The sequence below is a fragment of the Crinia signifera genome, chromosome 6 (genome assembly GCF_055691185.1).
Source record: "Crinia signifera chromosome 6, ASM5569118v1, whole genome shotgun sequence".
Classification (NCBI taxonomy): Eukaryota; Metazoa; Chordata; class Amphibia; order Anura; family Myobatrachidae; genus Crinia; species Crinia signifera.
Window position 1 is genome coordinate 14,063,587 of NC_139222.1, and position 119,445 is coordinate 14,183,031.

At 46.8% G+C, this 119,445-nt stretch overlaps 2 protein-coding genes across 5 annotated transcripts; one reads left to right on the forward strand and one right to left on the reverse strand.

Moving 5' to 3' along the window:
* Positions 1–9,462: 9,462 nt before the first annotated feature.
* LOC146010079 (uncharacterized) lies at positions 9,463–46,080 on the reverse strand. Its single transcript, XM_083150973.1, has 3 exons — positions 45,986–46,080; positions 42,046–42,202; positions 9,463–11,743 (listed from the first exon to the last, which is right to left on the reverse strand). Exons 2-3 carry the CDS (start codon positions 42,182–42,184, stop codon positions 10,152–10,154), a joined length of 1,731 nt encoding a protein of 576 aa, XP_083007099.1. The 5' UTR covers positions 42,185–42,202; positions 45,986–46,080; the 3' UTR covers positions 9,463–10,151.
* Positions 46,081–46,259: 179 nt separating this feature from the next.
* On the forward strand, positions 46,260–111,264 carry LOC146010003 (uncharacterized). 4 transcript variants are annotated; one of them, XM_083150748.1, is made up of 7 exons: positions 46,260–46,518; positions 47,328–47,447; positions 49,330–49,521; positions 56,670–56,751; positions 99,665–99,762; positions 99,896–101,195; positions 108,536–111,264. In XM_083150748.1, exons 2-7 carry the CDS (start codon positions 47,370–47,372, stop codon positions 110,185–110,187), a joined length of 3,402 nt encoding a protein of 1,133 aa, XP_083006874.1. In that variant the 5' UTR covers positions 46,260–46,518; positions 47,328–47,369; the 3' UTR covers positions 110,188–111,264. The 4 variants fall into 4 exon arrangements, with proteins under 4 accessions (XP_083006874.1, XP_083006873.1, XP_083006875.1 ...); XM_083150747.1 differs by having other exon boundaries at positions 108,533–111,263; XM_083150749.1 differs by lacking the exons at positions 46,260–46,518; positions 47,328–47,447; positions 49,330–49,521; positions 56,670–56,751 and adding exons at positions 95,673–96,066; positions 97,514–97,592 and having other exon boundaries at positions 108,533–111,264.
* The last annotated feature ends 8,181 nt before the right edge of the window (positions 111,265–119,445 follow it).

A 119,445-nucleotide genomic window follows, 5' to 3' on the forward strand; every position in this document is an offset into this window, starting at 1 on the left:
GCCAGAATAATGAGGGAAACTGGGCGTAAACATGGGCGTACACGGGGGTGAGCACACAAAATGTACGGTGCCATAACCGCCTCGATCGGCGAACGCACCGTGAATTTTGACACAAAAACAGGTGGACGCCAAAGATAGCTCCAGACCATCCCTAGAGATACCGCATGAGAGCGGACGCCTGGGTCTGCTAATTAACGCTGATTACTACACAAACACATACACCTGAATGTAATAAGCAATGCTGCAGGCTATTAAGTGAAAACCATGATTTCACTACCTGCAAGCCACACACAGCACTCAAACACATTGGAAGCTTATCTTTCTACACTTCTCTACATGTAAAGGTTGGTTTTATTTTAGGTAAGATTCGTTCTAAAACCTGCTTATATATGGCAAGGTAGTTAGTTTATAACCATCTACACCCATTCAGTAAGTGTTTTTATATACTTTAAAAAGCAGGACACTCAATTTACACTCTAACACAAACATACCAGTTTTTTTTATAGGAAAAAGACACATAAACCACGTCTAAGAGCAACAAGGATGTTTGAGCAATGTCCTAAGGCCATGGCCACTATTTTGCACACAATCTTTTTATTTGTGCCCAACGACATACATTATGCACTTTCATATCTGCTATAAATTTTATGTAGCACACTCTGTATGTAAGATGCCACCAATCACATTATTGCAATCACATCTCTCTAACAAAGGATCCTAACATCTGCCTATCACACTCTAAACTCATATTTTATTTATTTTAATCAATATTTGAACATGTTTGCACACAAACCATTTTGTCATGCTTGGTCGACTGACACATCTTTAACATACTGTACCTGTACAAAGACCTATGGGGAGTCCTCACTGGTTGTTTTTGGAGGACACATATGCATTCCCCCACAAATGTCACTTTGGCCCCTTGTTTGCCTACCTCACCCACTCCATGAGGAAATCATTGTTCTGGTCATGGAGTTAACTAGTAATGTAGGAGTTACCTCACCTGCACAGAAACTGCTTTCTCACCTATTAAGTTGCTCTGCACAGGTGCTGACACAAACAAATTAGCAGGTAAATGGTGGAGATGAACATGTGCATGGCCATGGAGAGGGTTATACATGCCAAACTTGAACAACACATCACTACATTCACCAAAAGACCAAGTTGAGTAAGTACACATAAATGTAGTATTTGGTTTACACAAGAAATTACACATACAACACGAGTTTTTTATTTTGTAAAAAAAAATTATTTGCTGTTAAGCATCACAGCTTTTTTTTTTTAATGGCATAAATAATAACAAAAAAAATATAATAACAAAAATAACAACCAGCCAGAACAAGAAGTGGCATATCTACAAACATGTGTTACCCAGCAACTGCAATGGTGAAATGAAAGCCATACGACCTGCAGCACCCAAGAAGAATGCTAAGCAGGATACACAGCAGCAAAAATATACCCTGCATTTCAAGAGTTCAAATTAAACAGATTAGTACCCTTTGCACGAGAATGGATTGATTTAGCACTCAGGAAGTGGAACCCCACTGCAAATGTCATTCTGGCGGCTGAGCTGTTGGGCAATGTTTTGCATGCCAGCAGCCAGAATGTTATTCTGGCGGGTGAACGCCTCAAACTGTTGGCTGTTGGCAGCCTTCCAGTCACCAAAAAATTCCCCAAACTGCTGTTGACGGGCTGCAGCCTCCACCCCTTGCTGCACGACTGTCTCCAGCAGCTCTGTCCACATGGGCTCCCCTGCCGGCTGTGGCTGGGGGCGCCGTGTTGGCGGAGGCTGCTCGACTTGTGGGCCTGAAGGGGAAGATGCTGGTGGTACACCTGGACTAGCCGGATCTTCTAGGGTAAAAAGACAAATCAACGTCACCATCACATACACAAACAATGTCTCTTACCACAATCAATGCATGACTCTAATTTACCTGTAAACACAGCAGCAAACACCTCCACTGGGAGCTCGCTATCCATATTGGATACCCCCCTGACCTCGGCCACATCCACCACATCCAATGCCTCCAGCTCCAGGGGGGTATAATCCAAACTCGATGGCATAGGCCCCCTCCCGGTGGACATGCTGTGGTTGTACCGGTCAGTCATCTTCCTCTTCAGTCCAGTTTTGAAGTCTGTCCACCTACAAATAATAAATACAAAGTATAATCAGGACATATGTGCACCACTCTGCTACTGAACATCATTACTACGTTACATTTACTAGTGTGGCTGATATGTTTTATTTTCTGCATACATTTGCCTCACACACATTTATGTCACCATTATGAGGCATTACAGTGTCTCCTATATCACTCATTAGGCCGCTAAATGCACATACATATCTCACTATGCTGAAATGAGAGCAGCCATGGCCAAAATATGCTCCTCCAGCTGTTGTGAAACTACACATCCCACCATAGCTTGCCAGTGTTGCTATTAGGGAGTCATGTAACTATGGGAAGGCATGCTGGGATGTGTAGTTTCTCAACAGCTAAATGTGCACAGTTTGGATATCCTTATTTAACTGGCATCATATGGAACATGTTTCCACAAATTTATAACAACAACACACTTGTTGTTGTCCCATCACATACTTCACATGAGCAGAAGTGTGCCCATAACCTCACATCACACCAATGGTGCATGTTTCATATATAAATGTGGGTTATTAGACATGGTTGTGTTCACATGTGTCATTGAAGTGTAGCACTATCTACTAACACACCTTTCTATTATCCTCAAAACATACATGTAACATATGTACACACATATTTGAATTTGATATTTGAAACACACTTGCCTTTTCTTAACCGCCGCCAAATCCCTTGGCAGTCTTGACACCTTATTCACTTCCTCTGTTATTTTCTCCCAAATCTTTATCCTTGCACTGGGAACCGGCCTCCTGGGAACTAATTCAATCCATTCTCGTGCCCTGGGCACTAAAACTCTCAATTCTTCCTCTTGAAATGCAGGGTTTCTCTTTTTGCTGGTGGTATCCTGCTCAGTACTCTGCCTAGATGTTGCAGATCGTTTTCTGGTGGCCCCAGTCACCTCACCATGCAGCTGCTGGGTCACACATGTTGGTAGAGATGCAACCTCTTGTTCTGGCTGGTTTCTGTACCCTTGTTGAGGCGGTACAGTAGGAACAGGGCCTGTTTGTGAGGGGCCCCCTTGAACTTCCCCCATACTCCTCTCTTGGGCCGTCCTTCTCCGCTCCTGTTCCCTCCTGTTCAATGTTTCCATCATGGATTCAAGTCTTGCCCTCTAGGGCGTCCTCAGCTGCGGAATCATCAGAGCCTGACATGTTTGCAGCAAAAGTGGTCTGCATATTTATATGCTAAAATCCCGCCTTTCACAAGGGGCGTATTTTTTCCCCCCGCAATGTTGTAGCTAATTACCGCCGATAAATCCCGCTTAAATTACGCGGTAAGAACGCACCTGAGCATTCACCTTTACATGAACATACACAGGTTGTTGACCATTCTGTGCTACATGGCTAAATGTGTTCACATGTAATTCCACTGATGATTGCGTTTTCAGGTGGTCTCTGTTGGAGTACATGTATGCTTTCTTATCCAAAATGAAAAACATACCAACGTTACAATGCTTTCCTTACATTTCTTATGTGTAATAAATATTCACAGAGCAACATGTTGTATGTGCGTTATTATCAGTGTATTTATTAGTACATAGTTGCGTGTATACATTTTCGCATACTGTATATACAGTACGTGTCTCCCTACATTGAATGCATACTGTATGTTCGTGTGTGCATATCGGAACGGTCAGCGAATCTTTTCATTCGCATACATATTGTTAATCTAAGATGGATTAATAAAGTTAACAATAAAAAAACCTTTGTTTTCGAGCAACCAACAAAACTTATATATGTACCTGCAATTAATAACTGCACCATTGCCAATATGTCTACGACAAGGGCAGTGCCTTTCTCAAATGAGGAGCTGCTGGCGTTGGTCCAGGTCATGGACCAGTGCCTAGGGCCCCTATGTATCTAACGCGGAGAAGCGCCAGGTGTATAACGCTACCCGGCACTTAATCTACGCCCGGACCCACGTTCGGAGGAGCCTGGGGCAGGTGGAGTGGCGCTGGTCAGACCTGCTCCGCCAGCAGCCAGTCCTGCTATCAAGAATTCGGCGGCATATTAGCCGATATAAGAATATTTTTATTCACAAATATGTATGCGTTTGTTAGCAATGTTTTAAGGAATGCTTTTAAATATGTGCATGAGTATGTGGGTGTCTATATGGGTGTATATGGGTAGTGTCTATATGGTTGTATATGGGTATTGTCTATATGGTTGTATATGGGTATTGTCTATATGGGTGTATATGGGTAGTGTCTATACGGGTGTGTATGGGTATATATGGGTAGTGTCTATATGGGTAGTGTCTATATGGTTGTATATGGGTATATATGGGTAGCGTCTATATGGGTGTATATAGCTAAGGTCTGATTTTGTGTGTAGCATATCCATTCATTAGCATGAGATTTTTATTAGTTATATGAAAAATGTACATTTGTAATGTTTATGAGCATGACTAATGTGAGTTATTCTTTTCCCCATTTTCATGATCCGTAAGCTTCAAATTCAATACCATCGCAATGAACATTTCAGCACGCGCCAGGGCACGCATGACGGCCAGGGAAGAGGCCCAGCGGCAGGAGGCCCAGCTCCTGGAGGAAGAGGAGAGCACCTTGGGGCCCACCCCATCTCCACCTCACCTTCCACCAGCCACTCCCCTACCCCCACCCACTCTTCCAACCCCCCTACTACTCGCCACCACCCACCCCCAACCGTTACCAATCCCCACTCCACCCCACCACCTTAACCCCAACTCCCATCCCCCTTGCTCCTGCCCCCCCCCACCCCATTCACAAGCACAGGAGCCCCATCCAGCAGTGACCAGGATAGGACTGATAGCCATAAGTAAACAATGTGCCTAATGTTTACATACACATTTCTACACATAAACAATCACAACACCCACATATGTGTATCCAACATCAACATTAGTTGCAACATATCACTGCAGGGCGACCATGAGGTGTGGCCTGTCCTCCTCCAGGAACAAGGGCCCCCTTGGTGTATTTTTTGAGTGTAGCCACGCCTCACCCCTTGAGTAATTGACATAACAGTACATCCAATGACATATCCTACAGTAGTGGTGTTGACGTTATATGGGCCCAGCTGTTGTGTAACTACACTTCCCAGCATGATGTGCAACATTAATTTATAGATTGGTTTGTTAATAGCGTGTGAGGCCATGCTTTTCAAACATAGCTGTAGACCTATAGGGTGACATTCTATGGGATGAGATAAATTCGCGTTTTTTTTATCGCACCACTTCGCCCTTTTTCAAATCGCAAGATTGGGCCGTTTTTCGCATATTTAATGAGATGCGAAAAACGGGCCAAATAGTGCGAATAGGTGCGAGGTGGTGCGATGTCTTTAGTCCTGCAAATGTGCGATTTTCATGTCTGAAAATCGCACGTTTGCAGGAAAGCGCAAACTACAAAAAGAAAAACGACCGCGGGGGTCCCCCGCCCGTGTATAACCAGCCCCGGGCTCACTGAGCCGGTGCTGGTGACATAAAATCAGGGTCCCCGACAAATAGGGGGTCCCCTTGATTTAATGAAACCAGCACCAGGCTCAAGGTCCGCTGGTTCCCAAAATACGGGGGACAAAAGGACTAGGGGTCCCCCCGTATTTTAAGAACCAGCACCGGACCCAACCAGCCAGCAGGGTAATGCTACAGCCGGGGGACACTTATTATATAAGGTCCCGCGGCCAAAGCATTATCCCCGTGGCTGTTCAGCATGGGCAGGGGTCCTGGGGAAGTGGGGACCCCCCCCAATGAAGGGGTCCCCCCCTCCAGGACTTACCAGCCCATGCTGAAAGTCCGGGGCTGTCCCCGATGCCCCTGGGCGGTGGGCATCGGGCTGATGGATTGTGTAAAAAAAAGAAGATAAACTATTGTTTTCTACTGGCGAACTATGAGTCCCAGCAAGCCTACCCCGCATGCTGGGACTTGGAGAACCACAAGTCCCAGCATGCGGGGCATTAAAGGGCCCGCTGGTACTTGTAGTTCCATAGTACAAGAAATAGTTAAATAAAACACACTGACACCCTGAAAAATAAAAGTTTAATACATACACAGCCCACACACACTGATACTTACCTACCTTGAGCCCGTAGGTCGGTCCCTGGATCCTGGCTCCAGGGCAGAAGAGTCCGGTTCCGGGGCCTTGTTCCTGGTTCCGGGGCTGGTCCTGGGGTTCCGGGGCTCCAGGGCAGAAGAGTCCGGTTCCGGGGCCTTGGTCCTGGTTCCTGGGCTGGTCCTGGGGTTCCGGGGCTCCAGGGCAGAAGAGTCCGGTTCCGGGGCCTTGGTCCTGGTTCCGGGGCTGGTCCGGGGTCCAGGATCCGATGAAGTCCACAGGGGTACCCGCTTTTGGACTGAAGAGGCGAAGAGATTTTCATCTTCCGCACCTTTCCTCTGGATGATTCTATTGGCCGCCTAGCGGCCAATCAGGAGCCGACTTTCTCGGCTCCTGATTGGTCGCTAGCCGGCCAATGGAATCATTCTGAGAAGAGGCGCGGAAGATGTACATCTCTGCGCCTCTTCAGTCCGAGAGCGGGTACCACAGCAGCCGGGAGCAGCGCGTCTGCCGGAGAGGATGCCGATGTCGTCGCCGGGGACCAGGTGAGTAGGATTTCCTTCCTCAGGTACCCCTGTGGACTTCATCGGATCCTGGACCCCGGACCAGCCCCGGAACCCCAGGACAAGCCCCGGAACCAGGACCAAGGCCCCGGACTCTTCTGCCCTGGAGCCCCAGGACCAGCCCCGGAACCAGGACCAAGGCCCCGGACTCTTCTGCCCTGGAGCCCGGACCCAGGGACCGACCTACGGGCTCAAGGTAGGTAAGTCTCAGTGTGTGTGGGCTGTGTATGTATTAAACTTTTATTTTTCAGGGTGTCAGTGTGTTTTATTTAACTATTTCTTGTACTATGGAACTACAAGTACCAGCGGGCCCTTTAATGCCCCGCATGCTGGGACTTGTGGTTCTCCAAGTCCCAGCATGCGGGGTAGGCTTGCTGGGACTCATAGTTCTTCAGCATAAGACAATAGTTTATCTTCTTTTTTTTATACAATCCATCAGCCCGATGCCCACCGCCCAGGACTTTCAGCATGGGCTGGTAAGTCCTGGAGGGGGGGGGACCCCTTCATTGGGGGGGTCCCCACTTCCCCGGGACCCCTGCTGACCAGCCACGGGGATAATGCTTTGGCCGCGGGACCTTATATAATAAGTGTCCCCCGGCTGTGGCATTACCCTGCTGGCTGGTTGGGTCCGGTGCTGGTTCTTAAAATACGGGGGACCCCTAGTCATTTTGTCCCCCGTATTTTGGGAACCAGCGCTGGACCTTGAGCCTGGTGCTGGTTTCATTAAATCAAGGGGACCCCTATTTGTTGGGGACCCTGATTTTATGTCACCAGCACTGGCTCAATGAGCCCGGGGCTGGTTATGCTCTGGCGGGGGACCCCGCGCTCGTTTTTTTTTAATTTTAACTGTTTTTTTTTTTTCACCAGTAACCTGCACAGAACATTGCGATCTGTGCAGGGTTCTGGGTAATTCGCCCATCAGAACCTGGTCTGATTTTTGGGCGAATTATAGTCACACTTTATACAAATCGCATACCATTAAATATGCGATTTGTATACTTTTCCATGTGAAAACATCTGGATGCGATGTGCTGCGAAAAGCAGCCATCGCATTTCCAGTGTGTCCAACTAGTTGGCAAAAATCGCATTTTTTGCACATTTTCGGAGCTCATTAAATATGCGAAAATGTAAAAATATGCGATTTCGGCCGTTTTTGCAAGAAAATTCGCAAAAGTCTAAAAATCTCATCCCATAGAATGTCACCAATAATTTGTACAGCAATGTCCTACATTTTAAAAAATAAGGAGTGGTTAAGCCGCAACAATGTCATAACCCTGAAATAGCACAGCCTAATTGTGAGGTTTGAGGTGATTCCCCCAGCACAAACCTCCCAATTGTGATGCAGCATACATTCATCCAAGAAGGAGGAATTTATTTCATGTTATGTAATATGTACAGTATGTGTGTGTAAACAGAATAGTATTTAGTACCGTGTTTACAGCAGACCCATCTTCAATGTAGTTGAAAAATGTATGTGGCCTTCACACTTAACTTAACATTTTTGTATATTATATATTAATTATGTTTTTTTTTCCCTTCACTACAGACACTGAACAGCACCAGGATGATGTGGCCCAGATTCTGCGGGAACTGTTGGTAGCTCTTGAGGGCTAGGGTTGGCTACCACTGATTTAGTACATACACACAAACACCAACATAACTTTATTTAAAAGTAAAAGCAATGTGGGGACACATAGATAGTAATTAAAATGCCACTTTAGAACATAATAAATATACATGTAATGAGGGTTAAAATGTTGTTTTATTAGGGTCTTTATTAAGGTAGACAATTGAGTTAATATAAAACAATTATTGAATAACAATTAGAATAATTAATTTTCTTAATTATAGTTGAAAGGCAAGATTTGCAGTGCCATATATGTGAAGGGTATGCCAGCGTACACGGACGTACGCTCACTCTCACGATCGGTGACACACGCTGAGTTTTCCAGTGAAAAAAAGCGAGACCCGTCCGTGCACTGTGGCGTACGCTCAGATATACGCAAGATGTTGGTGTGAAAACGGACGAGATGGTGGCGTACGCTCTGTTGTACGCCAGTTATCGTGGCTAAGAGAAGATCCGTCCGTGTATGGTGGCATACGCTCAAGTGTACGCCACTCCCCTTTGTCGGTGTTTGTGACCGTTCGTGTGCGGCTGTTCTGTGGTCGGACTTACGCTCACCGTCCGCGTACGGGAAACGTACGGTGAAAAAAATTACACCATAATGCCTATCTCACACCCAATACATATTATACCACAGGCCATAATGCCCATTACATGTTTTGCCAAAAGCCATAATACCTATTACACACATATATTACACCACATGATGTAGTGCCCATTACACATTATGCCACACACTGTAATGACCATTACATATAATACCACATGCCGTAATGCCTATTAAATATTATGCCACATAAGTGCCACTTAACTACTTGGTTGTTGCTATGGGTTTCTTCCTTGATTCCAGGGGTTTCATGCTCTTTGCCAGGAGTAAATGCTCATTGCCAACAGGGATTATCCCTCCTCCTCTTCCCTCCCTCTCCCTTCCCACCATTCCCATATGCGGTAATATCAACAGCAGGGCAGAGGGGTTAACTCACCCGGCTGTATCAGATTAGGTCCGCGGCGCAGCTATTTCAAAACGTGAGGTGGCTCACGAGCCAATCGGAGCTTGTGGTCTGACAGCCAATCAGGCTGAACCATGAGCTCCGATTGGCTCACGATCCGCCTCGAGATTTAAAATAGCAGCACCGCAGACCTGCTCTGATACAGCCGGCTGGGTTGTCCACACTCTGCCCAGCTGTTGCATTAATGCAAACCACCACTCTGCCTGGCGCAATGTGCTTCCTGGCAAATCTGGTCGCCGGGAAGCAGAATCTGGTCCCCGTGGCAACCTAGCCCCCGGGTTTTGTTGAGCCCTGCCCTAAGGTTACAGGAGAGGAAGTTTCTCACCCAGCGAAGGAAGGGATTCTTTACAGTGAGGGCAGCAAGATATGAAATACGCTGCCACAGAAGGATGGTGATTTTTCTTTTACTGTTATTGTTTTAGTGCTTTTGGTAAGGTTACTACACCCGTCTCCTTTGTGCTGTTTATGATATTTTATTGCGCTGTTACACAGATTACTGTTCTGAGAGAAGTTTGTGACGGCAGACTCAATAGATATGTTTGAGAAAGGGCTAGAGTCAGGGATGGGTCACAAGCGGCCCTCCAGATGTTAATGAACTACACATCCCAGCATGCCTTGCATCAGTTTCACCTTGGCCAAACAGCAAAAATAAGGCAAGGCATTCTGGGATGTATAGTTCATCAACATCTGGAGTGCCACTTGTTGCCCACCCATAAGCTAGACACATTTTTAACAGAAAAAAAATAAATATGATGTGATTTACATGTTAAACAATCAAGAACATGCAAATGGTTTCTCACCTGTGTGACTTTTCTGATGTCTACCAAGTTGTGATTTACTTGTAAACCTTTTTTCACACTCTGAACATGGAAATGGCCTCTCACCTGTGTGACTACTTTGATGTTTAACAAGTTCTGAATTGCGTGCAAAACATTTCTCACACTCAGAACATGGAAATGGCCTCTCACCTGTGTGACTTCTTTGATGTCTAACAAGATTTGAATTGCAATTAAAACATTTCCCGCACTCAGAGCATGGAAATGGCCTCTCACCTGTGTGACTTCTTTGATGTTGAACAAGTTGTGATTTGCATGTAAAACATTTCTCACACTCAGAACATGGAAATGGCCTCTCACCTGTGTGACTTCTTTGATGTTGAACAAGTTTTGATTTGCATGTAAAACATTTCTCACACTCAGAACATGGAAATGGCCTCTCACCTGTGTGACTTCTTTGATGTTGAACAAGTTTTGATTTGCATGTAAAACATTTCCCGCATTCAGAGCATGGAAATGGCCTCTCACCTGTGTGAATTCTCTGATGTTTAACAAGTTGTGATTTGCATGTAAAACATTTCTCACACTCAGAACATGGAAATGGCCTTTCACCTGTGTGACTTCTTTCATGTATAACAAGTTGTGATTTGCGTGTAAAACATTTCTCACACTCAGAGCATGGAAATGGCCTCTCACCTGTGTGAGTTTTCTGATGTGTAACAAGATCTGATTTGAATGTAAAACATTTCCTGCACTCAGAGCATGGAAATGGCCTCTCACCTGTGTGAGTTTTCTGATGTGTAACAAGACCTGTTTTGAATGTAAAACATTTCCTGCACTCAGAGCATGGAAATGGCCTCTGACCTGTGTGAATTCTTTGATGTTTAACAAGATCTGATTTGCATTTAAAACATTTCTCACACTCAGAGCATGGGAATGGTTTCACATCTGTGTGAGTTTTCTGATGTGTAACAAGATCTGATTTGCATTTAAAACATTTCCCGCATTTAGAGCATGAAAATGGCCTTTCATCTATATGACTTCTTTGATGTTTAAGAAGAACTGATATCCGTGCAAAACATTTTCCACACTCAGAACATGGAAATGGCCTCTCACCTGTGTGACTTCTATAATGTGCAACAAGATGTGATTTATGTTTAAAACATGTCCCGCACTCAGAGCATGGAAATGGCCTCTCACCTGTGTGATTTCTATAATGTGCAACAAGATGTGATTTATGTTTAAAACATTTCCCGCACTCAGAGCATGGAAATTTCCCCTCACCTGTGGGACTTCTCTGATGTGTAACAACATGTGGTTTAGATATTACACATTTCCCACGCCCAGAACAGGGACATTGTGTATCACTTGTGTGATTTGCACAATGTGTAACAATAGCTGAGGTATTAGAAGAACAGACATCACGATTAGAGGGATCAGATGATATATCAGCACTGGGAGGTACTGGATGTATATTTGGGGTACTGGGGATGTCTCCTGGAGAGTCTTGTGTGATGTCATCTTCTAGCTTAGTATCAGCAGACAAGATGCGATCTTCCTCCATGACATCCCTGCTTGTGTCTCCCCCTGCTGGAGATAATATAACTATTATTATTATGCCCAGGTCATTATATATTGTAGAGACATAACTCCACCCTACAGAGACTATACAGTAATTCTCATCAGTCCCTGCCCCAGTGGTGGTAACACTCTGTATTCCCTGCCAGACAGCACTGCTCACCGCTACATCACTGTGTCACTATGATGTCATCATTATGTCAGCCAGTGACATTGCTGAACCCCAATATCCATCCAGACTGCCATCATACGTAAAAACAGGAAACTTGTGGGCTGAATTACTGGATGGATATATACATAGATATACGTGGGGGTTTGACCCTGAATGCGCTTCCAATACTAGATAGCGGCCAACCTCTTCGGAGACGAAACGCGTCGGGTCGTTTCCTTGCGGTTCACAAGAATATGAATTTGTAAATGTCATACATTTGTATTTTTAATAAATGTGATTGAATTATTACTCTACCTATCTGCTTGAAACTTGAGCACACAATAAGGTGGTGGGAATTCCTACAGCGCCCTCTACATCTTTTTCTCATATACATAGATATATCGAATAAGTAGTAGGAATTGCAGCCTCTATATGATCCTCTGGTAGAACAGACCCACCAGACACGGCTACTAAATTAGGCCAATAAAACATTGTATAGAAAAAAACTACTAATCCTGAATATGTGCACTGAACTGCATCATCTGATTTATCTAAGTATCTTCAACATTTACTGCTTGAAAGTATGCCTTTAATTCACAATAAGAGACTATTGTTTAGGATTCAATTTTATAAAAAAAACAGGTACCGCAATGGGCACAAGATTCACTCCAAGTTATGCTAATGAATTTATGGGCGAATGGATATTAGAACAAAACAGACAAACAACCTATTTGGATATAATCAGGTGTCCCACACAGATATTTTTATCATTCGGAACGGAGGGAAAGACCACTTAAAACAAATTTTGGTATTTCTTAATTCTAATCAACAAAAACATTCTTGTCACTTTTGAGGCAACTTATGACATGAAAATTTAAAAGATATCACTATTTAATAAGAGGAAGAAAAGATGATGCAGCTGGAATTACTTAAAACCAACAAATTTTAGTTTCTTCAACATTTTCAGCTTGAAAGTATGCCTTTAATTCACAATACTCCCAGCGCAGTTCAGCGGCCATCTTGCTGGACTCGTGCCGAGAGACGGCCAGGGGCGGCGAGCACCTGGAGGGGCCCCACTTCTGCTAGATGGACCTTCACAGCACCCTGACCACTCAAGCTACATGGCCTAGAAAGCATCTGGCAGTGAGCACTATACTCCCTTGCACTGTGTGGTGTCCTGTATTGGACAGCATTGCCTTTCCTGGAGCTCCTGTGATCTCCCGCGACCCCCCAAACATTCTACTTCACTGCTCACTCCGGGGGAGACACTCTGGTGGGGAAGCAGGGTAAAAAAGGGGAACTATTTTATGTCACCCGATACCCTGGCTGCTGGCCAGTCCAGTTTACCACCCTCTTGATTTAAAGAAGGTCACCTGCGCTTTTGATGACGCACTTTTGCCGGCGGGTCCGCACGCCGGGAATGACTATGGAGAATGTAGGGAGCTCTATTACCCGGCGTGGCGGGCGAGAGATACATGGCGCCCATGAAAACATGGCCTTTATGTGTAAGTAGGATTACTTTTAATAGCGTGGACTTATGCTGAGATCCTTTATATAGTAAGGTCGAGTCTGCATATTATTAGAGTTGTGGGGAGGTGGGACTAAGGGCTCATCAGGGGTATATAGGTAGCTCACAGTTACTTGGTGGTTATGCACTTTAGGAGGAGATAGTGGGGGCCTTGAAGAAGGTCCAGTGGTGGACCGAAACATTGGCCTGTGGCCCACTGTCATGCACATTGCACTTTAAAATATTTCTGACAAAAATGGAATAAAAAAGATTTAATATCCTATTCAGAAGTCCGGTGAGTGTCCTCTTGATTTCCCTACAAGTTGTATTGATCTACTGGAATTTTCTGGAACACCTGAGCTGACACCCCAACAGTTGTGGTACCATTGGAGGAGAGTGTGATCCATCTCAGAGAGTCCCTAAGGGCAGTCAAACGGGTAAAGGCCGTGGTCGTGACACCCCTCCAACGGCTTCCCCGTCCTCGCCTGGGGACCAAGCTACTGCCTCTATTTCGACAATATCCACAGGTGCATTAACCCTCACAAGATCTTACAAACCTCCTGGCTTCATTACTTGACCAGAAACTAGCACCCTTAAAAGATTCTATTGATTCTGCACAATCTCAACTAACACATCACAGCCAACGTCTGTCTGAGGCGGAGCTGCGAATCTCCGACTTAGAAGACGAACTTTCTGTGACCAAAGCTAAATTATCTGAGCAGGAAAAAACGATCTCTGCGGTACATGACAAATTAGAAGATTTGGAGAACAGAAATAGAAGAATATACGTATTATTGGTCTCCCAGAAAGTGTTAAAAACGCAGATCTCATGCCCCTGGTCTCAGAATGGTTGCCACGAGAATTAGGATGTGTTCCTGAAGGCGGATCATTCATTGTGGAGAGAGTACAGAGTGGGCCCAGAGGTTTCTAGAGATAGACCTTGCCCAGTCATCCTACGAATCCTAAAGTTTGCCTCCTAGACGCCTACCGCAAACGTGCAGATCTACACTACCAGAACACAAAACTTTTGCTCTTTCAAGACTTCTCATACTTGGTCTCCATGAAGAGGAGGGAGTTTGCCCCGGAATGCAAACAACTGTTTGAAATGGGCCGCAGGTTCTCTTTGATATACCCAGCAAAATTGCGTGTCTTCCATAATGGCAAACCCCACTTCTTGGACTCACCTCAAGCGGCAAAGAATTTTATCGATTCGCTCTCAACACAATCACCATCACGAGGAACTGATGATATAGGAGAAGTATCTTATCATTCTCCTTTCATATTGGTGGTATTTATAGTATTCTAGGTTGCTACATGTATGGCGATAAGCCAGACTTTGGAGGTTATTCTGGTTGGTGCGTAAATTTCCAAATTATTTCGATGCGGACCGCACGCCACGCTGTGCGGACATCGTACGAAGAAACGCCCACCGGTCCTCCGCATTCGGACGGACTCACACTTTCAGAAGAGGGCGTGTTTACGGACGACATCCAAACCATGCGTGTGCGGTGGACACACACATATTCTGCATGGTCTTACAGCGTCTGCACGGTCTTACCGCGTAAGAACGGATGGGAACATGGCCGTACACACCGATGCGGTGTATTTCCGCAAAACATACCACTATCTTTTGATCCCCAAATGTGTGCTGTTATTGGTAAATGTAAAAGTGACATGTATATTTATATTAGTGAAAGCAAGTTCTGTCCATTGCTTGCAGTGTAAATGTGTGTAACAAATGCAGCCGTACTTTGAGCATAGATTTGTGTGTTTAGTAATGGTCCATTTAAGCTGCAAGGTTTCCAATTGAAGCAATGCAAAGACTGTAATTAATGAGTAATGAGTAGAGGAGTGGATTGTATTGTGTTCAGGTGACATTGGTTCAGGTGCGGGAGTACTAATTGGGCGATCCGAATGCCTATCGCATGACCGAGTGGTGTCCGCAAAGAAATACTTACTTATGGACACCGCATATTTCTTGCCTTTTGGTTCGTTTGCAGTCGGTGTTCAGTCCGAATGTACACGTACCAGAATTAGTGCACTCCCTCGTGTACGCCCATGTTAACGCCCAGTTTAGCCCACTTTGAAACTACGCCCCTGTGTACTTCCGAATGACGCCCATAATACGCCCATATCTCCTGAGTGAATGCGGTGCACTTTTCTGTACGGTATTAGTAAGAACAAGTACTGAGACCTTGCGTGGCACATGCACATAGCGTTGCCCACGCATGCGCAGACGGCTAAAAAACGCCATCCGAAAGAATTCGGAAAATTACGCATCGACCAGAATAAGGCCCTTTGTTTTCTTTTGTTCTTCTCTGTTTTATTGTTGCAGTTGCAAGATCAAAGATGCTATGCTAAACACACTCAGCTGCATTGTATAGCGCAGGTGCTTTCCTATGTGTATGTTGTTGATGTTCCTCAGTATTACCCCGCCTGGTCTCCTCTGGAGTTCCTATGTTTATGGCACTCAAGAGGATTGCCTTATTGGGTTAAAAAAACAGTTCAAATTTTCCTTTGTAGAACCATATGGTTTTACTATGCAGAATGTTGTCTTTCTATATGTAGGCATGGAACAGCCCTCTAGGTCTGACGGTTATTTCCGTAGCCCGCTCGCTGGGATGGGTTGGAAAGGATTCTATTTTACTGCTTCCTTTGTTTTCTGGCCTAGAGTAGATATAGGTTAACATGGTCAATGATACGGCCACATCCAATAGAATACAATCTTCTATTAAACTGATTTCATGGAATGTTGAAGGGCTCAATTCACCTGTAAAACTACGCAAAATTTTAACAAATTTAAAACGTCTTAAACCGGATGTTGTGTTTCTGCAGGAGACTCCTTGGGATATCAGGGATGCTAATGTGCTCAGAGACTCCTGGGTTGGTGAGTTCAGAGCTGCCTCTTTTACATCAAAGCGGAGGGGCATTCTGATATTATTTCGTAAAAACCTGCCATCCTATATCAAAGACGTGTGGATAGATCCTGAGGGTCATTTTCTTTTTCTGAAGATCTCCTTTCTGGGGTCTCTGTATACATTAGCTAACATATACACCCCAACTGGTCCATCTAAATTGTTTTTTACTAATATATACGCTAAACTGCTGTCCTGGGCGGAAATGGAGTTGTTGTTAGGGGGGGGGGGGGGGGGGGGGTTAATTCTGTAATCTCCAGAGGTCTGGCTAGATCAAGTGGTTCGGGAGAGGGCAGTGGAGAAAATACCAACTCATCATTGGCCCTATCGATAGAATCCCTGAGATTGTGTGATCCGTGGAGGTGCCAACACCCTACCTCACGCGAATATACATTTTGTTCCCATCCTCACAAATGGACTTTTGGCTGCTTTCAGAGTCCTTGTAGGACAGAGTAGAATCATCTGGCATTAATATGATTGCCCTATCTGATCATGCCCCAATTTGGATAGTTTTAGCTTTTAAAGATCAATATCCACTCCGTATAATTGGAGATTTCCTTCTTATCTAGCCACTTCCTCTGATTTCCATGCACACTTAAAAACAGCCTTTCTTAACTATGAAGACAACGCGGGCCATCTTGCTGACATATCTTTTTTGGGCTGCAGCTAAACCAGTCATGAGGGGACAAATAATGGAATATGTGGCCAGGAAGCGCAAACGGTCGAAAATGGTGATTTCTGAACATAGTAAAAAATTTGCGTCTGCATACAATATCATGCTTTTGATGAATACGGCTGAAACTAGACTACTGTATTCTGAAGCCAAGCGATCATAGGATCCATTGTGTACAGAACAAGGGCCCTTATTCTGATCAGTGCGGCCGGATCCGATTATGCGTCCAGGACCGTGCGTGCGAAACCCCGCTTTCCATACGGATCGCCAACTCCGTCCGTACGCGGTAAGAAGCTGGCCGAACGGACCGCACGTGTATTTTTCACGGAATACGCTTCCTCCATCTAAGGGAACCTCCCCCATCATTCGATGGTCGCAGACCATCGAATGCAGGACCGAGTGCTCCACCAGCTCCCGCAACCTCAAACCACACGGACATTTTTCAGTGCAAAAGCAGGGATCTGGGCGGGCAGCTGACATCCGGCGATGTCATATGTCCGCCCCCTACATGTGCGTCACGGCCGCATTACCATATGTACGCCGAGCGTTTGCATGGGAACGCCCATGAAACGCGGGGCGTATGCATATGGTAATGAGCCCAAATAGCCCTTCACGCCCCTCTCCACCCCCTGTTCGGAGTGTTCACATATCATGCGGGATTTGGCCGTATGCCCCGCTCGCACATGCGCAGAGACGCCTCTGCCCATGCGCAGACACAAAACATCGGCGGGCCGAACGCACGCAGATATATCCGCACCGACCAGAATAAGGCCCAAGCTTATTTTACCTATGATATACAATGTAGCAAATTCTACGGTCATTGTAACAAATCAGGTAAACTTCTTGCAAGCTTAGTGCGCTCCCAGAATGCTTCGTGGAAAACGAAATTGCATTTCTACGCCATTAACGTATTACGGCCGCCCTCTACGCAATTCCAGGACACAGTTGCGTCTTAATTAGCGTAAACGTAATGATCAAGGACGAACATGATACATTAATGGTTAAATTCCCAATGATATGCCCTCTTGTTTCTCTCTTATGTGTGTGCAACCCCCTTGAAGCCCCTGCCACGTGGCAAAGGGCCGAAGAAGACAGAGCGCAGAATCATCTGAAACGCAATTGCGTCTGATGAAAAACACGTGGTTTGGTAGGGTCATGCTCAAACAGTATACTAATAAGGTTATTTTGACCGAGTATATAGTGTCAGAGTGATCAGGCAGAGCACGTGCTTGACGCCATTACGCATACGCATTAGGTAATATTTGTCACCACGGGAAGTGCGTGCACGCGTGCGTCTGCAACGCCGTGCTCGCTCTGCGTCCGTGTGTGCATGCATGTCTCAGACGCAAATTCCGGTTGCGTGAACGCGCCCGTATCAGCACGTGCGTCTGGTTCTGAGGCCTTTGCGTCAACGCATTAGTGATGCATTTCCTGTAACAAGTATACATTGTGTATGTAAATCGGAACAATACTGCCACACTTTTGTCCAGTACATATTTTATTATTATTTTAAAACAATTCAAGCATTGCTAGTATTTTTAAACCTGAAGTGTAAAGTCTAATTGAAGGCATACAGTTTTAGGTACTGAGCTACCATCCAATTTTCTGTACAGAAAAATAAGTCTGCTTGTTTGAATCAGTGGGTGCATTGTGTGAGTGCCAGTCAAAGATTCACGGCAGGAGGCATTGGTTATAAAGAGGTTGTGGAAAAAGGCCAGATCTGGTAATTGTGGTTGGCCACTTAAATTAAGAAGGCAGTAGTGTTTGTTTCCGTTTAAGGCATACAGTGTAGTATGCTGGGCAGCGAAGGTTAATAGTGAATCAAGAACATAAGATAGAGGTTAGGTCCAAACGGGATCGCAGTCGGAGCGCCGGTTGGAGATAAACAAACATCGCTGCTATAAGCATCGATTAAGTAGAGCTTTGCATAACCTGAGCACTCGTGTCGCAGATCACTGAGAAGATTGCTTCTTGGGTATTACGCTGCGCACGAACTCTGCACTACTGTTGCGTACCCATTATCAACTCAGCTATTAGATAGTTAAAAAATTTGCCGCAGTGAGGCATTAACTGGCTGAGAGGCTCTGGTGGGACTTCAGGGAGTGGCAGAGAGAGTGGATTGCTCGCTAAAAGGAGTAATAGTTTGTGGGGGAACTCAGAAACTCAACGGTCGCTTGACAGGAGGTGTAGCTTTCTCTTGAACAGTAGGGGCTGTCTGTCGATTAGGTCCAACCGGCATCGCAGTCAGAGCACCGGTTGGAATTGATCATAGAACATAAGGTATCCAGGAATAAGTGACAGCAAATGGGAGACAAAAGTTCTCAGAGGAAGGAGGCTGTTGTCATGCCCAAAGAATCTCCTGGATACATTATGAAAAAGAAGTATGGCACATATGCTGTGGCATACATGAATGAATGGATCAAGCTGACCAAAGAGTGTGAGGTAAAGTTCCCTGGTACTGGTAGTGTCACGGTTAAAGGTTCTGATGGGGTCGTGTGGTGTTCAGGGACTGGAGACTAGGCAGCAGCAGTAGGGTTAATAAATGACTTTTTGCACTGACACTGAGCTACCTAGGCAGATCCCCTTTAAGCAAAGAGGGCGGCTGCCATTGGCTGTCACAGTGAAACAGGTGAGAATACCTGACCTGGCCCAATCCCCTGTTTGCCCTCAAGCAAGATGGCGGCGCTGGCCTCCCGGCATCTATAGCCTTAGAGCGGGACCATGCTGCAGATTCCCATGCTGCCCTCCAACACTGCCGGACCTCTGCCTGCCGCCTCACCTGACATGGAGGCCGACACGGGCGGGTGTGTACAGTACCCGCTGTGTACCACCCCGGCGGCGCGTGACAGGTAGTTTTAACCGTGAAATTCTAGATGCATTAAGAAATCAGATTTGTAAAATTCCATCCAAAAAGAAAAGATCAAAACACCATAATTGTTTCAACCTGTGGCTAGTGGAAGGACAGACACAAGGAATTGTAAATTGTTTAAGAAATGCAGGTACGGTTAGCATAACAAATACAGCTGCACCTCACCCACTTTATGTTACAGAAGGAGCAATTACCGTCAAGAAACCACAACCATACGCAATTATTAATAACTATGCAAATTTGTTCCCGATAATAACCTTTTACAGGCCATTAATCCAAGGATGGGGTGTTACTGACGTCAGCCGCCTCCTACCCAACAAATATGTGCCTCCAGTTAAGAAGTAATTATGATAACTACCAGGTAGAGGAGACGACTGACGCCAGTTATCTACAAGAAGGAGCCGGTAAGTATGACACACCTGACCCCACAGAGACAACCATTCCAAAGGACCGAAAAGTTACAAGTACATGTCCACTCTGCACCCTCCCTGCCCCTTATGTAAAGCCAGACACGGATAGGGTGATTCCAGTAAGGCAGGTGGTTATGCATTGCCCTCTGACAAGGACAGACTTAATGTCTTTGATCAGAGAGTTCCTTGACCCAAGACAAAACCTAATGGCCTGTCAAAAGTTTATCAGAAATTTAGGAAATTCACATAAACTTACAAATAAGGATTGGAGCATCATATTGAGAGCCTGTCTTCCCCCATACATTGATGCACAGAGGTTTGTAGAAGATTGCCAGGTGGGGAAAGACAGGATTTTGACTGTTGATGACAATCAGGAGAATATAGAATATACACTTAATTAATCTTCAGTTGAGCAAGTATTTTCCTGGTACCACAAAATCTTTAGCATTCGGCAAAAGAGCACTGAATTTCCTGATGAATATTTTGACAGGGCATTGACAGACATTTCGAGATTTACAGGTATCCCTGACATAAAGACGAGTGAACCACATAGGGAATTGGTTGTTTCTGTGGTTACAGAAGGACTAAAAGAGCCACTTAAGACTAAATTGCAGTCCTCTTCCCCTAACGGGAGATATATGACAATAGGTGCCCTTAAAGAGTCTGCCATTGACCATGACGAAAAATACAAAAACGTAAAGAAAAGCAGACCCATAGACTAATGGCCCTTGCCATCCGTGCTTACAGTAGTGGACCAATCAGACCCCAGCACACTGGACCACAAATGGAGACGGCCCCAGTATGCTTTATGTGCAGACAGCCAGGACATTACAGAAAGGAATGTAAGATGGAAAGTCTCATACCACACAGTCACAAAACAGTCGCAGACCCAGCAACAAACTCATGTCTTATTAGACAGGCGGTGATATTACCAAGAATGAATCCCATGTTTCTCTGGTTCGGCATTGTCAATGCAGGAATTAATTAACTGCAAATAACTTGCTGAGTGTGCGACCAAATTACTGACTCAGTAACCTGGTGATGCCAGCTGACCAATATCATGCTGCAGTGCACAATTCAACCCAGTTGCTCGAGCACTTCCTACTTGTGTACACAGTGTAGTTGCCATAGCACTACCGGTAAACAAGACTGAGGATGTGGTGTTGGGGTGTGATTTAACTAGTTATGCTCCTCATATAGTCTGGACACTCCTAAAATTCTGCCTAAACATCAGCCAAGTTCACAATGGGAACTTGCATTGATGTGCCAGTAAAATGTGTAATATTGTAAACCCAGCAACACTCTTACCAGGTGTGCCCTCCAAGGCACAAAGGGTGGGAGTTGGTGCTGAGGTTGCTGGAATGGTAGAATTTAGTGAGAGCCTAGACCATGGGTCTTCAACCTGTGGCCCTCCGGATGTTGTGAAACCACATGTCCCAGCATGCATTGCCACATTTTTTCCTATAAGAGCATGCCAAAACTGTTAGGGCATGCTGGGACATGTAGTTCCACAACATCTGGAGGGCCACAGGTTGAAGACCTGTGGCCTAGACGAACATGAGTGTATGACGTGTTTGAATTTGGCCTTTGCAGCATATCCCCAAAGGATAGTAACAACCCATTGCAAAAGGTGGAGAGGATTCATTTTTTTTTCCTCCCACTGATGGCAGCTGCCACAGAGACACCAAAATGGGAGAGTTGTGCACTGGCTATACCGTGATAGATGGAGAAGGTATAGTAGAGGCTGGGCCCCTTGGACCATCTCACTCAGCAACAGTAGCCTGATTAGTGGTGCTGACCAAGGTGTGTGAGCTGGCTGAGGGAAAAGCAGTCAATATTTATACAGACTCTAGGTACGTTTGTTGGGGTAATACAATAAATTTGGGGCCCTGTGGTGCCTCAGAGATTTGGTGACAGTAGCTGGCACTCCAGTGGCGCAAGCGTTGTATGTTCAAGGACTCCTGACAGCCGCACAGCTGCCGGACAGAGTGGCTGTTATCAAGTGTAAAGCCCACACCTTTGATAAGGATCCAGTGTCACTTGGTAATAGCCGTGCTGGCGTGGCAGCTGGGTGAGCCACGTGCTCTGCGAATAATGTTTTTGTTCCCCTGTAAATGTCAGTGTGTTCACATAGAGGTGCAAGATTTGTGTCCCCTGCAGGAGAAAGCAGTCTGGAAGCCGAAGGGATGTGGACAGAAATGGAAAGATGGACAAGGAAAACCAGTGGACTCCCAGAGCATGCCACACTGTCATGGCAGAGATAGCCTATGGCCTGACTTGCCTTGGCAGGGAAGGTATGTGGAAACTGGTCAAAATTTACTGGCGTGCCCCAGAGTTCACTCCACAGGCAGGTAAGACGGCAATGTCATGCCTTACTTGTCTGAGGAGAGACACTGGAAAGGCTGTTTCCATAGAGCCATCTCCACATCTCTCCTCCAGAGGATTCTTTGCAGGTAATACAAACTGACTTTGTACAGTCCACTCTAGAACTGTTTAGGAATTTTTTTATATATATTACTAGTATGTTTATCATCAAGAACAAATTGAGCAAAGTTATGGTTGAAACAAGGGTTTGTTATGGCCTGAGGCATTGCCGATAGAACTGTATAGTATCAGAACCACTCTCAGAACTCCACTTAACCTGTCTCCCTTCAATTTATTGCTCGGAAGACATCCACATAATGGCTAAAGTGAGTACTTATGTAATATTTGGGCTCCCATTTTTCTTATGAGACCACGTCCACTCGCCACACTATATAAAATCAACTCCATGCGTAGTTTGATAGTAGGGGTATGAAAAAATGGGGTGCATTTAACATGGGAGCCCAGATAATACATAAGTACCCTAAAGTGTAATAATGAAGTGACTATTTAATATCTTATGAAGGAGAATCGACAATTGAGAATGCAGCACAGGAAGTTGACAGTGTTGACACCGAAGGAGAATCGACAATTGAGAATGCAGCACAGGAAGTTGACAGTGTTGACACCGAAGGAGAATCGACAATTGAGAATGCAGCACAGGAAGTTGACAGTGTTGACACCTGAATTGCCTGTGAAGGACTGTGATTGTCTGGAGCCAGGGGACTTTTGTTATGATCTGAAATTTGTTTTGCCCAAGTTGTTTGATAGATCGGTGAGAAGGACAAAACCAAGTACTATTGATCAGCACCACGTCAGTAAAGGTTGCAAAGAAGGAAGCTTGGATCCATTCGTCCCGTTGTAAAAAGGTCAGTATCCCGGAAGTGGTTGATGCTAGAAGCGACGAAAAAGAGGTATCGCTAGAAGCTTTGTTCCGGGAAGACTGAGAGACAACTAAAACCGAGATATCTAAGCAGGAAAAGACAAAGAAAAAAAGACTACCCTGACTATCCCCTGGCCAGACGAAGAAAGGAGCAGCAGGCAGAAGATGAATATCTTACTTTGTTCCTGTTTTCCCATCTCTTTTCTCCCCAAGGGGTTGCGTGGCTACCAAAGTGTGGATAAGGAAAGGTGGAGTTCTGACAGTAGGTTGGCGGATCATAATTAAGCCATTGTAGGATCCCTAAGTAATCCTGATACTTTTCTCAACCCAGGAGTTGGTAAGGAGTCTGAAGAATATTTAGGACGAAGGTAATGTGATGGGTTGTCGGCTGATGAATATGGTATTTGCAGGAAGTGTAACCCTGATATGGAGGAAACTTGTATCCACACACATGTCAACATAACTGGACAGCTGATGTAAAGCAACATCCTTTGGGCGGGTATCACTCGCTCGTAGGAAGAGTTTTAAATCAGACAGGATGTTGGGTAGGTTCGCAAGTACCCCAGAAACAGAGTAGTATGGGTCTAATCCCATACCCTTTAACTCTGGCTGAGATACATAATCTAAGCGAAGGAAGACCCTTGCATAAGAAATACGTATATGCACCAGGTCTCCTGCACTTAGATTACAACCATATCAGGTAGACAAGTCCTTTATATGTTGGAACTTTATTAGTTCAAAAGGTACAAGGGACATGGGAAGCGATGGGGTATAAATCAGACGATAACCTACTCGCAGCATCCAGATGGAGAGTCGATAGATTACAAAACATTGTTAGAAACCCGCACAAGCGAAAGGCAGTAAAATAAATCTTATCGGTGAGTGCATACAGCCAAACTCTTGTGAAAGTCAGGTTGGGAAGGAGGGAATGGGAATATTCATGTATTCTTGTATGACAAGGTTATGAAATTCTCTGTACCTCATTTCCTTCCAGATAACATTTATTTTTATTTGTGACAGGCAGGCATTTAAATGTGCTCTGTGAATGAAATCGGATGGTGTTATTTAGGTGGAGCGATGACCCAATGGTAAAAATCCACACATGTATACTCTCTCCTTATACTCAGATCTTTTCTATAGAATTGTTTGAAGTGTGTATGAGTGTCAGAAAAGAACCTTCCAGCCTCAGATCTAGTCCATGAGACCTTCGGGTGTCAAATTCCCCTCGCATTAGATATCACCCATACCGCCAGGAGAATAATTAACTTTAAATACCTACAAGTATTGACAGACTTAATGGATAACATAATGGAGACATATGATGACACATTCCGATACACCGGAAAAGAGCTACAAGCCTATAAAAGAATTGGTTCTGCACAGGAGGTTATGAACAGATTAGAAAAGGGACCTCCTGGTAGAGCCCAAAGTATTGGTCTAAGACTAGTCCCAGGAGATCATAGACAACATAGAGATACTGTTGCTCTGTATCAGTGGTGTCATCATATTATCCAGCTTGTTATTTAAATGTATGCGGTGGGTAACCCGGGGCAGACACAAACACATTGAAATAATGAGTATAAGGACAAGTGGTCCCACGGAAGACACAGGCCACGAATAGAGACCATTATTCAATAAGGGATACCATACTTAGAAATACATGTCTGCTTTGTTCTCTTACTCTTATTATTATATATACTCACTCCTTTTAAATTCTTCTATTTCTTGTCGGTTTTATCTCAGTAGTGTAATAGTGTCCCTATAACTCCTCCTTCTTTCTCCTTAGATACACCCTATCTGGAAAGTGTAAATAAATGTAAACACCCCTGTTTTTATTTTGGTCCAAAAATTGGACTTAAGTCCCCTTGTCACCCTGAGTAAATTGTTAGGTAAATGTGCTCCCCATTTATCCATAATCTCGGATTGGTCATAGCACACAATGGTTTATTCCCCTTTTATGTTTAATTATGTAACTCAATATATTAGACTTATGAATTATTTGTATGTGTCTCCGGGAATTGTGAAATGTGACCGTTTTATTTGACTGTCAAAGGGTGGACTGTGGAAAACGAAATTGCATCTCTACGCCATTAACGTATTACGGCCGCCCTCTACGCAATTCCAGGATGCAGTTGCGTCTTAGTTAGCGTAAACATAATGATCAAGGATGAACGTGATACATTAATGGTTAAATTCCCAATGATATGCCCCCTCTTGTTTCTCTCTTATGTGTTTGCAACCCCCTTGAGTAAATCCAGACTTGGTTTCTATTTGTTTTGCTACAATTGCCATCAACAGTTGCAGAGGTCAGTATAGTGAAACAATCACTATACATGGCCTCACAGATGCCTAGTCTATGTTATCAAATGACCCCATGTGAGTAGAGAGACAAAGGATAATTCCCAGCTCAATCCAGTTCTCAGATTCCCCCTCTCATCACCTGAACAAAGAAGCCAGCATGGTCTGATGAGATTCCCGTGGACTGGAAGTCGTACCCGTGTTTTGGAGGACCAATGACCACCTGCCCAGTCCCTTTACTGCATCCAATAATATTCTAGCTTGTCCCCACTCCCCCTTGCTATAAAGTCTGGTCCCGGAATCTGGGAGCTCAGATGTGATCTATCTAGAACGCATGTAACAAGATATTGTGGAAACCCTATCCAGTCGCGGTGTCTGCTCCTCTTGACGGTAATTGTTATCCCTTATATGTGCTAGTTATATGTAACACTGTTTCGTCTTATGTATAAGCTGTATTGTATATTTTCATAGTTTACATATTCTTCTAAACTTATATACACGGGGTCAGATCCGTGATCTCAATATAATCAGTGTTTGCTTCTATTATTTCGTCACAAGTGTATCAGCGTCTCAGACGCAATGTCAGCTTTAAGCATAATCAAGCGTCTATGCATTGGTAAAGTTTATGTATCGATAACTAACCTGAGGTTATAGCGAGACATACATTGCAAAAAAGCTACTTAAGAGTCTCATTATCCACTGGTTTATTAAATTAACAATATTAACAGCTTCTTCATGCATACTTAAGATAAACAATGCGTCAGGTCCCCCTGCCACCGACTCTTTGACTATATCCAAACTATTCTGCGATTACTATCGAACACTATATACAGCCCCACCTGATAACCCTGGGGATGGTAGGGAATTTCTTTCAAAGGCTGACTTACCATGTCTCACTGAGGAAGAAAGAGAATCATTGACAGCACCTGTCACTGATATGGAACTTTCCTACCTGGTGGTAAATGACCTGGCCCTGATGGCTTTGGGGCTGAATATTACCGATTACTCCAGAAACAATTATTACCCCATCTTGTCCCCCTGTTTAATTCTCTACTCTCTGGGAAAAAAAACTCCAGCTGATTTTACAGAGGCTAGAATAGTGGTTTTCCCGAAACCAAAAACAGACCCTACTCTAGTCCAGACTTATAGGCCTATTTCCCTATTAAATCAGGACTTAAAATTATTCACCAAACTATTGGCCCAACGCTTGCAGTGTATATTACCTAGGATACTACATCCTGCTGAGAATGGCTTTGTAAGGGGTAGAACGTCTGTGCATAATGTACGTATGCTAATAGCGGCCTTACATAAGCTTCAACAACAAGGTAATAAGGAAGCCATGATAGTTAGTTGTGATGCAGACAAAGCATTAGACCGCGTTTCCTGGTCGCATTTTCTACGAGTACTGCATGCCCAGCAATTTGGCCCAGGATTCATCAAAATATTTGAAATGCTGTATTCGTGTCCTTGGCACGTATAACGGTTAATGGTCTTAATTCATCGCTCTTTATATTATCTAGAGGAACTCGCCAGGGCTTCCCTCTCTCTCCCCTTTTGTTCAATTTAGCACTAGACCCGCTGATTTGCACGTTCATTAAAAACACGGTATGGAGGGGTGTAGAGCATGGCAATCAAGAAATAAAAGTATCTGCTTTTGCGGATGATTTACTTCTATATTTTAGTAACCCTAAACAAGCCCTCTCTGGTTTACAGAGTACTCTGTACACTTTCCATATGGTCTCTGGTTTGTTCGTTAATTTCGATAAAACAGAAGCTCTGATGGTGCACGCCACTGCTAGATTGGGATGGGGGTCTACGTTCCCTTTTCGCTGGGCACGAGATTATCTGGTATATTTAGGACTACGGTTCGCAAGTGCCATACAGAATTCATATTCCTTCAATTTTACACATTTAATTTCCGTTGTGACGCAGGACTTCGAAAAATGGAGACCTCTTCCGCTTTCCTAGATCGGTCGATGCCATTTGGTATCATTTCCTAGACCATTATATCCGGTTCAGATGCTTCCATTTTTTTGTGGCCAAACGTGTCATTGCACATATTAATCGTGCATTATCAAAATTTATCTGGGCTGGGAAACGCCCTAGAATCTCATTACTGAAATTGCAACAACCATTGTCATTCGGGGGAGTTAATCTGCCAAACATACAGGATTACGCTCTAGCCTCAAATCTTAGATATGCTGTATATGGTGGGTAATGCTAAAAATGATGTTCATTTGGCTATGGAACAAGCTTTTGTACCAAACAACTCCTTACTTTCCTTACTACACACCCCTACACTTTCCATCCCTACAGAGGTGAGAAATAATCCCTTATTACACAGTCCCTGTATAGCCTGGCGTATCTCGCGGAAGAGACGGAACATATCATATACCAAATCTATTTTCTTGCCGTTACTTAACAACCGTAACTTTCAAGATGGTGCCCCAGATGCAGTTTTCAGGTTCCGGCACTTTCATGGACTTAGACTGATACATCAATTCTCGGGAGATGACCTCTTCACTGTCCTCTACACGTCGAGCCTTAGAGACCTGTATACTGATATTTAAATTCCTTTATTTGCATATTTCCAGGTCCGTAGTTATGGAACTAAACTTTTGTCCGAGATGCGGACATAAGATATATCAAATACTTTGGATAAGTTGATAGAATCTAGACTAGGCCGTTCCCACCTAAAATCTAGACTAGCCCTTTCCCACCTCTTTACTGTATGATCAGGTCAGGAAAACAGTTGATCTTGATACAATAACAACGGAGCTGACCATGTACTTCTAACTTATCTATACAGACAATAATTAAAGCTTCAACATCATTGAACAAACAGTTATATCTCATCGTCCTTTGTAGAAATGCAATATAAAATTCTAGATAGAGCATACTACACCGCCAAACTTAAATATCTCATAGGTGTAGCAGATGATTCTAATTGTTTCAAATGTCATCAACCTGATGCTGACTTCCTTCATTGTATGTGGCAATGTGCAGTGGTACATACATTTTGGATAGAAGTTCAGTCTTATATAAACGATATTTTACATATTACAATTTAATATTTCCTTGCCTTGGGCCTTGTGGAACTACTACACTGTTGACTTGCTTCCAAAACCTACTATGGGGATTAGGTTGCTATTAGCTAAAATAGCTGCAGTGGCCAAAAAAACTATTTTATCTAGGTGGATTCAGACAGACCCAACTCCACTCTCATTGATGTTACCCAGATTGACTTATGGGTTTCAAATGGAATGGATTGAATGTTCATTAGATTTAGAGTCAAGAGCCCAAAAGTTTTTCGATATTTGGTTACCATATATTCGCACTTTATCTAATAATGAAAAAGACCACATACGTGGCATAGTTCGCCTATCTACGTGGTACAACATGGCTACACTAGAACAAAATGCCACACCCTTCTGAGAGAGCCTGACACTGAACATAGCTGATCTTACTTTCGGAAACCATGTAAACTCCTCTTTAACTGTCAACACTTTTATAGCTCATGATTTTGCCATTTGGATATGCATCCTTAATTTTGCTATAATATATTCGTTATTACAAACGGTTTGATATTCATTGTTTTGTACTCAGGTGGATTACTATGTCTATATAATGCTGTGCTGTTCATGCCTAAATTTATCATTGTCTATTTGCTGTGTAATCATTCTGCTTTATTTGAAATAAAAACATTTTTAAAAACCATACAAAAAAAAAAAAAACAGGTACCACAATGGGCACGACATTCGCCCCAAGTTCTACTAATCAATTTATGGGCAAATGGATATTAGAACAAAAAGGACAAACAACCTATTTGGATATAACCAGGTGTCCCACATAGATAATATTTTTATAAACGGAGGGAAAGACCAATTAGAACAATATTTTGTATTTCTTAATTCTAATAAAAAAAAAACATTCTTGTCACTTTTGAAATAAATTATGACATGACAACTTAAAAGATATCACTATTTAAATAGAGGAAGGCAGGATGATTCAGCTGGAATTACTTGAAACCAACAGATTCAGGAACATACATTCCAGTCACCAGCTGCCATCATTACAGCCACATTAATGCGATCCCGAAGGGCCAAATGAAATGGCTTACATGTTTACCCATGAGAGTGGTACAACATCATTGCCTTTATATGCTACTTTCTACTTGTTAATGTGTGAGTCTGGGTATGCTACCCTCTGTGTCATCTTCTGGGTGGAGCACATGACGTAACAACCATAACAATAACCTTTCTGGGTGTCATGTCACATCAGGTGTGTAATTGTGAGTTTGGGTACACTACCCCAGGGGTTCTCAGACTCGGTCCTCAGGACCCCTAATAGTTCACGTTTTCCAGGTCACCCGTCAGGTGCATTCATTACTCATTGACAGATTTTAGAAGATCCACAAACAAAGCTAATTGTTTCCCTTGTGATTCTGTAAGGAGACCTGCAAAACATGCACTGTGCGGGGTCCTGAGGACAGTTTGAGAACCTGTGCACCACCCCCATCATCTGTGTGATAATGCAGGATTTACACTGAATTTCTATATCATATTAATAGACAATTGAGAGACAGTGCTACATATTGTATCTTAAAATACATTCATGGGGCGTAGCTTTGACGGTGATGGAGCTGTGAATGCTGCGCTCCTCCACTGAATACTTAATCTATCCTAATTGACCCCCTTCCTGGGTGGCGAAAACCCGCATATTGACCTGCGATACTGTGGTGCACCCTATGCCATGTCTGCTGTATGTCTCCATGCAGAAGAAGCTTGTCGCCGCCCCTTGGTTGGAGGTGGAGTGCGGCGCTGAGATAGGGCTTTGCCACATGTCCTGCCACCCTCCGCCCAGATCTCCGTACGCTGGAGGTAGCCGGGACGAGACCTCCTGCAGTGACAGGTACCGGGACCCTCCTTCTTCACTCCCCGCTGCTGAGGTGCAGCGCTATGCTGCTCCAGACGCCGGAAGTTCCCACCATTTTACCCATGTACTGCCAGCGTGACCAGGGCCGGCTATTACTATAGACTTATACTCGGCTTCTGCTTCCTGACCACAGGTATAACTGCTAATATACCCTGTCTCTGCTGCCTCACCTCCATTATCCCCCTTTAGCCCCAGGGGGTGACACGGCTCTCCCACATGTCTGCTGGGATGGCTCTACCCTTCATCCTGCACTGTTCCACCACTGTGGATGTCCGCCACTTGTCTCTGGTTGTTAGTGTCATAATATTATTAATGTTACTCTTGATTATGTGCATCGCTGGGAAATAAGCCACCAACTCCACATTATCTCTCCCTACATTATCTACTTAGGGCCTAGACCCCATTTATACCCGCTCTGTGCACGGCCCGCATGACCCCGATTCACTTCACTATACAGCAATTGCCTATCTGACCGGTCCCATATCCAGGCCTGCTTCTATTGGTACGGAGACCATATTCCCTGCTGGTAATCGCCTGTCTCTTACTAGTCATTATCATTTATTTACTTATACTGCGCGCTAGCTGACAACCAGGATGAAGCACCATCAACATAACGCTGCTTATGCCAAGCTGGAGACATTATACAAGAACCCCCCTTCCCAGTCCAAACAAGGGAGTGATACTCAGGAACCTGCTCCCCCCTCACCCTCTGCAAGCCTAGGTTCCCCAGACCCCTCTGCCAATGCTATTCAAAAGGTTCTGGATGCACTGATGGCGAGTGAGACCAGGCTTGCTTATAAAAATTCCATAGGTGCAGTTAGACCTCTCTATCTTCCATCAGGATCTTCAGCGGATCCGTGGATGGGTATGGGAAGTCGAAACTCGGCTATCTTCAGTGGAAGACACACTCACCCCACTGGAACATCGCACGGCTACTATTGCATCTCAAGGGAATGAAGTTCAGAGGAAACTTACAGACATGGAATTTGTAAGCTTTCCTAAGAAAGAAGATGGTGTCTCTCATGAACAGTTCCTGGAGAAATGGCTTGAGGAATCTTTTGTCCTAGATAACTTCTCACACTTTGCAGTGGAATGAGCGCACTGTGTACCTATGCAACCGCTCCCCCCAGGCTCCCCGCCGCGCACTACCTGGACAGAGACGCAGTACTTCACCTGGCTTGTACCAACGGTCCCTTGAAATGGAAAGGAACTAATATCTCTGTTTTTCCAGACTTCACCATTGGTGTACAGAAAGAAAGAGCCCAATTTCTCCCTATCAAGAGAAGACTTTGGGACCTTCACATCCCATATGCTATGCTCTTTCCTTCAAAATTGAGAGTGTTTGCCAATGGAGTAACAAGGATCTTTCAAACCCCAAAAGAAGCTGCTTCGTGGTTAGACCGTCATAGTTCAGTATGGCCTTCAATGGACAATGACTGACCCGTATCGACCTGATATTTGACCTGGCGGATAAGTAGAACTATCGCTGAATCATGAATACTCTTGCTTGTTGCCAATTATTCCTTATTTAAACTTGTTTCTTTGACGTTGTTTTATCAATCTGTTTACCTTTTTTTTTGCTTTATACTGTATCGGCTGTTATTTGTTGTGCTGTGATGCGTATGGTGTTGGAGGCAGCTAATGGTGGGAATGCACTATGTGCATCACAAGCCTCTTCTAATTGTGAGTGTGCCCCCCCCCCCTCCCCTCCGCCATTCAGCTCCATATTACTTTGTTACCATCTGTGCCAAAATTTCAGTTTTGTCGCTCTTATCTATTGCACCCCATAGTATCAGCACCTTACATTTGCTATTATGTTGCTGCGGGTTGACCGCTCCTGATTGGAGTCCGAATATCTCGGGACGGTCTGGGAGGAGGCCCTGTTGCTGAGTTGTTAATATATTCTTGGCCCTTCGAGTTATTAGGTAGCGGCTGAGAATGGGCACATCAGGTGCGGATTCTGTCCCGGGTTTTTTCATGGTTTGTTTGTTTTGGAATTAATTGTACCTCAGGATTGATTGGGGGTACACGGGGAAGGACGGAGGGATGTTTTTGTTTCGGATTTATTTTCCTCTCTTTTTGCAAAAATTCAGTTTCTGGAATGTCTGGTTTTCGGAATAATTTGGATAACGGATATTTGGATAAGGGATACGCAACCTGTACTGTATATTATTAACTCCTGTTAGATTGCACAATGTGTAAGGGCCCCCATACACTGAGCTGATTTGGTCCGATTGCGACCAATTGGGCCATTAAATGTGACCAAATCGGCTGTCCCAGACATGCCATCGGGTACAATGCGTGGTCCCGTGTGCATAGGAAACGAGTAGGTGGTCAGACCTGTTGGCCGTACAACCACCCGTCCTGGGACCTCCCTCCTGGCAGCGAGATGGGAAGGGAGCAGGGACACATGAGTGCGTACCTGGAAGGTCCCGGGCGGCTCGCAGGGTACTATCGGGTGTCCGTACACTGCTGCGATACATGACAGCAATGTATGGGCACCTTTCCTTACTATACTATGAGTATACTACTTTGTATCAAAAATAGTTTCAAATATCCTCAATGACCCAATTAGACAGGATTACTGTATCTGATTACGTATCACTTTCTTGGGTCTTCAGTGAACCTTGGGAGTATTTTAATGTGATATTCTATTGGGGCACAGGGACGAGTAGTCTCATAGGGAATGTGTGCAAAATACACACAATGGTTTTACCGTTTAATAACTACATAATATGATTAAGTGTATTTATTTCACACATACATATCGGATAATTTTGACAACACTGAAGGAACAAACTAGGTAGAACAGACAGACAGAGGTTGGAGGTCCCTGCTGCAAGCTTACAATCTATAGAATTGTGTGTCCCCCTCCTCTGATGTTTGTGGACTTCCCCGTGAAGGACATCTTAATGGGTACGGCAAGCAGTTATTTGGAATCTAACTTATATTCCAATATTCCATTGATACTGCATATTAACCATTCACCCAAACCTAAGGCTGCTTGGGAAGCGGATTTGGGATCTATGATGGATGACATTTGGGAGTTGGCACTTGCCAGTCCACGCATTAGTACCAGGACTATTAGAGGTTTCAACAGATCTAATTCGTTATAGTCCACAGAATCTATTACAGACCAGACAAGTTGTTTCACATGGGAAGTATCTCAGTCCCACAGTGCCCTGAGTGTGGTGCTTGGGAGGGCTCTTTTTGTCACCTAACTTGGTCGTACCCCCGTATAGCAACTTTCTGGTCGGTGTTATAGATACTACATCCAGCACCGGCATTCCTAGTGATGTTCTAACCCCCATAGTTAGTCTATTTAACACCACCGATGAAGAAATCTTAGATCCGCCAACTAGACGCTATGTAGTTGATCTCTGCACCCTGGCCAAGGTGTGTTTTGCCAGAACTTGGCTGTCTAAAACCTTCCCATCTACACTCTCTGGATAATGAAATGGTTTCTCAAGAGAAATTGACATACTGGGCCAGGAATGCAGAGCCGAAATACTTGCCAATATGGTCCAAATGGTAGTATTCCCCCTACACACTGCCTACCGTCCAGTTTTCCATTTGATTAACATTAGATTTGTAGCTCACGACCGGTCATTGCCTTCCACTAATGCATATTTATCACACGCCCACCCGCCATCTCCGCTCCACAAATGCACGCCACCTCTCCTGCCAACTGGTTACTTCCTCCCACTCCAAGATTTTGCCCGTTGTGTTCCTTACCTCTGGAATTCTCTACCCCTCCCTATCAGATTTGCCACCTCCCTACAAAACTTTAAACGGGCTTTCAAAACCCACTTCTTCATTATATCTAACCAATTCTAAACCTGCACACTTCTATCCCTGCTGTGTCCGCTCAGTCTGTCTGCCCCTTTCCTTTACATTGGAAGCTCTCACGAGCAGGGCCCTCTTTCCTCATCTACTTTTCATAGAATATATTTCTGCCACTGTTAAATAGCATACGTGTCCGCTACTGCAACTTTCTTTTATTTACCATGTACTTGTCCTAATTTGCCATTTTCTATGTATTGTCCGGCGCTGCGGAACCCTTGTGGCACCATATAAATAAACGATAATACTAAAAATAACAAATTTTTTTTACTATATATCTTTTGCTTTTATACACAAAAATGTTTCATTTTTGCTTTGTTGAATGTACAGGCTAACAACAAAACTGGAGCCGCTACTTAATGTGTGATGTATTTATATTTATATATACACTTTTTCTATTTCTATTTTTTTTTCCCCTTTCATTGTTATTGTATGTATGTTATTGTCTATTATGAAAACCCAATAAACATTATTGCATCTAAAAAGTTGACATTTTCTATAGACACAACTAAACGTGGTCAAGAAGTACAAGAAAAAGACTACAAACATCTACAATCATTTCTTTACATATTGTATACATTTCCTTGTACACTTATTTCATTCACAATTGCCTACATTTGTGTTACTCTGTCTTATTTACAAGTCAATCATTATAGCGATGACTCGTTTACTGATGTATAAAAACGAGATCTAGGTCTTACCTGTTAATTATCTTTCTTCGAGGACGTCAAGGGCCAAATGCCTAACGCTGGGTAGTGGAGTTGGAGAGAGAGCATTCCAACAGCCGAAAGGTTAAACTTCTTTCTGCCTTCCAGGCAGACCATGCCCCTCCCCTACCCCGCCTCCGGGCCAGGCAACTCAGTTTTTAACAAGCCAAGACAGGAGATCAGAGAGAAGGAAGAAAAACACCATGCAAAAACACATTCTGAACATATGTGAGTGCACTCAATGGAAGAATGATCAACGAGAACATAACTAAAGCAGGAGCAACAGGGAGTGATCGCTGTGGCCCATTGACTTCCTCGGAGAAAGAGATTTAACAGGTAAGACAAATTTTGTTTTATTCTTTGGGACACGTCAGGGGCCACAGAGCTAAGTGTGGGGATGCACCTGTGCCACAGCCAGTACACTCTGACCAATAGCCTAGTCCTGGGAGGCAAACGTATCAAATGTGAAAAAGCGCAAAAAGGTGTTGGCGGACGACCAAGTCGCCGCTTTGCAAAGTTGCTCAGCTGTTGCACTGCCCCTAACAGCCCAAGACGCACCCACAGACCTCATGGAATGAGCCCGGACCCCCACAGAAACCAGTAGGGAGGTGCCCAAATATGTCTGCTTGATGACAGATCTAAGCCAGCGCGCAACTGTCTGCTTAGTAGCCGGCCAACCTCACTTTTAAAACCCGTAGAGCACAAAGAGAGAGTCTGATTTCCGAAGAGCCTTAGTGCGGCGCACATAGATGCTCAAAGCACGGACAACATCCAGGGAAGACTGTCCAGGAGAGGCATCCGGCCCCCGAAAGGCCGGGACTACAATCTCCTGGTTGACATGAAATTTAGACACCACCTTGGGGAGGTGAGAAGGGACGGTTTGAAGAACCGCCCTGTCAGGATGGAAGATCAGGAAAGGTGACTGACAGGACCGGGCCAACAGGTCAGCAGAGACCATCCGGGCCAAAGCAATTGCCAACAGAAAAATGGTTTTCCAGGTGAGCCAACAAAAAGGTCCACCAACCTTCATGGTTCAAAAGGTGGGGCCTGAAGAGCCGTGAGTACCAGGGAAAGATCCCACGGAGCAACTGGGAGAAACAAAGGGAGCTTGTATAAAAAGGACATCCTGCAAGAACGCCAACTTCCAGCGGAACAGGGAGGACAAAGCCGAAACGTACTTTTAAAGATAAGCGCAATCCAGCCTCTAGACCTTTTTGTAAGATTGAAAGAATCCTGGCCAAGCGGTAAGTCCTGTGATTGAAATGGAGAGTGCAACACCAGGAAAAGTAAGTCCGCCAGATGGGATGGTAAGCACCGGCAGAAGGCTTGCAGGCCTGGAGTATAGTGGAGATGACCCTTGAGTTACAGCCTTTGGCTCTTTTCAGGGAGGTCTCAACAGCCACCCTGTCAAAGCCAGATGCTGCAAGTTTGGATAGCCGAGTGAGCAGGTCTGGACGTAGAGGCAGACGGATCAGAGGGGCCACTAAAAGGGCCTGCAGATCCGAAAACCAGATGTGGCTGAGCCAATGTGGAGCCACTAGGATCAATGTGCCCCACCAGCCTTCAACTTGCGGATTACTCTGAGGAGGAGCGAGATCGGGGGAAAGGCATACATTAGAGCAAATGGCCACGGGGCTGACAGGGCATCTATCATGCAGGTCCCTGGGTCGTGAGACCTGGGCTTGTCTAGGGTGACCTTGTGGTTGTGGCGTGATGCCATCAAGTCCATCTCGGGTCTGCTCCAACGTCGTACCAGCATCTGGAACACTTACGGATGGAGGGCCAATTGCCAGCATCCAGAATCTGATGGCTCAGGAAGACAACTTCCCAATTGAGGACCCCCAGGATAAAGATCACAGAGAGAGCAAGAATATTCTCCTCACCCATTAAAATATGCGGGATGTCGCCACCATGGCCAACTGACTGCGAGTGCCCCCTTGGTGGTCGATATAAGCCACCATCATCGCATTGTCCGACTGGACTTGCACAGGGCAACATCGGAACCAGGGTTCCGCCAGGCCAAGGGCCCCTAAGACTGCCGCCTATTCGAGGACATTGATTGGTTGATAGCTGAGCTTCTTGTGCATTCCCTACACCCTGGAAGGATAATGGCAAGTCGCCGCTCCCCAATCGCGGAGGCTGGCATCCATAGTGAGCAGAGTCCACTGGTGAACACAAAATGGTCTCCTGGCTGTAAGGTTCTTGTCTAGAATCCACCAGGAAAAAGAGAGACATACAGTTGGTGACAAAACAATCAGGTGGGTCCGAATATTGGTGTAGGATCCTGACCACTTGGTAAGGATCTCTCGTTGTAGAGGATGCAAGTGGAATTTTGCATATTCCGCCATGTCAAAGGCCAATACCATCACGCCCAGGACCCTCATGCAGGCATGAATAGACACCCGCCGGAGGAAGAGGAGACGTCGGACACGGGACTGCAGTATCCTGCGACATTCCTCTGATGTACAGTGAACAAAATTAAGGAGAGAAAAACATAAAAACAGTGCGCAAGGCAGCCCGAGGTGGGAGCATCCAAGTTGGTACCCCTACATCACTCAAATGACAAAGAGAAAAACAGATGATTGAATGTTCCCTACCCTAGCGCCAAAGAATAACAGGAGTGAAACGACCCTAGATACCAGTTGACGATCCTCTTCTCCGACCACACAGCACAGTAAAGGTGGTAAAAAATATAGTAACATTATAAGTACCAAACGTTCCTAATGATAGGGAGCATATCCTCTTCTCTGTATAACCGATATTCAAACACAAGGTAAAACATTCCTCAGTTTGAGATGAACCAGATATTGCTCAGGAGGATCCAAGAAAGTGAAGAAATAATATATGGTGTAATAGCATTTTATTTAAACACACGTATATAAAACATATATAAAAACACAGAACTGACAATTACCGATGTGAATGGAGAACCAAGATGATATCAGTTTTCAAAAGCACATGATGTAGGTAGCGACAAACCCGAGTTACGCCTTCTACATCAAGGAAACTGGGCAAAAGGTCCAAAGTCCATACAGGTTCCCACCATGGAATGAAGAAAGGCACCAAACGTGTTTTCGACCACCTTCATCTTTCTCAAAACTACTAGCCATAGTTTTATCCAGTTCGGACCCAAACAAGAGGGAACCCTCAAAGGGAGTGCTTCTAGGGTTTTTGTAGAGTTAGGGTCCACTTCCCAGGAGCATAGCCACAGGGACCGACATGCTGCCACAGCTGAAGCAGACACGCGGGAGGTTAGGGCAGCTGCATCAAGTGCAGCCTCTTCTAAATAGAGTGTGGCCTGATGCATCATGTTAATAGTACGCAACAGGTCATCTGTATGCCCCCCTCTGCAGCGGTAGCCGCTAGGGTAGTTGGCCAGGGTTGGCCTAGCCACCGCACTGGAAGTGGTATAAATGAGTTTTAGAAAGTTCTCCAACTTCCGATCTGCTGGGTTTTTGAGGGACACAGTTGGGATGGGTAGCGTAGAGGATCGCACAAGCTTAGCGCCATGTGCGTCTACCCTGGGTGCAGTCTCCCAGCGGACCCTATTCTCCTGAGGGAGGCGGTAAAGGAAGGAGAATATAGGTAATGTAAACTTTCTATTGGGCATTTACCAGGCCTCAGCAAGGGTATCTTCCAAGTCCTAAACTTGCGAAATACGGCGAGGGTCCGCTTAGGACATTTAAAGGTAGGGCCGGAGGATCTGGGCATTCGGCTGGGTACTGTCAATTCAGGGTCTGTTTTACAGTTTTGATCAAGGTCACCACATCGATACGTGATTAAGCATCCCCCTTGGAAGGGATGACCTTGTTGTCCTTCTTGTCATTTACCAGTTCTCCATCATCATCATCCTGCCCCTCCGTATCAGTGTCACGATGAAGGAGCGGTAGGAATGAAGGGGCAGCACTGACCGTAGACTTGCAGCTATCAGTTCTACCCTGTATGGATTTTTGGAGACCCTGAATGGAGGCAGATAAAGCACTCACCCAAGGGGGCTCCACCACAGGGGAGCAAATGCCAGAACTGAGGATGGCATTACAGGCTGCAGATGAGAGCTTATCTACTAGCTGCGCCATCACCTGAGTAAGGGATTTGGCCCAATCAGGCGCCTTAGAGGAGGCTGTAGCTGTGGGCGGCACCTGCGCATAGTAGCAGCTTGCACATAAGCTGTCCTGTACATAGTCCTGGGGGGATAAGCCAGCATTACAGGAGGTACAAGACACCAATGTTGGAGCCCCAGTCAGGGCCGGATTAAGCCTTAAGGGGAACGGGGGCACTTTAGGCAGGGGGTCCCCCCTCCCACTTGTCAATACTGGCCACAAACTGCATGAGAGACTATTACACTGACAAAACACAGAGTTAAGGCAGTATAAACTTGGTCAAGGGGGGGGGGGGGGGGGATTAAGATATACATATACCACATTAAAAGCCTGTGCTTACCCCTCTGTACTTTACTCTTAAGAGCCCTGACAGGCTCAGCGCTGCCTCTGATTAAAAACCCTCCCAGGACAAGGCCGCCGCTGCTGTTGTCCTCCATGGGCCTGAGAAGCATATGATGAGCTCCACCCAGCACAGCTCAGCACAAGCCTCTCAGCCTCTGACCGCTTGTGCAAAGTCTCATGGGACTTCGTCAGCTCCAGTAATGCACTGCACAATTGTGCAGTCAGTGTGCCTTGGCTCCAGATGCTCAGCACCATTAATCACTGTCACATTGGCAGATAGGTGAAGCTGCAGCACTGCCCCGCTCCCATGCACAAAACCTTTAGCTATTGTTTTGAAAAATACATGCCAACCACAGGGAGCCCCTAGATAAGAGGGGGGCCCAGGTGTACTGACCCCCTTAATCTGGCCCTGGCCCCAGTATCACTGGGTCTGTTACCCCTGGAAGACATTTGTAGTCCTATTGCACGGTGAATAGGCAGCTTAAAGAGACACAGCTTACACAATATATTTCCGACAGGCAGTGATAGTGTTACAGCAGTACACAATACACAGCACGCAAACAATACAAAGAAAACCGGCACTCAGCTCCTATGAACCCCTCACAGGACCGTGTTACCTTAATCCGTGATCCCCACTGCCCGGCTGCGGTCTCTCGCGGGCCAGCTGCGGTCACACACACCGATGCGTGTGTGCTGCAGCTGCTGGGCTCGGGTGATGGAGCAGTACTGCGGGTGACTAATAGACCACCTGCGCTGCTACTCAGTCACTGAACAAAATCAGGGTAAAAATAATAAAAAGGTCGCATCTCCTGGCATCTTGATTTCGCAATGAGATGAGATCTAGTACAAAAAGTATGTGCTGCACATACACACATGCTGCACATACTTTTTGTACTAGATCTCATCTCATCACAAAACTGAGATGCCAGGAGATGCTGCGATATTGTATACCATAATTGTAACGTGTATGGACACATTAAGGTGCATGTTGGCTCCTGCCAGCACCAAAAAAAAATGAGTTGCCTGGTGGCGGGGTAGAAGAGGGGAGGAGCCTGGTCTGCCTGGAAGGCAGGAAGAAGTTTAACCTTTCGGGTGCTGGAAAGCTCTCTCTCCCACTCCACTACCCAGCGTTAGGCCTGTGGCTCCTGACGTGTCCCGAAGAATAAACACCAGAGAGTGTGGGGAGGAGACTGGTCAGATGTCTGGGCTGGTAACACACAGTGACATGATGTGAGGGGGGGAGCAGGAGTATAATAGGGGCTGATGGCTCCTGATGTATGAGATACACCAGAGAGTGTGGGGAGGAGACTGGTCAGATCTCTGGGCTGGTAACACACAGTGACATGATGTGAGAGGGAGAGCAGGAGGTATAATAGGGGCTGATGGCTCCTGATGTATGAGATACACCAGAGAGTGCAGGAGGAGACTGGTCAGATCTATGGGCTGGTAACACACAGTGACATGATGTGAGGGGGAGAGCAGGAGTATAATAGGGGCTGATGGCTCCTGATGTATGAGATACACCAGAGAGTGCAGGAGGAGACTGGTCAGATCTATGGGCTGGTAACACACAGTGACATGATGTGAGGGGGAGAGCAGGAGTATAATAGGGGCTGATGGCTCCTGATGTATGAGATACACCAGAGAGTGTGGGGAGGAGACTGGTCAGATCTCTTGGCTGGTAACACACACGTGACATGATGTGAGGGGGAGAGCAGGAGTATAATAGGGGCTGATGGCTCCTGATGTATGAGATACACCAGAGAGTGTGGGGAGGAGACTGGTCAGATCTCTGGGCTGGTAACACACAGTGACATGATGTGAGGGGGAGAGCAGGGGTATAATAGGGGCTGATGGCTCCTGATGTATGAGATACACCAGAGAGTGTGGGGAGGAGACTGGTCAGATCTCTGGGCTGGTAACACACAGTGACATGATGTGAGGGGGAGAGCAGGGGTATAATAGGGGCTGATGGCTCCTGATGTATGAGATACACCAGAGATTGCGGGGGGGAGATTGGTCAGATCTCTGGGCTGGTAACCCACAGTGACATGATGTGAGGGGGAGAGCAGGAGTATAATAGGGGCTGATGATACTAATGTATGAGATACACCAGAGAGTGTGGGGAGGAGACTGGTCAGATCTCTGGGCTGGTAACACACAGTGACATGATGTGAGGGGGAGAGCAGGAGTATAATAGGGGCTGATGGCTCCTGATTTCCCCGCTGGCAGATACATTCCCCTCATTAGTCTGTACTGGCAGGGGAGGGTGTAGGATAAGAGGCTGCTGTAGTGAATGTAAAAAGTATTTATTACTCACATGCACTGATATCTGCAGGGAGTTCCTCCTCCTTACACTGATCAGCCCTCACATATGTCTCTTCTTCTCCTTCTGTATCTTCTACCTTAATATCAGTCACATCCATCTCCTCTTCTCCCTCTGTATCTTCTGCCTTCATAACAGTCAGATCTTTGCCCTAAGTAAAGCAATAAACAATAACAATATCTGTAGGAGACACACAGTGACTGAGGACATGGTATACATGTGATTATCCTGGGAATACAGAGGACGGGGACATCTCTCTGGGGTATCTCTGTTACTGGCCCCATCTGTAGGAGACACACAGTGACTGAGGACATGGTATATATGTGATTATCCTGGGAATACAGAGGACGGGGACATCTCTCTGGGGTATCTCTGTTACTGGGCCCATCTGTAGGAGACACACAGTGACTGAGGACATGGTATACATGTGATTATCCTGGGAATACAGAGGACGGGGACATCTCTCTGGGGTATCTCTGTTACTGGCCCCATCTGTAGGAGACACACAGTGACTGAGGACATGGTATATATGTGATTATCCTGGAAATACAGAGGACAGGGACATCTCTCTGGGGTATCTCTGTTACTGGCCCATCTGTAGGAGACACACAGTGACTGAGGACATCTCTTATATATTTGGCTACATCTGTCACTCAAAGTGTGTCTGGAGCTATAACGCTGGGTGGAGCCTCTGACTCACATGACAGAGAACCAGCCCAGTGAGCCCACAGACACCCTCTGCCTCTCCATGTTACACAGCAAAGACACAGCTACTCACCAGAAACACCAGGTGAGTGCCCCACACCTCCATACCTCCCAACATGACCCTCTCCAGGAGGGACAGAATGCTCTGTTTGTGGACTTTCATCTTAATTTATGATTGTCATCACCTGTCATTTTAAACAGGGTAATTGATAAGAAAGGTGTTTAAGCACAGGTGATGGTAATACATAAATTAAGAAGAAAGTCCAGAAACAGAGTAATGTGTCCCTCCTGGAGAGGGTCATGTTGGGTATGCACCTCCCTCCCCCCCCCCCCCCCCCCATTCACGGCATCCCCACGATTAAATGGCACATGCAAAACACTGACATGGCTATGGTCGACAATGAAAAAGGTTGACAAGATTTATTTTTTACTTTTTCAATGTTTTCATATTCATTCTCATGTGTCGACATGGACACCAATGAAGTGCCCCACTTATGTCAACATTTACATGTGTTGACCTATCTGTGTTGATTTTTTCTTGTGGCGATTCGCGGCACCCCCCGCGACCCCCCTCCAGCGATTTGCAGCACACCCCCTGCAATTCGCGGCACCCCTGGTGACTCCCGCGATTCGCGGTACCCCGCGACCCCCCCTCCCACGATTCGCGCCAACCCCCCGTGCCCCCCCTCCCGCGGTTCACGGTGCCCCTACGACCCCCCTACCACGATTCCCCACCCCTGACCCCCCCCTCCTGTCATTGCGGCAACCCCCCACCCTCCCGCGATTCACTGCAACCCCCCGCGCCCCCCCATCCCACGATTCGCGGCACCCACACCCCCCCTCCCGCAATTCACGGCATCCACCCACGACCCCTCCTCCCGTGATTCGCGGACACCCCTCACCTCCTCCCTCCCCCACCCCCGCGCGTGATTCATGGCAACTCCAGGATTAAATGGCACATGCAAAACACTGGCACGGCTATGGTCGACAATGAAAAAGGTTGACATGAGTTTTTGAAGATTTATTTTTCTTTTTTTGAATGTTTTCATATTCATTCTCATGTGTCGACATGGACACCGATGAAGTGCCACACTTATGTCAACATTTACATGTGTTGAACTTTGTGTTGATTTTTTCTTGTAGCAATTTTCTTCCAGTGACAACTATGAACTATGTGCACGTCAACCTACACATCATCAACCAATTCTTTGTATAATATATAACACCTGTTCTGTTTTACTGTAGGTGTTTTAAGTCCGACCTTTTACTGCTACTATTACTGTTTATGTAAATGCATTCTGAATGACAGCAACATCCTACCATCCTTTTACAAGAATATATAACCAACTAGGTGATTCATAGTGCCCCGTGCCCCACCCTCCCGCAATTCACGGACCCCCCGCGCACCCCCCCTCCCGCGATTCGCAACCCCCCCTCGCGCGATTCACGCCCCCCCTCCCTCTCCCGCGATTCGCCAACACCTGCGCCCCCTCCCTTGATTCACGGCACCCCCCGCAATTCACGGCACCCCCAAGTCCCTCTTTAGTCCCCCGTATACTCACACACCCCTATCACTACCCAGCTTCCTGCTCTCCTGAACCGTAACTTCCACCACTGGGGAGTCGCTGACGCTGTTTGGCCCACATGCCCCTATCATGCCTCATAGCCCAGCCTCCTGCTCTCATGCACCCGAACTCCCACCCAGTAGGAGGAGACACTGACTAAGGGCCACCATCCTGTACTGCCACGCTGGACCCTCACCCACTGGCAGAATCTGCACAGTATCTCCCACCCTCCTCTTTAGTCCCCCTTATGCCCACACACCCCTATCACTACCCAGCCTCCTGTTTTCCTGTGTCGTGACCTCCACCAGTGGGGAGCCGCTGACTCAGAAACGCCCTACTATACTATTGCACACACACACCTAAAGAACATGCACACACAGCCCCACAAATGTCACTGTACCATCCACACTATCAATGTACATCTTACTCTGTAACCGCTTTTTAATTAAACAAAACAATACACACCCCCTTCCACATCATATGCTCTCTATTTAACACATTTCACCTATAACTCAAGTTGCAATACAGGCATCTTACATACAATTCTAACCATCTTTCTCATATACAAATGTTCACAAATTAAGGGGGCGCAGCCCCTTACGACGGTGTGAAGAGCGCCCTAGTTGTATATATGTGATTATCTTGGGAATACAGAGGACGGGGACATCTCTCTGGGGTATCTCTGTTACTGTAGTAGGACACCACAGGCTGCTCCCCCTGTATAGTAGGACACCACAGGCTGCTCCCCTGTATAGTAGGACACCACAGGCTGCTCCCCCTGTATAGTAGGACACCACAGGCTGCTCCCTCTGTATAGTAGGACACCACAGGCTGCTCCCCCTGTATATTAGGACACCACAGGCTGCTCCCCCTGTATATTAGGACACCACAGGCTGCATACCTCCCAACTTTGGTAGCCCAGCGGGACGCTGCTGCTGCGTGCCTAAGGCGCGTTGAAAATTTCGGGAGTGTGGCCTAATTTGGGGGCGTGGCATATACTCACGAGGCCACGCCCCCATTTTGCCGCTATTGGGGCATGACCCAGAGGCTCTGTGAGCCTCTAGCCAAGCCCACAGCCCCCTGGCTGCGGGAATAGACGCTGTGCGCATGCGCACAGCGTTTATTCCCCACTGCTTAGCAGCTGACAGGGGGGCCTCCCAACAGCCCACCCACACCGCGGGACACTGCCGCCCGGGGTGGGACAGGCCCTGACAATCAGGACTGTTGGGAGGTATGCGCTGCTCCCCCTGTATATTAGGACACCACAGGCTGCTCCCCTGTATATTAGGACACCACAGGCTGCTCCCCCTGTATAGTAGGACACCACAGGCTGCTCCCCCTGTATAGTAGGACACGACAGGGGACTCCCCCTGTATAGTCGAACACCACAGGCTCCATTATAGTAGGATACACCATAGGCTTCTCCCCCTATATAGTAGTACACACCACAGGCTGCTCCCCCTGTATAGTAGGACACCATACACTGCTCCCCCTGTATAGTAGTACACACCACAGGCTGCTCTCCTGTATAGTAGAACACCACAGGCTCCAATATAGTAGGATACACCATAGGCTTCTCCCCCTATATAGTAGTACACACCACAGGCTGCTCCCCCTGTATAGTAGGACACCACATACTGCTCCCCCTGTATAGTAGTACGAACCACAGGCTGCTCCCCTGTATAGTAGGGCTTTACATGCCGGCCGCTCTCCCTGTATAGTAGCACACCACAGGCCGCTTTCCCGACACTAAATGCTGCTCCTCCCCCCTGTATAATAGGCGCCATTACCTGCTGTTGCCGGAAGGAGACTCGGAAGTTGCAAAACTAGGGCGAGACCGTGAGGGTGCATGCAGCTGAAATAATAGAAAATAAGCCACACGGTCACCTACGTAAGTTACACAGATAAAATAAAAAAAAAAAGTTGTGAGGGCTTCCGTCTACTTCCGCCCTCACCTGACGTCACATTCTGGACAAATATTAGAAGCGGATCTAGAAACAACCATTGTCGATTCCACCCAACATCAGCCCTGTGCGTTCCAATCCACACCACTTCCGCCTTTTGCGTTCCACACGAATTCAACAGTTTGCGACCTAATTTCAGCCCTGTGCGTTCCAAGGATCTGTCTACATCCGGGTCACGGTGGAGTCAGTGCTCGGTGGAAGCGGGGAGGAGGTGACGCTGTGCCTGACAGCAGGTAATGAGGTTTGTTGCTATTACTATGCAGGAGGAGCAGCCTTTGGGGTACTATGATTGTTATTATTATCCCCTGGTAACATGCAGCTGGTGGAGGGGACTATGGTGTCCTGCTGTTTGGATACAGTGGATCTGACTGCTGACATGAACTGCAGGGGGGTGGTGACAAGGTGCAGGTCTTCCTTTCTAACATACAGTAGTACTTATAGTGTGTAATTGGGGTGCTTAGTGTTCATTCTAGCACCCGCCATATTTGAAAACTCATGCAGTTCCTCCTCCCTGGGGTGTCGCTGTCTGCTGTGGTGTTTCTAGCACAGGTCTGGTTTACATATCAGTGCTGATATACAGACCACACTGTGTTAGAAGCACTACAGTAGACAGCGACATCCTAGTCAGGGAAGAGGAACTGCATGGGTTTTCAAATATGGCAGGTGCTAGAATGAACACTAGGTGCTAGCAGGGCTAGCATTGTCCCCGCAGTGAGGATAGGACAACACTAGCCCTGAGCTGGCGATGCGGCAGGGCGATTTACCGGCAGCTGGTTACTGGGGGGATTGCAGGCGCTACTCGGTGGGGCTGTCCCTAGCGCACATTAGGAGTGCTTATAATACATCTTGATAACCGTAATCCCCCCCCCCAGAAATGCACTTAACGCTAGTTCATACATCTGCCCCAGTGGTACTGGCAAAGGGTAGGATGCCAGGCTGGTATGGTAACCCAAGCAGCAATAATCAAAGTACCAAAAACATCTCAATAGGAATGTGTTACATGTGCACTCTGGGATGTTTATTATGTCATTTTTATTTCTAGGCAGATGAGCTGAGTTCAACCAGAGTCTACAATAATTCCAGGATGGAGAACTACAGGAGTCACGTGACAGAGAGGATAATAAGTCTCACACTGGAGATCATTCACCTGCTGACCGGGGAGGTGAGGTGGTCTGGGAGCGTCACAGTGACATCACTCTTATCTCTATTACTGACACAGGGACCTGACCGGGGAGGTGAGGGGGTCTGGGAGCGTCACAGTGACATCACTCTTATCTCTATTACTGACACAGGGACCTGACCGGGGAGGTGAGGGGGTCTGGGAGCGTCACAGTGACATCACTCTTATCTCTATTACTGACACAGGGACCTGACCGGGGAGGTGAGGGGGTCTGGGAGCATCACAGTGACATCACTCTTATCTCTATTACTGACACAGGGACCTGACTGGGGAGGTGAGGGGGTCTGGGAGCATCATAGTGACATCACTCTTATCTCTATTACTGACACAGGGACCTGACTGGGGAGGTGAGGGAGTCTGGGAGCATCACAGTGACATCACTCTTATCTCTATTACTGACACAGGGACCTGGCTGGGGAGGTGAGGGGGTCTGGGAGCGTCAGTGTCATCACTCTTATTTCTATTACTGACACAGGGATCTGACTGGGGAGGTGAGGGGGTCTGGGAGCGTCACAGTGACATCACTCTTATCTCTATTACTGACACAGGGACCTGACTGGGGAGGTGAGGGGGTCTGGGAGCGTCACAGTGACATCACTCTTATCTCTATTACTGACACAGGGACCTGACTGGGGAGGTGAGGGGGTCTGGGAGCGTCACAGTGACATCACTCTTATCTCTATTACTAACACAGGGACCTGACCGGGGAGGTGAGGGGGTCTGGGAGCGTCACAGTGACATCACTCTTATCTCTATTACTGACACAGGGACCTGACCGGGGAGGTGAGGGGGTCTGGGAGCGTCACAGTGACATCACTATTATCTCTATTACTGACACAGGGACCTGACCGGGGAGGTGAGGGGGTCTGGGAGCGTCACAGTGACATCACTCTTATCTCTATTACTAATACAGGAACCTGACCGGGGAGGTGAGGGGGTCTGGGAGCGTCACAGTGACATCACTCTTATCTCTATTACTGACACAGGGACCTGACCGGGGAGGTGAGGGGGTCTGGGAGTGTTACAGTGACATCACTCTTATCTCTATTACTGACACGGGGATCTGGGAGCGTCACAGTGACATCACTCTTATCTCTATTACTGACACAGGGACCTGACCGGGGAGGTGAGGGGGTCTGGGAGCGTCAGTGTCATCACTCTTATTTCTATTACTGACACAGGGACCTGACTGGGGAGGTGAGGGGGTCTGGGAGCGTCACAGTGACATCACTCTTATCTCTATTACTGACACAGGGACCTGACTGGGGAGGTGAGGGGGTCTGGGAGCGTCACAGTGACATCACTCTTATCTCTATTACTGACACAGGGACCTGACTGGGGAGGTGAGAGGGTCTGGGAGCGTCACAGTGACATCACTCTTATCTCTATTACTGACACAGGGACCTGACCGGGGAGGTGAGGGGGTCTGGGAGCATCACCGTGACATCACTCTTATCTCTATTACTGACACAGGGACCTGACTGGGGAGGTGAGGGGGTCTGTGAGCGTCACAGTGACATCACTCTTATCTCTATTACTGACACAGGGACCTTACCGGGGGGGTCTGGGAGCAACAACGTTGCTACAGCAAAAGTCTCCTTTTCATTTGGGCACACCCTATATTTCTGTTTTGATGGAACTTGTCAGCTTATATATGGATATATGACATTGCTCCCAGTACTTTATTTCCTAACTCTAAAATAAATGTTAATAACTATGTGACAGTTCCTGTATACTATGCACTTGAAGCAGTTACAGATAGGATACAGATTATATATGTAATAAAGACCCTCCTTGTATATTATACTTGTAAAACTCCTAAATGTAGTTACAATTAGATACTTATTGAGCTCTCATTACACAGGATTACACAGTAGTGAAGAAGACATCCAGTGATCATGTGACACCCACCAGCCGTTCCCATGTGCCAGAAGGATGGATCAGGACCCAGAGCACAATCACGGAGCCTCCACCTCACTCACTGGTCCATGGGAGAGACAATGACCAGAAGATCCTGGAGCTCACCAACAGGATCATACAGCTGCTGACAGGAGAGGTGACTGCTGTGATTGGGACGTTATACAGTAACACCGGGGGGATGTGACCGGAGAGGTGACTGCTGGGAATGGGACGTTATACAGTGACACCGGGGATGTGACCGGAGAGGTGACTGCTGGGAATGGGACGTTATACAGTAACACCGGGTGATGTGACCGGAGAGGTGACTGCTGGGAATGGGACGTTATACAGTAACACCGGGGGATGTGACCGGAGAGGAGACTGCTGGGAATGGGACATTATACAGTAACACCGGGGATGTGACCGGAGAGGTGACTGCTGGGAATGGGACATTATACAGTAACACCGGGGGTTGTGACAGGAGAGGTGACTGCTGGGAATGGGACGTTATACAGTAACACCGGGGGTTGTGACAGGAGAGGTGACTGCTGGGAATGGGACGTTATACAGTAACACCGGGGGATGTGACCGGAGAGGTGACTGCTGGGAGTGGGACGTTATACAGTAACACCGGGGGATGTGACCGGAGAGGTGACTGCTGGGAATGGGACGTTATACAGTAACACAGAGGGATGTGACCGGAGAGGTGACTGCTGGGAATGGGGCATTATACAGTAACACCGGGTGATGTGACCGGAGAGGTGACTGCTGGGAGTGGGACGTTATACAGTAACACCGGGGGATGTGACCGGAGAGGTGACTGCTGGGAATGGGACGTTATACAGTAACACAGAGGGATGTGACCGGAGAGGTGACTGCTGGGAATGGGGCATTACCGACGTACCGACAGCCGTGACCCAGGATTGAATACCCCCATAGCCTTTATCTGTAACATAGTAATTAAGGCTGAAAAAATCAGTTAGTCCATCTAATTCAACCTATCTGACGTGTAACTACTGACTTGAGTGAGTCGTATCTATAGGATTCCCTTAGTGTCCAAAAATGCATCCACTTCTGATGTAAATTCATTAGCAGTAGTTGCTGTAACCACCCCATCGGCAATGAGTTCCACAATGTTACTGCTCTAATGGAGAAGAATCCTCTTCTTACTTCAGTGCGGAATTTCTTTTCCTGGAGCCTCAGTACATGCCCGTGTGTCCTAAGCGGATGGAGTCAAAATCCTGGCGGTCGAAATACCGACACCGGAATCCCGACTGCCGCAATGCTGGCACTTTCTCCCTCTATGGTGTGATTCGAGACCTTTTACTAGCTTAGTCGCCCCTCTCTGTACCTGTTCCAATTCATATATGCCCTTTTTAAGGAGCGGTGCACAGAACTGAACAAAGTATTCCAAGTGTGGACTCACCAATGCCTTGTAAAGAGGCACTATCACATTGGCATTGCGTGAATGCCTTCTCCTTTTAATCCATGCCAGTGTCCGGTTTTGCTGCTGCACTTGAGCAGTGTGCACTATTACCCCCAAAACCTCCCTCCCCTCCGGCATCCTCAGCTACCTCCCTCCTTCTGCCTGTTCCCATCTTGCCCACAGTCTTCATCTCATCAGCCGCTGTCTCCTCTGCCTCCAAACATGCTCTTGTCTCCCCTCTTCTTAAAAACCTCCCCTTGATCCCACCACCCTCTACACCTACTGACCCACCTCTCTCCTCCCTTTTGCCCCCAAACTCCTTGAGTGTCCCCCAAGGTTGTGTTCTTGGTCCTCTCCTTTCCTCTCCCTATACGCCCTCCTTATGTGAGCTCATTAGCTCTTCTTACCTCTACTCCCCTGACCTCTCCACACGCTTCTCTCCGGCTGTCTCTTGTCTGTCTCTTCTTACCTCTATGCTGATGACACTCGGATCTACCTCTACTCCCCTGACCTCTCCACACGCTTCTCTCCAGCTGTCTCTTGTCTGTCTCTTCTTACCTCTATGCTGATGACACTCGGATCTACCTCTACTCCCCTGACCTCTCCACACGCTTCTCTCCAGCTGTCTCTTGTCTGTCTCTTCTTACCTCTATGCTGATGACACTCGGATCTACCTCTACTCCCCTGACCTCTCCACACGCTTCTCTCCAGCTGTCTCTTGTCTGTCGCTTCTTACCTCTATGCTGATGACACTCGGATCTACCTCTACTCCCCCGACCTCTCCACACGCTTCTCTCCAGCTGTCTCCTGTCTGTCTCTTCTTACCTCTATGGTGATGACACTCGGATCTACCTCTACTCCCCCGACCTCTCCACACGCTTCTCTCCAGCTGTCTCTTGTCTGTCTCTTCTTACCTCTATGCTGATGACACTCGGATCTACCTCTACTCCCCTGACCTCTCCACACGCTTCTCTCCAGCTGTCTCTTGTCTGTCTCTTCTTACCTCTATGCTGATGACACTCGGATCTACCTCTACTCCCCTGACCTCTCCACACGCTTCTCTCCAGCTGTCTCTTGTCTGTCGCTTCTTACCTCTATGCTGATGACACTCGGATCTACCTCTACTCCCCTGACCTCTCCACGCGCTTCTCTCCAGCTGTCTCTAGGCTGTCGCTTCTTACCTCTATGCTGATGACACTCGGATCTACCTCTACTCCCCCGACCTCTCCACACGCTTCTCTCCAGCTGTCTCCTGTCTGTCTCTTCTTACCTCTATGCTGATGACACTCGGATCTACCTCTACTCCCCCGACCTCTCCACACGCTTCTCTCCAGCTGTCTCTTGTCTGTCGCTTCTTACCTCTATGCTGATGACACTCGGATCTACCGCTACTCCCCCGACCTCTCCACACGCTTCTCTCCGGCTGTCTCCTGTCTGTCTCTTCTTACCTCTATGCTGATGACACTCGGATCTACCGCTACTCCCCCGACCTCTCCACACGCTTCTCTCCGGCTGTCTCCTGTCTGTCTCTTCTTACCTCTATGCTGATGACACTCGGATCTACCTCTACTCCCCTGACCTCTCCACACGCTTCTCTCCAGCTGTGTCTCCTGTCTGTCGCTTCTTACCTCTATGCTGATGACACTCGGATCTACCTCTACTCCCCTGACCTCTCCACACGCTTCTCTCCGGCTGTCTCCTGTCTGCCGCTTCTTACCTCTATGCTGATGACACTCGGATCTACCTCTGCTCCCCTGACCTCTCCATACGCTTCTCTCCAGCTGTCTCTTGTCTGTCACTTCTTGGATGTCCCAGCACTTTCTTACGTGTAACATGTCTGACACTGAGCTGATCAGGTCAGGGCAGTAAATTAACGGAACTCTTTTCCATGTGAGGTGATGTCGGCAGATACAATAACTACATACATGTAAATTAAGGATAGACAATCATTTATTGCATAAAACCATCCAGGGATATCATTGTTATTAAAGGTTGAACGTGATGGGCGTAAGTCTTTTTTTCAATGTAAACTTCTATGATGATCTTCTCACACAACCTGATCATCTCCAGACTGGACTACTGTAATCTCCTCCTATCTGTGGCCTCCCTGACATCCTCCTTCCTCCACTCCAGTCTATCCTCAGTGCTGCTGCCCGGCTCATCTTCCTCACCAAATGTACTACATCCACCTCCTCTCTCCTACACGCCCTACACTGGTTCCTCTTCCCTTTCAGAATCCAATTCAATCATCTCACACTTGCCTACAAAGCTCTCACCCATTCCTCGCACATTTATATCTCTCTTACACCCCCCCACCCATCCTCTTCACTCCCGCCTACTGATTACTACCTCCCACTCCTGCCTCCAAGATCTTTCACGTGATTCTCCCTACCTCGGGAACTCTCTACCTCTCCTCTCCCTATTATAATCTCCAACTCTGTACAAAGCTGCAAATGGACTCTCAAGACTCGCAACTTCACCAATCCCAGCCATCTCTCACCCTAAACCTCTGTTCCACTCTCACTGCACAGCCTACCCCATCTAGATCACCCCTTTACCTTTACAATGTAATCTCACAGGCAGTTCCCTCGTGCTCATGTTCCTTCATGTGCTTTTCCTCACTTACAGATCCCTTGTGGCGCCATATAGACAATGTATATTAATTATTATTATTCCAGTATTATCCTGACTCTTCTGGATATATATATATCTCGGGACTCACGAGAGGGGAAAGAATCTGTCAAAAAGGACAAGCGGGGCGCTCCATAGTGCATACATGACAATTTAATAACAACATATAAAAACATGGTCCAGGAAAAGCAACACTGTACTCGTACCGAACCATGCAGCGCTGTGGGCTGGGTACCACAAGATATTCAAATTTTGAATGCCAGGCAAAGCTCCTACCACCAAACGCCGGGGCACCGCTGGAAACCACGAACCACCACTGGGGATCACCATCAACAGGTGTCAGTGTATCGGGAACAGCTACGGAGGAGGGAGCCGGGCAGCAGTTGGAGCAGACGTCACAGGCCCCGCCCTAGCGCGTTTCGTAGTACAACTTCGTCAGAGGGCGTGGCCTGTGACTGACGGCTCGCTGGTTAAGTAGCAGTGACCAACCAATCAGTGCGTTTATGGTTTTTAACCTGTATCAGCTGTGTGAGAGCTTTGCTAAGTAAATCGCCTGGACACAGCCCAGTATAGCAATAAAATGTGAACGAATGAAGGGAAAAAATATCCACAAACCTTCACCACATGAAAAGTATATATAAATATTGAACATGGGGATTAAAATGATTTGTATATATTATCTTTAGTAACCAAAAGGAAATATCAGATGGTTATACTAGAAAACAAGGTGCACGCTGTAGAGTGGATGGTCACCGTAGGCACATACAATAAATTTGCAAAGGGATCAATTATAATTGCAATTACAATCCATTTTTAACATTTTCATAAAACATATCAATTGATAACCGCTAATTACAGTGGAAAAATTGATACATAATGTGCAGAGTGCAGAGACAAAAGAAAAAATATATGTATACATATTATCAAAACCTGGGAGGATTAATATATTGTGGATTTGACATATAATCAAACTACACTAAGATAAACAGAGAAACAGTTTCAATACAGGAGAAAAAGTAATTATTATTAAACAGGAGGAAGAATTGAGTCTGTTATTATTACAGACCATTCTAAGCCGCTTCATAGGACATATTACTTGATAGTCACTAAATGTAATGACAGAATTCATACACACTATGCAATCTCCATAGACAACCAATCGGTGTCAAAACCTAAGATAATTAGGATATCATGGATTTATACATGGAGCCACACTAAGGTGGACAAAAAGATAGTTTCAGGGGACACGAGAGACTAATAAGGTTAATATACAGGTCTGGCCAAGAAAATACATTATTAATTTGTATAACACAAATGGAATCAACGATTAATAAAAGGGGTAATTTCATAGCCCTCATTTAAACCCATAGGGGTAAGGGTATTGAGGGTTATGATCCAAAACGTTTCACGTCTTAGGAGGGCCCGGTCTCTGTCGCCGCCCCTTTTATGCGGTAGTACGATTTCAATGCCTTTAAACTTAAGACCAGAGGGGTCACTATTGTGGGCATTCTTGAAGTGACGTGGGACACTATGATTAACCAATCCATGCTTGATATTGTGTGTGTGTGCTCCAGTATGCGGGTCTTTAAAGATCTTTTAGTCTTTCCTATATACTGGAGCCCACACGGACAAATCAATAAATAGACCACATAGGTCGAGTTGCAATTTACAAATTTTTTTACTTTATGGGAGTCACCATCAGGAGATTTAAACAGTGGTCCTTTCTCGACCAGAGGGCAAACCTTACATCGGCTACAAGGAAAGCCGCCTTTCAGACTCAAGAAAGTTGTACTTGATGGACCATCGTCACCCTGATTAACCACCTCCAACTGGCTCTTAGAGATCATGGCCTTGATGGTTTTTGCCCGGGTTTAGACAACTTTAGGCATATCGTGAAGATGTGGACCAAGGATTGGATCTCTTTTCAAAATGTGCCAGTTCTTTTTTTAGGGTTTTAGAGATATCCCGTTCGGCACTGTTATATTTAGTAATAAACAAGCAATCCTTTTTATTATCCATAGTCTGATCTTTTACTTTGTATTGGAGGATCTCCTCTCGCACTGATGGTCCATCAAGTACAACTTTCTTGAGTCTGAAAGGCGGCTTTCCTTGTAGCCGATGTAAGGTTTGCCCTCTGGTCGAGAAAGGACCACTGTTTAAATCTCCTGATGGTGACTCCCATAAAGTTAAACAATTAGTAAATTGCAACTCGACCTATGTGGTCTATTTATTGATTTGTCCGTGTGGGCTCCAGTATGTAGGAAAGACGAAAAGATCTTTAAAGACCCGCATACTGGAGCACACACGCAATATCAAGCATGGATTGGTTAATCATAGTGTCCCGCGTCACTTCAAGAATGCCCACAATAGTGACCCCTCTGGTCTTAAGTTTAAAGGCATTGAAATCGTACTACCGCATAAAAGGGGCGGCGACAGAGACCGGGCCCTCCTAAGACGTGAAACGTTTTGGATCATAACCCTCAATACCCTTACCCCTATGGGTTTAAATGAGGGCTATGAAATTACCCCTTTTATTAATCGTTGATTCCATCTGTGTTATACAAATGAATAATGTATTTTCTTGGCCAGTCCTGTATATTAACCTTATTAGTCTCTCGTGTCCCCTGAAACTATCTTTTTGTCCACCTTAGTGTATAAATCCATGATATCCTAATTATCTTAGGTTTTGACACCGATTGGTTGTCTATGGAGATTGCATAGTGTGTATGAATTCTGTCATTACATTTAGTGACTATCAAGTAATATGTCCTATGAAGCGGCTTAGAATGGTCTGTAATAATAACAGACTCAATTCTTCCTCCTGATTAATAATAATTACTTTTTCTCCTGTATTGAAACTGTTTCCCTGTTTATCTTAGTATAGTTTGATTATATGTCAAATCCACAATATATTAATCCTCCCAGGTGTTGATAATGTGTATACATATATTTTTTCTTTTGTCTCTGCACTCTGCACATTATGTATCAATTTTTCCACTGTAATTAGCGGTTATCAATTGATATGTTTTATGAAAATGTTCAAAATGGATTGTAATTGCAATTATAATTGATCCCTTTGCAAATTTATTGTATGTGCCTACGGTGACCATCCACTCTACAGCGTGCACCTTGTTTTCTAGTATAACCATCTGATATTTCCAGCCGCAGGTTGGCCACCGCTGTTCTATCATTGTGTGTGTCAGGTCCCTGTAAGGTGTCAGGATGTCACTATCTATCTCACCATGCAGGAGTGGGAGTATATAGAGGAGGAACACAGGGGTCTGTACAAGGACGTGATGATGGAGAATCACCGGCCCCTCACATCATTGGGTAAGAGACAACATTTATTATATAGGGGAAAGCAGGTATTTGGGCCCCCTATATAATCACATATATACAATGTCCTCAGTCACTATGTTTCTCGGTACTCTTTACCTAGAACGGCGCCCATCGCGGTGATCGCGACATCGCGGGCAGTACATAAACGGCCGCGACGCGATGCCCGCGATCACCGCGATTTTCCCATAGGGAACAATGTTAAAAAGCCTGATTGACCGCGATTTTGCATTCAATGCCTCAATGCCCGCGATTTTCACATAGGAATCAATGTTAAATGGGCTACAGAGCCCAAATAGGCAGAATTAACCCTTAAATGTCCCCCCAATTTTTGTACGCCACCCCACGATCCACGGCAACCCGAAGCGTGGCGAGCGCAGCGAGCCCGCGAGGGGCGGCGGTACGCGTCCTCCGACCTTTTCATGCCCTACTATCCACGTCGGCGTGGAGTTGAGAATAGAATAGTGTGGCGAGCGTAGCGAGCCACCGAGCCCGAAGCGTGGCGAGCGCACGCGGATACCTTCACAGGTAAACGCGTCCCCTCGCGGGCTTCACAGGTGTCCGCTTTTCGCCACGGATACCTGTGAAGCCCGCGAGGGGACGCGTATAACTGTGAAGGTATCCGCGTCCCCTCGCGGGGCTCGCTGCGCTCGCCATGCTTCGGGCTCGGTGGCTCGCTGCGCTCGCCACACTATTCTATTCTCAACTCCACGCCGACGTGGATAGTAGGGCATGAAAAGGTCGGAGGACGCGTACCGCCGCCCCTCGCGGGCTCGCTGCGCTCGCCACGCTTCGGGTTGGCGTGGATCGTGGGGTGGCGTACAAAAATTGGGGTGACATTTAAGGGTTAATTGTGCCTATTTGGGCTCTGTAGCCCATTTAACATTGATTCCTATGTGAAAATCGCGGGCATTGAGGCATTTTAAAGTAAAATCGCGGTCAATCAGGCTTTTTAACATTGTTCCCTATGGGAAAATCGCGGTGATGGCGGGTACACGATTTTTATGTACCCGCGATTTGCCCGCGATGACCGCGATTTTTTACCCCCGACGCCCGCGATTCTAATCGCGGGCGCCGTTCTAGGTAAAGAGTACCTGTTTCTCCTACATATGGGCCCAGTAACAGAGATACCCCAGAGAGATGTCCCCGTCCTCTGTATTCCCAGGATAATCACATATATACCATGTCCTCAGTCACTGCGTGTCTCCTACAGATGGGCCCAGTAACAGAGATACCCCAGAGAGATGTCCCCGTCCTCTGTATTCCCAGGATAATCACATATATATACCATGTCCTCAGTCACTGCGTGTCTCCTACAGATGGGGCCAGTAACAGAGATACCCCAGAGAGATGTCCCCGTCCTCTGTATTCCCAGGATAATCACATATATACCATGTCCTCAGTCACTGCATGTCTCCTACAGATGGGCCCAGTAACAGAGATACCCCAGAGAGATGTCCCCGTCCTCTGTATTCCCAGGATAATCACATATATACCATGTCCTCAGTCACTGCATGTCTCCTACAGATGGGCCCAGTAACAGAGATACCCCAGAGAGATGTCCCCGTCCTCTGTATTCCCAGGATAATCACATATATACCATGTCCTCAGTCACTGCGTGTCTCCTACAGATGGGGCCAGTAACAGAGATACCCCAGAGAGATGTCCCCGTCCTCTGTATTCCCAGGATAATCACATCTATACCATGTCCTCAGTCACTGTGTGTCTCCTACAGATGGGGCCAGTAACAGAGATACCCCAGAGAGATGTCCCCGTCCTCTGTATTCCCAGGATAATCACATATATACCATGTCCTCAGTCACTGCGTGTCTCCTACAGATGGGCCCAGTATCAGAGATACCCCAGAGAGATGACCCCGTCCTCTGTATTCCCAGGATAATCACATATATACCATGTCCTCAGTCACTGCGTGTCTCCTACAGATGGGCCCAGTAACAGAGGTACCCCAGAGAGATGTCCCCGTCCTCTGTATTCCCAGGATAATCACATATATACCATGTCCTCAGTCACTGCGTGTCTCCTACAGATGGGCCCAGTAACAGAGATACCCCAGAGAGATGTCCCCGTCCTCTGTATTCCCAGGATAATCACATATATACCATGTCCTCAGTCACTGCGTATCTCCTACAGATGGGCCCAGTAACAGGAATACCCCAGAGAGATGTCCCCGTCCTCTGTATTCCCAGGATGATCACATATATACCATGTCCTCAGTCACTGCGTGTCTCCTACAGATGGGCCCAGTATCAGAGATACCCCAGAGAGATGTCCCCGTCCTCTGTATTCCCAGGATAATCACATATATACCATGTCCTCAGTCACTGCGTGTCTCCTACAGATGGGCCCAGTAACAGGAATACCCCAGAGAGATGTCCCCGTCCTCTGTATTCCCAGGATAATCACATATATACCATGTCCTCAGTCACTGCGTGTCTCCTACAGATGGGACTAGTAACAGAGATACCCCAGAGAGATGTCCCTGTCCTCTGTATTCCCAGGATAATCACATATATACAACTAGGTGATTCATCGCCCCCTACGGGCGCTCTTCACACCGTCGTAAGGGGCTGCGCCCCCTTAATTTGTGAACGTTTGTATATGAGAAATATGGTTAGAATTGTATGAAAGATGCCCTGTATTGCAACTTAGGTGTCCGCGAATCGCGGGAGGGGGGGTCGCGGGGGGTGCCGCGAATTGCAGGAGGGGGGTTGTGGGGGGGTGGATGCTGCGAATCGCGGGAGGGGAGGGATTGCAGAGAATCGCGGGAGGGGGGTCGCGGGGTGGGTTGCCGCAAATCGCGGGAGGGGGGTTACGGGGGCGGGGGTTGCGGCGAATCATGGTAGGGGGGGTCGCAGGGGGTGTGCCGTGAATCACGGGAGGGGGGGTCACGGGGTGGGGTGCCGAGAATCGCAGGGGGTGTGTGTGTGCCGTGAATCGCGGGAGTGGGGGTTGCGGGGGGGTGTGACGCGAATCGCCACAAGAAAAAATCAACACAGAAAGGTCAACACATGTAAATGTTGACATAAGTGTGGCACTTCATTGGTGTCCATGTCGACACATGAGAATGAATATGAAAACATTCAAAAAATGAAAAAAAAAAACTTCAAAAACTCATGTCAACCTTTTTCATTGTCGACCATAGCCATGTCAGTGTTTTCCATGTGCAATTTAATTCTGGATCTGCCGCGAATCGCGGGGGGGTGCCGCGAATTGCGGGAGCGGGGGTCGCGGGGGTGGGTGCCGCGAATCGCGGGAGGGGGGTTGCGGCGAATCATGGGAGGGGGGGTCGCGGGGGTGTGCGGTGAATCACGGGAGGGGGGGTCACGGGGTGGGGTGCCGAGAATCGCGGGGGAGGTGTGTGTGTGTGTGCCGTGAATCGCGGGAGTGGGGGTTGTGGGGGTGGGGGGGGGGGTGTGACGCAAATCTCCACAAGAAAAAATCAACACAGAAAGGTCAACACATGTAAATGTTGACATAAGTGTGGCACTTCATTGGTGTCCATGTCGACACATGAGAATGAATATGAAAATATTCAAAAAATGAAAAAAAAAAACTTCAAAAACTCATGTCAACCTTTTTCATTGTCGACCATAGCCATGTCAGTGTTTTCCATGTGCAATTTAATTCTGGAGCTGCCGCGAATCACGGGGGGTGCCGCGAATTGCGGGAGGGGGGGGTCGCGGGGTTGGGTGCCGCGAATCGCGGGAGGGCGGGGTTCACAGGGGTTCCGGTGGGGGGTTGCCGCGAATTGCGGGAGGTGGGGTGCCGCGAATTGCAGGGGGGGGGTTGCGGGGGGGTGTGACGCGAATCGCCACAAGAAAAAATCAACACAGAAAGGTCAACACATGTAAATGTTGACATAAGTGTGCCACTTCATTGGTGTCCATGTTGACACATGACAATGAATATGAAAACATTTAAAAAATGAAATAAATCTTCAAAAACTCATGTCAACCTTTTTCATTGTCGACCATAGCCGTGCCAGTGTTTTGCATGTGCCATTTAATTCTGGGGCTGCCGCGAATCGCGGGGGGAGCCGCGATTTGCGGGAGGGGGGGGGGTTGCGGGGGGTGGGTGCCGCGAATCGCGGGAGAGCGGGGTTCATGGGGGTTCCGGCGGGGGGTTGCCGCGAATTGCGGGAGGGGGGGGGTCGCGGGGGGGTGCCGGGGTGCCGCGAATCGCCGGAGGGGGGGTTGCGAGGGGTGTGACGCGAATCGCCACAAGAAAAAATCAACACAGAAAGGTCAACACATGTAAATGTTGACATAAGTGTGCCACTTCATTGGTCTCCATGTCGACACATGACAATGAATATGAAAAAATTAAAAATAAATCTTCAAAAACTCATGTCAACCTTTTTCATTGTCGACCATAGCCATGTCAGTGTTTTGCATGTGCCATTTAATCCTGGGGCTGCTGCGAATTGCGGGGGGGGGGGGGGGGGCGCGAATCGCGGGAGGGGGGTCGCAGGGGGGGTGCCGCCAATCGTGCAAGGGGGGGTCGCGGGGGGGGGTCTTTTTGCCGCGAATCGCGGGAGGGAGGTCGCGCGGGGGGGGGTGTTTTTTCCGCGAATCGGGGGGGGGGGTGTCACGGGGGAGGGTTTGCCGCGATTCGCGGGGGGGGGGGGTCGCGGGGTGGTGGTTATGCCGCGAATTGCGGGAGGGGTCTTTTTGCAGCGAATCGCGGGAGGGGGGGTCGCGGGGGTGTTTTTGCTGCGAATCGCGGTAGGGGGGGTCGCGGGGGAGCGGGTGTTTTTGCCGCGAATCGCGGGAGGGGGGGGGCGCGCAGGGGGAGGTTTTGCCGCAAATCGCGGGAGGGGGGCGCTCACCTGGTGGCTGTGGAGTAGCAGTGCTGGGCAACATGGGAAGGCAGTGGGTGTCTGGCACTGTCTGTGGGCTCACTGGGCTGGTTCTCTGTCACATACCTCCCAACATGACCCTCTCCAGGAGGGACACAATGCTCTGTTTCTAGACTTCCCCTTAATGTATGATTGCCATCACCTGTTTTAAACAGGTTAATTTATCAGAAAGGTGTTCAGCACAGATGAAGGCAATCACACATTAAGAGGAAAGTCCAGGAACAGAGCGTTATAGACACAGACACCCACTTTGAGTGACAGATGTAGCCAAATATATAGGAGATGTCCTCAGTCACTGCGTGTCTCCTACAGATGGGCCCAGTAACAGGAATACCCCAGAGAGATGTCCCTGTCCTCTGTATTCCCAGGATAATCACATATATACCATGTCCTCATTCACTGCGTGTCTCCTACAGATGGGCCCAGTAACAGAGATACCCCAGAGAGATGTCCCCGTCCTCTGTATTCCCAGGATAATCACATATATACAATGTCCTCAGTCACTGCGTGTCTCCGACAGATGGGCCCAGTAACAGAGATACCCCAGAGAGATGTCCCCATCCTCTGTATTCCCAGGATAATCACATATATACAATGTCCTCTGTCACTGTGTGTCTCCTACAGATGGGCCCAGTAACAGAGATACCCCAGAGAGATGTCCCCGTCCTCTGTATTCCCAGGGTAATCACATATATACCATGTCCTCATTCACTGCGTGTCTCCTACAGATGGGCCCAGTAACAGAGGTACCCCAGAGAGATGTCCCCGTCCTCTGTATTCCCAGGATAATCACATATATACAATGTCCTCAGTCACTGTGTGTCTCCTACAGATGGGCCCAGTAACAGGAATACCCCAGAGAGATGTCCCCGTCCTCTGTATTCCCAGGATAATCACATATATACCATGTCCTCAGTCACTGTGTGTCTCCTACAGATGGGCCCAGTAACAGAGATACCCCAGAGAGATGTCCCCGTCCTCTGTATTCCCAGGATAATCACATATATACAATGTCCTCAGTCACTGCGTGTCTCCGACAGATGGGCCCAGTAACAGAGATACCCCAGAGAGATGTCCCCATCCTCTGTATTCCCAGGATAATCACATATATACAATGTCCTCTGTCACTGTGTGTCTCCTACAGATGGGCCCAGTAACAGAGATACCCCAGAGAGATGTCCCCGTCCTCTGTATTCCCAGGGTAATCACATATATACCATGTCCTCATTCACTGCGTGTCTCCTACAGATGGGCCCAGTAACAGAGGTACCCCAGAGAGATGTCCCCGTCCTCTGTATTCCCAGGATAATCACATATATACAATGTCCTCAGTCACTGTGTGTCTCCTACAGATAGGCCCAGTAACAGGAATACCCCAGAGAGATGTCCCGTCCTCTGTATTCCCAGGATAATCACATATATACCATGTCCCCAGTCACTGCGTGTCTCCTACAGATGGGCCCAGTAACAGAGATACCCCAGAGAGATGTCCCCGTCCTCTGTATTCCCAGGATAATCACATATATACCATGTCCTCAGTCACTGCGTGTCTCCTACAGATGGGCCCAGTAACAGAGATACCCCAGAGAGATGTCCCCGTCCTCTGTATTCCCAGGATAATCACATATATACCATGTCCTCAGTCACTGTGTGTCTCCTACAGATGGGCCCAGTAACTGAGATCCCCCAGAGAGATGTCCCCATCCTCTGTATTCCCAGGATAATCACATATATACCATGTCCTCAGTCACTGCGTGTCTCCTACAGATGAGCCCAGTAACAAAGATAACCCAGAGAGATGTCCCTGTCCTCTGTATTCCCAGGATAATCACATATATACCATGTCCTCAGTCACTGCGTGTCTCCTACAGATGGGCCCAGTAACAGAGATACCCCAGAGAGATGTCCCCGTCCTCTGTATTCCCAGGATAATCACATATATACCATGTCCTCAGTCACTGCGTGTCTCCTACAGATGAGCCCAGTAACAAAGATAACCCAGAGAGATGTCCCTGTCCTCTGTATTCCCAGGATAATCACATATATACCATGTCCTCAGTCACTGTGTGTCTCCTACAGATGGGGACAGTAACAGAGATACCACAGAGAGATGTCCCCGTCCTCTGTATTCCCAGGATAATCACATATATACCATGTCCTCAGTCACTGCGTGTCTCCTACAGATGAGCCCAGTAACAAAGATACCCCAGAGAGATGTCCCCGTCCTCTGTATTCCCAGGATAATCATATATATACAATGTCCTCAGTCACTGCGTGTCTCCTACAGATGGGCCCAGTAACAGGAATACCCCAGAGAGATGTCCCCGTCCTCTGTATTCCCAGGATAATCACATATATACCATGTCCTCAGTCACTGCGTGTCTACTACAGATGGGCCCAGTAACAGGGATACCCCAGAGAGATGTCCCTGTCCTCTGTATTCCCAGGATAATCACATATATACCATGTTCTCAGTCACTGTGTGTCTCCTACAGATGGGCCCAGTAACACAGATACCCCAGAGAGATGTCCCCGTCCTCCGTATTCCCAGGATAATCACATATATACCATGTCCTCAGTCACTGCGTGTCTCCAACAGATGGGCCCAGTAACAGAGATACCCCAGAGAGATGTCCCCGTCCTCTGTATTCCCAGGATAATCACATATATACCATGTCCTCATTCACTGCGTGTCTCCTACAGATGGGCCCAGTAACAGAGGTACCCCAGAGAGATGTCCCCGTCCTCTGTATTCCCAGGATAATCACATATATACAATGTCCTCAGTCACTGTGTGTCTCCTACAGATGGGCCCAGTAACAGGAATACCCCAGAGAGATGTCCCCGTCCTCTGTATTCCCAGGATAATCACATATATACCATGTCCTCATTCACTGCGTGTCTCCTACAGATGGGCCCAGTAACAGAGATACCACAGAGTGATGTCCCCGTCCTCTGTATTCCCAGGATAATCACATATATACAATGTCCTCAGTCACTGCGTGTCTCCGACAGATGGGCCCAGTAACAGAGATACCCCAGAGAGATGTCCCCATCCTCTGTATTCCCAGGATAATCACATATATACCATGTCCTCAGTCACTGCGTGTCTCCTACAGATGGGACTAGTAACAGAGATACCCCAGAGAGATGTCCCCGTCCTCTGTATTCCCAGGATAATCACATATATACCATGTCCTCAGTCACTGTGTGTCTCCGACAGATGGGCCCAGTAACAGAGATACCCCAGAGAGATGTCCCCATCCTCTGTATTCCCAGGATAATCACATATATACCATGTCCTCAGTCACTGCGTGTCTCCTACAGATGGGCCCAGTAACAGAGATACCCCAGAGAGATGTCCCCGTTCTCTGTATTCCCAGGATAATCACGTATATACCATGTCCTCAGTCACTGCGTGTCTCCTACAGATGGGCCCAGTAACAGGAATACCCCAGAGAGATGTCCCCGTCCTCTGTATTCCCAGGATAATCACATATATACCATGTCCTCAGTCACTGTGTCTCCTACAGATGGGCCCAGTAACAGGTATACCCCAGAGAGATGTCCTCTGTATTCCCAGGATAATCACATATATACAATGTCCTCAGTCACTGTGTGTCTCCTACAGATGGGCCCAGTAACAGGAATACCCCAGAGAGATGTCCCCGTCCTCTGTATTCCCAGGATAATCACATATATACCATGTCCTCATTCACTGCGTGTCTCCTACAGATGGGCCCAGTAACAGAGATACCCCAGAGAGATGTCCCCGTCCTCTGTATTCCCAGGATAATCACATATATACCTTGTCCTCAGTCACTGTGTGTCTCCTACAGATGGGCCAGTAACAGAGATACCCCAGAGAGATGTACCCGTCCTCTGTATTCCCAGGATAATCACATATATACCTTGTCCTCAGTCACTGCGTGTCTCCTACAGATGGGCCAGTAACAGGAATACCCCAGAGAGATGTCCCCGTCCTCTGTATTCCCAGGATAATCACATATATACCATGTTCTCAGTCACTGCGTGTCTCCTACAGATGGGCCCAGTAACAGAGATACCCCAGAGAGATGTCCCCGTCCTCTGTATTCCCAGGATAATCACATATATACCTTGTCCTCAGTCACTGTGTGTCTCCTACAGATGGGGCCAGTAACAGAGATACCCCAGAGAGATGTACCCGTCCTCTGTATTCCCAGGATAATCACATATATACCTTGTCCTCAGTCACTGCGTGTCTCCTACAGATGGGGCCAGTAACAGGAATACCCCAGAGAGATGTCCCCGTCCTCTGTATTCCCAGGATAATCACATATATACCATGTCCTCAGTCACTGCGTGTCTCCTACAGATGGGCCCAGTAACAGAGATACCCCAGAGAGATGTCCCCGTCCTCTGTATTCCCAGGATAATCACATATATACCATGTCCTCAGTCACTGCGTGTCTCCTACAGATGGGCCCAGTAACAGGGATACCCCGGAGAGATGTCCCCGTCCTCTGTATTCCCAGGATAATCACATATATACCATGTCCTCAGTCACTGCGTGTATCCTACAGATGGGCCCAGTAACAGAGATACCCCAGAGAGATGTCCCCCGTCCTCTGTATTCCCAGGATAATCACATATATACCATGTTCTCAGTCACTGCGTGTCTCCTACAGATGGGCCCAGTAACAGAGATACCCCAGAGAGATGTCCCCGTCCTCTGTATTCCCAGGATAATCACATATATACCATGTTCTCAGTCACTGCGTGTCTCCTACAGATGGGCCCAGTAACAGAGATACCCCAGAGAGATGCCCCCGTCCTCTGTATTCCCAGGATAATCCCATATATACCATGTCCTCAGTCACTGCGTGTCTCCTACAGATGGGCCCAGTAACAGAGATACCCCAGAGAGCTGTCCCCGTCCTCTGTATTCCCAGTATAATCACATATATATACCATGTCCTCATTCACTGCGTGTCTCCTACAGATGGGCCCAGTAACAGAGATACCCCAGAGAGCTGTCCCCGTCCTCTGTATTCCCAGGACTGTACAGAGGAGACTCCCAGGACCATACAGGAGGATCAGGTAGGTGGGATTTTGGGTCTCCCCTATATACCAAAGTGACTCTCACTATATGATCTGTAGAGAAGCAGATTACATCCAAATATGCAATTGAATAATCTTTTACTGAATTCCGAAATGTATTTTATTGCTGCTTTGTATAGGATGAAGACCACATGATTAACATTAGGGCAGAAGATACAGAGGCAGAGACAGATGTGACTGATATGAAGGTAGAAGATACAGAGGTAGAAGAAGAGACGGATGTGACTGATATTAAGGTAGAAGATACAGAGAGAGAAGAAGAGACAGATGTGACTGATATGAAGGTAGAAGATACAGAGGGAGAAGAAGAGACAGATGTGACTGATATTAAGGTAGAAGATACAGAGAGAGAAGAAGAGACAGATGTGACTGATATTAAGGTAGAAGATACAGAGGGAGAAGAAGAGACGGATGTGACTGATATTAAGGTAGAAGATACAGAGGGAGAAGAGTCGTATGTGAGGGGTGATCAGCAGTGTAAGGAGAAGGAAATCCCTACAGATACCAGAATAGGTGAGTAATAAACAGTCATTCCATAAGGGGTGTGGTATGGGACTCCGACAGTCGGGATCCCGACAGTCATTATCCCGAGGTCGGGATCCCGACTGGCCAGAGTCAGACAGCATGGCGAGTGCAAAAAAGCCCCTTGCGGGCTCGCTGCGCTCGCCATGCTGCGGGCACGGTGGCTCGCTACGCGAGCCACCTATTCTATTCTCCCTCTATGGGGGTCGTGGACCCCCACGAGGGAAAATAGCGGGTGGCCGTCGCGCACCCGGCTGTCGGCGTTTTGACAGTCGGGATCTCGACATCGGGTAAATGATTGTCGGGATCCCGACTGTCGGGAACCCGTCCGGCACCCTCCATAAAAAATCCCATATTTTTTTCTCGCTCAGTAAATATTCCAGTCACTAATCCTAGACCCTCCTTTGTCAGTATAGACTTATAAGGGGAATGTATTTGCCCAGTGGGGGAGTCAGGTGCCATAAAGACCCTATTATACTCCTGCTCTTCCCCTCACATCATGTCACTGTGTGTTACCAGCCCAGAGATCTGACCAGTCTCCTCCCCGCACTCTCTGGTGTATCTCATACATCAGGAGCCATCAGCCCCTATTATACTCCTGCTCTCCCCCTCACATCATGTCACTGTGTGATACCAGCCCAGAGATCTGACCAGTCTCCTCCCGAACTCTCTGGTGTATCTCATACATCCGGAGCCATCAGCCCCTATTATACTCCTGCTCTCCCCTCACATCATGTCACTGTGTGTTACCAGCCCAGAGATCTGACCAGTCTCCTCCCCACACTCTCTGGTGTATCTCATACATCAGGTGCCATCAGCCCCTATTATACTTCTGCTCCCCCTCACATCATGTCACTGTGTGTTACCAGCCCAGGGATCTGACCAGTCTCCTCCCCACACTCTCTGGTGTATCTCATACATCAGGAGCCATCAGCCCCTATTATACTCCTGCTCTCCCCTCACATTATGTCACTGTGTGTTACCAGCCCAGAGATCTGACCAGTCTCCTCCCCACACTCTCTGGTGTATCTCATACATCAGGAGCCATCAGCCCCTATTATACTCCTGCTCTCCTCTCACATCATGTCACTGTGTGTTACCAGCCCAGAGATCTGACCAGTCTCCTCCCCGCACTCTCTGGTGTATCTCATACATCAGGAGCCATCAGCCCCTATTATACTCCTGCTCTCCCCCTCACATCATGTCACTGTGTGTTACCAGCCCAGAGATCTGACCAGTCTCCTCCCCACACTCTCTAGTGTATCTCATACATCAGGAGCCATCAGCCCCTATTATACTCCTGCTCTCCCCTCACATCATGTCACTGTGTGTTACCAGCCCAGAGATCTGACCAGTCTCCTCTTCACACTCTCTCGTGTATCTCATACATCAGGAGACATCAGCCCCTATTATACTCCTGCTCTCCCCTCACATTATGTCACTGTGTGTTACCAGCCCAGAGATCTGACCGTTCTCCTCCCCACACTCTCTGGTGTATCTCATACATCAGGAGACATCAGCCCCTATTATACTCCTGCTCTCCCCTCACATTATGTCACTGTGTGTTACCAGCCCAGAGATCTGACCGTTCTCCTCCCCACACTCTCTGGTGTATATATGCATCAGCAGCCATCAGCCCCTATTATACTCCTGCTCTCCCCCTCACATCATGTCACTGTGTTACCAGCCCAGAGATCTGACCAGTCTCCTCCCCACACTCTCTGGTGTATCTCATACATCAGGAGCCATCAGCCCCTATTATACTCCTGCTCTCCCCCTCACATCATGTCACTGTGTGTTACCAGCCCAGAGATCTGACCAGTCTCCTCCCCACACTCTCTGGTGTATCTCATACATCAGGAGCCATCAGCCCCTATTATACTCCTGCTCTCCCCTCACATCATGTCACTGTGTGTTACCAGCCCAGAGATCTGACCAGTCTCCTCCCCACACTCTCTGGTGTATCTCATACATCAGGAGCCATCAGCCCCTATTATACTCCTGCTCTCCCCCTCACATCATGTCACTGTGTGTTACCAGCCCAGAGATCTGACCAGTCTCCTCTTCACACTCTCTGGTGTATCTCATACATCAGGAGCCATCACCCCCTATTATACTCCTGCTCTCCCCCTCACATCATGTCACAGCCAATACAGTATAAAGGACAAAAAAAAGGTAAACAAATCGATAAAACATTGTCTAGGAAGAGATCTTAACCCCTTACCGACGCAGCCTGTTTTTGCCTTCCTGACAGAGGCCTTTTTTTCAAATCTGACTTGTGTCACTTAAGTGGGGATAACTTTTTTTTGCTTTTACTTATCCCAGTGATTTTGAGATTGTTTTCTCGTGACACATTGTACTTTAAGTTAGTGGTAAATTTTGGTCGATACAGTCTTTTTTTTTTTGTGAAAAATACCAAAATGTCGTAAAAAAATTGAACATTTTGCAATTTGCAAAATGTTAAATTTTCTGCTTGTGAGACAAATAATCATACCACTCAAAATAGTTCATAACTAACAAAGATCATATGTCTACTTTATGTTTTAATCATTATTTCAAACTCCTTTTATTTTTTTTGGACACTAGGGGGCAGCAGAGTCAAAATTATACACCTAACACAGTAAACGCTGCTTTTGGCTGTTCACATTTGAACAGCCAATCGCAGCGATCGCTGAGGGGGGGGGGCATCGGTGCCCCCCCTGGGCAATGAGGGAAGATGTCTGCTGTCATGGACAGCAGACATCGTCCCTCTGTCACCGCGTCTATAGACGCGGTGACAGTTTAAAGTCATGACGTACATTTACGTCATGTGTCGGGAAGTACATCCCGACCATGACGTAAATGTACGTCAAATGTCGGGAAGGGGTTAAGTAGGAAGAACTGGCAACAAGCGAGTGTATTGAGGATTTGGAGATAGTTATACTTATCCGCCAGGAGCAAATATCAGGTTGATACAGGTCAGACATTGTCCAGTGAAGGCCATGCCGGCCTATGACGGTCTAACCACGCAGCAGCTTCTTCTGGGGTTTGAAAGATCCTTGTCACTCCATCGGCAAACACCCTGAATTTTTAAGAAAAGAGCATAGCATATGGGATCTGAAGGTTCCGAAGGCGTCTCTTATTAGGGAGAAATTGGCCTCTATCTTTCTACTTTGGGAGACGTCAGGGGCCACAGGCTTTGACATTGGGTAGTGAGAGTGGGAGAGAGCGCCAGCACCCTAGAGGTTAAACTTGAGCTGCCTGGCTCCTCCCCTCCTCTACCCCACCTCCAGGCCAGGAAGCTCAGTTTTTCGGGTGCTGGCAGGAGCCAGATGCATCTACTAGAGGGGCTGCCGTTTAGCAGCCTCACTTCCTTTTTGTATTGTATTTTTTACTTTTCTTTTACACTGACCCTGTCAGTGACAGAGCAGCAGCACTGAGGTCATGGGTTCAATTCCCACCATGGCTCTAACTGTGCAGAGTTTGTATATTCTCCCTGTGTTTGCGTGGGTTTACTTCGGGGGCTCCGGTTTCCTCCCACATTCTAAAATATAAAACAGAAGTATGCTGTGTTAGCCGTACATATGGGGTAAATGTCTACGCCACCGCAAGGTATGCATAGTACCAGCTTACTGTGTATGGCTTGAACACTATCTCTGCTGGTCAGGAGAATACTGTGTAGTGGTACCGTATAGGCTACCTGCCTATTTTATGGCATTGTATGCCTTGTATACTTGTAGTATATTGTCATACCTGTGCCTTTAGCTGCAATGTCCTCCAGGGGTACCAGTCCCAGTGACTCTGGGGCTCCGGCGCTGATGTCTTGTACATCCTGTAATGCTGGCCTATTCCCCCATGACTAGTACAGGACAGCTTATGCGCAAGCTGCTACAATGCGTGGGCAATTCCCACAGGTACAGCCTCCTCTCAGGAGCCTGCTTGGGCCACATTCTTTACTCAGTTGTCGGTGCAGCTAGTAGACAAGTTCTCATCTGCACCGCCCCTGCAGCCTTGGATCGGCATCATCCCTTGGGTGAGTGCTTATCTGCCTCCGGACAAGGTCCCCAGAAACACCGTCCCCATCCTTGGCGGGTGTAGCTCCCCGCACAGTGGGAGCGCTCTGTACCCGCAGATACCCCCGTCGTCCAGACTCCTCCGTCGTCAGACACAGAGATGAGGACACCTAGGATTAGGATTGTCTAGAGGGGGCCGTCAACTATGGTATTGACGATGGGGGGGCCTGTGATAAGGTGAATCCCCCACCTCGTCTTGAGGTGCCGACCTTGGTCTCAGCTTTCAAATAGGTCCTTACCTTAAACGACCCCGGTGAGCCGCCTACTAAACTTTTGGGTGTCTGCCTAGGTGTATTCTGGGGTTATTCCATAAATCAGTGAACTCGACTAAGGTCATCAGTTGGGAGATACCTAACTGAAAGTTTAGCTTGCCATTGGCAGTTTCCCTTCCTTTTACCCCCTTCCACAGGAGGACATAGTCCCCTGGGAGACTGTCCCTAAAGTGGACGCACTCCAGCTCCAGGCATCTACTTGGGTGGTTAAGGCCTTAGTTGCGTAAGCAACTTCTCTCGCGGTGGACGCTGCATAAGGGGTGTCTGAGGAAAACCGGCTGCCTTGTATTGAGCATCGCATGACACTTTACCTGGGGGAGTGGCGGCTCTGGAAATTCCGCCACTCACCTCCAGAATGTCATCTTCGACCATAGCTGCACACACATACCGGTGTCTGTGCTCTTGGAAGTCCCAAACTCAAAAACCCTTTGAGGGTTCCTTCGTATTCGGGCCAGAGCCAGGTATAGGGGCCGGGTTAGATACTGTTCGGCAGAGGATATCCCTTCTGGGGGATTGCCATCTGGCTCTACAGTCCAGGATCAGACATCTCTTCTCCCCCTGGCGGGTGTCTGTGCATTCCTGCATGGGGGCCCTGGGGTTGGTGGTATCGGCCTTCGCATTGGCAGAATAGGCTCAGTTCCATTCCCGCCCTCTACAGGGGAAGATTCTCTCCAGGTGGTTGGGACACTACCACAATATCCGTCCCAGAAGTTCACCTGGTCTCCAGCAGTGCCCCCTTTCCTGGTGGCTTTGGGACGGAACCTTACTACTGGATCCACCAGTAGACACTCCTAGCCACGCATGCTAGCCTCCATTTTTAGGGGGTGGTCACTTGTCAGAGGTCGTTCCAGGGTATCTGGACCACACTGGCGGCCCAGCTCTCCATCATAGTCCTCAAACTGAGGACAGTCTTCCGGGCAGTCCGCCTGGTGGAACCCTGACTTAGGGGTCACCCAGGTGCATGTCCAGACAGACATTGCGACAAGGGTGGCTTATGTTAACCACCAGGGTGGCACTCGCTGTCAGCCTGCTATGGCGGAAGCATCCTGTATCTTTCAGAGATGATCCCTGCTCTTTCAGCGATCTTTATCCCGGGAGTCCTGAATTGGGTGGTGGTCTTCCTCGGCCATCAGACCCTGGATGCCGATGACTTGACCCTCCATTGGGAGGTGTTTCAGATGCTGGTACAACGGTGGGGCCCAACCGAGGTGGCCTTGATGGCCTCTCGCCATACCCACAAACAACCTCTGTGGAGGTCCAGGTCTTGCGACTCCGAGGGGGGGCTTACCTGGTAGACGTCCTGTCCGCTCCGTGGCCGTCCACACTGATGGCGCCTTTCTGCCACTTTTCCTCTTGCGAATGACTCGCAAGCTGAGGGCGGCACGTTGATTCTGGTTGCTTCACCTTGGCCAAGACCGATCTGGTTTTCGGATGTGCAGTCCCTGTCAGTAGCCCCTCTTATTCGCTTACCCCTGTGCACAGGCTTGCTCTCTCAGGGTCCGCCTCTCTCTCTCGGCTTTGAGGCACCTGGCTTTGAAGGGGTGGCTGTTGAGACCTCCCGGTTAAGACCCAGTGGGTTTCACTCAAGAGTGACCTCTACCATGCCCAAGTCGAGGAAACCTTCCTAGACGGGGGTGTACCATCGCATATGGAGGGCTTACTTTTCCTGGTGCGAACTCTATGCTTCAGATTCCGTAACTTACTGCCTGGCTAGGGTTCTGTCCTTCTTGCAGAAGGGTCTGGTGGCTAAGTTGCGTTTATCATCTTTAAAGGTTCAGATTTCGGCCTTGAACATCTTGTTGATGTCTGCACATTCCTGCAGGGTGTCTTGCATATCCAGCCTCCCTTTGTTACCCCGGTTGTCCCGTGGGATCTCTCTAATCTTGTCAGCTTCAGGGCCCACCTTTGTGCCCTTGCGGTCGGTGGACCTGTGTTGCCTCGCCTGGAAGATCGTTTTCTTGTTGGCGATAGCTTTGGCCAGGGGAGTCTCGGAGTCTCTGACCTGTCAGCTCTGTCCTGTAAGTCCTTTTCTTTTGGTCTTTTGTTCTAACCGGGCGGTTCTTTGTACCGTCCCTTCTCACCTACCTTAGGTGGTGTCCAGCTTTCATGTCAACCAGGATATTATTGTTCTGGCATTTAGACAGTCTGTTGTTACTACAGCTTGGTCCTCCTTGGACGTTGTCTGGCCGTGGCGCATCTTTGTGTGCCGTTCTAGGCCGTTGCACTAGTCAGACTCTCACTCTTTCTTTGTACTATATGGTTTTCAGATGAGAGGGTGACCTGCCTCTACGCAAACTACTGCCCACTGGATTCGCTCTGGCAGGCATATTTGGGCGCCTCCCTCGCGGTTCTGGCGGAGGATTCGGGCACATTCTGTTAGGTCGGTTGAGCAAATTTGCAGGGAAGCGACTTGGTCGTCCGCCAATACTGTCTTGCGTTTTTGTGCTTTTGACATTTTTGTCTCCCAGGACTCTGCCTTCAGCCATAGTGTGTTGGCTACGGCACAGGCGCGTCCCCACCCATAGGAGGCTGCTTTAGGACATCCCATTGTCAAAGCCTGTGGCCCCTGACGTCTCCTGAAGTAGAAAACGAGATTTATGTCTTACCTGTTAAATCTCTTTCTTCGAGGACGTCAGGGGCCACAGGGATCCCTCCCTGCCGCGCCTGCTTTACTTCCGTTACGGTTAAGTTACGATTATGTTATAGTGTTCCTCGGTTGAAGGTACTAACATGCGTTAAGAATGTGTTTCTGTGTGGTGCTGCTCTTCCTTCTCTCTTGTCTCCTGCCTTGGCTTGATAAAATGGAAAGAAGGGGGTGTGAAACCGCGCTTTCACCTACTGACATGCAAAAGGTCAAGATAAAAAATACATTTATTAAAAATACACTTTAAAATAAATCCTATAGACATAGAATGGCTGGTACTGAAATTGATAATTGATAAAAATGGAGCCAAGATAGTCACCCAATTTTCCTAAGGATTACAGTCTCAGTGTCCGTTCCTATAAGCGCTTCCTGGTATTGTCCCAAATGATTTTTGCCGATGGTGGTTGAACAGTTAGGAGTGATGTTATCCTCCAGTCCAGGGAGCACCAGATGGTGTAGGGCTTGACCTGGTTAGTTGTTGATGCAATGTCCTGGTTAGGTACGGCTGCTGGAATTTGCTCTGAAGGCTGGGTCTGGGTTCCAATAGTGAGTGTCTAGGCTCCACCACACCGACGCGTTTCACTCTTAGATAGTTTTCAAGGTGATGAAAAAGCTCTAATAGCGAAACGCGTCTGTCTGGTGGAGCCTAGACACCCACTATTGGAACCCAGATCCAGCCTTCCCATTGTGACCGGACCAGCTTCCAGAGCAAATCCCAGCAGCCGTACCTAACCAGGACATTGCATCAACAACTAACCAGGTCGAGCCCTACACCATATGGTGCTCCCTGGGCTGGAGGATAACATCACTCCTAACTGTTCAACCACCATCGGCAAAAAATTATTCGGGACAATACCAGGAAGCGCTTATAGGAACGGACACTGAGACTGTAATCCTTGGGAAAATTCAGTGACTATCTTGGCTCCATTTTTATCAATTATCTGGTGCTCTCTCCCACTCCCACTACCTATTGTCAAAGCCTGTGGCCCCTGACGTCCTCGAAGAAAGAGATTTACCAGGTAAGACATAAATCTCGTTTTCTGTACACCAATGGGGAAGTCCGGAAAAACAGAGATATTAGATCCTTTCCATTTCAAGGGACCATTGGTACAAGCCAGGTGAAGTACTGCATCTGTGTCTTGGTAGTGAAGGAACTTAGCTAAGAACATGCGCGGCGGAGAGCGTGGGAAGAGTGGTCGCATAGGTACACGGTGCGCTCATTCCACTGCAAAGTGTGAGAAGTCATCTAGGCCAAAAGATTCATCAAAGCCATTTCTCCAGGAACTGTTCAGGGGAGACACCATCTTCTGACATTGTTACGACGTAGACAGCCTTCCATGTCTATAAGTTTCCTCTAAACTTCAGTCACTTGAGATTCCATAGTAGCCGTGCGATGTTCCAGTGGGGTGAGTGTGTATTCCATTGTAGATACCCGAGTTTCGACTTCCCATACCCATCCACAGACCTACTGCAGATCCTGATGGAAGATGGAGAGGTCCAACTGTACCTGTGGAAATTTTATAAGCAAGCCTGGTCTCACTCGCCATCAGTGCATCCAGGACCTTTTGCATAGCATTGGCAGAAGGTGAGGGGGGAGCAGGTTCCTTAGTATCACTCCCCTATTTGGACTGGGAAGGGGGGTTCTTAGTAGGGATGGCCATCGGTGCAGATGCCATCGATGGTTGCCATCGATGGCGATTCTGCACCCAGCCGTCAATAGTGGCAAACTATTTGATGGATAACCATCGATAGTTTTAGCTATCCATTATGTGACGGAATGGCCCGTGGGCCACTCAGAACTCATAGGCGGGACTTCTGGGTGTCGGGGCGGAGCTACGCTCCGTGATCCAGGCACATTGAGGGAAAACAAGACAAGGAAACATTGTTTCTCCTTTGCCATCGATGTAGGGAAACGATCTGCTACTCCCACATTGATGGCAAAAGGATTCGGCATCGGCCACAAACCATCTATGATTTTAAATCGTCGATGGTCATCCCTAGCTCTTAGAAAAAGTCTCCAGCTTTGGCATACACAGCATTATGTTGATGGTGCTTCACCCTGGTTGTCAGCTAGAAAATAAATGATAATGACTAGTAAGAGACAGGCTATTGCCAGCAGGGAATATGGTCTCCGTACCAATAGAAGCAGGCCTGGATATGGGACCGGTCAGATAGGCAATTGCTGTATAGTGAAGTGAATCAGGGTCATGCGGGCCGTGCACAGAGCGGGTATAAATGGGGTCTAGGCCCTAAGTAGATAATGTAGGGAGAGATCATGTGGAGTTGGGTGGCTTATTTCCCAGCGATGCACATAATCAAGAGTAACAATAATAATATTATGGCACTAACAACCAGAGACAAGCTGACATCCACATTGGTGGAACAGTGAAGGATGAAGGGTAGAGCCATCCCAGCAGACGTGTGGGAGAGCTGTGTCACCCCAGGGGCTAAAGGGGGATAATGGAGGTGAGGCATCAGAGACTGGGTATATGAGCAGTTATACCTGTGGTCAGGAAGCAGAAGCCGAGTATAAGTCTATAGTAATAGCCGGCCCTGGTCATGCTGGCAGTACCTGGGGAAAATGGTGGGAACTTCCGGGGTCTGGAGCAGCATAGCGCTGCACCTCAGCAGCGGGGAGTGAAGAAGGAGGGTCCCGGTACCTGTCACTGCAGGACGTCTCGTCCCGGCTACCTCCTGCGTGCAGGGATCTGGGCGAAGGGTGGCAGGGCATGTGGCACAGCCCAATCTCAGCGCCGCACTCCACCTCCAACCAAGGGGCGGCGACAAGCTCCTTCTGCATGGAGACACACAGCAGACACGGCAGAGGGTGCACCACCGTATCACAGGTCAATATATGCGGTTTCGCCACCCAGGATAGATGAAGGATTTAGGGGAGGAGCTCAGCACAGCATATGCTACTCCATCGCCATCAAAGCCACGCCCCCCATGAACGTATTTTAAGATACAATATGTAGTACTGTCTCTCAAATGTCTATTAATATGAAGTATAGGAATTCAGTGTAGATCCTGAGTTATCACACAGATGATGGGGGTGGTGCACAGGTTCTCAAACTCTGCCCTAAGGACCCCGCACAAGGGAAACCATTATCTCCATTTTTGGATCTTTGAAAATCTGTCAAAAAGTAATGAATACACCTGCCGGGTGAGCTGGAAAACGTGAACTATGTGGGGCCCTGTGGACCGAGTTTGAGAACCCCTGGGATAGTGTGCCCATACTCGCAATTACACACCTGATGTGACGCCCAGAAAGGTTATTGTTATGGTAGTTACGTCATGTGCTCCACCCAGAAGACGGCAGACTCACACATTAACAAGTAGAAAGTAGCATATAAAGGCAATGATGTCATACCACACTCATGGGTAAACATGTGAGCCTTTTTGATTTGGCCCTTCGGGATCGCATTAATCTGGCTGTAATGATGGCAGCTGGTGCCTGGAATGTATGTTCCTGAATCTGTTGGATTTAAGTAATTCCAGCTGCATCATCTTTTCTTCCTCTTATTAAATAGTGATATCTTTTAAGTTGTCGTGTCATAATTTGCCTCAAAAGTGACAAGAATGTTTTTGTTGATTAGAATTAAGAAATACATAAAATTGTTTTAATTGGTCTTTCCCTCTGTTCCGAATGATAACAATATTATCTATGTGGGACACCTGGTTATATCCAAATAGGTTGTTTGTCTGTTTTGTTCTAATATCCATTTGCCCATGAATTGATTAGCATAACTTGGAGCGAATGTTGTGCCCATTGCAGTACCTGGTTTTTTTTTTTTTATAGAATTCAGTCCTAAACAAAAGTATCTTATTGTGAATTAAAGGCACACTTAGATAAATCAGATGATGCAGTTCAGTGCACTTACTGAGGATTAGTACTTTCTTCTATAGAATGTTTTATTGGCCTAATTTAGTAGCCGTGTCTGGTGGGTCTGTTCTATCAGAGGATCATATAGAGGCTGCTATTCCTACTACCTATGTGATATATCTATGTATATATCCATCCAGTAATTCACCCCACAAGTTTCCTGTATTTTATGTATGAGGGCAGTCTGGATGGATATTGTGGTTCAGCAATGTCATTGGCTGACATATTGATGACATCATAGTGACACAGTGATGTAGGAGTGAGCAATGATGTCTCACAGGGAATACAGAGTGTTAGCACCACTGGGGCAGGGAGTGATGGGAATTGCTATATAGTCTCTATAGAGTGGAGTTATGTGTGTACACTGTATAAAGACCTGGGCATAATAATAATAGTTATATTATCTCCAGCAGGGGGAGACACAAGCAGGGATGTCCTGGAGGAAGATCGCATCTTGTCTGCTGATACTAAACTAGAGGATGACATCACACAAGACTCTCCAGGAGACATCCCCAGTACCCCAAATATACATCCAGTACCTCCCAGTGCTTATATATCATCTGATCCCTCTAATCGTGATGTCTGTTCTTCTAATACCTCAGCTATTGTCACACATCGTGCAGATCATACACGTGATACACAATGTCCCTGTTCTGAGGGTGGGGAATGTGTAATATCTAAACCACATGTTGTTACACATCAGAGAAGTCCCACAGGTGAGAGGCCATTTCCATGCTCTGAGTGTGGGAAATGTTTTAAATGCAAATCAGATCTTGTTACACATCATAGAAGTCACACAGGTGAGAGGCCTTTTCCATGTTCAGAGTGCGGGAAATGTTTTTCAATTAGGGCAAACCTTGTTACACATTCTAGAAGTCACACAGGTGAGAGGCCTTTTCCATGTTCAGAGTGTGGGAAATCTTTTTTAAGTAGGGCATATCTTGTTACACATTACAGAAGTCACACAGGTGAGAGGCCATTTTCATGCTCTCAATGTGGGAAATGTTTTGCACGGACATCAGTTCTTCGTAAACATCAAAGAAGTCATATAGATGAAAGGCCATTTCCGTGCTCTAAATGCGAGAAAAGTTTTAAATGCAAATCAGATCTTGTTTCACATCAAAGAACTCACACAGGTGAGAGGCCATTTCCGTGCTCTGAGTGTGGGAAATCTTTTAAATGCAAATCAGATCTTGTTTCACATCAGAGACGTCACACAGGTGATAAACCGTTTCCATGTTCTGATTGTGGGAAATGTTTTACATACAAATCACAGCTTGTTAAACACCAGGGAATTCACACTGGTGAGAAACCATTTCCATGCTCTGACTGTGAGAAATGTTTTACATACAAATCACAACTTCTTAGACATCAAAGACTTCACACGGGTGAGAAACGATTTACATGCTCTGAGTGTGAGAAATGTTTTAAATACAAATCACAACTTGTAACACATCAAAGACTTCACACAGGTGAGAAACCGTTTCCATGCTCTGAGTGTGGGAAATGTTTCTCGAACAAATCAAAACTTGTAACACATCAAAGACTTCACACAGGTGAAAAACCATTTCCATGCTCTGAGTGTGGGAAATGTTTTAAATGCAAAGCAGAACTTGTTTCACATCAGAGAAGTCACACAAGTGAGAAACCGTTTCCATGCACTTACTGTGAGAAATATTTTACATACAAATCACAGCTTGTTAAACATCAGAGATGTCACACAGGTGAGAGGCTATTTTTATGCTCTGAGTGTGGGACATGTTTTAGAGACAAATCAAATCTTGTAAAACATGAGAAGAGAGGTCACACGTGAAAAGCCATATACATGCTGAGTGTAGGAAATGATTTCCATGCAAATCACATCTTGTTACACATCAGAGATTTTACACCCGTAAGAGGCCGTATGTACCTGTATGCTCTGAGTGTGAGAAATGTTTTACATACTTATCAGACCTTGTTAACCATCAAAATTCACACAGGAATAAAACATTACTATGAGCTGTTACACAACAGGGTTGTAACAAAAATCCAGGAACATTTTAAGTAATAATATTTATATTTTCCAGTAGATCTCTGCCCCACTCACCACATTACTAACAGACCATAGTGTTACAGAAGTGTCTACATGTTATCCATGTCAGTCACACACATAACAGAGAACATGCAGGACCATTTATACAGACATTCTGGAACTGTATGGGTAGAATCCAGCTCTGGAAAGGTGGATTATGGGAAGTATTTCTTCCTGGTGGGGACAAACAATAAAACATTCACTTTCTTTTCTCTGTCTTGACATTGAAGTGATTTTGTGGAGAATATATGTTTATTTTTTAGGAGAAATAAGCAAACTTATGGTGTTTTCTTTATAATAAATGTCATTATATTGTGTGGACATTGCAGAAGTAATACACAGCCCAGTGATTGTCAGCTCTTGTCACTACCGATCTGTCCGTGTCCAGCAAATGTCAGTGTCCTCATATTTCCACCAGACCATGTAAGCTTCCAGCCCAGCATCCTCTATGTCTGCAAGTTCTCACTGATACAGCAGTAATATGCGGTCATACAGCTCCTATGTATCTCCATGCTTATGTTCCCTTTCTGCACTGTACTAAATCATGGGGGAGGGCTATACAGCCGAACGCAGTGCAGAAGGCCCTAGGCCTAGAGAGTATAAGCCCCTCCCTTTTGTCCACACATAGGCAGGGATGTGTCTGGTGCAGCAGCCATTTTGTGTCCTAGCTAGAGCAGGTTGCATGATGGGTAGAGATCCGTGTTTTGTCCCTGCAGCTGTAACTGCGGAGATCTCAGATGATATATGTTGTGCTAACAATGAGACTTATTGTTGATGACAATATAGGACAGGGATGCGGAACCTTTGGCCCTCCAGCTGTTGTTGAACTACACATCCCAGCATGCCCTGCTACAGTTTTAACATGGCCAAACAGCAAAACTGTAGCAGGGCATGCTGGGATATGTAGTTTATCAACAGCTGGAGGCTCAAAGGTTCCCCATTCCTAATATAGGACATGTAGGGGATGCCAATGTGTTTTGGGCAGCTTCTAAGCCTGTAATAAGAGGGCAGATAATAGAATATGTGGCCAAGTTAAGCAAGATATGGGCTGTAAGTAGGGTTGCCACCTTTCCCGGATTTCTGGGAATGTCCCGGATCTGGTGGCAATCCTCAAGGAGGCTTTTTCAGATTCCGGGATTCTCCCGGAATTTGGGTGTTTGAAAAAGCCTCCATTCACTATTTCTCTCCCGTGCCTTTGTGCTGCCGCAGCGCATACAGGGTTAAGCGCCCATGTTTACAGATGGCTGTGCGCTCCACTTATGTGGCTTCAACTTCCGCCTCCTCTGGCATTGCATTCCACCCCATGAGGCGTGTCCTACGCCGGCCGCCGTTACCTCCCGCTTCGCTCCCGGTGCAGTATGAGCCTCAGCCTTCCCGCTCACCGTACACACGTCACTGCTGTTTATGTGACACCTCTGGTTCCTGCGCGCCCGTCTCACCCGCTACACCCGAACATGAAGCCATGGAAGAAACAGGGTGAGTGCTATTGACACCCAATAGCCCGAGCTGTTGCCGGCAGGCTCACAGAATCCAGGTGTCAGTACTGCAGCAGCAGCTGTGTGACCAGCACTACATTGCTGTCACTTCTATAGTAGTAGTACGTTTATTTATAAGGCGCCACAAGGTGTCCTCAGCGCCGTACATAGCAAACAAATGACAAGGTAACGTACAGGGTGTGTTTATAAAATACAGCATAAATAGGGGTATAGCTGGTAGAACTAAAATCAGCATCAGTTCTGAAGTAGGTGTCGAAATTGTCGAGGAGACAAGATGAAGTAGAGGAAGGGAAGAACAGGACAGGAGCACAGGTGAGGTAAAGAGGTAGGGTGAGGAAGGAGGGCCCTACTCATAAGAGTTAACAGACTAAAAGAAGGTGGGTGGACGAACGAAAAACAATAGGATAAGTAGGAACGGATGAGAACAGATGGAGGGGTAGGGTAGGCAGGATAGGAGGAGCGGAAGAGGTTAGGAGGAGGAGGTATAGGCTTATCGGAAGAAGTGGGTTTTGAGGGAACGCTTGAAGGAGGTATCAATACCGATATATATATGTTCAAAGAACAATAAGTGAAAAGCGTAGGTTACGTACTTTGTCCGTAACCTGTGTACCCTTTATTCCTAGCTACATGCGAACAAAACGTAGCGCAGCGTAGCGTACCTTTACCGTGTATTTGTACACGCTTGAATCAATGCAGTAATAGGAGATCCCTTCGCAGTACTTAGTCTCTAATCTGCGAATACACTTTAAGGACAATGTCCGTAATACACCTTATCGCTAGATGCGAATAATAGACAAGACCACGGAATAACAAGTGAGGAGATAGATTCTCCGTAAATAGTGTATTTAGTCCCTAATGGACAAAAGGGGATTACAGAAATAAGAAAACACAGGGTAACACGTGATACAATTGTCTAACAATGAATATACAAATCAAACTCTACTAGGGAAAGAAAACAGGCACAGGATACAATCAGCCAACAATACAATAAAAGTAAGTACAGGGAATGCAACCGTTTACCGTCTCAAATATGCGCAGCGCAGTCCGGTCGGAGCTCGCTATATTCAGATTGAACTATAGCCCGGTCAATGGTAAGGGATAGAAGCAGTGCCCGAGGCCGCCCAGGGTCAGCTTTCTTATAGGGTCAGAAGGGGGAGGTCAAAGGCCATTCCTATTGGTCAGGGTTCGAATTTCCAGTCCTCAGTGATTGGGGCAAAGTATTACACCTGGTTTGGATAGGTGCAGGGGGGAGTGAACTTTGGAGTCCTTTGTGTGTTGGCATCGTCGTCAGGGGTCGTAAATAGCAGCCAGAACCGGTTATAACTAGATTCTTTTGTCACACACATTTTAACAGAAATAGTCCTTGGAATATGGATTTTGTCCGTAATTATCGGACCGTATGAATTGCGAATTATTCGCAATGACCGGACTACTGAGCATGGGAAACGGAACATAACGGTACCAAACATTATACAGACAGAAGTATGTAATGCTGATTAAACTATGTGTAGTGCTCTAAACCTTTAATTAACTATATTTTATTTGGTGTAAGTATGGTATTATGAATTTATGTGTAATAGTATGGCTGCGCTTCTGGTCCACTTTGTCACACAGACTCGGGTATGTATACTTTATTTGCGCAACTCTGCGAACCAAAATGGCGGCCATACTATCCTAAAATGGCGTGTGTGCAACTCGACTTTAACAGAGGTAAGGGAATCAGATAGCCTGATGGGTGGAGGGAGGTTGTTCCAGTGCAGGGGGGGCAGCATGAGAGAAGTCTTGGACATGGAAGTGGGAGGAGGTGATTAGGTGAGAGGTCAGTTGGCGGCGGAGCGAAGAGGACGGGAGGGAGTATGGGTAGAGATCAGTGAAGAGAGGTAAGGAGTGGTGGAGGAGGAGAGAGCCTTGTAGGTGGTGGTGAGGAGTTTAAAGAGAACTCGGAAAGGAATGGGGAGCCAGTGAAGAGATAGACAGAGGGGGGAGGCGGAGGTAGAGCGTCAGGAGAGGAAGATGAGCCTAGCAGCAGCGTTAAGAATGGATTGGAGAGGGGCGAGAGGTAGCCCAGAGAGAAGGATGTTGCAGTAGTCAAGGCGGGAGATGACAAGAGAGTGAATGAGAATTTTGGTCGCGTCAGAGGAGAGGAATGGTCTGATGCGTGAGATGTTGCGTAGGTGAAAGCGGCAAGACTGTGGGGGGTGAGAGGGAGGAGTCAATGATGACACAGAGGCAGCGTGTTTGGTCGGTGGAGGTGATCTCGGTTTCACCAATGCTGATGGAGATAGTGGGAGAAGAGGGGATGTTCGGGGGATGGAAGATTAGAAGTTCAGTTTTAGCCATGTTTAGTTTCAGGAAGCGTTGGGTCATCCAGGCTGAGATGGCCGTGAGGCATTCGGAGACCTTGGACAGGAGTGATGGGGATAGGTCGGAGAGGAGAGATAGATTAGGGTATCATCAGCATATAGGTGGTAATGGAAGCCGTAGGAGCTGATGAGGGTGCCCAGAGAGGTGGTTTAGAGGGAGAAGAGGGCCAAGGACTGACCCTTGGGGAACACCGACTGGCTGCGGGGTAGTAGGAGAGGAGATAGTGGGAGAAGGGGGGATGGAAGATTAGAAGTTCCGTTTTAGCCATGTTTAGTTTCAGGAAGCATTGGGTCATCCAGGCTGAGATGGCTGTGAGGCATTCGGAGACCTTGGACAGGAGTGATGGGGATAGGCCGGGGGGAGGAGAGATAGATAAGGGTATCATTAGCATATAGGGTGCCCAGAGAGGTAGTGTAGAGAGAGAAGAGGAGAGGGCCAAGGACTGACCCTTGGGGAACACCGACTGGCTGCGGAATAGTAGGAGAGTAGGAGCTCGGAGTGGAGACGGAGAAGGTGGATCGGAGAGGTATTAGGTAAACCAGGAGAACACGTGCCAGTGATGCCAAAGGAGCGGAGGGTGTTGAGCAGGAGAGGGGTGGTCAACAGTGTCAAAGGCAGCCGACAGATCAAGCTGGATGAGGATAGAGAAGAGGCCTTTGGATTAAGCCGATAGTAGATCGTTAGTGACTTTGGTCAGGGCAGTTTCAGTGGAATGTAAAGGGCGGAACTCGGATTGGAGGGGGTCTAGAATGGAGTTAGCAGTAAGGTGGCTTAGGAGACGATTATATGCCAGACGTTCTAGGAGCTTAGAGGCAAAAGGGAGGAGGGAGATGGGCCTGTAGTTGGATGGAGAGTTGGGGTCCAGATTAGTTTTTTTGAGAATTGGGGAGACAAGAGCGTGTTTGAAGGAGGAGGGGAAGATCCCAGAGGATAGGGAAAGATTAAAGAGGTGAGCCAGGTGAGAGCAGACCGACGGACTGAGATGACGGATAATATTGGAGGGGATAGGATCGAGTGGGCAGATGGAGGGAGAAGCGGATTGAAGGATAGAGTGGACTTCAGTGGCAGTGGTGGGGTAAAATGAGGACAGGGGTGGGAGAGTGGAGATGGAGGAGGGAGAGGGTGAGGTCATGGCAGCAGTAATGGCAGTCCTGAGAGAGGAGATTTTGGTTGAAAAGTAGGTAGCAAAATCAGTGGCTACAATGGAGGACGGAAGAGCTGGAGGAGGGGGGGAGAGCAAGAAGTTGAAGGTGGCGAAGAGCCTGCGGGGGTTGGATGATTGGGAAAGGATGAGGGACTTAAAGTAGGTTTCCTTGGCCAGAGTAAGGGCAGAGCTGAAGGAGGAAAGAATGAATTTGAAATGGAGATAATCCGCAAGGGAGCGTGATTTCTTCCAGAAGCGCTCAGCAGTGCGAGAGCACTTTTTAAGGAATCGGGTGATAGGCGAGTGCCACGGTTGGGGGTTGGAGCATCGAAGGGTGATAGAGGGGGGAGGGCATGCAGAGTCCAAAGCCGAAGATAGGGTGTCATTATAGAGGGAAGCGGCGAGGTTCGGGCATGACATGGCGGCGATTGGGGCAAGAAGAGGACACAGCGTGTCTGAGAAGGCAGCAATATCAAGTGTGTTGATGTTATGCCGTGAAACAATGTGCTTGGGAGGGGGGGTGGGAGAAGGGGAAGCAGTGAGGGAGAAGGTGATGGCCAGAAAGAGGAAAAGCAGAGATAGTGTAGTCAGAGCCGGCCCTAGCCTAAATTACGCCCTAGGCAAGATTTTGACTGTTGCCCCCTAGCACCGCCACTAGTTCCGTCTCTGACCCTGCTCCCCTTTCCCAGCATCATCAACCCTCATCATAGCAGTCATCATTTTGGTGCTCCTACCCGCAATATTTTAAATAGAAACAGCACACCCATTCGGTGCGGAGCCCAAACAGGGGTGTGTTCTTGCTGGGAAGGGGCATGGCCATACAATAGTACCCCCAATTCAAATTATGCCACACAGTAGTGCAACTTGATTCACATTATATCATGCGATGGTGTCCCTTATTCACGTTACATCACACAGTAGTACCACTTTACCTTATGTACATTACTACTCATATTATTCACATTATACCATTAGAAAAAAATCCTGAGAAAATATTGTATTTTAAGCACCTCCATGGCCACACTGCAACCCAGCATAAAGCAGGGTGTGCTGGGCAGAGGAGAAGAGCTGCAGCTGCTGCTGTCACTTAAGGGGACGGGGCCCGGGGCCCCCACTGGGCCCTTCCATCAGACTTTGGCCTGGGTAATTTGTACCCCCTACCCCTTTTTCTCGGCACCCCTGATAATACCACACAGTAATGCCCCTTACACATGACACACCTTATTAATGTCCTTATAACCATAATGCCCCTTTATTAATGCCCTTCATACACATAATGACACACATAATGCCCCTTACACATATGTCACACATTATTAATGCCCTTATACACATGACACACATTATGCCCCTTACACATATGTCACACATTATTAATGCATTTATACATGACACACATAATGCCCCTTACACATATGTCACACATTATTAATGCATTTATACATGACACACATAATGCCCCTTACACATATGCCGAACACTATTGCACAACCAACCCACCCACAGACAGGACTCGCACAGCCGCTAACAGCCTCACTCACACACACAAAATAGGCATGCTGCATATCATTTTAATCAGCAGAAGCTACTGATGCCCCTAGGCATTCCAAATGCCCTAGGCAATTGCCTAGTTGGCCTATGCCTAAGGCCGGCTCTGAGTGTAGTCAGTAAAGGAACAAGAGCAGGGGGAAGATGAGATTGAGGGAGTGTCCTTGGATGTGGGTGGGAGAGGTAGTCCACTGAGGCCAAGAGAGAAGCAAAGAGGAGTTTGGAGGTGCCAGGATCAGAGGGGTTATCCAAGGGGATATTAAAGTCACCAAGAATGATAGAAGGTAGGAGAGGAAGTGTGGAAGCCAGGCGGCGAAGTTGTCAAGAAATTGGGAGATAGGGCCAGGGGGGCGGTAGATTGCAGCGACACGGAGGTGGTAGGGGTAGTACAGACGGATGGAGTGAGACTCAAAGGAGGAGAAGAGGAGAGAGGGTTCAGGGTGAATGATACTGTAGGTGCAGGAGGCTGAGAGGAGTAAAACCACGCCACCACCTTGGCGACTGTCAGGCCTGGGGGTGTGAGAGAAAGAGAGGCCACCGTGGGAGAGAGCAGCTGGAGAGACAGAATCAGAGGTGGAGAGCCAGGTCTCAGTGATAGCAAGGAGGTGGAATGCGCTGGAGATGAATAGGTCATGGATGGCAGGGAGTTTGTTGCAGATGGATCTGGCATTCCATATGGCACAGGAAAGAGGGGGGGGGGTTGTGTATTTATGTGGATAAGGTTTTTGGGATTGCACGAGGGGGGGTCCTTGGGAGGGTGGTGGAGCGGGGGCGAGGGGTCAGGATAGGGATGGGAGGGGGGGGTGGTAGGAGAAAGTGAAGTTGAGAGATTAACAGCCATGAGGACCAGAGGTGAGAGGGTAGATAAGTGAAAGCAGACAGAGAGCAGGGATTTGGGAAGACACCCCCCCTCTACTGTACCTTATATATACTGTGTAATACACCCCATGTGCCTTATATATACTCCCCGGCTGTGCATTTCACACTCAGGGAATTTTTTTCCATAATCTCTGTCCGGCAACAGCAGGAAATGGTGCCTATTATACAGGGGGAGTAGCCAGTGGTGTCGTACTATACAGGGTGAGTAGCCTATGGTGTCCTGTTATATAGAGAAAGCAGCATGTAGTGTTCTACTATGAAGACAAAGGGGCCTGTGGTGTCCCTACTATACAGGAGGAGCAGGCTGTGGTGTCCTACTATACAGGGGGAGCAATCTGTGGTGTGTCCTGCTATACAGGGGGAGCAGCCTGTAGTGTGTCCTTCTATATAGGGGAAGCTGGGCGTTCTCATGGTAATGAGGTGGTGATGCAGGGGGCGGGCAGCTGACATCACCGGATGTCAGCTGCTCGCCCATTTCCGTGCCAGCGTGCACCCATATGGAAGTGAATATATGCATGCACCTTCCACATCTTTCGATGGTCGCCAACCATCGAAAGATGTGGATGGTTACCCGCAGCATGCGAATGGATATTTATGCTAAACATCCATTCGCAGCCTGTGCGGGTGAACCCGCACTTTGAGGCGGGCGCTGGTGGGCATTCATTCGACGGGCGGGGTTTGGTGGACTAGCAAAGGCTGCGAATTCGCAGCCTTGCAAATTAACCAGAATAACCCCCTTAGATTCTTAGATAGTGTGGAGGCCACGCCCACTTTTACAAGTAGGACACACCCGTTTCACGAGGCCACACCCACTTTTTCCGGGAGCGCGCGCAATACTTACTAGAGGGGAACCTCCAGGAATCGATGATGAGCAAGGTGGCAACCCTAGCTGTAAGACTGGGGGCCAGGTGTATCAAACATGACAAACATCCAATCGGCTCCTACCTGTCAAGTTTTCAAACCCAGCCTGTAACATGTCAGGTAGGAGCTGATTGGCTGGCTGTCTATCACTCTCCATTTTATCACTTATTGAAGCGTGATACATCTGGCCCTGGATGAGCTTAGGAATACAGGAGTTCGGGTTTGTCAGAACCAGTAACACGTAGTTGACTCAGCCCAAGGCAGAGGCGCGGAGTCTAACACGCCAGGAGGTATTCACCAGAGGACTTCTCTGCAACCAACGTGCATGTCACGGCCCTCTGCCCGGGTCCCCGTTACTGATCTGACTAGAGTCACTAGGACATGACAGGAGTGAGGGAATCGGGAAGACCAGACTGACCTGTGGAATGTCAGAAGCTGAAGAACTGCAGGCTATTAAGGGGCAGGGAAGTTGCTGGCAGGCAGTCTTAAAGGACCAGTACGATAATACTGATGAGCAGAGGTTGGGAGATTGCAGGACAACCCTTCTGACAAGGCAGAGGATTGCAAGCCTGATATATCTGTACGGATGCTGAGAGATTGCAGGTCAGCTCTTTAGGCTAGCAGTAGTAAAGGGTTGCAAATCCTGTATTCACTGTGCAGGTGCTGGAAGATTGCAGGCCAGCTTTTCTGGTAGCAGATCGGGCGGAGATTCTATCCAGGCAATATCTAACGGACATAGTATCCACTGAAAATAAGAATGCAGCATGAATAAGTTTGCTAAAAACATATTTACACACACTCTCCAATCACAGGAGCTATAGCTGCGTACAGGTAGTTAGTGATTGGATGCAGGTGTTCCGCTGCAGCCTTGCTGAAAGTGGAACTAGGCAACCTGGGATACGGTAGTTATCTGGCGTCCGTGTCGTCTGGTAACAGGGAAACTCCCACTGACACGCCCATTGAAGACCCGATTGGTGAATAATGACCGGGCCTTACGCTGGGAACCAGCAGTGCTACTAACAGCAGGATCTGCAATGCTGCTGGAGGAGAGAACCAGAGCCGGGAACTTCCCCACCAACCTACTGTGGTGACTAACACTCATCATTAATGGTCTAAACCCCTCTTTACATTACAGTGTGGTACATGCCAGGCCTCTAATATAGCCCTGGGACCGTTAATTAGAATTTTTATTTAAACAACATTTTTATTGTAAGTTTTTTTGTTAAAATAAAAGGGGGTACAGAAGGAAGAAAGGGGAAGGGGGGACAAGGTGTGAAATAATTAATGGGACTGCAATGGGGACCAAGTTTGCTCCCAGTTATGCCAACATCTTCATGACCAGATGGGAGGATGAGATGGTCTGAAATGGGCTTATCTGGGGTGCAAACCTGGTCCGCTGGTGGCGTTACATCAATGATGTACTCTTTATTCGGAAGGGTGAGGTTAATCTTCTCCAAAAATGTTGTCATTACCTAAATTCAAATGAATTTAAAATCAATTTAACCTTTAAAACCAGCAAAATAGAGGATCATTTGAGGTTATATGTTGAAAATGACAAATTAGAAACTACGGTATATATGTTAAACCCTCTGATTCAAATACTTACATTGACCCAAAAAGCAACCATCTTAGCAGTGGCGTTTAAGACGAACAAATAGCCCTAAAGGGCTATTTGTGCGTTTTAAACGCCACTGCTCTAATACTGGTAATTTTCAGGGTAGTATAACCACCATGAAAAACTAAGTTCCTGAATAAGGGGTATAAAACTACACTTCTTGATAAAGCACTAAGGGAAACCGCTATCATTCCAAGACCCTCTCTGCTTCAAAAAAAGGACCCTTCTGGGAGACCCTCGGCTAATACCCAGAGGTTAGCCTTCAACACCCAGTATACTGGGTATCATAAGTCTATTGAATGTATTTTTAAGAAAAAGTGAGGTTTACTTTTAAAGGATCCCATTCTAGTAGATATTCTCCCTGGTAAACCAAAATTTATTTAGCGACGTGCCCCAACATTAAAGATAGACTTGTCTCTAGTGCTTACATAGATAAAACACTAGTGGGTTTGATTCCGAATAAGGGATTTTACCGATGTGGTAATTGCAGAGTGTGCCCTGCTTCTTGCAGGAGATACACCGAAATCACGCTTAACAACCATGTATTCAAGTATAAACATTTCATTACGTGTAATTCCAATGACGTGATTTAATTGTGATAAAAAATATGTCGGCAAGACTACTAGGACCTTCAAAGTACGCTTAGCCGAGCATTTAAGGAATATTAAAAAAGGCTTTGCGGACTATGCGTTTTCCTTACACTTTAGGGACCATCATAGCAGTTCAAGTAATCGCTTACTGGTTTTTGTGGCCTAGAGATTGTCAAAACTAATTGGAGGCATAAAAATCGAGATGTTCAATTGGCCAAAGCCAAATTGCGTTGGCTCTACGATTTGTATTAACTTGTCCCTAATGGTCCGAACCACAAATTTGAATTTAAATGTTTTCTCTAGGCAATTATAATTCATAATCTGTCACTATGTGCATAAAATGCTGTGTTTTCTATTCTATAGTGTGATATTGTATTTATGGCAGTCTACTAAAAATCTCACTTTTTTATGACCCGCCTCTTGGCTATGGTGGCATTACACTATAATATTAAAACAGACTAGTTCTGGATTAATTTAATAATCCTCAAAAATCTAGTCCTGGTTTGACATTTATTATTTGTAAAATTCATAGTCTGGAATGTGGAGATATATCCAGAGCAACGGATGATCGTTGTATAAGCCTCTTCTACTTTTGCGTTCCACCAACCGGCACCGCCTGACTTCCGTGTGTTTCACACTCCGGAAATAATGATCCTCATAGTCAAATCACAGAGTGCATTGATTAGGCAAAGTCCGACATCTGCGTTCCGTGCATTGGGACTAGCTGACTTCCGTGCGTTCCACGCGCTGGAAGTCGACATCCATGGACCGCTCTTAAAAAAGCCCACTAGTAGGGCACCCAAATTGCCTCCACATCAAGTGGAGGGCCCCTGACATTGGGGAGTTGTGCCCATTTATATTTGATTAAATTAAGAGGTAGAAATAACCCCATTGCGCGATCACCAGAAGTGAACCTCGTTGATCTGGAAATACTCCGCCTAGCATGGTATAAATTCAGCTACAGTGCCTTTCACTGTAGCCTTGAAAAAGACAGCAGGGTCTGTTGAAACGCATTGGAAACCGGACCTCTGGCCAGTTAGGCCGCATCTCAGGTACAGCATGTTCTTTGGATTTTATAGTTTTTTTCTTTTATTAAAGTTACTTTTTTATTAAATTGGTTCCATCTTTTTTTTTGTGCCTTCACTCTGCCCATGAGTGGAGCTTATACGGAGAAGCTGTGGGACCATTTTAGGAAAGCCGCTATAGGTGTCCCACTGTCTGTTGCACTGTAAGTTTAGGTTGATTGGAGGAGACTTGGTCCACATGTGGTGATAACATTAAAGATACCTTTACATACAGTGGTGCATACCTTATTGTGAGTTCGGTATTCTCTGATGGTCCTTAGGGGAACACTGAATTCTTACCTAATACCAGAATCTCACCTATCATATTTTCACTTTTTCTGTGTACGGGAAATTTCCATGGGCCTATTCCTAGCTCAGGAAGTGGATGAACATTGACAAAGAAACCTTAATAGGAGTCACTACATCTAGTTTCATTGAGAGTATGGTACACATCCATATGACAATACAACTTCCACGTGAGGTGACCCTTTACAAGATACCTTTATTCACACGTCCTCACACACTCCAGTTGTGAGTTTGGTACGCTTCTCTAGTTCCCATTGAGGTCATTTCAGTGTTTATTTATTTACAGTTTCTTATATAGCGCAGCAGATTCCATTACAGCGTCTTATATAGCGCAGCAGATTCTGTTAGTGTCTTATATAGCGCAGCAGATTCCGTTACAGCGTCTTATATAGCACAGCAGATTCCGTTACAGTGTCTTATATAGCGCAGCAGATTCCGTTACAGTGTCTTATATAGCGCAGCAGATTCCGTTACAGTTTCTTATATAGCGCAGCAGATTCCGTTACAGTGTCTTATATAGAGCAGCAGATTCTGTTACAGTGTCTTATATAGCGCAGCAGATTCCGTTACAGTGTCTTATATAGCGCAGCAGATTCCGTTAGTGTCTTATATATCGCAGCAGATTCCGTTAGTGTCTTATATAGCGCAGCAGATTCCGTTAGTGTCTTATATAGCGCAGCAGATTCCGTTACAGTGTCTTATATACCGCAGCAGATTCCGTTACAGTGTCTTATATAGCGCAGCAGATTCCGTTACAGTGTCTTATATAGCGCAGCAGATTCCGTTACAGCTTCTTATATAGCGCAGCAGATTCCGTTACAGCGTCTTATATAGCGCAGCAGATTCCGTTACAGCGTCTTATATAGCGCAGCAGATTCCGTTACAGCGTCTTATATAGCGCAGCAGATTCCGTTAGTGTCTTAGATAGCGCAGCAGATTCCGTTACAGTTTCTTATATAGCGCAGCAGATTCCGTTACAGTGTCTTATATAGCGCAGCAGATTCCGTTACAGTGTCTTATATACCGCAGCAGATTCCGTTACAGTGTCTTATATAGCGCAGCAGATTCCGTTACAGTGTCTTATATAGCGCAGCAGATTCCGTTACAGTTTCTTATATAGCGCAGCAGATTCCGTTACAGTGTCTTATATAGCGCAGCAGATTCCGTTACAGCGTCTTATATAGCGCAGCAGATTCCGTTACAGCGTCTTATATAGCGCAGCAGATTCCGTTACAGCTTCTTATATAGAGCAGCAGATTCCGTTACAGCGTCTTATAAAGCGCAGCAGATTCCGTTAGTTTCTTATATAGCGCAGCAGATTCCGTTACAGTGTCTTATATAGCGCAGAAGATTCCGTTACAGTATCTTATATAGCGCAGCAGATTCCGTTACAGTGTCTTATATAGCGCGGCAGATTCCGTTACAGCGTTTTATATAGGGCATCAGATTCCGTTACAGCGTCTTATATAGCGCAGCAGATTCCGTTACAGCGTCTAATGTAGCGCAGCAGATTCCGTTACAGCGTCTTATATAGCGCAGCAGATTCCGTTACAGTTTCTTATATAGCGCAGCAGATTCCGTTACAGCGTCTTATATAGCGCAGCAGATTCCTTTACAGCGTCTTATATAGCGCAGCAGATTCCGTTACAGTGTCTTATATAGCGCAGAAGATTCCGTTACAGTGTCTTATATAGCGCAGCAGATTCCGTTACAGTGTCTTATATAGCGCGGCAGATTCCGTTACAGCGTTTTATATAGGGCATCAGATTCCGTTACAGCGTCTTATATAGCGCAGCAGATTCCGTTACAGCGTCTAATGTAGCGCAGCAGATTCCGTTACAGCGTCTTATATAGCGCAGCAGATTCCGTTACAGTTTCTTATATAGCGCAGCAGATTCCGTTACAGTTTCTTATATAGCGCAGCAGATTCCGTTAGTGTCTTATATAGCGCAGCAGATTCCGTTACAGTGTCTTATATAGCGCAGCAGATTCCGTTACAGTGTCTTATATAGCGCAGCAGATCACGTTAGTGTCTTATATAGCGCAGCAGATTCGGTTACAGCGTCTTATATAGCGCAGCAGATTCCGTTACAGCGTCTTATATAGCGCAGCAGATTCCGTTACAGTGTCTTATATAGCGCAGCAGATTCCGTTACAGGTTCTTATATAGCGCAGCAGATTCTGTTACAGTGTCTTATATAGCGCAGCAGATTCCGTTGCACTTTACAATTGTCGACAGTGATAAAACAAACTGGGTAACAACAGACAGACTTGGAGGTAGGAGGGCCCTGCTGCAAGTTTACAATCTATAGGGACATACGAGGGAAACACAAGGACAGGCACCAGTAATAGCATAGCTTGCAGGTCCAGAAGGGAAGCTATATAATACATAAGTGCCTCAGAGGGTTATGCGTGTGGTACTTATATATGACAGGCTTATCTGAGGTGAGTTTTCAGGGAATGCTTGAAAGTATGGAGGCTAGTGGAGAGTCTTATTGTGCGTGGAAGGGCATTCCATAGGGTGGGAGCAAAGATGCCCAAACATGGCCGGACAGGCCGCGCAGACATCCAGGCACAAGGCACAGAAATCGCAAAGACGTCCAGACATGTTGCAGAGATACCCGGACAAAAGGCACAGACATGACGCCTGGCTTCAAGGCAAAGATGCCCGAACATGGCCCAGAGATGGCCGGACACGACGCACAGACACCCGGGCACAAGGCGTAGACACGGCGCCAGGACACAAATCATAAACACATCGCAAAGACGTCAGGACATGTTGCAGAGATGATACTTGGACACGATGCACAGACGTCCGGAGATGAGGCACAGATGCCCGGGCACTAAGCACAGATGCCCGGCCATGACCACAGATACGACACCTGGACATGAGGCACAGAAGGCGGGGCTTGATGCAGAGCTGCTGAACACAAGGAACAGACACCTGAACACGAGGCACAGACACCTGAACACGAGGCACAGACTCCTGGTCACAACGCAGAGACTCCAAGAGACGACGCCCGGACACAAGGCATGGACATGGCACCAAGCATGACAAACAGACGCTCAGAGACACATGGACACGAGGCACAGGCGTCCGAACATGACGCAGAGACGCCCAGATGAGATGCACAGACGCTCGGAAGTGACGTTTGCATGCCTGGACACAGGGAATAGACATGACGCCAGGACACAAGGCACAGACGCCAGGACACAAGGCTCCAACCCTTGATGCAGATTCCCGGGCACAATGCGCAGACCCCCGGACACAAGGCGCCTGAACATGATGCAGAGTTGCCCAGACAAGACAAACAGATGCCCAGAAGTGATGTTCAGATGCCTGGACACAGACGACCAGGCACAAGCTACAGACAGGACACAAAGCACAGAAGCCTGGACAGATAGCACAGATGATTGAACATGAGGCACACTCACAGATGCCTGAAATCGATGCACAGACACGCAGGCAACAAGCATGATGACATCCCAGCCCCCATGTCACCACACAGGAAGACCCGCCCCTGTGACACCACTCACCACACAGGCAGTCCCGCCCCCATGTCACCACACAGGAAGACCCACCCCCATGTCGCCACGGCCATACAGAAAGCCCCGCCCCCATGTCGCCACACAGGAATCCTGGCACCTGTACACCCCATCTACGTGCACCATCACCTCGGCTCCTACCCAGGCCGCCACCAGCGCTGGCCAGTCAGAGTATAGTGAGAGATCAGAGGCCACGCCCTGTTTTGGGGGCGTGACAGAAGGAGGAGCCTGGGGGAATCGTTAGTGTGGCCGCCGGCCGGTCATTGAGGAGGATTCAACTTGCGTTCCCGAATCCAGAGTCAATCATTCCCCACTTGCGCCCTGTGCGTTCCACCCCACTTCCGGGCTGTGCGTTCCACCCCACTTCTGGGATCTGCGTTCCAACCAACTTCCGGGCTATGCGTTCCACACTAAAGGAAGGGAGTTTTCTTCCATAAAATATCTTCCGAGTCTCGGTCCGGCACCAGCAGGTAATGGCGTCTATTATACAACGGAAGCAATATGTAGTATCCTACTATACAGGGGGAGCAGGCTGTGGTGTCCTAATATACAGGGTGAGCGGCATGAGTCATCCTAATATACAGGATGAGGGGCTTGTGGTGTCTTACTGTACAGAGTGAGCAGCCTGAGGTGCCCTACTATACAGGTGGAGAAGCATGTACTGTCCTAATGTACAGGGGAAGCGGCCTGTAGTCTCCCTACTATATAGGGGGGAGTGGCCTGTGGTGTTCCTACTGTACAGGGGGAGTAGAGTGCAGTGTCCTACTTTACAGGGGGAGCGGCCTATGGTGTCCCTACTGTACAGGGGGAGCAGCCCGTGACATCCTACTTTACGGGGCAGCGGCCTGTGATGTGTCCTACACTGTACAGTGGGAGTGGAGTGCAGTGTCCTACTATACAGTGGGAGTGGCCTGTGGTGTCCCTACTTTACAGGGGAGTGACCTGTGGTTTCCCTACTGTACAGGGGAAATGGCCTGTGGATGCCTACTATACAGGTGTAGTAGCAGTATTTACTGTCTTACTGTACAGGGGGAGTGGCCAGTGTCATCCTGTTATACAGGGGGCGCGGCCTGTGATGTCCTACTAGACGGGGGAGCAGCCTTTGATATCCTTCTACATAGGGGGAGCAATCTGTTGTGTGTCCTACTATACATGGTGAGAAGACTGTAGTGTGCCCTACATAGAGGTGTTCTATACAGGGGGAGCAGCCTTTTCTGTCTTACTTTACAGGGGGGAGCAGCCTGTGGTGTGTGCTACTACACAGGGGGAGCGATCTGTGGTGTGTCCTACTATACAGGATGGAAGCCTGTACTGTGTCCTACTATATAGAGGGAGCGACCTGTGGTGTCCTACTATACAGGGAGGAGTGGTCTGCAGTGTTGTACTTTACAGGGGGAGCATCCTCAGGTGTCCTACTACACAGTGGAGTGGCATGTGGCGTTGTACTATACATGTGGAGGGGCCTGTGGTGTTCTTTTATTATTTTACAGGGGGAGTAACCTGTGGTGTCCTGTTATTACCCTGATTCAGGGGATGCAGTCGGTGGGGTCCTGTTATTACCATTTTACAGGGGAAGCACTCTTTGGTGTCCTGTTATTTACTATTATACAGGGGGAGCAGGCTGTGGTGTCCTGTTATTACCATAATTTAAGAGAAGCAGCCTGTGATGTCCTGCCCAGGATTTCTATTTTACTAGTTGTTAATAATAGTTTGTGCTTTATATTTTACACCTGGCCAGTGCCCTGTATACCTCCAGCATTCTGTCCTTTGCGCTGTATACACCGTGGTAGTAGTCATCACCTCTTCTTATTCACATAGTATAATGAAACACTAGAGAGGGTCCGGGTAACCTGTGAGGTTCTTCTATAGTATGTATCATTGTGTGTGTCAGGTGTCACTGTCTGTCTCTCCATGCAGGAGGAGGAGTATATAGAGGAACACAGGGGTCTGTACAAGGACGTGATGATGGGGAATCACCGGCCCCTCACATCACTGGGTAAGAGGACATTTATTATATAGGGGAAAGAAGGTATGGGGGCCCCCTATATAATCACATATATACAATGTATTCCGTCAGTGTGTGTCACCTGCAGATGGGCCCAGTAACAGATACCCCAGAGAGATGTACCCGTCCTCTATATTCCCAGGATAATCACATATATACCATGTCCGCAGTCACTGGGTGTCTCCTACAGATGGGGCCAGTAACAGGAATACCCCAGAGAGAATTCTCCCTGTCCTCTGTATTCCTAGGATAATCACATATATACCATGTCCTCAGTCACTGTGTGTCTCCTACAGATGGGGCCAGTAACAGAGATACCCCAGAGAGATGTCCCCGTCCTCTATATTCCCAGGATAATCACATATATACCATGTCCTCAGTCACTGTGTGTCTCCTACAGATGGGCGCAGTAACAGTGATACCCCAGAGAGATGTCCCCGTCCTCTATATTCCCAGGATAATCACATATATACCATGTCCTCAGTCACTGTGTGTCTCCTACAGATGGGGCCAGTAACAGAGATACCCCAGAGAGATGTCCCCGTCCTCTATATTCCCAGGATAATCACATATATACCATGTCCTCAGTCACTGCATGTCTCCTACAGATGGGGCCAGTAACAGGAATACCCCAGAGAGATGTCCCCGTCCTCTGTATTCCCAGGATAATCACATATATACCATGTCCTTAGTCACTGTGTGTCTCATACAGATGGTCCCAGTAACAGAGATACCCCAGGGAGATGTCCCCGTACTCTCTACTCCCAGGATAATCACATATATACCATGTCCTCAGTCACTGTGTGTCTCCTACAGATGGGCCCAGTAACAGAGATACCCCAGAGAGATGTCCCCGTCCTCTGTATTCCCAGGATAATCACATATATACCATGTCCGCAGTCACTGGGTGTCTCCTACAGATGGGGCCAGTAACAGGAATACCCCAGAGAGATGTCCCCGTCCTCTGTATTCCCAGGATAATCACATATTTACCATGTCCTCAGTCACTGTGTGTCTCCTACAGATGGGGCCAGTAACAGAGATACCCCAGAGAGATGTCCCCGTCCTCTGTATTACCAGGATAATCACATATATACCATGTCCTCAGTCACTGTGTGTCTCCTACAGATGGGGCCAGTAACAGAGATACCCCAGAGAGATGTCCCCGTCCTCTGTATTCCCAGGATAATCACATATATACCATGTCCTCAGTCACTGTGTGTCTCCTACAGATGGGGCCAGTAACCGGAATACCCCAGAGAGATGTCCCAGTCCTCTGTATTCCCAGGATAATCACATATATACCATGTCCTCAGTCACTGCGTGTCTCATACAGATGGACCCAGTAGCAGATATACCCCAGAGAGATGTCCCCGCCCTCTGTATTCCCAGGATAATCACATGTATACCATGTCCTCAGTCACTGTGTGTCTCCTACAGATGGGCCCAGTAACAGAGATACCCCAGAGAGATGTCCCTGTCCTCTGTATTCCCAGGATAATCACATATATACCATGTCCTCAGTCACTGCGTGTCTCCTACAGATGGGCCCAGTAACAGAGATACCCCAGAGAGATGCCCCCGTCCTCTGTATTCCCAGGACAATCACATATATACCATGTACTCAGTCACTTTGTGTCTCCTACAGATGGGCCCAGTAACAGAGATACCCCAGAGAGATGTCCCCGTCCTCTGTATTCCCAGGATAATCACATATATACCATGTCCTCAGTCACTGCGTGTCTCCTACAGATGGGGCCAGTAACAGAGATACCCCAGAGAGATGCCATTGTCCTCTGTATTCCCAGGACAATCACATATATACCATGTACTCAGTCACTTTGTGTCTCCTACAGATGAGCCCAGTAACAGAGATACCCCAGAGAGATGTCCCCGCCCTCTGTATTCCCAGGATAATCACATATATACAATGTCCTCAGTCACTGTGTGTCTCCTACAGGTGGCCCAGTAACAGGAATACCCCAGAGAGATGTCCCCGTCCTCTGTATTCCCAGGATAATCACATATATACAATGTCCTCAGTCACTGTGTGTCTCCTACAGATGGGCCCAGTAACAGAGATACCCCAGAGAGATGTCCCCGTCCTCTCTATTCTCAGCACTGTACAGAGGAGACTCAAAGGACCCCACAGGAGGATCAGGTAGGTGAGATTTAGGGTCTCCCCAATATACCAAAGTGACTGTGACTGTAGAGAAGCAGATTACATCCAAATATGTGCGTTGAATAATCTTTTACTGAATTCTAAAATTTATTTTATTGCTGCTTTTATATAGGATGAAGACCGCATGATTAACAATAGGGCAGAAGATACAGAAGGAGAAGAAGAGACGGATGTGACTGATATTAAGGTAGAAGATACAGAGGGAGAAGAAGAGACGGATGTGACTGATATTAAGTTAGAAGATACAGAAGGAGAAGAAGAGACAGATGTGACTGATATTAAGGTAGAAGATACAGAGGGAAAAGAGACCGACATGACTGATATGAAGGTAGAAGATCCAGATGGAGAAGAAGAGACGGATGTGACTGATATTAAAGCAGAAGATACAGAGGGAGAAGAAGAGACGGATGTGACTGATATTAAGGTAGAAGATACAGAGGTTGAAGAAGAGACGGATGTGACTGATGTTAAGACAGAAGTTACAGAGGGAGAAGAAGAGACAGATGTGACTGATATTAAGGCAGAAGATACAGAGGGAGAAGAAGAGACAGATGTGACTGATATTAAGGCAGAAGATACAGAGGGAGAAGAAGAGACAGATGTGACTGATATTAAGGTAGAAGATACAAAGGGAGAAGAAGAGACAGATGTGACTGATATTAAGGTAGAAGATACAGAGGGAAAAGAGACCGATATGACTGATATGAAGGTAGAAGATCCAGATGGAGAAGAAGAGACGGATGTGACTGATATTAAGGTAGAAGATACAGAGGGAAAAGAGACCGATATGACTGATATGAAGGTAGAAGATCCAGATGGAGAAGAAGAGACGGATGTGACTGATATTAAAGCAGAAGATACAGAGGGAGAAGAAGAGACTGATGTGACTGATATGAAGGAAGAAGATACAGAGGGAGAAGAAGAGACGGATGTGACTGATATTAAGGTAGAAGATACAGAGGTTGAAGAAGAGACGGATGTGACTGATGTTAAGACAGAAGTTACAGAGGGAGAAGAAGAGACGGATGTGACTGATATTAAGGTAGAAGATACAGAAGGAGAAGAAGGGACGGATGTGACTGATATTAAGGCAGAAGATACAGAGGGAGAAGACGAGACGGATGTGACTGATATTAAGGCAGAAGATACAGAGGGAGAAGAAGAGACGGATGTGACTGATATTAAGGCAGAAGATACAGAGGGAGAAGAAGAGACGGATGTGACTGATATTAAGGTAGAAGATACAGAGGGAGAAGAAGAGACGGATGTGACTGATATGAAGGCAGAAGATACAGAAGGAGAAGAAACGTATGGGATTTATATTAAGGCAGAAGATACAGAGGGAGAAGAGTCGTATGTGATGGGTGATCAGCAGTGTAAGGAGAAGGAAATCCCTACAGATACCAGAATAGGTGAGTAATAAACAGTCATTCCATAAGAGTCCCATATTTTCCTCGCTCAGTCAATATTCCAGTCACTAATCCTAGACCCTTCTTTGTCAGTATAGACTTATGAGGGGAATGTATTTGCCCAGTGGTGAAGATTTGACCAGTCTCCTCCCCACACTCTGGTGTATCTCATACATCAGGAGCCATCAGCCCCTATTATACTCCTGCTCTCCCCCTCACATCATGTCACTGTGTGTTACCAGCCCAGAGATCTGACCAGTCTCCTCCCCACACTCTTTGGTGTATCTCATACATCAGGAGCCATCCGCCCCTATTATACTCCTGCTCTCCCCCTCACATCATGTCACTGTGTGTTACCAGCCCAGAGATCTGTCCAGTCTCCTCCCTGCACTCCCTGGTGTATCTCATACATCAGGAGCCATCAGCCCCTATTATACTCCTGCTCTCCCCCTCACATCATGTCACTGTGTGTTACCAGCCCAGAGATCTGACCAGTCTCCTCCCCGCACTCTCTGGTGTATCTCATACATCAGGAACCATCAGCCCCTATTATACTCTTGCTCTCCTCCTCACATCATGTCACTGTGTGTTACCCAGAGATCTGACCAGTCTCCTCCCCGCACTCTCTGGTGTATCTCATACATCAGGAGCCATCAGCCCCTATTATACTCCTGCTCTCCCCCTCACATCATGTCACTGTGTGTTACCAGCCCAGAGATCTGACCAGTCTTCTCCCCACACTCTCTGGTGTATCTCATACATCAGGAACCATCAGCCCCTATTATACTCCTGCTCTCCCCTCACATCATGTCACTGTGTGTTACCAGCCCAGAGATCTGACCAGTCTCCTCCCCACACTCTCTCTGGTGTATCTCATACATCAGGAGCCATCAGCCCCTATTATACTCCTGCTCTCCCCCTCACATCATGTCACTGTGTGTTACCAGCCCAGAGATCTGACCGGTCTCCTCCCCACACTCTCTGGGGTATTTCTTCCATCAGGAGCCATCAGCCCCTATTATACTCCTGCTCTCCCCCTCACATCATGTCACTGTGTGTTCCCAGCCCATATATCTGACCAGTCTCCTCCCCACACTCTCTAATGTATCTCATACATCAGGAGCCATCAGACCCCAATATACTCCTGCTCTCCCCCTCACATCATGTCACTGTGTGTTACCAGCCCAGATATCTGACCAGTCTCCTCCCCACACTCTCTAGTGTATCTAATACATCAGGAGCCATCAGCCCCTATTATACTCCTGCTCTCCCCCTCAAATCATGTCACTGTGTGTTTCCAGCCCATTTATCTGACCAGTCTCCTCCCCACACTCTCTGGTGTATCTCATACATCAGGAGCCATCAGCCCCTATAATACTCCTGCTCTCCCCCTCACATCATGCCGCTGTGTGTTACCAGCCCAGAGATCTGACCGGTCTCCTCCCCACACTCTCTGGTGTATTTCTTCCATCAGGAGCCATCAGCCCCTATTATACTCCTGCTCTCCCCTCACATCATGTCACTGTGTGTTACCAGCCCAGAGATCTGACCAGTCTCCTCCCCACACTCTCTGGTGTATCTCATACATCAGGAACCATCAGCCCCTGTTATACTCCTGACCTCCCCTCTCACATCATGTCGCTGTGTGTTACCAGCCCAGAGATCTGACCAGTCTCCTCCCCGCACTCTCTGGTGTATCTCATATATCAACAGCCATCAGCCCCTATTATACTCCTGCTCTCCCCCCCTCACATCATGTCACTGTGTGTTACCAGCCCAGAGATCTGACCAGTCTCCCCGCACTCTCTGGTGTATCTCATACATCAGGAGCCATCAGACCCCAATATACTCCTGCTCTCCCCCTCAAATCATGTCACTGTGTGTTTCCAGCCCATTTATCTGACCAGTCTCCTCCCCACACTCTCTGGTGTATCTCATACATCAGGAGCCATCAGCCCCTATAATACTCCTGCTCTCCCCCTCACATCATGCCGCTGTGTGTTACCAGCCCAGAGATCTGACCGGTCTCCTCCCCACACTCTCTGGTGTATTTCTTCCATCAGGAGCCATCAGCCCCTATTATACTCCTGCTCTCCCCTCACATCATGTCACTGTGTGTTACCAGCCCAGAGATCTGACCAGTCTCCTCCCCACACTCTCTGGTGTATCTCATACATCAGGAGCCATCAGCACCTATTATACTCCTGCTCTCCCCCTCACATCATGTCACTGTGTGTTACCAGCCCAGAGATCTGACCAGTCTCCTCCCCTCACTCTCTGGTGTATCTCATACATCAGGAGCCATCAGCCCCTATTATACTCCTGCTCTCCCCTCACATCATGTCACTGTGTGTTACCAGCCCAGACATCTGACCAGTCTCCTCCCCACACTCTCTGGTGTATCTCATACATCAGGAGCCATCAGCCCCTATTATACTCCTGCTCTCCCCCTCACATCATGTCACTGTGTGTTACCAGCCTAGAGATCTGACCATTCTCCTCCCCACACTCTCTGGTGTATCTCATACATCAGGAGCCATCAGCCCCTATTATACTCCTGCTCTCCCCCTCACATCATGTCACTGTGTGTTACCAGCCCAGAGATCTGACCAGTCTCCTCCCCACACTCTCTGGTGCATCTCATACATCAGGTGCCATCAGCCCCTGTTATACTCCTGCTCTCCCCCTCACATCTTGTCACTGTGTGTTACCAGCCCAGAGATCTGACCAGTCTCCTCCCTGCACTCTCTGGTGTATCTCATACATCAGGAGCCATCAGCCCCTATTATACGCCTGCTCTCCCCTCACATCATATCACTGTGTGTTACCAGCCCAGAGATCTGACCAGTCTCCTCCCCGCACTCTCTGGTGCATCCCATACATCAGGTGCCATCAGCCCCTATTATACTCCTGCTCCCCCTCACATCATGTCACTGTGTGTTACCAGCCCAGAGATCTGACCAGTCTCCTCCCCGCACTCTCTGGTGTATCTCATACATCAGGAGCCATCAGCCCCTATTATACTCCTGCTCTCCCCTCACATCACGTCACTGTGTGTTACCAGCCCAGAGATCTGACCAGTCTCCTCCCCGCACTCTCTGGTGTATCTCATACATCAGGTGCCATCAGCCCCTATTATACTCCTGCTCCCCCTCACATCATGTCACTGTGTGTTACCAGCCCAGTGATCTGACCAGTCTCCTCCTCGCACTCTCTGGTGTATCTCATACATCAGGTGCCATCAGCCCCTATTATACTCCTGCTCTCCCCCTCACATCATGTCACTGTGTGTTACCAGCCCAGAGATCTGACCAGTCTCCTCCCGCACTCTCTGGTATATCTCATACATCAGGAGCCATCAGCCCCTATTATACTCCTGCTCTCCCCCTCACATCATGTCACTATGTGTTCCCAGCCCATATATCTGACCAGTATCCTCCCCACACTCTCTGGTGTATCTCATACATCAGGTGCCATCAGCCCCTATTATACTCCTGCTCTCCCCCTCACATCATGTCACTGTGTGTTACCAGGCCAGAGATCTGACCAGTCTCCTCCCCACACTCTCTGGTGTATCTCATACATCAGGTGCCATCAGTCCCTATTATACTCCTGCTCTCCCCCTCACATCATGTCACTGTGTGTTACCAGCCCAGAGATCTGACCAGTCTCCTCCCCACACTCTCTGGTGTATCTCATACATCAGGTGCCATCAGCACCTATTATACTCCTGCTCTCCCCTCACATCATGTCACTGTGTGTTACCAGGCCAGAGATCTGACCAGTCTCCTCCCCACACTCTCTGGTGTATCTCATACATCAGGTGCCATCAGTCCCTATTATACTCCTGCTCTCCCCCTCACATCATGTCACTGTGTGTTACCAGCCCAGAGATCTGACCGGTCTCCTCCCCACACTCTCTGGTGCATCCCATACATCAGCTGCCATCAGCCCCTATTATACTCCTGCTCTCCCCTCACATCATGTCACTATGTGTTCCCAGCCCATATATCTGACCAGTATCCTCCCCACACTCTCTGGTGTATCTCATACATCAGGTGCCATCAGCCCCATATTATACTCCTGCTCTTCCCCTCACATCATGTCACTGTGTGTTACCAGGCCAGAGATCTGACCAGTCTCCTCCCCACACTCTCTGGTGTATCTCATACATCAGGTGCCATCAGTCCCTATTATACTCCTGCTCTCCCCCTCACATCATGTCACTGTGTGTTACCAGCCCAGAGATCTGACCAGTCTCCTCCCCACACTCTCTGGTGTATCTCATACATCAGGTGCCATCAGCACCTATTATACTCCTGCTTACCCCCTCACATCATATCACTTAATTCCCAAACCAATAAAACATTAAAAAAAACAGGAAATAATCTACACCTGATGTGCCAGTTCTCATCCGCTACCTAGTAACTCGTAGGGCCAAGAATATAATAACTCAGGAACAGGGCCTCCTCCAGATTGTGCCAAAATATTCGGACTCCAACCAGGAGAGGTTAACCCGTAGCAACATAAACGTAAGGTACTGATACTATGGGGTGCAATAGATAAGAGCGACAAAACGAAAAATTTTGCACAGATGGTAACAAAGTAATATGGAGACGAATGGCGGTGGTGGTGGGGGGGGCACTCACAATTAAAAGAGGCTAGTGATGCACATAGTGCATTCCCACCATTAGCTGCCCCCAACACCATACGCATCACATCACAACAAATAACAGCCGATACTGTATAAAGCAAAAAAAAGGTAAACAAATAAAAAAAACAATGTCAAGGAAGAGATCTTAAGTATGGAAGAACTGGCAACAAGCGAGATTATTTAGGATTCAGAGATAGTTATACTTATCCGCCAGGAGCAAATTTCAGGTTGATACAGGTCAGCCATTGTCCAGTGCATGCCATGCCGGCCTATGACAGTCTAACCACGCAGCAGCTTCTTTTGGGGTTTGAAAGAACCTTGTCACTCCATCGGCAAACACTCTGAATTTTTAAGGAAAGAGCATAGTATATGGGATGTGAAGGTCCCGAAGGCATCTCTTATTAGGGAGAAATTGGGCTCTGTCTTTCTGTACACCAATGATGAAGTCCGGAAAAACAGAGATATTAGATCCATTCCATTTCAAGGGATCGTTGGTACAAACCAGGTGAAGTACTGTGGAGCTATGGAGGTGAGCGGTCACATAGGGACACCGTGCGCTCGTTCCACTGCAAAGTGTGAGAAGTCATCTAGGCCAAAAGATTCCTCAAGCCATTTCTCCAGGAATTGTGTAGGGGAGACACCATCTTCTGACATTGTTACGACGTAGACGGCCTTCCATGTCTGTAGGTTTCCTCTAAACTTCAGTCACTTGAGATTCAATAGTAGCCGTGCGATGTTCCAGTGGGGTGAGTGTGTCTTCCACTGTAGATACCCGAGTTTCGACTTCCCACACCCATCCACAGACCCACTGCAGATCCTGATGGAAGATAGAGAGGTCCAACTGTACCTGTGGAAATTTTATAAGCAAGCCTGGTCTCACTAGCCATCAGTGCATCCAGGACCTTTTGAATAGCATTGGCAGAGGGGTCTGAGGAACCTAGGCTTGCAGAGGGTGGGGGGGGGGAGCAGGTTCCTGAGTATCACTCCCCTGTTTGGACTGGGAAGGGGGGTTCTTGGATAATGTCTCCAGCTTGGCATACGCAGCGGTATGTTGATGGTGCTTCACCCTGGTTGTCAGCAAGCGCGCAGTATAAGTAAATAAAGGATAGTGACCAGTAAGAGACAGGCTGTTACCAGCAGGGAATATGGTCTCCGTACCAATAGAAAAGAAAGCAGGCCTGGATATGGGACCGGTCAGATAGGCAATTGTTGTATAGTGAAGTGAATCAGGATCATGCGGGCCGTACACAGAGCGGGTTTAAATGGGGTCTAGGCCCTAAGTAGATAATGTAGGGAGAGATAATGTGGAGTTGGGTGGCTTATTTCCCAGTGATGCACAGAGTCAAGAGTAACAACAATAATGACACTAACAACCAGAGACAAGTGGCTGACATTCACATTGGTGGAACAGTGAAGGATGAAGGTTAAAGCCATCCCAGCAGACGTGTGGGAGAGCTGTGTCACCCCAGGGGCTAAAGGGGGATAATGGAGGTGAGGCAGCAGAGACTGGGTATATGAGCAGTTATACCTGTGGTCAGGAAGCAGAAGCCGCATATAAGTCTATAGTAATAGCCGGCCCTGGTCACACTGTCAGCGCCTAGGGAAAATGACGGGAACTTCCGGGGTCTGGAGCAGCATAGCGCTGCACCTCACCCAGAAGATGACATAGAGGGTAGCATACCCAGACTCACACATTAACAAGTAGAAAGTAGTATATAAAGGCAATGATGTCATACCACACTCATGGGTAAACATGTGAGCCTTTTTGATTTGGCCCTTTGGGATCGCATTAATCTGGCTGTAATGATGGCAGCTGGTGCCTGGAATGTGTGTTCCTGAATCTGTTGGATTTAAGTAATTTCAGCTGCATCATATTTTCTTCCTCTTATTAAATAGTGATATCTTTTAAATTGTCATGTTATAATTTGCCTCAAAAGTGACAAGAATGTTTTTGTTGATTAGAATTAAGAAATACAAAAAATAGTTTTAAATGGTCTTTCCCTCCGTTCCGAATGATAACAATATTATCTGTGTGGGACACCTGGCTATATCCAAATAGGTTTTTTGTCTGTTTTGTTCGAATATCCATTTCCCCATAAATTGATTAGCATAACTTGGAGCGAATCTTGTGCCCATTGCAGTACCTGTTTTTTTTTTTTTTTTTTATAGAATTCAGTCCTAAACAAAAGTATCTTATTGTGAATTAAAGGCATACTTTCAAGCAGGAAATGTTGAAGATACTTAAATAAATCACCGGATGCAATTCAGTGCACATATTCAGGATTAGTAGTTTTTTTCTATATAATGTTTTATTGGCCTAATTTGGTAGCAGGGTCTGGTGGGTCTGTTCTACCAGAGGATCATATAGAGGCTGCAATTCCTACTACCTATGTGATATATCTATGTATATATCCATCCAGTAATTCACCCCACAAGTTTCCTGTATTTATGTATGAGGGCAGTCTGGATGGATATTGGGGTTCAGCAATGTCACTGGCTGACATAATGATGACATCATAGGGACACAGTGATGTAGCGGTGAGCAGTGCTGTCACACAGGGAATACAGAGTGTTAGCACCACTGGGGCAGGGACTGATGGGAATTGCTATATAGTCTCTGTAGAGTGGAGTTGTGTGTGTACACTGTATAAAGTCCTGGACATAATAATAGTTATATTATCTCCAGCAGGGGGAGACACAAGCAGGGATGCCCTGGAGGAAGATTGCATCTTGTCTGCTGATACTAAACTAGAGGATGACATCACACAAGACTCTCCAGGAGACATCCCCAGTACCCCAAATATATATCCAGTACCTCCCAGTGCTGATATATCATCTGATCCCTCTAATCGTGATGTCTGTTCTTCTTATACCTCAGCTTTTGTTACACATTGTGCAGATCATACATATGTTACAAAATATCCCTGTTCTGGGGGTGGGAAATTTTTAATATCTAAACCACATGTTGTTACACATCAGAGAAGTCACACAGGTGAGGGGCCTTTTCCATGTTCAGAGTGTGGAAAATGTTTTACAAGTAGGGCATATCTTGTTACACATTATAGAAGTCACACAGGTGAGAGGCCATTTCCATGCTCTCAATGTAGGAAATTTTTTACAAGTAGGGCAAGTTTTGTTACACATTATAGACGTCACACAGCTGAGAGGCCATTTTCATGCTCTCAATGTGGGAAATGTTTTACAAGTAGGGCAAATTTTGTTACACATTATAGAAGTCACACAGGTAAGAGATCATTTTCATGCTCTCAATGTAGGAAATGTTTTACAAGTAGGACAAGTCTTGTTACACATTATAGAAGTCACACAGGTGAGAGGCCATTTTCATGCTCTCAATGTGGGAAATGTTTTACAAGTAGGACAAGTCTTGTTACACATTATAGAAGTCACACAGGTGAGAAGCCATTTTCATGCTCTCAATGTGGGAAATGTTTTACAAGTAGGACAAGTCTTGTTACACATTATAGAAGTCACACAGGTGAGAGGCCATTTTCATGCTCTCAATGTGGGAAATGTTTTGCAGGAATATCAGTCCTTCGTAACCATCAAAGAAGTCATATAGATGAAAGGCCATTTCCATGCTCTGAGTGTGGGAAATGTTTTAAATGCAAATCAGATCTTGTTTCACATCAGAGAAGTCACACAGATGTGAAACCATTTCCATGCTCTGAGTGTGGGAAATTTTTCAAATGCAAATCAGATCTTGTTTCACATCAGAGAAGTCACACAGGTGATAAACAGTTTCCATGCTCTGAGTGTGGGAAATGTTTTGTGCAGAAATCAAAACTTAAATTACACCAGAGAATTCACACTGGTGAGAAACCATTTCCATGCTCTGAGTGTGGGAAATGTTTTAAATGCAAATCAGATCTTGTTGCACATCAGAAAATTCACACCAGTGATAAACAGTTTCCATGCTCTGAGTGTGGGAAATGTTTTGTGCAGAAATCAAAACTTTGTTTACACCAGAGAATTCACACAGGTGAGAAACCATTTCTATGCTCTGAGTGTGACAAATGTTTTACATACAAATCACAACTTGTTAAGCATCAAATACTTCACACAGGTAAGAAACCATTTCCATGCTCTGAGTGTGAGAAATGTTTTACGTGCAAATCACAACTTGTTATACATCAGAGAAGTCACACAGGTGAGAGGCCATTTTCATGCTCTGAGTGTGGGAAATGTTTTACAAGAAGGACAAGTCTTGTTACACATTATAGAAGTCACACAGGTGAGAGGCCATTTTCATGCTCTCAATGTGGGAAATGTTTTTCAGATAAATCAAATCTTGTAAGACATCAGAAGAGAAGTCACACGTGAAAAGCCATATACATGCTTAGTGTGGGAAATGATTTCCATGCAAATCACATCTTATTACACATCAGAGATTTTACACAGGTTAGAGGCCATATGTATGCTCTGAGTGTGGGAAATGTTTTACATACTTATCAGACCTTGATAACCATCAGAACTCACACAGGAATAAAACATTACTATGAGCTGTTACACAACAGGGTTGTAACAAAAATCCAGTAACATTTTAAGTAATAATATTTATATTTTCCAGTAGATCTCTGCCCCACTCACCACATTACTAACAGACCATAGTGTTACAGAAGTGTCTACATGTTATCCATGTCAGTCACACACGTAACAGAGAACATGCAGGACCATTTATACAGACATTATGGAACTGTATGGGTAGAATCCAGGTTTTGCTGTTGTGGAATGGTGGATTATGGGAAGTATTTCTTCCTGTGGGGACAAACAATAAAACAGTCACTTTCTTTTCTCTTTCTTGACATTGAAGTGATTTTGTGGAGAATATCTTGTTTTTAGGAGAAATAAGCAACTAATGGTGTTTTCTTGATAATAAATGTCAGTATATTGTGTGGACACTGCAGAAGTAATACACAGCCCAGTGATTGACAGCTCTTGTCACTGCCGATCTGTATGCGTCCTGCAAATGTCAGTGTCCTCATATTTCCACCAGACCATGTAAGCTTCCAGAAATATGGGGGATTTCTGAAACTTGCGCTGACTATGTGCAGCAAGTCTCCTTAATTAGGGTTAACGCCCAACCCCAGAGAACAATGGTAAGGAAGATAGATATTTAGGAGCCTTGCGCTGAGATTTTCACTAATAAAAGATATCTCAAAGGGACCTCTCTTTTATGGTCCTCTCAGAATAATCAATCCGTTGGGTCCTGTCAGAAGAAACTTAACTTACAGTTTAATTCTGGCAGGTGTACACGTAATGGTTTCTTTCAAAACAGCATGTCAGCATAGGATCTCATGTCAGCATGAACTCAACTTACTTGTAATTTCAGTCACGCGTTCACATAAGGGTATCTTTTATCCAACACCTCAGGAATCAGCGGTTAGATGCAAAAGGGTTTATTCCAACACACAACGGTACAGGTACAGGTACAGGTAGACAAAGTTAAAATCCAAACTTGGATGATGCGTGGATGAGTGAGTTCCAATTGCCTGAGAAATCCGTGCTGCAGACACGAGTCCTCAGGTAGAGAGTGTAGACGCTGGAGGCAAGTCTCCGTCAGACGGTGATGTGGACGGGATGCCGGACCTTGCGCTGCTCACTTCAAACACTGCTTGCGGCGGTTCTGTTGTGGAATCATCAACGCGTTTCGGATATCTTGTGTATCCTTTTTCAAGATGATCGCCTCTTTGTTTGCAGGATATATAAAGGGTGATCCGCCTCTTTGTTTGCAGGATATATAAAGGGTGACTGACGTGATCACATGGGTTCCATTGACCTATAGATTTTCACCTATGCCCGGCTTCTAATTAGGCAGTGATTTACAGACCCTCTATTGCACTATCCCGCAGTGATACAAAAAATGTATAAAAAATATATATAAATAGAAAAACAGTATAAAACTCTGTACACATATTTAAAATACACAGAATACATACAATTAATCTAAAAAATTAAATACAATATGATAAAAAATACAATATGCATAAAAATATATAGCTCATAGATAACATATCATAATTCATGTGAAGCCGGGTGGAAAGAGAGGGGAGAGAAGAGAGACATATTAAAAACATATCTAAATTAGCCATTTATATTCATAATCTACATTTAGCCCGTTAGGGATCAATGTGTTGAGATTAAAAATCATCTTCATTTCCATAGTGGCTAATTTTTCTTCAATATTGTGTCTCCTCCAATCTGATTTACAAGTCATGATACCACAGAAGGATTTTAATCCTTTCAAATCACATGAGTGTTTATTCTTAAAATGTAATGAATTTTTTAGATTAATTGTATGTATTCTGTACAGCTACCCCAGTCCATCCCCATTCTGCTACCATACCCATGCCTTTTATTAATATTTTATGTATATGTGTGGCCATGTGGCCTATTAAATTGATATGATCATTTTTCTTATATAAAACTGTGAAGTCAATCCAACTGCCAATTGGGTTTTTTTATCAACTTTTAATTTTTAGCGCTGCAAACCTTTGTTGTCTTATATTGTTTGTATTTTCAGGTTTGACATACCTGAGTTTATTGCAGCTGCTCTTGAGTGAAGCAGGTCAGATCTAGCGCCCCTAGGGTATCCCTCCCTTGCCTCACAGCAAGAAGAGGAACCCAATTTTCTTTCTACCCTTTATATATCCTGCAAACAAAGAGGCGGATCACCCTTTATATATCCTGCAAACAAAGAGGCGGATCATCTTGAAAAAGGATACACAAGATATCCGAAACGCGTTGATGATTCCACAACAGAACCGCCGCAAGCAGTGTTTGAAGTGAGCAGCGCAAGGTCCGGCATCCCGTCCACATCACCGTCTGACGGAGACTTGCCTCCAGCGTCTACACTCTCTACCTGAGGACTCGTGTCTGCAGCACGGATTTCTCAGGCAATTGGAACTCACTCATCCACGCATCATCCAAGTTTGGATTTTAACTTTGTCTACCTGTACCTGTACCTGTACCGTTGTGTGTTGGAATAAACCCTTTTGCATCTAACCGCTGATTCCTGAGGTGTTGGATAAAAGATACCCTTATGTGAACGCGTGACTGAAATTACAAGTAAGTTGAGTTCATGCTGACATGAGATCCTATGCTGACATGCTGTTTTGAAAGAAACCATTACGTGTACACCTGCCAGAATTAAACTGTAAGTTAAGTTTCTTCTGACAGGACCCAACGGATTGATTATTCTGAGAGGACCATAAAAGAGAGGTCCCTTTGAGATATCTTTTATTAGTGAAAATCTCAGCGCAAGGCTCCTAAATATCCATGTAAGCTTCCAGCCCAGCATCCTCTATGTTCTCACTGATACAGCAGTAATATGTGGTCATACAGCTCCTATGTATCTCCATGCTTATGTTCCCTGCTTTCTGCAATATACAAAATCATGGGGGAGGTCTATACAGCCGGGCGCAGTGCAGAAGGCCCTAGGCCTAGAGAGTATAAGCCCCTCCCTTTTGTCCACACATAGGCAGGGATGTGTCTGGTGCAGCAGCCATTTTGTCTCACATGATGGGTAGAGATCCGTGTTTTGTCCCTGCAGCTGTAACTGCGGAGATCTCAGATGATATATGTTGTGCTAACAATAAGACTTAAGGTGGGCATACATCAAGCCGATTTCGGCCGATTTCGATCAATCGGCCCGATAAATCGGACCAAATCGGTTCTTCGTGACATGGGCTCGGGTCCGATGCGCGGTCCCATGCGTATCGGACCCGGCCCCAGGGGTCAGACTGGCGGGACATACGATGTAGGTCAGTCGGACTCGGGGCGGTGAGGAGCAGTGGGACCATCAGTCTCACTCTCCACTGTCCGTGTCCAGCGCTGTAGCGGGCGGGCAGCCGCGGCTATTACATCTTTAAAATAATGTGTCAAATGACTCTCCGGCTTTTGATTGGCTGAGATATAGCACTCTCAGCCAATCAGCGGATGCGGAGGAAGGCCACTTATTGGCTGAGAGTGCTCTATCTCAGCCAATCATTAGCCGGGCAGTCATTTGACACATTATTTTAAAGATGTAATAGCCGCGGCTGTCCGCCCGCTACAGCGCTTGACACGGACAGTGGAGAGTGAGACTGATGGTCACCGCCGCCCGCCCCAGCACTGATCTGGTAACGCGCTGCTCAGCTGTCCCGCTGCTTCCTCCCCAGCCGCCCGCCCCCACTGCTCCTCACCGCCCTGCAGCTCCCTGTTATTTTTTTTTACATGTGATAAATCGCATGCGATTTATCACATGTAAAAAATGGTACATCAAAGTCCTAATCCATGGGTCCTCAAACTGCGGCCCTCCAGATGTTGTGAAACTACAAATCCCAGCATGCCTTGCCACAGTTTTAACACTCCCTTATAGCAAAACTGTGGCAAGGCATGCTGGGATTTTTAGTTTCACAACATCTGGAGGGCTGCAGTTTGAGGACCCATGTCTAATCGTATGTGAGCCTCCCGGGGGGCTGCCGGGCGGCTCGAAGGAGAATAAGGTCCGACTTGTCCTTAGGACAAGTCGGCTCTATGTATGGGGGCCTTTAATGTTGATGACAATATAGGACAGGGATGGGGAACCTTTGGCCCTCCAGCTGTTGTTGAACTACACATCCCAGCATGCCCTGTTACAGTTTTAGCATTACCAAACAGCAAAACTGTAGCAGGGCATGTTGGGATATGTAGTTTAACAACAGCTGGAGGTCCAAAGGTTCCCCATTCCTGATATAGGACATGTAGAGGACGCTGATGTGTTTTGGGCAGCTTCTAAGCCTGTAACAAGAGGGCAGATAGTAAGATCTGGGCTGTAACACTGGGGGCCAGATGTATAAACTGTGATAAACAACCAATCGGCTCCTACCTGTCATTTTTGTCATAGATCAACAATCTTAATCTATATTGTGTTTGTTTATATCACCTGGGATTATATATTCTTTGTAAATAATGATATTTTGAGATGTTCGGGTAAAAAGTTTTCCAGCAGCAGGTTTTGCAGTAATCACAGGTTAAAATTTTCTGTTTCACAATCAAAGTTAAAATCCAGTGGCTCCTATTGTAATCCCAGACCCCAAACCTATCACCTGGGCAGCTGGACCACCGTCGGGAGCATTTGACCTGTCCACAGACCCCATTTTTAAAGGCAGCTCACAGGTGCAACTCATCAGCTTAGCTACAGTTGATTCCTGAGCGGCAACAAAAACCTGGACTGGATCCGTGTATTTTCCTGATGTAATGTATTAAGCGATGTATTTTTTCCTGTTTATTTCAATAAAAAACATGACAATAAAAAAAAAGCTGTATCCTTGTCACATGCAGAGAACGTCTGACAACAGCAGGACTTTGTTTTCCCATAAACAAACAAGTTGAGATCACATATAACTGCTGTAATCAGAAATTAAGACGTGACCATATTGGATTCTTGTATGGCAGTGGTGTCAAACTCACAGGACAACAGCTGTTGTGGAACTACACATCCCAGCATGCCCTGCCACAGATTTTATATAAAGGATTGCTAAAACTGTAGCAGGGCATGATGGGATGTGTAGTTCCACAACAGCTGCAGGGCCATGAGTTTGACACCACTGTTGTATGGGAACAAAAAAGAATGAAGATACATGTCAATATTATGTCTAAGCCAGCGTTTCTCAAAATGTAGGTCCTGATCTCAACACTGGATGCACCCATCTCAGCCTTAGGTCTTGACTCCATGTTATTGACCATCAGGCTGATCTCTGATCTCTCAGCCAGTGATCCAAGGAGTCTGAGAAGTCAGTTTTACCGCCTGAAATGTCACTGGCTTAGTGATCTGAGGAGTCATCAGTCAGCTCCGCCCCAGTGTTCGGCCTCTCCTGTCTAGCAGCAGCTACACCACAGTGCTCCACCTCTCCTGGCTGACTCAGCAAGCTCTGTTGCCACCAACAGGCTCCTTGATCTTCACTGAAGTATCCATAGTTGCACACGTCTGGCAGCAAAGGTGCACCCAGGTCCTGGGGCTTCAGAATTGTTGCAAACTTGCAGGTGAAACAGGCCACCAGCAGCCTAGGACTCTGAGTCAGTGAAGGATCTCTTGTAAGTAAGTGCAGCATGGGGGGAGGTTTAAATCCTGGATGCCACATGGTTGGGTGGTTTCCGGGAAGAGCAGGAGGGGCACACTGAGCACAGACTTTATGGGATGTGTCTGTGGATGGGGTGACACAGTGGAGCACACAGTGTAGGATGTGGAGGTGGACAAGGGAAAACTCACTATACACCCACTACCTCCCCCTAGTCACCCAGTGCCACCCTCTGCCATCCTCCGTTACACTCTCTGCCATTTCCTGTTAACCCCTTTCATCCTGTCTCCCAGTTTCACACGTCAACCTATGCCACCACATCACCCTCTGCCATCCTTGTCACCCATTGCCTCTCCCTGTCATCTTCTGCATCTCCATGCATCCACTGCCTTATGTTTCTGCCACCCTCTGCTTCTCCCTGCCTCCCCACTGTCAATCTCTTCCAGCCTCACCATCCTCTGCCTCTCCATCTTCCTGTGGATCCCTATGACTCTCATAACTCACCCATTGCCTCCCTCTGCCATCACTTGCCAACCTCTACCAACTGCTGCCTCCCCCCTAGTCACCCCCTGCCAACACCGTCACCCTCTGCCACCATCTCCCTCACAGTCATACCTTATGTGCCTCCACAATGCGGCCAGTCTGCTGACCACACTTGTGTGGCAACCATATTGCAGTAACCGGCTAGGGTCTTGTAATCATTGTTATTGCCTGATGGGGTCTCAGAGCAAAGTTTGAGAACCCCAGGTCTTAGGCAAAGATGGCCAATGAAGACATAATACATACAAATCTAAATTGGATACAGAAACACAGATAGGATATAAATATAAGAAGAAAGAGGCAGAAGTTACATATGTATGAAATATTGTCTGGTTCGTAGACTGAAAATGACACAGGGACAAAAGGCACAGACATGACGCCTGGCTACAAGGCAAAGATGCCCAAACATGGCCCACAGACGGTCGGACACGACGCACAGACGCCCGGGCACAAGGCACAGAGAAATTATAGATAAGGAAAGGGGGGAGTGGAGAGACAACTGCACAGGCGTAGAAGATCTGAAGATGTCAGTTATGAATATGTTGGTCCACAAGTAATGACAATAAAACATTTTTTTATATTTTATTTAGACAAATAACGTGTGAAGGTGCTCCCATGAGAGTGGGATTTAATGAAAAATAGAGAAGAACAAAAAAGGACTCTCTTTGTGTTGGGGCACTCTTTTGAATAGTTTAAACTTATTAAGGATGGATAATTCGGGGTTTGTGTCTCCAAGGGAGTACTCCGCCTAGAACGTGTGTAAGTTAAGGGGTGTTATGGGGTAGTCCCCCTAGTGGTTGTAGCTAAAATATACCTTTTAATGAATCAAAATTTAAAATAGCAACAACAGATGTCTGTGGCGCTAGGGAATAGCTTAGCGTGTGCCGGGCCACTTCAACTTCTGCCGCCGCCACGCTGGAGGGTTGCCAACCTCCACAGATAGCCACTGGAACACAGAATTAGCAAGGGGCGCTGAAGTGAATCATAGACTCAATACAATTTAGTAAAATGTATTAGGTACACAAATTCAGTTCATTCTGTGCATGTGCACAATAAGAATAATACTTTACACTAACAATAACCAAAACATGAAAAGAATAAAAATGAAAATAAATATAAAAATAAAAAGAGAAAAAATAAGAAAAGAAAAATAAATGGGGGAGGGAACAATAGACAGATAATAAAAACAAATTAGCAGCACTGGTTTATCGGCCTATAATAGGCACAGAGTACCATCCATATATGTATTATACAATTACCCGCGTCCGGGTGTAAAAGGGAGTCCTTAGACACGTTTGGCTTTAGTTAGGGATATCCTTAAGGGGGCCATACATCAGAAAGATCGATCTTAAGATTGATTGCGCTCATGATTGTGTCCAATTTCCCTTCAACTCCCTGGCAGTCCTTGGTGGTATTTGGACACACAATCTGCATACAATCCATCTTTCAATCAATTGAGATTGTATGATTGGGTACAATATCTTTCTGATGTATGGCCACCTTTAGTTAAAAGACTGAGGTATTTCTATAATAAGCACATCCAATATTCAGTGGTTGGGGCCAGATGCCCAATAATATGCAAAGGACAATGTCAGCAGTAAGTTTTATATTACCGGTCCTTGGGCTGAATGGTAGCCGCTTTTATGGAGTGTCCTCACTTGGACCTGTTGCCCGGAGACGCCGCTTGGATGATGCGGCTGCAGTGTGGATAACACCGCTGATGCGGGTTTCTCTCCGGTGTCAACGTATGGAGGATTTGGCCTCAGTATATCCCGGCGGCTGATTGCCGCTTTGCACCGGGTTCTCGTGGTGTCGCCGCACTTGGAGGAACTCTGCCACTGCTCCAACCGTGCTTTGATGTTGGTATCACACACGAGACCGGCTTGATGGTGTTGGTGAACCGGGCGGCCAGGCTTCTCAGTCAGACTCCTAGGAAAACGCGTTTCTCCGCTCACAGGGCGGCTTTCTCAATTCCAGAGTGGAGGTCTGATGATCTAGCAGGCATGAAGTACCTGCCTTCTCCTTTTGATCAGGTGTTTTCGATCTTAATTAGCCCATAATGGTTTTTCTTTTTCAGAACCGGTATAGGATCCCGTCACAGTTTGGTTTTTATTTGTAATCCATATGGTTTATATATCGGTGGAATAAGTTCAATCTAAGGACATTTTGGGTCATAGTCTATATGCATATATCACATATTTGCGGCCATAATAAAAAAATTTGATATAAATAAACAATGTATGAATATAATAAAACCATTTCAAAACAAATAAACATGAAAATGAGGAAAATAATAATAATAATAATAATCCAGAGAAATATAAATATAAGATAAATAAGGATTTTAAATACAAATAATAATGAAAAAAATAATAATATATATATATATGTATAAATAAATATAAAATTATAAAAATAAATTTAAAAATACTATTGGTAATAATAATAATTTTAATAATAAAAATGTAAAATAGGTTTGAGGAATTGACTAACACACACACACAGAAAAAGACACACTTAAAACATAGAATATATACAAACGTACTGTACAAGAAAGACCTAGGCACAATCTCTTTGTCTAGAGACTTTGGAGTGATTTAAACAAATGAGTTCAGTGATTTCAACAAATGAGTTCTGCTGTTACTTCAGAAAAAGGTGTGACAGTTCGGTACTTATGTAATATCTGGGTGCCCGACTTTTTGATCGGAAAAATCGGGTCGATGCGATCGACCCGATTTTACATTGGGTCCAATGTTAAATGCCCCCCAGACCCCATTTTCTATTGTATACCCACCCTGTTCATACCCCAACTATCCAAGTGGGCATGGAGTTGATTTTATATAGTGTGGCGAGCGCAGCGTGCCACCAAGCCCGAAGCGTGGCAGGGGAAGCGGAATACATGTTAAGTAATCCGCGTGTGCTCGCTGCGCTCGCCACAGTATATAAAATCAACTCCATGCCCACTTGGATAGTGGGGGTATGAACAGGGTGGGTATACAAT

What these genes read in the sequence shown, in the direction of transcription:
- LOC146010079 (XM_083150973.1), bottom strand. Translation starts at nt 42,184, where the DNA reads ATGAAGGCAGAAGATACAGAGGGAGAAGAGGAGATGGATGTGACTGAT. An exon ending in CCCTGCAGATATCAGTGCAT is followed by an intron (nt 11,744 to 42,045) that starts GTGAGTAATAAA and finishes TATTATCTCCAG; the next exon opens with CAGGGGGAGACACAAGCAGG.
- LOC146010003 (XM_083150747.1), top strand. Translation starts at nt 47,370, where the DNA reads ATGGAGAACTACAGGAGTCACGTGACAGAGAGGATAATAAGTCTCACA. An exon ending in TTCACCTGCTGACCGGGGAG is followed by an intron (nt 47,448 to 49,329) that starts GTGAGGTGGTCT and finishes CTCATTACACAG; the next exon opens with GATTACACAGTAGTGAAGAA. An exon ending in TACAGCTGCTGACAGGAGAG is followed by an intron (nt 49,522 to 56,669) that starts GTGACTGCTGTG and finishes CTCACCATGCAG; the next exon opens with GAGTGGGAGTATATAGAGGA.